Source organism: Somniosus microcephalus, chromosome 9 (genome assembly GCF_052327205.1).
Source record: "Somniosus microcephalus isolate GS21.2 chromosome 9, FLI_Smic_1.0, whole genome shotgun sequence".
Classification (NCBI taxonomy): domain Eukaryota; kingdom Metazoa; phylum Chordata; class Chondrichthyes; order Squaliformes; family Somniosidae; genus Somniosus; species Somniosus microcephalus.
In genome coordinates, this window is record NC_140995.1 from 206,244,465 (window position 1) to 206,388,643 (window position 144,179).

General features: G+C 45.2%; 1 protein-coding gene and 1 pseudogene across 1 annotated transcript; both read right to left on the reverse strand.

The window, feature by feature from the left end:
• Nucleotides 1–11,708: 11,708 nt before the first annotated feature.
• Nucleotides 11,709–121,038, reverse strand: LOC147112975 (D-aspartate oxidase-like). Its single transcript, XM_085997807.1, has 5 exons — nucleotides 120,951–121,038; nucleotides 69,453–69,627; nucleotides 64,723–64,831; nucleotides 53,757–53,933; nucleotides 11,709–12,755 (listed from the first exon to the last, which is right to left on the reverse strand). The coding sequence occupies exons 2-5, from the start codon at nucleotides 69,622–69,624 to the stop codon at nucleotides 12,182–12,184; spliced, it is 1,032 nt and encodes a 343-aa protein (XP_085853933.1). The 5' UTR covers nucleotides 69,625–69,627; nucleotides 120,951–121,038; the 3' UTR covers nucleotides 11,709–12,181.
• LOC147112976 (D-aspartate oxidase pseudogene) lies at nucleotides 43,733–44,221 on the reverse strand (annotated as a pseudogene).
• Nucleotides 121,039–144,179: the final 23,141 nt, after the last annotated feature.

Genomic DNA, 144,179 nt, shown 5'->3' on the forward strand with positions numbered 1-144,179 from the left:
GACTCTGGGTGTGGGTCCCCACAGGCGCAGAGCTGGCTTCATCTTGTTTGATAGCCGGGTTTGACTGGCGTCCTGGCTTTGGGTGGCCATCCCACGGGGAGCGCTCAGCTCCCTGAGTGGATCTGGTGGGGTAGCCGGCAGACCTCTTGATGTCCCAGGTAGGGCGTCATCTTCAAAGGAGCGCAAAGTGTCGGCATCATTACCGTGGATCCCTCTATCAGTTGGGTCTGTGGGACTGGTTGGACAGGGAGCCAGATCTCGGAGCGAAACAGTGGACTCCCGGCCATCAGGGTACCACACGTGCGCGTACGTGGGATTAACGTCCATGAGTTCCACCTCGTCGATGAGGGGATCGTTTTTGGAAGATCGGACGAATCTTCGGAGCAGCACGGGGCCAGGAGCTGCCAACCATGACGGTAGGGACATCCCATGAGTGAAGCGATGCTGGAACCTGAAGAATCGCTCGTGAGGCGTGATATTGGTGGACATAGAAAGAAGAGACCTGATGGAATGCAACACGTCAGGGAGCACAGTTTCCCACTGCTGGTCTGGTAGGTTGCGTGACCTCAGTGCAAGATGAACAGCGTTCCAAATGATAGCGTTGCATCTCTCAACCTGTCCGTTACCGATGGGATGGTACAGTGACATTTACTTATGGTGATTCCCCATTGGGAAAGATAACTCTTGAGTTCACTTGACATGAAGGAGGGACCCCAATCAGAGTGGATGAAATTGTTCGTACCGCAAAGGGAAAAGACTTGATCAAGGCATTTGATCACTGTGGAAGTAAGTATATTGGGGCAGGGGAAAGCAAAGGGAAAGCGTGAATATTCGTCCACCATAGTAAGTAAGTAGGTGTTTCGTGTTGAGGAAGGCAATGGCCCTTTAAAGTCAATGCTGAGTCGCTGCATAGGCTGCATAGCGTGTATGAGCGAGCCATCCGATGGACGGAAGAATTGCGGTTTTAATTCCGCACAAATTCTACAGGAGGAGCATGTTCTTTTCACATCTTCTGTAAAAAATGGGAGATTTTTAGATCGCACAGTGCAACATACGGGTAACGCCAGGATGGCATAATTCAGTATGAAGATCCGCAAGAGTCGAAGTTGACAAGAAGAGCAGAATGCCCGCGTGAGGGTATCCAGGGCCACATTCTCTTTGCCGGGTCAATAATGTATGGTGTATCCAAAGGCGGCCAATTCCATCCTCCCAGAGTTGTATTTTGTTATTCTTGATCTTAGTGCGTTTCCGGTTATCCAGCATAAAGGCTACAGAGCGCTGATCGGTTATAAGTGTGAAATGGCGACAAGCGAGAAAATGACACCATTTATGTACAGCTTCGATGATGGCCAGGAGGATAATGGAGCTCGCTACCCTGCAAAGTTCTGGACAGAAATGCAACGGGTTGACCACCTTGATTCAAGGTAGCAGAGATCGCCACATCTGATGCATCGCACTCGACCACGAAAGGAAGATTTTCATCAATGGAATGAAGCGTGGCTTTTTCCAGTTGTCGCTTGAGGAGGTTGAAAGCTGAAATAGCCGTTGCCTCCAATGGAAATGACTTTGCGTGAAGCAGGGGCTGGATCTTGTCGGAGAAGTGGGGTATCCACTTCGCATAATAGGCGAGCATGCCGAGTGCCCGACGAAGAGAGCCGAGATTCGTAGGAGGAGAGAGCTCCGGAAGCGGACGAAGTCGCTCCGGGTCCGGTTTGATGACACCATTGCCCACCCAGTAGCCAAGGATGTTGACTGATGGTAATGATTTCACAGATTTGGACACATTTAAGGTTAAGTTGCGACGACGGAGAACGTCAAAAAATTTCTGGAGATTGGCATCATGCTCCTTCTGGTCATGACCAGCAATGGTGATATTATCTAGATATGGAAAAGTGTCCGTTAAGTTCTCCTGTTCGACTAGGCTATCCATTGCCCGTTGAAAGACAGCCACACCATTGGTGACCCCAAATGGAAGGCGACAAAACTGATAAAGCCATCAAAGGCCGTATACTTTTTGTCAGAGTCCTTTAACAGTACTTGATGGTATGCGCTCTTTAAATCAAAAGTTGAAAATACCTTGTAGTTGGCAAGCTTATTGACCATGTCATCAATGCGTGGTAGTGGGTAGGCATCCAGGTCGGTATACTGGTTAATAGTTTGCGAGTAATCGATGCAAAGACGTTTCTTGTGTTGCTTCAGAGGATTTTTAACAACGACGACTTGAGCCCGCCAGGAAGATGAACATGGCTCAATGATACCATCAGCTAGAAGGCGAGAGATTTCTGTCTCGATAAAGGATCGATCATCTTGGCTGAAACGTCGTGATTTAGTGACTATGGGCTTACATCGGGGGGAAAGATTGGCAAACAAGGAGGGCTCGTCAAGCGAAGCTGCCGAAAGCGCACAAAACGGTACTATGGAAATAGTAAGCTCCGGCTTTGACCCTCCAAACTCGAAAGTGAGTTTTTTGTGTTGTTTCTGGAAATCCTGTCCCAGGAGCACATCACTGCATAGGTTTTTGAGCACCCTGAGCCGGGTGGAGAAATAAGTGCAGCCATTGAGAATAAGGTCGACAAGACAAAAGCCGGAAGAGTTGGTGGTCAGTGTTGTCAGAGCCATTGCAATTTCCCTGTCTGAGGGGTAAATACGCAGTTTTAACTTACTGACAGCCTGCTCACTAATGAAGCTGTCAGAGCTGCATGAGTCGATTAGTGCGCTCAAAATGTGTCCATTTACTGAAACCTTCGTGGCTGCATGGGACAGACTTTGGGGAAAAACAGCTGTGATGGGAGGAGGAGCAGTTTTACCCTTGACAGCTGTAACCTTAGTAGTGGTTCTTGGGGGAGGAGCAGTTTCATAGATAGCAGCTGTAACCTTAGTAGTGGCTCTTGGGGGAGGAGCAGTTTTATAGATAGTAGCTGCAAAACTAACAGGAGCTCTCGACCGGTATACCTTAGAAAAGTGGCCTTTCTTACTAACAGAGGCTCTTGACTGGCATACCTTAGAAAAGTGACCTTTCTTGCTGCAATGATTGCAGGTTGCGTTACGAGCAGGACAACATTTCCTATAATGGAACGCACCTCCACAGAAGAAACACTTCCTTCCAGATTGCCAAGATGCCGCTAGGGCAGGGTCATCATCAGTGAAGGCTTCTAGGGTAGGGTTGTCATCTGCTAGGTTAGAGTCATCATCAATGAGGGCTTCCGCCCGAGACCTATCGAAGGAGTCATTAAAATTGATAGCAGCAGCCCGTGCACAAGGTAAAAGATAGGTATCTGCATTTCTCTTTGCTAAGTCCAGGGAACATGCCTGGTCATAGGCAGCCTGTAACTCGAGGGTTTTATTCTCCAACAGACGCTGGCGTATGAAGGGAGACGCAATCCCATTAATAAAGGAATCACGAATTAACTCCTCCTGGTACTGCTCAGCTGTGACAGCTTTAAGATTACAATCCTTGCTGAGCCTGCGAAGTTTCTGAAGGAATTCATCAAGTGATTCCCCGGGTTGTTGTCGAGTTGTGGCCAGTAGATGCCGAGCAAAAATTTCGTTTGGGGCCTTAACATATAGTCGCTGTAATATTAGGATAGCGGAGTCATAGTCTACACAGTCTTCGATATAGTCAAACACATGAGGAGATACATCATTGGCAAGTATCTCTAATTTATCAGGAACATTCTCACCACACACCCTGAGGAAGTTGCTGAAGGTACGATACCAGTGTTTCCATACCTTAGCAGTTGTAGGTGAATTCGGGTCCAGGTCAAGACGGGCGGGTCTGAGTAGTTTGTCCATGATGGATTGACTTCTACGCCGGAGTTCCCTTCTGCAGTTGAAGTCGTAGCTAGCTGTTCCCGAAATCACTCAGAGCGTGGAGTTGATTTCAAGTTGATTAAATTGATGTAATAAAACTCACTACGCACTTGGTTCGAGTATAAAGCAAGGCTTTAATCAACTTGTTTCAAAACATGGAGGTCTAGTTGACCTTCACTACTTCCTGTCTTACAAAATGTCCCTGGGCAAGCTGGGCCCACGCCCAAGTATTTATACTTCTTGGACGGCGCCACCAGCTGGCCGTCCAGTGTTATTTCATGAGTCATTTCTTCATGATGATGAGATTTATAACACACTGCTTTTCTATTTTTCCTATCAAAGTAGAGAACTTCACATTTCTCCACATTATATTCCATTTGCCATGTTCTTGCCCACTCACTTAGCTTGTCTATATCCCCTTGAAGCCTCTTTGCATCCTCCTCACAACTTACATTCCCACCCAGCTTTCTTTCATCAGCAAACTTGGATATATTACGTTTGGTCCCCTCATCCAAATCATTGATATAGATTGTGAATAGCTGAGGCCCAAGCACTGATCCTTGCGGTACCCCACTAGTTACAGACTGCTAACCCGAAAATGACCCGTTTATTCCTACTCTGTTTTCTGTCCGTTAACCAATCCTCAATCCATGCTAGTATATTACCCCCAATCCCATGAGCCCTAATTTTGTTTAATAACCTCTTGTGTGGCACCGTATCAAATGCCTTCTGAAAATCCAAATACACCACATCCACTGGTTCCCCCTTATCCATTCTGCCAATTACAATCTCAAAAAACTCTAACAGATTCGTCAAACGCGATTTCCCTTTTATAAATCCGTGTTGACTCTGCCCAATCCTATTATTATTTTCTAAGTGCGCTGTTACCACGTTAATAATAGATTCTAGCATTTTCCCTACTACTGATGTCAGGCTAACTGATCTGTAGTTCCCCGTTTTCTCTCTCCCTCCTTTCTTAAATAGTGGGGTTACATTTGCTACCTTCCAATCAGTGGGAAACTTTCTAAAATCTATGAAATTTTGGTAAATGACAACTAATGCATCCACTATCTCTATAGCCACCTCTTTCCAAACCCTAGGATGTAGGCCATCAAGTCCAGGGGATTTATTGGCTTTCAGTTCCTTTAATTTCACTAGTACAATTTTTTTACTAATACTAATTTTTTTCAGTTCCTCATTCTCGCTAGACCCTTGGTTCTCCACTATTTCCGGGAAGTTTTTTGCATCTTCTTCCGTGTATTTGTTTAATTTCTCTGCCATTTCCTTATTCCCCATTATAATTTCTCCTGTCTCAGCCTGTAAGGGACCCACATTTACTTTCGCTAATCTTTTCCTTTTTACATACCTATAGAAGCTTTTACAGTCTGTTTTTATGTCTCTCACTAGTTTACTCTGATATTCTATTTTCCCTTTCTTTATCAATTTCTTGGTCCTCCTTTGCTGAATTCTAAAATCCTCCCAATCCTCGCACTTACTACTCTTTTTGGCAACATTATAAGCCTCTTCCTTTGATCTAATACTATCTTTAACTTCTCTTGTTAGCCTTGGTTGGACCACTTTACCTGTGGGGTTTTTCTGCCTTTAAGGAATGTATATATGTTGTAAATTATGTATTATTTCTTTAAATGCTAGCCATTGCTTGTCTACTGTCATACCTTTTAATGTAGTTTCCCAATCTACCTTAGCCAACTCATCCCTCATACCTACAAAGTTTGTTTTGTTTAGATTTAAGACCCTAGTTTTGGATTTAACTAAATCACTTTCAAACTCAATATAAAATTCTATCATATTATGCTCACTCTTCCCTAAAGACCCCTTTACTACAAGGTTATTAATTAACCCATTCTCGTTGCACAATACTAGATCTAAAATTGCCTGTTCCCTAGTTGGTTCCTCAACATACTGATCTAGAAAACTATCTTGCATACTTTCCATGAATTTGTCCTTTACACTATTACTGCAAATTTGGTTTGCCCAATCTATGTAGATTAAAGTCCCCTATGATTACTGTATTACCCTTGTTACATGCATCTCTAATTTCCTGATATATACTCTGCCCTACATTACAACTACTGTTTGGGGACGTATAAACAACTCCCACCAATGTTTTCTGACCCTTGCTGTTTCTTAGCTCCATCCAAACTGATTCTACTTCTTGATTTTCAGAGCTAAGATCCTTTCTCTCTACTGTCTTTATTCTATCCTTTATTATCAGGACTACCCCTCCTCCTTTTCCATTTTGTCTATCTCTTCTAAAAGTTAAGTATCCTGGACTATTTAGTTCCCAACTTTGGCCACATTGTGACCACGTCTCCATAATGGCTATTAAATCAAACCTATTAATTTCTATCTGCGCTATTTGACGTAAGAAAACTACTGAGCACTTGGATTGAGTATAAAACAAGGCTTTAATCAGCTGTTTCACAACCATGAGCTCTAGTTACATCACTAGTTCCTGGTTACAAAAACGTCCTGAGCAAGCTGGGCCCACGCCCGAGTATTTATACTTTCCTTGGATGGCGCCACCAGCTGGCCGCCCAGTGTTATCTATGAGTCATTTCTACATGAATGGTAAGATTCATGACACTACTAATCCATCTATTTTGTTGCGAATGCTTCGCGCATTCAGATATAATGCCTTTAGCTTTGACTTATTTCTATTTTTCCCTGACATCACCTTAGTCACTGATGCCTTATTGCCTTTGTTACTCTCTCTGTCCCTTCCTGACCCACTCTACTTATTTTTACCCAAAACTCGACACTGCTCTAGAGCCTTGACATTTCTCTCGCTGCTTTTAAATTGACTGTTTCCTGAATCCTCCCACCCGCACCACCCGCCCCCCTCCCCTTCATTAGTTTAAAGCCCTGTCCACTGCCCTAGTTATTCGGTTCGCCAGGACACTCCTTCCCACTCTTTCCAAACTCCCACATAAAACACTCTGTTTAAGTACACTCCCTTTTAATCCTGCTCTGTGCAGACCACACTGTGCTCAGTATTTAGCCTAGTGGTTAACACGTTCATGGCAAATTCCTGTGTGCAGTATTTTAACAAAATCTGTTTATTTTTGTAAAAATGGCGCACACAGGGATTTGATGGAAACACATTAATCAGAGTGCCAAAGATAAGGGCAGGGAGGCATTTCAGCCCCCTGGTCATTTGGTTGGATTAGCAGAAGGACTACTGGAAACGTACACGTGAATGTTTGTTCCCAAATCTTCTTTTTGGCGAACCTCCTGTCAAAGTATCTGGCTTTGGATGTACTGTGCAGTGTGCCATTGACAAAGCACGAGTGTGACATCAGCTGGGGGAAAATTGATACTGCGCCATTGTGTTTTTTACATAACAAAGTCCATAAAGGCTCACTTGTTTGTCTGCAAAGTCTAGCTGCAGTATTTCACCAACACGGACTAAATCCGGTGAGATGTTAATTAAAACAAGCAAGTTGATTGTAAGAAAATTCTGCTTTTAGAAACGGTCGAAATAAAAAGCTTGAATCAATGTCACCCTGTTTTCCCTCTGGTTTGAATAAAGGGTGGGATTTGGGGGGTTGGCAGCAGATAATCTGGCCCTGTCACAGTGGCAGCCAGACTGTTGCTCTTTGGATATTGCACGCAGCCGTAGTGCAGAGAGCTGATCTCGCACAACACATGGCATTCTGGGGGCGCCCCAGGGCAATATTCCCTGTGACTATCTTTTGGGCTGCGCGGCCCATTTAAAATTCCGCGCATACGCAGATTTTTCAATTTAAAAGCCGGCTCACTGGCTGCGCGGGAGCCCTGGAGCACTGCACGGCCACGCAGCTTAAAGGGCGCCTTGCCCCAGGGCCAAGGGGCGGGTTATCTAGCGCCACAACTGTCCTGTTCCTGAAAAGGGTGGAAAATGGCTGAAACACTCCATTTACTGAATCAGTTTTGGAGGTGCTCCTGCAGGAGGTTGTGTGAAGAAAGGTGATCTATTTTGGAACTGAATCCCACCCTTCAATGAAGGCCACAGCAATCTGGATGGATGTGGCTGAAAGAGTGAATGCTGTCTCACCAAACCCGGGGACAGGCAAGGAAGAAATGTGCTGTTCCCGGGAAGGTTACCAAGGGATTTACCTTAATTTTACAATGTTGCCTAACAACGCACATTAACAGCACTTCAGTATATGTTTGGGACAGCATCACAAAGGGAGAATACACAGCAGTCTGGCAGCTGTTCACACACTTTCCAAATGTACAAGCATATCCATGTTTTACCAGGGCACTATGTGCGAGCCTTTGGATTAGTGCTAACACACCTGCCTTTGTGTCAGCAAGGGCCTGGTTCGAAACCCCCCTCCAGACAGTCCCGGCTCTGAATCATGGGTTGACATCCATTGGGATACTTGCGTCCGGTGGGTGTGGGTGGCCCGTCTCATTGTATGGGATGTGGTAGCCCATAAAACCCTCCCGATCAGCTTGGAATAAAGATGGTTATGGCCATGGATGGAGTGCTACATCGCGGCCTGTCAGACTGTTAATCAGTCTGCAAATCCTTCCAATACTTCCCGCTAGGGAAGAGTGTGAACTTATGAAAACAACAACAGCCAGTAACTTATTACGTATCGTTGCCATGCAATGAATTTGCTCTGTGGCCCATTACATGTGCCAAGCAACAAACACTGAGCACACTGACAGTAAAAGATATCTGCTGTATGTTCATAAACTCACAGAAGGTGGTTGCTGGCCTGAGCACTTGGGTGGTGCATATCTTCTCTCAGATTCCTCTGTTCAACATCTGCTTGCTGGAAAAGCCACACATAACTGGCAGCAACTGCACATGTGAGTACAGAGTGGAATTGGAGGCCCACCTCCTCGCCCCGCCCCTCCAAGCTGATGGCCAGTTTTCAAACTTTGTTTTTCATTCTTTATCTCTTCACTCAATCACTCATGGAGCACTCGGTGAAGCACAGTATGAGTGAGATGGAGTGACTGCTGGTAGAATTGGAGAAACTTCAAACTGCTGCCCGGAGGATTAGTTCAAACGTTCCAGCAGCTGCAGAGCGCGGGGATTCAGATCTCTACAGGGTCTGTCAGTAGTTCAGCATCAGCAGTTCATGCAGTTTTTTCAGAGAGCGCAGAAGCAGCCTGTATGAGGAGGAGACCACAACCCACCTCTGCGCAGTTTTGCATTTTTCTTTATTCGTTCTTGGGATGTGGGCATTGCTGACAAGGCCAGCATTTATTGCCCATCCCTAATTGCCCTTGAGAAGGTGGTGGTGAGCCGCCTTCTTGAACCACTGCAGTCCATGTGGTGAAGGTACTCCCACAGTGCTGTTAGGGAGGGAGTTCCAGGATTTTGACCCAGCGACGATGAAGGATCAGCGATATACGTCTAAGTCAGGATGGTTTGTGACATGGAGGGGAACTTGGAGGTGATGGTGTTCCCATGCGCCTGCTGCCCTTGTCCTTCTAGGTGGAAGAGGTCGCGGGTTTGGGATGTTCTGCCGAAGAAGCCTTGGCGAGTTGCTGCAGTGCATCTTGTAGATGGTACACACTGCAGCCACAGTACATGAATGTTAAAGGTGGTGGATGGAGTGCTAATCAAATGGGCTGCTTTGTCCTGGATGGTGTCGAGCTTCTTGAGTGTTGTTGGAGCTGCACTCATCCAGGCAAGTGGAGAGTATTCCATCACACTCCTTACTTGTGCCTTGTAGATGGTGGAATGGCTTTGGGGAGACAGGAGGAGAGACACTCGCCGCAGAATACCCAGCCTCTGACCTGCTCTTGTTGCCACAGTATTTATGATTACCTGACCAAGCTGCAGATCACCATGGAGAACATGGCCACTCCAGTACTCCTACAGTGGAGCCTGCTTCATGAGGTCTGAAACCCAATCTTAGTTTCCTTAATGAATATTGTGACTGGGGCTCTCGAGATGTTGGGCTCCAATCTCTAACAGTTTGCCTTCTCTGGAATCATTGTGTTGGAGAAATAGATAGTGCCGGGATTCAATACCCCCATAGCCACCCAGCAGTCAGCTCCCACACAAATCTCTGATTGTGCTGAGGGATTGCCCAGCAGTCAAGGAATGGTAGCAGCTAGCATGATTCACACTGCTGGCTCTAAGGGTGTAGTCACATCCTTTAAGAATCATACAGCACAGAAGGAAGCCATTCGGCCCATCATGCCTGTACCAGCTGTTTGAAAGAGCTATGTAATTAGTCCCACTCACCTGCTCTTTCTCCGTAGCGCTGCAAATTTTCCCTCCTTAAGTATATAACAACTTGTATTTGTATAGCGCCTTTAACGTAGTAAAACGTCCCAAGGTGCTTCACAGGAGTTTTAGAAGACAAAAATTTGGCACCAAGCCACATAAGGAGAAATGAGGGCAGATGGCCAAAAGCTTGGCCAAAGAGGTAGGTTTTAAGGAGCGTCTTAAAGGAGGAAGAAGAGGTAGAGAGGCAGAGAGGTTTAGGGAGGGAATTCCAGAGCTTAGGGCCTAGGCAGCTGAAGGCACGGCCACCGATGGTTGAGCGATTATAATCAGGGATGCTAAAGAGGGCAGAATTTGAGGAGCGCAGATATCTCAGGGGGTTGTGGGGCAGGAGGATATTAGAGAGATAGGGAGGGGCGAGGCCATGGAGGGATTTCAAAACAAGGATGAGAATTTTAAAATCAAAGCATTGCTTAACCAGGAGCCAATGTAGGTCAGCGAGCACAGGGGTGCTGGGTGAACGGAACTTGGTGCGAGTTAGGACACGGGCAGTCAGGTTTTGGATGACATCAAGTTTACGTAGGTTAGAATGTGGGTAGTCAAGTCTATAGGTAACAAAGGCATGGATGAGGGTTTCAGCAGCAGGTGAGCTGAGACAGGGGCGGAAACAGGCAATGTTATGGAGGTGGAAATAAGCGGTCTTAGTTATGCCACGGATATGTGGTTGGAAGCTCATTTCAGGGTCAAATATGACACCTAGGTTGCAAATAGTCTGGTTCAGCCTCAGACAAATACTAGGGAGAGGGATGGAGTTGGTGGCTAGGGAATTAAGTTTGTGGCGGGGACTGAAGACAATATTTAATTGGAGAAAATTTCTGTTCATCCAGTACTGGATGTCGGACAAGCAGTCTGACAATTTAGAGACAGTGGAGGGGTCAAGAGAAGAGGTAGTGAGGTAGAGCTGGGTGTCATCTGCATACATGTGGGAACTGATGCTTTGTTTTCGGATGATGTCGCCAAGGGGCAGCATGTAGATGAGACATAGGAGGGGGCCAAGGATAGATCCTTGGGGGACACCAGAGGTATACAGTTATCACCCAGCTCCTCTGCTCAAATAACTACAGATATATTACAGCATATATGCCCAGGCAGCCACCACATCAATGAGGCAGAGATGTCTACTGGCTCAGCATAAGGAGGCAGTGGAACATTTCCATCAATAGAGGCAGACACTGACACCTAGCAGCCACCCACCTCATTCCTCCTTCCACTCTCAAAACACTTAGAAGGGAGCACATGATTAGGAAGTAGAAGACATCCCCCCTGGGGACAATCACATTGAACACACCAGAAATGTACCCTGCAAGGTTAACCAAAGTTGAAATGACCGATATTGGAAGGTATCCTGACATTCTTTTGGTACAAGGCAGATTAATATAATTGTGGAGAAACACTGTTGTAATCGTGGGTTTTGATGTATGGCTGGGTTCAAGAAGGCGGCTCACCACCACCTTCTCAGGGGCAATTAGGGATGGGCAATAAATGCTGGCCTTGCCAGCGATGCCCACATCCCATAAACGAATAAAAAGAAATGCGCATCAACATTGTATTACCAGCCCCGTGGTTCATACTGGTACAAAATACCCCAGGGCCTTTACCTAAGGATAACACTGAAAGAGATTAGGATTGCAGCCAGAGATGATGGTATTTGTTATTTATTTATAATTTTCACCTTACTGGTTAATAATTGAGTATTTTATTGAAAATGTTTAACACCTTCATTCAATTTCCAGCTCCTCACCCCGTACAAAGCGATTAAAACAATGATGTGTTAAGGCAGAAGATACGAATTAGAAACGTGTAACTTCTGATCACAGAGTAAGAAAGATTCATCACTGAGTAAATGAAGGATGCAAATGTGTGCAGTTGATTTGTACATTTACACCTTATTACCCAAATTAGCCACAGCGCCTAATTACTGTAGAAATTTACAAAATGCCATCCGCAGAATACTTTTCCAAATTAATTTGATTTCCAATTTGTATATTCTGTGATTGTTATATTCACTATTCATTAACTGAATTACCCATAAAAGCCACTACAATTGTTCACAGAATTAGCTCTGCACACACGTTGTCCAGTCCAGATGCTGCTGGTTTCACATTTTTCTCCTCACAGTTTGGATTTGGTGTCGATGTCTCGACGTCTTATTTCTGTTGTGCACTCCTTCACCAGTTGTGCAGCTTCCTTCGCAGTTCCCCAGTGGAAGGAAACCCCAGTCCCAGCGTGGCCATAATTGTGCACCAAGTGCATCTGACGCCCGTCGTGTTCCAGCTTCTCCCTTTCCACCCTCAAAACCGCTCTCGCTGGCCTCAGACCGACACCTTCAAATAGCTTACGGGAGAACTTGAGACTGGGTTCGTAAGCACAGCACGTCTCGAAAATCGCCTTGCTATCGGATGGGTCGATTGACATCCGCCAATCATCTTTTTGCCTTGTTCCGCCCAAAGTAACACTGGAGAGTCCTGGGTAGATATAAGAGGTGCCATCGCCTACACGGACAAAGTGTTTCAGCCAAGGAGCATGAACTTTATGGATTTGGCCCCTTATCGGATGTATTTTCATATCCCCAGTAAGTGCCCTGGCTCCAATACCTGAACAGTTCACAATAATGTCATACTTTGCATTAAGCTCCCAGAAATCGGTAATCTTCCCAGCCTGCAATTGGCCTCCAGCATTCTTTAACCTGCAATTAATAATTCAATCTTTGTCAATGCACTATGTTTACAAAGAAAATGGTAACGTTGGTATTACTGTCAATAGATTTATTGGAAAAATAAGAAAGCATCAGGTTCCCCTTCCAACTCCACAAGTCCTGCCGGGGATCACATTACTCGCCACTTGACTGACAGAGATTCCTGGCCTTTCCCACTTGACTTGAAAGGCCCTTCCCATCAGACACTTTCTTCCTCCCCCAGCAGACCCCTGCAGCATCTGATATCCCCCCACCCCCCATCTTTGTTGCTCTACTGTCAGCTATTGTGAGCAATCATGACTGTGTGAAACTAATAGCAGGAAATAAAAATAATGGTTGGCAAGCACAGTCATCTCTAACGAGGCAAATGCATCAGATCTTAAAAGAGTCAAATCCAGGCATTCAAGTGCTACAAATTTCAAGTCTGCCTCAGATACTCCCTCGGGTCCAGTGGTCACCCCTGTAAGCGATCCCGGGTCTTACTGTCAAGGCTGTGCCTGTACTGCTGACTATCTAATTATACAATAGCGTACCCTGGGGGTGTAACAGTAGAACCCCCTTGTGATCTGAACTGGAGATCAGGTTTTTCACACATGCCTTCATGTATGCTTCTCCAATCTTTCCAAAGGCAAACTGAAACGGTTTAGTGAGACAAGGCCAGATACGAATCATTAAATTAAGAAGCTTTATTTTACAGTCAGCAAGTGAATGTATGGGTTAACAGTTGTACTCAAGTCTCACACTGATTCAACGAACTACAGAATCCTCCCCGAGGACAAGAAAAGTAACACAGAGACACCACACTATCCCTATTTGTCGGCTTGCTTAACCTTTCCTGTTTAGTCTTCTGATTCTGGCCAGCTTCGGGCTTGAGACGAGTGAGATTCCAGTTGCTAGGTTCGGCTTCCTCCAACACCTACCTACCTGACTGCCTGCTTGTGTGTCTCTTTGTCCTTATCTCTCCGTGTTCCCCATAAGTGGGAGAATGCCTCTCTGATTCCTTACCTATTCAGTGATTCACCAGTAGGCCTGTCACTAAAAGCGGCTACTGCTCCCCCCATCTCCTGATTTTTCTCCTGGCTTAGTGGGCCTGGGATGAGACAACTGGCTCTTATTGGCTCAGTTTGATATAAGCCTGTGAGCCATGACATTCCACAAGCTGGCTTGCCTGTCTTTAATACACATCTTCAATGCCTGGCCCATTAACAAATAAACCCTTCATGTAGATAGCGCAAGTAATTTTATTTTAAAACACAACACTTTAAACATAATTCAATCCCAAATCCTATCCGTGAAGACAAACAAAAAAAAATCTAAAATTTCGTAACACCAGTAGACCTGTCACATTGTGTTTGCAATTTGCACCCCTAAATAAATATACACATACACAATAAAAATAAGTAAAAATTGTAAATGTTTGAAATCAGAAAAAAACACAGAAAAAGCTGGAAACACAGAACAAATCAATCAGAATCTGTGGCGAGAAGAGACAGAATTAATGTCCAGAGTCCGACCTTCTTCCGAACTGAAAAATGAACAAACATTTTAATTGAACCAGAACACAGAAGAGGGAAGTCAAAAAAAAACAACCATAAACACAGAGTAAGAATTGGTGAGGTGACCTGTAAAGCGTTTAAGCAAAAAAACGGGAGATTGAATAGATGACTAAGACCATCTTCACAACAGACAATGGAAAGAAATGTTAAAGATATTAGAGAAATAAAGAACACGTGAAAAGCTCAGAGAATGAAAGGCAACCCAAGGAAGAAACAAAAAGATGGGAGACATTAAAAGCACAGAGAAACTGCAAACCAGGTATGAAGTTAAAACAGAAAATGGTGGTAAAATATTCTGGTGTCCACTAGACGTGGAGAGAGAAAAAAGCAGGTTAACATCAAACGCGCAGACCACCCTGCCAGGATCTCCGCTCCAAGCATCACCCCCCCCCAGACACTGATATTCCCAGCCCACATCACGAGCACCCCAGTTTAAAGAAAATGAATGTCATAACTAAGGTCTGAAGTTACTCAAATCAATGCTCAGGCCAGAAAGAAATTACTTTCATTAATATAGCGCCTTTCACAGCCTCAGGACATTCCAAAGTGCTTTACAGCCAATGAAGTACATAAGAACATAAGACGTAGGAACAGGAGTAGGTCATTCGGCCCCTCGAGCCTGCTCTGCCATTCAATAAGATCATGGTTGATCTGATCTTGGCCTCAACTCCACTTCCCTGACCGCTCCACATGACCCTTGACTCCCTTACCTTTCAAAACTCTGTCTATCTCCACCTTAAATATATTCAATGACCCAGCCTCCACAGTTCTTTGGGGCAGAGAATTCCAAAGATTCACGACCCTCTGAGAGTAGAAATTCCTCCTCATTTCCAATTTAAAAGGGTGCCCCCTTATTCTGATATTATGCCCCCTAGTTCTAGATTCCCCCACAAGGGGAAACATCCTCTCTGCATCTACCCTGTCAAGCCCCTTCAGAATCTTATATGTTTCAATAAGATCCCCTCTCAATCTACTAAACTCCAATGAGTATAGGCCCAACCTGCTCAACCTTTCTTCATAAGTCAACCCCTTCATCTCTGGAATCAACCTCATGAATCTTCCCTGAACTGCCTCCAATGCAAGTACTTTGGAATGGAGCCATTGTTGTAAATTAGGAAACGCGGCAGCCATTTTGTATACAGCATGGTCCCACAAACAGCAATGTGATAATTGAGAGATAACGGTTGGCCAGGACACCAAGAGAACTCTCCTCCATTTCTTCAAATAATGCCATGGGATCTTTTATGTCCAACTCAAAGGAAAGACGGGAACTCAGTCTAACATCTCATCTAAAAGGGAACACCTCGGACAGTGCAGCACTCCCTCAGTACCACACTGAAGTGTCCTCCTAAATTAGGCGCTCAAGTAACTGGAGTGGGGTTTGAACCTACAACCTTCTGCTGTAAAGAAGAAAAAGACAGGGAAAAGGAAAAAGAGTTAAGAATAAAAGAGAAAAGAGACACAACAGCAGAAGAGGAAAGGGAAAGAGTGAAAGGAAGACATCAGAGACAGGTAATAGAGTGACCAAATTCACCAACTTACAGTTCCCAACATCGCGGGAGGTTGGCTAATTCTACATTAAAATCGCGAGTGGGTCGCAACATTCTGTTTCACAATGCATTAAAAAAACTCTTGGTTAACTGTCTTTGTGACTTTTTTTTCCCAGTACATTGACCTGCAAAAGCTGTTATGCTTGTAGGTGGCGCTGGGATCGGGGCTTTCAATGTTATTTGGTATTAGTAACATCAAAACATCTGGTGAAATCCCGGCCTGTTCCGAAATGAAGAAAGCTTCACTGGGCATGTAGGCATCTCACAGCAATATGCACAGTAAATGAATGTATTTTGGGATGATTTTTTAAAAATTCAATTGTTCAGTTATTCAGTTTTGATGCTACTTTTGAACGCGCATCCTCACTCATTGCTGATTGCTATTGTCACTCACTGCTATTTCCAAACAGTGCCCGCAACACAACCATCCCCACACCCCACCCCCCCACCAACTCCCCGGCATGAGTTGAATGACCACTGTGTCATTTTGGCCAGTGGTAATGCAAAAATCAATGGCTAAACTCTCTTTGGAGTTCTATGCCCCAGGCAGCATGAATACAAGTGAGTTGCCCAGGCCCTTGCTTCCCTGATCCTCAGAGATTGTTCTCTGGGCCATCGCCCCTGTTGAGACACTTTCCCAGCTCACCGCCCTCCAATAAAAGCCGAACCCTCTGCACTAGGTTTCCCAGCTCTAACCTCCCCCCTCAAATCCGGCTCCTACCCCATTGCCTGTCCAAAGTAGGCAATTAACTTCTCCCTCCCTCCCCACCCCCCACGTCCTGCCAAGAGAAATATGTAGCCCCAAGAGTTTTGAAACTTCTTCCACCGCTCAGCTGTGAACCTGACTGCTGCAGAATTCCAAAATCCATGGAATATTTTGCCCGCCCTGACCCCTCTACTCTCCCACTGAACGTACTGGATATCCATGTTGATTCTCCCCCAGCCCCTTCCCCTCCCTCCACATGACCAATTTCATGGCCAACTGAGAGGGTTTGCCAACTCATCTGACAGTATTTGTATACCTTTGTTGTGAGTCAGTTGCTTTCTGTATTGCAGACACTCCAGATTGCCTTGGGGAAGTCCTGGTGAGGAAGTTACCATCGCTACTGCTGGCATTGGCTGACATTGAGCATGAACTCATATAAAATAATTCAGGTCAGGCTATTTTCTTACTGATATAAAATTGTACATTTCTGTACAAGCATTGTACATAATAGAATTTATTACTCGGTTACCAGAATATTGCATGAGTTTAGATGGAGAATATGAACTGGACAGTTTCGAGAAACTATTTGAACTTGCGATGGATCATGCCCTAGTCTGATCCTGTCCTCACCCGATTGCACACATTTCCACAGAGTCACTTAATAGTGATCAGGAACAGTGACCCTGGCTGATGTGTCCAATTGTAGGGCCCCGAGTAATGCCCCCGCTGAGATCAGTGAACTCACCACAGAATTGGGACCTTCCTACTGTGTATGGCCCAGCACTAGATGAAGTGGTGCATGTATCCACCAAGCCCTGATTGTGTTCCTGTGCTTTTACACGTGCACAGAGAAGTCCTGTCATTCAAATATTTATATTTAGCCTGAAGGTCATGAACCAAATTGAAAGATTGTTCTGCAACATGACTCTGAGTTAGAAGGCAGTTTTAACTGACATTTATTTAGATTGTGGTAACAGCAGTGTAATTCAAATCAGGCTGGTGGAGAAAATCACCATACAAATAATTTTAAAAACTTACATTTCCATCGTGCTCATTATGTACAAAGAGAAGTCTTGGAGCATTTCACAGGACAATTAAAAATGATGTCAATTTATTGTTCTCTCCCAAATAATCCCTAGATCCTCTATATTCCTACCCTTGCTCTTCCCTTTGATGTCCCTTTATGGTGCCTTGGCCCTACTCTTTACCCTTATACAGTGATGAAGTTCTCTCTTGAGTGGGAAGAGCAATGGTGGGTGAGTGGAAGTGTGGCTCCTTTGGGATGGTGTGGATAGTCAGGGTACTGGGACAGGCAATATCACTCCAATGGTTAGAGCCCTGATGCTGTGGCCACTAGCGCCTGTCCGTTTCCTGAGACCTCCTCAATCCTTTGGGGGATCAAGGTGGAGGGGGGATCCTGCGTGGTCCCCTTGAGCCAACGGGCAAACTTAACATCTGCGTCAGTGGAGCACTCAAGCTAGATGGGTTATTTCTAGTGCACGATAAAGGAAACAGGTTGCTTTTTAACTTTGTTAAAAGGCGTTTCATTATAACTACGCTGCGCTGTGCTGAGAGTAAGGGATGTAAGGCAGGAATCAATGAACTCTCTTCCAAATAGCAACAGTACCACAGAGCCACATTACACTGCGTGTATTGTCATTTGGTGTGGTTGTGTGTGTGTTTGTTGGTTCAGCAATAGAATTACAGGTTTGTGAGATAGCAGCCCTTCCTTAAACAAATCCAAAACTATCCGCAGTGAAACCAGCTTGGTATATAATCAAATGCTGTACAGTGCTGCCTTGTGTGCAATTCTGATGGAAGTAAATTACAAATGTTGTCACCCAGTTAGTTTCTCACACAGCCAGTAATGCTATAATCAGAGCTGGTTGCGCCAAAACTGGCCAGAAGCTACTTTTTTGTCAGTCCCGACCTATTGCATACAAGAGAATTCCAAAGTCTGTGGTGAGCCTATCTTTGCTCAAACCTGTAATGGTCCTTAACTCTTTCTCTCAGAGTACCACTTCCCTCACTTGGGACTTCAAAAGGTACAGGCCATGCAATTTTTTTGCAAAAAGTGTTTTCCTGTTACTGATTAAAACTGGGCTTAAAAAGATTTGCTGAGTTTTATTATTCTGAAACCCCAGCCATATATCAAATCAAGGACGTATCAGATGGGAACAAACTATCTTTACATACACAGAAAATTGCATATATAAAAGTCTGACGCTTAAAGTGTGACATCCAAAGCGTCACAGACAAAATAACAATTAGACGCAGTAGGGCCAAAACTGGGCCTGGAGCAAATGCTGGATTGTGCCTGCCCAGCACCTCCAGCACTAACCCCACCTCAATGTTCACAGAGACAGGAGGAGTTCCCTCAATTACCGGTGAACACCCTAGAGTGCATCTAGAGCCCTCACCGGCCAGAGGTTCAGCAATAGCTCACCCATCTCCATGAGAGAAGGAGGGGTGTGGGGGGTGGTGGGGGGAGGGAATACCAGGATACTGCCTAGAAACAAATCTCACTGTTGGTCCTCTATACAGAGGCCAAAATAATCCTACCTTTTCAATTAATCTTCAGGGGTTCAGGTCAAAGTGTGCTCCAGAACCGCTAATCCTGAGGCCGGAATACCTCGTTCATTTCTATATCATTGGCTGTCAAACCCCTAACTAACATTTCCCAGCCATGGGGTACCCCCAGTGTTGAGAGTCCCCACCTCCCGGCCCTGTCCAATCCTGCACAATTGGCCTTGTCTTGGACTGTTGGAGGCTCTGCGTCAGCACAGCCAAAGGGACCTTCGATGCTAGCCTGAGATCCGGGTATCTGAGGCCTGGTCTACGTTCCAGCCCTTTTGCCGCACTCCTGCTCGAGTTACGATGGGACTGCACAGGAAGGGCTGAGGATTTTCAGCCCGTCTTTTTACATATATACTCACAGATCTTGTGGGGGAGTCCAAAACTAGGGGTCATAAATAGAAGATAGTCATTAACAAATCCAATAAGGAATTCAGGAGAAACTTCTTTACCCAGAGAGTGGTTAGAATGTGGAACTTGCTACCACAGGGAGTAGTTGAGGCGAATAGCATAGGTGCATTTAAGGGAAAACGAGATAAGCACATGAGGGAGAAAGGAATAGCAGGTTCTGCTGATAGGATTAGATGAAGAGGGGTGGGAGGAGGCTCATGTGGAGCATAAACAACGGCATCGACCAGTTGGGCCGAATGGTCTGTTTCTGTGCTGTAATTCTATGTAATTCACAGATATCTAGCGCAGTGCTCAGAGAATGGGAGGATGCACTGTTTTCTAACAATATGGATGTTATAGCATGCAGTACACAATGTGTTATTGTCAGGCCTACTCAATATAATAACTGAAAGAGTGGTTGCATTTTTATCGGCTGGTTTTCTGTGATTTTTGCCAGTGTTTTGGGGATTAAATCCCAATTGTGTATTTCAGTGGACGTGCTTATTATTTATGTTCTTTTATCTATGTACTCAATTTTTACCTTATTCTTGTTTGCAATAGCAACAACAACTTGCATTTATATAGTCCCTTGAATGTAAGAAAAATACGTCACAAGGAATTTCACAGAGGTGTGAGAGAATAAAACAGACACCAAGCCAAAGAACATATTAGGAAGGTCATCAAAAGGGGATGAGAAAAGAGGCTCTTAAAGGAGATGGAAATGGTGAGGTAGAAGGGTTTAAAGAGGAAATTCCAGAGAGCATGGCCTAGGCAGGTGAAAGCATTGCTGCCAATGGTGAGGCGAAGGGAAAGGGGGATGGACAACAGGCTGGGGTCAGAGGAACAGAGGGTTCGGGGTTCGGGGGGAGGTTGCAGTACTGGAGTAGGTTACAGAGATGGCGAGGGGTGAGGTCATGGAGGGTTTAAACCTAAGGGTGAGATTTTTAAATTTGAGATGTTAGGGACTGGAAACGAACATGGGTCAGCAAGAACAGGGTTGATGGGTGAGCGGGACTTGCCGCAGGAAAAGGTACGGGCAGCAAAGTTTTGAATGAACTGAGGTTTACGGAGGGTGGCGAATGGGAGGCCGACCAGGAGAGCACTGGAGTAATTAGGTCTGGAGATGACAAAGGCATGAATGAACAGCAGGTCAGAGGCTAGGTATTCTGCGGTGAGTGTCTCACCTCCTGACTCCCCAAAGCCTTTCTACCATCTACAAGGCACAAGTCAGGAGTGTGATGGAATACTCTCCACTTGCCTGGATGAGTGCAGCTCCAACAACACTCAAGAAGCTCGATACCATCCAGGACAAAGCAGCCTGCTTGATTGGCAGCACCTCTACCACCTTAAACATCCACTCCCTCCACCACCGGTGTACCGTGGCTGTAGTGCGTACCATCTACAAGATGCACTGCAGCAACTCGCCAAGGCTTCTTCGGCAGAACATCTCAAATCTGCGACCTCTTCCACCTAGAAAGACAAGGGCAGCAGATGCATGGGAACACCACCACCTCCAAGTTCCCCTCCAAGTCACACATCATCCTGACTTAGAAGTATATCGCCAATCCTTCATCGTCGCTGGGTCAAAATCCTAGAACTCCCTACCTAACAGCACTGTGGGAGTACTTTCACCACACGGACTGCAGCAGTTCAAGAAGGCGGTTCACCACCACCTTCTCAAGGGCAATTAGGGATGGGTAATAAATGCTGGCCTTGCCAGCGACGCCCACATCCCATAAAAACAAATTTTAAAAAAGATTGAGTGAGGTAGGGGCAGAGGTGAATGATGTTACAGGGGTAGAATTAGGTGGTCTTTGTAATGAAGAGGAAGCTCGGCTCAGGATCAAATTTGCAATCAGTCTGGTTCAGCCTGAGATTGTGGTGGGTGAGGGGAGTTCAAGTTGGTGGCAAGGGTATGGAGTTTGTGTCGGGGCTGATGATGGCAATGGCTTTGGTCTTCCCAATGTTTAAAGTGTAGAATAGGCAGGAGGATCATAGGGAACCTATAACAGGTTGGAGGTGGGTATCTGCTGTTCAGGAGCTCGGTGGTGGGGGGTCCACAGGGTTTGGCAGTACTTTAGTAGCTGATGGATGGAACGGAGGTGAGGGTTATGGCATTTGGTAGAAATGTGTTGGAGGTGCTGAGGTTTTGCAATACAGCAGCTTTCACTTGATAACAGAACTTTTAACTTATTTAACTCTTTGGAGACAAAAATAATAAATGACACAACAACTCAGAAACTCATTTAGTAATACCTGTACAAAACCTGGACCAGCAACCATTACATAAAACTTAATACAGAAGGTTAAGTCTAACCGCCACAGAACTCCATCATCTGTCGGAAGAGGCTAAAAAGAAATGATGAGCTATTGCATTATCCGCAGAATTAGTAGCTTTTGGCTACGGAGCGGTTTGTTAAAGTGGACTTTTTAAGGTGCCAGTGCCCCATCTCTTCAAAAGCCTGCCTTAATCCTCCACCTCTTTCCAGAACAACAACAACAACAACTTGCATTTATATAGCGCCTTTAAGGTAGTAAAACGTCCCAAGGCGCTTAAAATGTGGGGTCAACCAGGAGGTGTAACTGATATACGATTTGTCAGAAAATTTATAATCTCCCTCCTCTTGTTCGTTGTTGAAATCTGCAGATTCCAATCAGTGAATTGGTGCATTACACAGAGAATAAAAATGACTGCCTTAGAATGAATGGGAGGAAAATAGAAAGGCCAATCAATAGTGGTAAGAAGGATGGAAGCAGAAACTGGATAGCAGTACCACGGTAGATCAGAAAATAGCTGTAGTGTATTTAATTAATTCTTCATAGCTGAAGTTCAAAGGCAGTCAAGCTGTGCCTTGAATGTAATATGCCTCTTTATCTGTTAGTGCTCAGTTCTGATGAAGGGTAAACCCGATACATTATCACTAAAGCAAAATACTGCGGATGCTGGAAATCTGAAACAAATTTCCATACATTATCACCCGTCTTAGTTCTTTACAGATGCTGAATCACCATCGTCTGCTTTCAGCACTCTCTGTTTTGAGTTCAGATTTCAACATCTGCAGTTCTTTCCTTTTATGCGTCTCATGAATCTGGTCAGTAAAGCACTTTTGTGCACACCAACTCAAAGCATTATAAATGTCTACAGGATACCTGGACCTGCAGAGGGACAATACACCCTTCAACCCTGAGGAAAATTATCGACAAAATAGACAAGGATGCAGTTAATATTTCTAGAACTGTCCTCGGTGCAAGGATTGTGCCTAAGGAGCGTAGCAAATGTAATCATGCTGTTGAAATAAAGCAGTGAAACATGAATCAGGGAACTAGCACCCTTAGTAGAAATCAGTAGTAGAGAAAATTCTCAAGTATTTTATGGGATACTATCAATATTCTTCTAAAGAGAATCGAAGCCACAGGGATAGTCGGCATGGCTTCAGAAGTAATGCATCATGCCTCACAAGTCTACTGGAATTCTTTGAGGCAATAATGAAATTAGCAGACCAGTACTATCCCAAGTAGGTCTTTCGTCTTCATTTACAAAACCCTTCTGAATATTTCCAAACTTGAGGCATTTAATTAAAGATAAAGACATACAGAATTACATTTATTGCAAATTAACTAGCTGTTGGACATTTTTACTGATTGCTTTGCATACTGGAACAAGTTTACTGTATAAAGTAGATGTGGAAAAGATTCCTGATGCATTACTAGCAGTGTGCATAACTTCTGATCCTTCAAACTGCCGACAAGACAATTACTTTTGGTGTACCTACTTGGCTGAACAGCCAGTGGGTTTTCTCATCAGGCCCCCTGCACTATAAAAAAAAACCTCAGAGGTTTTACCTATTCATTTAATGATGTAATCAGGTCAAATTGAATGCCCTCTGTATTGACTGGCTGAACGCCAGTCTTTGAAAGCTGCTCCAGAATGGATGGTAGGTGAGTGGAGTCACAGAAAAGCAGGTAATTTTATAATCAAACACAAAATTAAAGCATATAAATAAGAAAAAATATCTGCACTATATTAAAAATCTTATTCAGCTACATTCATGACTCTTCAAACAGCCTCCGTCACTTTTAACAAATGTTGGTTTTCTGGCCCCAACCATCTCTTTTTCACGATGGATATACAGCCCTCCACACCTCTAAACCTCAACAGGCTTTCTGCTTCTTCCCTGAGCCACAACCCAGCCAGTTCCCATCCACCAACACCCTCCTCCGTTTGGCCAAATATGTTCTCACTTTGAACACATTTTCCTTTAACTCCATTCCCCTGCCCCCACCCAGATAAGAGGCGTTGCTTTGGAAGCCAATATAGGCCCTAGCTATGCCTTTCTTTTTGTAAGATACGTTGAACACTAGAGGCATGGCAGGGCAGCTCAGTCCCGTGAATTGCACATCCTGTGCCATGTGGGAAATCCTGGACGCTTCTCATGTCCTGGACGACCACGTGTGCGGGAAGTGTCGCCAGCTACAGCAGCTCGAGCTCCGGGTTTCAGAGTTTGAGCGGCGGCAGGAGTCACTGCAGTGCATCCGCGAGGCTGAGAGTTATGTGGATAGCACACTTCTGGAGGTGGTCACCCCACAGTTTAAGACTGTGCAGACAGAGAGGAAATGGGTGACTACCAGACAGAAGAGGAGGACCAGGCACGTAGTGCAGAAGTCCCCTGAGCGCATCTTGCTCGCTAACCATTATTCAGTTCTGGATACTGGTGAGGGCGATGGTTCCTCTGGAGAGTGCAGCCAGAGCCAAGTCCACGGCACCATGGGTGGCTCAGCTACACAGGTGGGGAGGAAGAAGAGTGGAAGAGCAATAGTGGTAGGAGATTCGATAGTTAGGGGAATAGACGGGTGTTTCTGCGACTGCAGATATGACTCCAGGATCAAGGATGTCACTAAACGGCTGCAGGACATTCTGAGAGGGCAGGGTGAAGAGCCACAAGTCGTGGTCCACATCGGTGCCAACGACATAGGTAGAAAGAGGGATGAGGTCCTGCAGGCAGATTTTAGGTAGCTAGGAAAGAGATTAAAAAGCAGGACCTCAAAGGTAGTAATCTCTGGATGGGAGGTGGGACCTGTACAAGCTGGGCGGGTTGCACCTCAACAGGACCGGGACCAATATCCTCGCGGCGGGGTTTGCTAGTGTTGTTGGGGAGGGTTTAAACTAGCCTGGCAGGGGGATGGGAACCGGAGAGTGGATTCAGAAGGGAGAGAAGCAAAGCCGGAAATGGAAGGCAGAAAATTAGTAAGCGAGTTTCGTAGGCAGAGGAAACAAAAGCTAGAAAATAGACAATAAGGGAGTTTGGCAGTGCTAAATTGTATAGACTTCAATGCAAGGTGTCTAGGGAATAAAGCAGATGAACTGAGGGCAAAGATAGACACGTGGGAATATGATACTGATTCAAGAATCCATTACAGCTGTGAGGAGGGAGGATATCTTAGAAGGATCATCAATTGAGGCCATATGGGTTGAATTGAAAAACAAAAAAGGGGCAATCACACTGCTGGGAGTGCTATAGACCTCCGAACAGTCAGAAGGAGATAGAAGAGCAAATATGTAGGCAAATTTCTGAGACGTGCAAAAATAGGGCAGTAATTTCAACTTCCCTAATATTAACTGGGATAAAATGAATGTGAAAGGCATAGAGGGAGCAGAATTCTTAAAATGCATTCAAGAGAACTTTTTTAGCCAGTACATAGCATGACCAACAAGAGAGGGGGCGGTTCTGGACCTAGTTTTAGGGAATGAAGCTGGGCAGGTGGAAAGGGTATCAGTGGGAGAGCATATTGGTGGTAGTGATCATAATTCAGTTAGATTTAAGGTAGTTATGGAAAAGGATAAGGACAGACCAGGAATAAAAGTTCTCAATTGGGGAAAAGCTAATTTTACTAAGCTGAGAGGTGATTTAGCCAAAGTGGACTGGAGACAGAAACTTGAAGGTAAATCAGTGTCAGGGCAGTGGGAGGCATTCAAGGAGGAGATAGTGAGGGTTCAGAGCAAGTATGTTCATTAAAGAAAAAGGGTGGGACTAACAAATCTAGAGCTCCCTGGATGTCAAGGGGCATACAGGGAAGGATAAAGAAAAAAAGGGAAGATTATGACAGATACCAAGAATTCAATACTACAGAAAGCCGAGAGGAGTATAGAAAGTGCAGGGGTGAAATTAATAAGGAAATTAGGAAAACAAAGAGAGGGCATGAAAAAATATTGGCAAGTAAAATCAAGGAAAACCCAAAGATGTTTTATAAATACATTAAGAGCAAGAGGATAACTAAAGTAAGAGTAGGGCCTATTAGGGACCATAAAGGTAACCTGTGTGAAAGCGGAGGGCATGGGTTTGGTTGTTAATGAATACTTTGCGTCTGTTTTCACAAAAGAGGGACGATGCAAACATTGCAATAATCAGGGAGGAGGTGTGTGAAATATTAGATGAAATAAACATAGTGAAAGAGGAAGTATTAAGGGGGTTAGCATCTTTGAAAGTGGATAAATCCCCAGGCCCGGATGAAATGTAGCCCAGATTATTAAGAGAAGTAAGGGAGGAAATAGCAGAGGCTCTGACCATCATTTTCTAATCCTCTCTGGCTACAGGTGTGGTGCCAGAGGACTGGAGGACTGCTAACGTGGTACCGTTGTTTAAAAAGGGAGAAAGGGATAGACCGACTAATTACAGGCCAGTCAGCCTAACCTTGGTGGTGGGAAAACTATTGGAAAAAATTCTGAGGGACAGGATAAATCTTCATTTAGAAAGACACGGATTAATCAGGGACAGTCAGCATGGATTTGTTAAGGGAAGGTCGTGTCTGACTAACTTGATTGAATTTTTTGAGGAGGTGACAAGAAGGGTCGATGAGGGTAGTGCGTTTGATGTAGTCTATATGGATTTTAGCAAGGCTTTTGATAAGGTCCCGCATGGCAGACTGGTCACGAAAGTAAAAGTCCATGGGATCCAAGGCAAAGTGGCAAGTTGGATCCAAAATTGGCTCAGAGGCAGGAAACAAAGGATAATGGACAAAGGGTGTTTTTGTGACTGGAAGGCTGTTTCCAATGGGGTTCCACAGGGCTCAGTACTGGGTCCTTTGCTTTTTGTGGTATACATCAATGATTTGGACTTGAATGTAGGAAGTTTGATTAAGAAGTTTGCAGATGATACAAAAATTGGCCGTGTGGTTGATAATGAAGAAGAAAGCTGCAGACTGCAGGAAGATATCAATGGACTGGTCAGGTGGGCAGAACAGTGGCAAATGGAATTCAATCTGGAGAAGTGTGAGGTAATGCATTTGGGGAGGGCTAACAAGGCAAGGGAATACACTATAAATGGTAGGACAATGAGAAGTGCAGAAGATCAGAGGGACCTTGGAGTGCATGTCCACAGATCCCTGAGGGTAGCAGGACAGGTAAATAAGGTGGTTAAGAAGGCACACGGGATACTTGCCTTTATTAGCGGAGGTATAGAATATAAGAGCAGGGAGGTTATGCTTGAACTGTATAAAACACTAGTTGGGCCGCAGCTAGAATACTGCGTGCAGTTCTGGTCACCACATTACAGGAAGGATGTGATTGCACTAGAGAGGGTGCAGAGGAGATTTACGAGGATGTTGCCTGGGCTGGGGAATTTTAGCTATGAGGAAAGATTGGATAGGCTGGGGTTGTTTTCTTTGGAACAGAGGAGGCTGAGGGGAGACCTAATTAAGCTGTATAAAATTATGAGGAGCCTAGATAAGAGTGGTTAGGAAGGACCTATTTCCCTTAGCAGAAGGGTCAATAACCAGGGGGCATAGATTTAAAGTAATTGGTCGGAGGTTTAGAGGGGATTTGAGGAGAAATGTTTTCACCCAGAGGCTGGTGGGGGTCTGGAACTCACTGCCTGAAAGGGTGGTAGAGGCAGGAACCCGAACCATATTTAAAAAGTACTTGGATGTGCACTTGAAGTGCCGTAACCTACAAGGCTACGGGCCAAGGACTGGAAAGTGGGATTAGGGTGGATAGCTCTTTGTCGGCTGGTACAGACACGATGGGCCAAATGGCCTCCTTCTGTGTTGTAAATTTCTATGATTCTATGATTCCATGTTCCAATCATACTCAGGCCCCCAAACACTCCTTCCGTGTGAGAGAGCAACTTACGTGTACTTCCTCTAGGTGAAGTTCACCCAGGCATGGTGCAATGTCTTCCTCTAACCTCCTCAGCCTACTATTGGCCACCTTATCTGAATGCTCAGTTTTAGTACTCCAACCCTGCCAAAAAAAACACCCATGGTTTCCTCTGTGAACACAGGAAATTCATTTAGTATGCTTGCTACCCCTTGATTACTGGGTATCTTTCAATAGCCCTACCATTTCCTTTTTTACTTGCTTGCTGCAAATATGTTTATAGACACGCTTGATATTGATTTTAATATACACTGCTGTCCTAATCTAATTTTCTATTTTAGCTCTCCCCTCCAGTTTCATAGCCTCCTTTACTGTGATTTTAAATCGGTCTCAGTCCACGTGCTATCCATACCTCCCTGTTGCCCTTATTCCCCAAATTAATTCCAATGTTGATCCACATCAGCCTTTTTCTGCTATTATCCTTCTTCCCTCGTGATATGCATCGGTTCTGCACTGTATGTACAGTATTTCTAAACATGATCCACTATTTCCCCCGTACCACCACCACCCACCCCCCTCCCCCAATGCATTTCACTTCCAGCAATGGTTTCCCGTCCAGTTTCCTGAACACACGCAGAGAAAATCCAATGTGTTCTTTTACTGCAAAACCCCACAACTGTACTCACTAGTAAAAAAAATAAATTGCCAATACAATACAATTATGTTCACTGAAGAGACAAAGCAGTGTGAGGAGAATGTTACTGTCAGGTAAAATCAATGCTGTGATCACATTTGCAAGGGGTAGAGGGTTGAAAAATGACATTTATGAAGTAGTATAGCGTGATTTACAGGCAGCCGTGGTAACATTTACTCATTGCTTACAATTGATTTATGAAGTTATTATGGATTCAGTACCGTATAAAGAATAATGGATAATTCAAGAGTGACTACAAGGCAGTGTTCTCATCTGTGGGCTGTAATAAAGGTGGATGAGAGTTTGGGAAGAATGTTTATAGCCATTGTACAAGCCTCGAGATTATATGCCTGAAATCCCTTCTGTGGTACTGTTATTTGTTTATAGCACAACCCGTGGAGATCATGGAAGCTATTCTTGAGTCTGCCCTCTGCTGCTGTAGTCGGTATCGTGGCAGTCATTAATAGTCAGTGTGCTGCATGTTGCTGATGTGTGATGCTGCTTACACTACAGAATCAGTAACTGTGAGGTACGTTTATACAGTAATCATCCAGAGCTTAATACTACCAAACAACCGTCCGTATACATCATATTGAAATATAAGGGAAATAAAATGCCAGCCAGGGTTCTTGAACCCTCTCCAGTGACCACGTTGCAGAGGAGAGGATTGGACTCGCTTGCAATGTTCCCTCCTGCTTTAAAAATCAGCTGTTTCCTCACTGACCAGGTTCATACATAAACAATGGCCACCTTAGTAAGATACTAGAGAGCTATCCACAACCGTGGAACTGTATCCCAGCTCTAGTCAGGAATGGAGATGGGAGGAGGCAAAGTAAGGGGAGAAAAGCGCATATGAGAGCAGCATTGGTAGATGATGGTAACATTATGATTTTTTTTCCCCACAGAAAGTATTTTGAGAAAAAGAGTTAAGTTAATGTTGGGTTTTTAAACGCATAGGGGTCAATTTTCAGTGTGCCGTGAGGCGGGCTTTTAGGCGTGCGGGGGGCAAAAATCCCGAATTCGGGGGTCCCGACACCATCCCGCCCAAAACCCGCCTCCACGTAAGTTTCAAAGGAGGCGGGTACCCGCCCCGCACTGGGACCCGCCGACCCGAGGCGGGAAGGGATTAGTGCCAATTAACTGCCTGTTAACAGGTAGTTAACAGGCAGTTTTTAGCCTAATCCCTATTTTGAGGGGTGTCCCGACGGCTCCAAACCACGCCAGGTTAGAGGAGGAGGGCCGTCGGGTTGAAGGACTTGGAGGGGTCGAGATGTCGGTGTTCAGGTGAGTGATGGGTGCATGAGTGCAAAGGTAAGTGTGTTTGGTGTGTTTAAAGTGTGTAAAGAAGTTTAAATTACCTGTACTTACCTTAACAGCTTTTCTTCCTCTAGGCTTCGGGAGTCCATCATTCAGCCGGCACAGAAAGCAGAATGGCCGTGAGCTGTCAAAAGTGACAGCCTTCAGCGCCGGCGTGATTTCTAACCGAGTCTGCATAGAAGGACTCAGGTTAGAAGTAAGGCTGTCAGTGTTTGACAGCTTCAAACAACTGTGAAACACTGATATTTCATCTGTCAACACGTCTTGACAGATGAAATTTCAGTCTGTGACGTCACCTGTTGCCGGGTGGCCCTTAATTGGCCTGCTGAGCCCGCTGGGCGGGCTCAACAAGGTCAATCAAGGGAAAATCGCGTGGATTGGCCGCATCTCGATGGAGGCGGGACTAAAACCCGAAAGTAGTAGTCCCGCCTCCTTCCCGACTTCTGAATGAAAATCCAGCCCAATCTCTATTCATACAAATCAAAAAGAGGCGCTGAGTTGCTAATGAGTTAATATTTCCAGCAGTTCCTGTTTTTATTTCAGATTTCCAGCATCCACAGTATTTTGTTTTTGAGCTAGCATTGATGTTGTTTCTGCACAGACAGTAAATAATCATTAGACTGTCTCAGCAACTGGAAAACATCTCACACCCATTGTGTTGGAAAGCTTTTGATCCCATTTCTGGCTATGAACATCGAGAGATAAAACTCAGAGACACAGACCGTCGGGGAAACAGAATAATGCAAGGCATTGAGGCAGCAAAGGCAATGAGGAGGTGGAACACATTTTACTCACAGCCCACCATTTTACTAAATCAAATTTTATTCCAAATTTTAAAGAGTGGGTTTGGGGTGGGTGATTACACCGATAGATTCTGGGATTTGAATTGTTAACTAGTCACCCAGGCTGTGATAGGCACGCTCCGCAGAGGAGTTCAGAGCAACACAGCCTAATTGGTCCAGTACAGGCACCTGTAGAAGCTGCTGACCAAGCTGCACGAGGTTGAGGGCTCCCCACACCTGAAGAAACTCAGAAGGATAAGGCGAGTTCAGGCAAAGGGCTTGCTGGGTCACCTTGGAGCAACACAGAGGCGAGCGAGGTGGCGGCAATGGCACGTCATAGGACTCAGGGGGCTTCATAGTTCAGGGAACTGAGGTAGTACAGACTGGAAGAAGTGCTGCAGCTGCCCAACCAATGCCCGAGGGCTCAGGGAAAACCAGACAGAAAATGTACCCCTTACCTCACGGGCTGAATTTAAAAGGGCACCATATTCTGGTTCAGTCACACAGGGGTGGTGGAGGGGTGGGTAGTCACAGGGTGTGTTGCAAGCAGACGTGCACCACACTTCATGCTGGACAAAATAGCCTTGTGCATCCTACCTGCTAAAACATGACACCCCCATTACCTGTCGCCCCAGAGATTCAGGGGGCGGGTTTGGAGGCGGGACATCTGGCAAAATTGCAAAGATTGACAGCGGGTCGGAAATCCGCTGTCAACCCGCCTCCAATCAATCTTCCCAGGTGTCGGGTCCCCGATTTGCGCATGGACCCGACACCTAACGGTGGGAAGAGGATTATAGCCACTTACCTGGCTGTTAACAGGTTGTTAACAGGCAGTTAAGAGGCTTTTTGCAATTTTGACAGGTCTACTGCGGGCTTCCTGACGCCCGGATACCACACCAGGTAAGTGTGGCGTGTTGTGAGTCTGCTGTAATATTTCTGCATTGATGACAGCTGCAAAAGTGGTGTGAAGGATCCAATGGTACACTGGTGAGTTTCAGAGTAAGAAAATGTTGGGAAAATCATTTTTAAATAAGAACATAAGAAGTAGGAGCAGGAGTAGGCCATACGGCCCTTCGGGCCTGCTCCGCCATTCAATAGGATCATGGCTGATCCGAACCTAGACTCACGTCCACTTCCCTGCCCGCTCCCCGTAACCCCTAATTCCCTTATCAGCTAGGAAACTGTCTATCTCCGTTTTAAATTTATTTAATGTCGCAGCTTCCACAGCTCTCTGAGGTAGCAAATTCCATAGATTTACTACCCTCTGAGTGAAGAAGTTTCTCCTCATCTCAGTTTTGAAAGAGCAGCCCCTTATTCTAAGATTATGCCCCCTAGTTCTAGTCTCACCCATCAGTGGAAACATCCTCACCGCATCCACCCGATCAAGCCCCCTCACAATCTTATATGTTTCGATAAGATCGCCTCTCATTCTTCTGAATTCCAATGAGTAGAGGCCCAACCTGCTCAACCTTTCCACATAAGTCAACCCCCTCATCTCCGGAATCAATTGAGTGAACCTCCTCTGAACTGCCTCGAGAGCAAGTATATCCTTTCTTAAATATGGAAACCAAAACTGTATGCAGTATTCCAGGTGTGGCCTCACCAGTACCCTGTATAACTGCAGCAAGACTTCCCTGCTTTTATACTCCAACCCCTTTGCAATAAAAGCCAAGATTCCATTGGCCTTCCTGATCACCTGCTGTACCTGCATACTAACCTTCTGTGTTTCATGCACCAGGACCCCCAGGTCCCTTTGTACTGTAGCACTTAGCAGTTTCTTTCCATTTAGATAATAACTTGCTCTTTGATTTTTTCTGCCAAAGTGCATAACCTCACACTTTCCAACATTATATTCCATCTGCCAAATTTCTGCCCACTCACTTAGCCTGTCTATGTCCTTTTGCAGGTTTTTTATGTCTTCCTCACTCACTGCTTTCCCTCCCATCTTTGTATCGTCGGCAAACTTGGATACGTTGCACTCGGTCCCTTCCTCCAAATCGTTAATATAGATTGTAAAGAGTTGGGGTCCCAGCACTGACCCCTGCGGAACACCACTAGTCACTGATTGCCAACCCGAGAATGAACCATTTATCCCAACAGATAGCCAATCTTCCACCCATGCCAGTATATTACCCCCAATCCCGTGATTTTTTATCTTGTGCAGTAATCTTTTGTGTGGCACCTTGTCAAATGCCTTTTGGAAGTCCAAATACACCACATCCACTGGTTCCCCTTTATCCACCCTGTTTGTTACGTCCTCAAAGAATTCGAGCAAATTTGTCAAACATGACTTCCCCTTCATAAAACCATGCTGACTGTGTCCGATTAAATTATGCTTATCCAAATGTCCTGTTACTGCTTCCTTAATAATGGACTCCAACATTTTACCAACCACAGATGTTAGGCTAACTGGTCTATAGTTTCCAGCCTTTTGTCTACTTCCCTTTTTAAATAAGGGCATTACATTAGCAGTTTTCCAATCTGCTGGGACCTTTCCTGAATCCAGGGAGTTTTGAAAAATTACCACTAATGCATCCACAATCCCTACCGCTACTTCTCTCAAGACCCTAGGATGTAAGCCATCAGGTCCAGGGGATTTATCCGCCTTTAGTCCCATTATCTTACCGAGTACCACCTCCTTAGTGATTTTAATCGTGTTTAACTCCTCCCCCCCTATAGCCCCCTGTTTGTCCAGTGTTGGGATATTTTTAGTGTCCTCTACTGTAAAGACTGATACAAAATATTTGTTCAGTGTTTTTGCCATCTCCATGTTCCCCACCACTAATTTCCCAGTCTCGTCCTCTAAGGGACCAACATTCACTTTAGCCACCCTTTTTCTTTTATATAGCTGTAGAAACTCTTGCTATCTGTTTTTATATTTTTTGCTAGTTTACTTTCATAATCTATCTTCCCTTTCTTAATTAATCTTTTAGTTATTCTTTGCTGGCTTTTAAATGCTTCCCAATCTTCTATCCTCCCACTAGATTTGGCTACTTTATATGCCCTTGTTTTCAGTCAGATACTATCCTTTATTACTTTACTTAGCCACGGATGTCTGTCTTTTCTTTTACGCCCCTTTTTCCTCAGTGGAATATATTTTTCTTGAAAGTTGTGAAATATCTCCTTGAATGTACACCAGTGCTCTTGTACCGTCTTACACTTTAATCTATTTTCCCAGTCCACTTTAGTCAACTCTGCTCTCATACCTTCATAGTCTCCTTTATTTAAGCTTAGTACGCTGGTTTGAGATCCAACTCTCTCACCCTCCAACTGAATTTGGAATTCAACCATATTATGGTCACTCATTCCAAGGGGATCCTTTACTAGGACATTTTTTATTAATCCTGTCTCATTACACAGGACCAGATCTAAGATTGCCTGCCCCCTGGTTGGTTCAGTAACATGTTGCTCAAGGAACCCGTCCCTAATGCACTCTATGAACTCTTCCTCAAGGCTGCCCTGCCCAATTTGATTTGTTCAGTCAATATGAAAGTTAAAATCCCCCATGATTATAGCTGTTCCCTTATTACAAGCCCCAACTATTTCCTGATTTATACTCCAACCAACAGAGTTGCAACTGTTAGGAGGCCTATAGACTATGCCCACTAGTGACTTTTCCCCCTTATTATTCCTTATCTCCACCCAAACTGTTTCACTATCCTGATCCTCTGACCCAATATCATTTCTCACTAGTGCAGTGATTCCATCCTTTATTAACATAGCCACCCCACCTCCCTTTCCTTTAATGTATTTTGACTTTTCTGTAGGTGACAAGTTTCGAACTGTTTGTGCAGTCCCACCTCATTGGGAGAACCTCTCTCATCAGTGACAGATCGCTTCTGTAACCTCACCTGCAGCTGCCATCTAGCCTAAGGAGGGAGTCATTGGAGAGTCTGGGTGCAAGGGCTCACCTTTGTACAGTGATTGTCAGTGTTTGCAGCACCTCAATGCTGTCAAACACTGAAAAATCAGCTGTCAAAAAGAAATTGTGCGTGGCCCCTTTAAGAAAACCGGCAGATGATGCATCATCAACTGATATTATTGGACACCGGCTTTCTCTTAATTGGCTGACAAGCCCGCAGGGCGGGCTTAACAAGGCCAATTGACACAAAATCGCGTCTGTGCATCGGACGTCGTTGGGGCGGGATTGGAACCCAGAAGGCAGCTGTCCCGCCCCCAAGCTGCAGCAAGAGGAAAAATCGTAGCCTTAGTGTTCAACAATTTGATTAATAGGTTGTAAGAAAAAAACAACTCTTGGGAGGTCAGTTCCTGACTAGGAAGATTATGAAGTGTCTTTATGTAACTGTTTGGCACAACCACAGAAGGTCAGGGGGAAGACAATCCTCAGTGCATTATATTTTACAAAATCATTAATCTGTTTATTTTCGTTAAACTAGCGCACATGGGAATTTGATGGAAACACGTTAATTGATGCATTAAATATAGCACAGAGAGGAATTGCAGCCCCCTGGTCATTTGGTTGGATTAGCAACACCACAACTGGAAACGTACACTTGGAACTTTTGTTCCCAAACCATCTTTGAGTGAACCTCCTGTTGGATGTATTGCACAGTGTGCCATTTAGAAAGCATGAGTGCGACATCAGCTGGGGGAACACTAGTACTGCATCACTGTCCATAGATCCACTTGCTTGTCTGCATGCAAAGTCTAAACTCGTAACTGCAATAACTCATCCATCCACATCCTGTAATTCTGCCAAAAGAAGGAATTTAAGAAAATTCTGCTTTTAAAAATCGTCAAAATAAGAGCTTACAACAGTAATACCCACATAATACTGAGGACCCACCCTGGTTTTGCTTCTGTGTCCTTGAAGAAATTCATATAAAAAGACCAAAAGGACATTTAGCTAAGGCGAATATACTATCGAAGCTTACGCTGGGGAAAATTGTATTTGTAATTTATTAATAACTTTCACCTTACTGATTCTCAGTGGAGTATTTTTTTGAAAATTTTACGGGATTAAAACAATGATCTGTTGAGGCAGAGAATTTTAATTGGAAATGTGTAACTTCTGTTCATAGAGTCAGGAACAATTACCACTGAGTGCATTAAAGATACTGATGTGTGGAGCCTTTTCATCAATTAATGTCTTCATTTACACGTTATAGTCCACATTAGGCACAACAACTAATGAACTTGTTAAGTTATATAATGTCATCCTTAGAATACTTTTGAAAATGAAATCCATTTCAATTGTGCGGTCTGAGATTTATTAGTATCACAGAATCATAGAAATTTATAGCACAGAAGGAGGCCATTCGTGCCAGCCGACAAGAGCTATCCACCCTAATCCCACTTTCTAGCTCTTGGTCCGTAGCCTTGTAGGTTACAGCACTTCAAGTGCACATCCAAGTACTTTTTAAATGTGATGAGGGTCTCTGCCTCTACCACCCTTTCAGGCAGTGAGTTCCAGACCCTCACCACCTCTAAACCTCAAATCCCCTCTAAACCTCTGACCAATTACTTTAAATCTATGCCCCCTGATTATTGACCTCTCTGCTAAGGGAAATAGGTCCTTCCTATCAACTCTATCTAGGCCCCTCATAATTTTATACACCTCAATTAGGTCTCCCCTCAGCCTCCTCTGTTCCAAGGAAAACAACCCCAGCCTATCCAGTCTTTCCTCATAGCTAAGATTCGCCAGCCCAGGCGACATCCTCGCAAATCACCCTCTCTAGTGCAATCACATCCTTCCTGTAATGTGGTGACCAGAACTGCATGCAGTATTCTAGCTGTGGCCTAACTAGTGTTTTATACAGTTCAAGCATAAGCTCCCTGCTCTTATATTCTATGCCTCCTCTAATAAAGGCAAATATCCCGTATGCCTTCTTAACCACCTTATCTACTTGTCCTGCTACCTTCAGGGATCTGAATTTTATTAATTGGATCACTCATAATTGGATCACTTGTTCACAGAATTAATTCTCCACACTTTCCCAAGACTATATCAGATTGGCAAATTGGTGAGAAGTGGTGTTCCACAAGGATCAGTGCTGGGACCACTGTTGGTCACCGTTTACATAAACGATTTGGACTCGGGAATCGGAACTACAATTTCAAAATTTGCAGATGACACCAAATTGGGGGATGTAGTTAATGCAGAGGAGGGGTGCGACAAAGTACAGGAAGGTATTAATAAACTTGCAGAATGGACGGCCTAGAAATTGGGTTTTGGCTTAGCCAGGGCTTTAGCGCCGGAAGTTAGTGCCGGCGCTAAGTCCCCCTGCGCGCGCCAAAAATTCAGCAGGGCCGCGCCCAAACGGCTGCCGGCGCTACTGAAGGGTCTTTGCGGCGGTAAATCGGCGCTAACTGCCGTTTCGCGCCGCAATTCCGGCGCTGCGGCACCCGATGTGGTGCGGCAGGCTCGGGAAGTGCAGGCCTCCTCCTTCCGTTAAGGAGGAGCTGCCTGCACCCGGCCGCGGCCCGCGCAAATCTGTCTAAAAATGAGCCCGGCACCTCGGACAAGTGCCGGGCTTGCATCTGTTCCGGGGGGTGGGGGGGAGAAGTCCGGGGAGGGAGCTGCGGGCAGGCGGCCGGCGGGAAAGCGGCCGGCCGCCGCGGGGCCTTTAATGCGCCGGCGCAAACTCATGCAAGCCTCTGTTGCCAGAGTCTTAGTTGCGGCTGCCACGGGCGAGGCGGCCGCAACTGAATTTCGGCGCTAGGGCCCGTCGGCATGGCAACCGGGACGCTGCGCACACCGATGACGTCATCGGTGCCGGCGCAGCACTGCCGGTGCAGCGCCGATTTAGGGCCCCAGGGAATTTTTAAACTGGCCATAACTCTGGCGCTAGTCCCTCTAGCGCCTCAAAAGCGGCGCTAAGGCAACTGAATTTCTAGGCCGACATGTAATTGGCAAATGAACTTCAATAAAGATGAGTGTGAGGTAGTACATTTTGGTCGGAATAATAAGGAAGTCACATACTCGTTGGAAAATAAGTGTTTAAATGGGGTAGAGGAACAGAGGATACTGTTGTGTATGTACCTTTAAGAGAATAACTGGTCTCAGACTGCAGTACCGGCAGTGACCACCCCTGTATAAAAGGCGCTAGTGAGCCTCGGTTGTTTCAGTTTCACTATTGACTTCCATCAGTAAAGACTTATTTTGTTCCACTCCTGCTGTCCGTGTCTCAATTATTCACGGACGTAATACTGGCGACGAGCAGATACGAACCTACCTACAGTCTGCACCACCTCCTGGGATCCATTCCTACAGCGAAGTGAGCAGAGGTCGAGGCCAGAAAGAAAAGAAAGTAAGAAGTAGAAACGGGCGTCGACCGTGGGCATCCGCCCTGTGTTGCGGGGTTGAAGATTGCTGGAGAAGCTGTCGGAAGCAGGCCTGGTTCCTGTCGACGGTGCTTCAGCTAATCGGGCTGGTGGCAGGTAGTGCACTGATCCTTCCTGGGCTGCGGCGGTCGCGAACTCAAGCGGGTGGTTTGCAACGGGGCCGAGCAGCGTTGTCGGGAAGAAGAGAGAGAGAGGGTGGAGCACACAGGGCGCGGCCGGTGCTACGAAGCCGGGCTGCGTATAGACCCGCGAAGAGGGAGGCAAGAGTCCCACAGGGTTGTTCCACGACAGGAAAATAATAAATAAAAAAATATTAAACGCGCAAGAAACCGCGGAAAGCAGCGCTAACAACAGCGGGGAAGAAGGCAAAGCGCGGGAGGCGCCATCTTAATCAGTGGGGAAGAAGGCAAAGCGCGGGAGGCGCCATTTTAGATTTGCAAGATGCCGAAGACTGGCTGTATCACTGCTTTTGATAATACAATAGAGGACTGGACCACGTATGTGGAAAGAGTCGAGGTATATTTCGAGGCAAACGAAATAGCGGAGGAGAAAAAGGCATCGATATTGCTAAACTTAATGGGCGCTAGAATGTACGGCTTATTGCGGGACCTGATTACTCCAGCCAAACCGAAGGCGAAGAGTTTTAACGAAATTGTTGCTGTCCTACAGGAACACCTAAACCCTGCACCGCTGTTGATAGCAGAAAGATTTAAATTCCACAGGAGAACTCAGCATAAAGATGAGAGCAATGCTGAGTACCTTACGGAACTACGCAAGCTATCAAAGCACTGCCAGTTCGGAGCAGGACTGGCAGATACCCTACGGGACAAATTTGTCTGTGGACTCCTGAGTGAAGGAACACAGAAGAAGTTACTCTCAGAGAAAGAGCTGACGCTAGATAAGGCTTTCAGCGTGGCAGTATCGTATGAAGCAGCAGCCAGGGGAGCTGCAGAAATTCATAAAAACCACAGGAATACGGCACCCACGAAATGACACGGGGATTTGCAAAATGTTATCGCTGCGGCAGAACTAACCATGACCAGAAGGACTGCTGGTCCAAAGACAAAATATGCAGGCAATGCGGGAAGATGGGACACATTGCACGAGTTTGCAGGTCTGGGAAGAAGACCAGCGACAACAAAAAGGCTACTAAGGAACCGTACAAGAAAGTACAAAAGATGACGGACAGTAGTTCCGAAGACCAGATGAGCGATAGTGAATCCGGGAACAGGAGACTAAGCTGTCTCAAACTTCACAATGTAATCGCAAAAGAGGATCACTGAACCATTTGGGTCACCCTCACGATAGCAGGGTCCCAAGTTCAAATGGAATTGGATACAGGATCAGCGCTAACCGTCATGAATCGACGAGACTACGAGCGGCTATTTTCACACATACCCTTGAGAGAGACATCCATCGTCTTGACGACGTATACGGGGCAAAAAGTATACCCCAGAGGAAAAATAAGGGTGCCTGTCGAATACAACGGCAAGAAAATACGGAAATTGTATCTCTACATACTGCCAAATGGTGGACCACCGTTATTGGGACGTAAATGGATCAGGAAGATAAACTTAGATTGGCACTCCATTCATGCAATGACGGTGGATGGTAAAAAAGATGAAGACGTCACTCCTGGACGATTGTCAACAATCTTAGCTAACGCCAAAGAGGTATTTCAACAAGAACTGGGCATGCTTAAAGGCGTAACCGCCTCGATAAAAATAGAAGAGAATGCAGTTCCCAAGTTTTTCAAAGCAAGACCGGTACCATATGCAATTCGCCCAGCCGTCGAGGCAGAGCTGGAGAATCTGGAGAAGGCAGGCGTGTTGTCTAAGGTCGACTGGAGCGAGTGGGCGACACCCATCGTTCCTGTCATGAAGAAAACGTTAAGCAATAAGTCCGGGGAGCCAAGGAAGATTCGCATCTGTGGGGATTTCAAGGTGACGGTGAACCCAGTCCTTCACACAGTACAATATCCTCTTCCAAGGATAGAAGACATCTTCGCCTCACTGTCTGGAGGGAAGCGTTTTACAAAAATTGACCTAGCACAAGCATATTTGCAGATGGAGGTTGAAGAGTCCTCTAGGAAGTATCTCACGATAAACACTCACAAAGGTCTTTACCAGTATCATCGATTGGTATTCGGAGTAGCATCGGCTCCGGCGATATGGCAAAGAGCGATGGAACAAGTCCTGCAAGGGATTCCGGGGACTCAGTGTTACTTGGACGACATCCTGGTGACAGGTGAAGATGACAGTGAACACCTTAACAACCTAGAACAGGTGCTCACTAGACTACGGGAACATGGGCTACGAGCCAACTGCCCCAAGTGCGAATTTTTAAAGAAACAGATATCGTATTGTGGCCACGTGATTGATGAAGAGGGGTTACATAAGTCCCCTGACAAAATTGAAGCGGTTGTTAAGGCCCCAGCGCCTGAAAATGTGTCGCAACTGAGGTCATTCCTCGGATTGGTGAATTACTATCATAAGTTTTTGCCGAATTTGTTGACAATTCTGCACCCGCTGAACGCCCTGCTACGAACGGGGGTAGCATGGAAATGGAGCGATGATTGTAAGCGTGCCTTTCAGAAGAGTAAGGACTTAATCACTTCAAGGGAAGTATTGGCTCATTACAACCCAGCACTGCCGATCAGACTGGCGTGTGATGCGTCTCCCTACGGCATTGGGGCGGTACTGTCACATAAATTCCTTGATGGTTCAGAGAGGCCGATAGCTTTTGCGTCACGCTCGTTAACTTCTGCCGAGCGTAACTATGCCCAGATTGACAGAGAGGCCCTCAGCCTAGTGTGGGGGGTGAAGAAGTTCAATTACTACCTGCACGGTCAAAAATTTACTCTACTAACCGATCATCAACCTCTTGTCTCCATTTTCAACCCTCAGAAGGGCGTACCGATAATGACAGCACAACGGCTGCAGAGTTGGTCCCTTTTCCTAGGGGCACACCAATATGACATCGAGTACAAAGGAACTAAACAGCATGGAAATGCTGATGGATTGTCACGCCTACCGTTGCCAACGGTGGAAGAAGAAGACCTTGCAGTGGATCCAATGGAGTTATTCTACTCGACCATAGTCAAATGTCTCCCTGTGACGAATGCAAACATAGAAAAGGAAACACAGAATGACCCGACACTATAACGGGTCTATGATTTAATGGTGAAGGGATGGCCAGCACATGGCGAACCACTGCTGCCAGCATTCTCGCCGAGAAGAGAACAGCTGTCAGTGTGCAGAGGAACCTTGATGTGTGGATCCAGAGTAGTAATTCCACCTAAGTTGATGGCTAGAGTGCTCAATGAGCTTCATGAGGGTCATCTGGGTGGGGTAAAAATTAAGAACTTAGCCAGAGTGTTTGTGTGGTGGCCGGGAATCGATAGAGAAATTGAAGAGATGACCAAGAGCTGTGCAGGATGCCAGAAGGTCCAAAACGCCCCACCACAAGCTCCTCTGCATCCATGGGAGTGGCCCTCATCTCCATGGCAAAGGGTGCACATTGATTTTGCTGGTCCCTTCATGGACTCGATGTTTTTAATTGCGGTGGATGCACATTCAAAGTGGCCAGAGGTAATAAAAATGTCCTCAACCACCACGGAAAAAACTATCACAGTTTTACGAACCATATTCGCCAGGAATGGGCTGCCTGAACAGATTTGCTCTGACAATGGACCACAGTTTGTGTCTGAAGAGTTCCGGAGGTTCTTAAAGAACAATGGTGTTAAGCATTACACATCTGCCCCATATCATCCAGCCATTAATGGATTGGCCGAGAGGTTTGTCCAAACATTCAAGAAGGCTATCAAGGCAATGTGTAATGAAGATATACCCCTACAACACAAGGTGGACAACTTCTTGTTTGCCTACCGGAATGCGACACATGCGGTTACCAACCAAACTCCAGCCATGATGTTCTTCAGTCGAAGACTACGATGCCGCTTGGATTTGGTTAAGCCAAATGTCCGAAGAGATGTGGAGAACAGGCAGTTTCAGAATCTGCATGAAAGGCCGACCAGGAGTTTTAAGATAGGTCAACCAGTTTTGGCCCGGGACTACCGCACTGAGAAATGGCAGCCAGGAACGATTTGTACACGACAAGGACCTCTCATGTATACCGTGGACGTTGGGGAGAGCATTGTAAGATGCCATGCTGACCAGATTCTAGAGTCACTGGAAAACGTCAACTCCACACCACGATCTGATACACCTGGTAATGAAATCGACGTTCCAATTGCAGCTACCGCAGAACTGGTAATATTGGAAGCAGATGAACCAAACAACGACATTGATCCCGACTCAACATTGCCAGAAGAACCTGATACCCCAAAGAGGCGTTATCCAGACAGAATCAGGAAGCCTCCTCAAAGACTGAACTTACAATTGCTTAAACTTAACCAATGTATCTAGCAACCGTAATTGTGATTGTAATTAGTTATCATTTAGTTGTTAAATTAATGTTATGTACTGTTTATCTAAAAGGGGAGGAATTGTTGTGTATGTACCTTTAAGGGAATAACTGGTCTCAGACTGCAGTACCGGCAGTGACCACCCCTGTATAAAAGGCGCTAGTGAGCCTCGGTTGTTTCAGTTTCACTATTGACTTCCATCAGTAAAGACTTATTTTGTTCCACTCCTGCTGTCCATGTCTCAATTATTCACGGACGTAATAGATACAGATACACAAATCAGTAAAAGTAGCGACGTTGGTTAATAAAAGAAGCAAACAAAGCAAAGACGTTAATTTCTAGAGGGATAGAATTGAAAAGCAGAGAAGTTATGTTAAACTTGTATAGAACCTCGGTCAGACCACACTTGGAGTTCTGTGCACAGTTCTGGTCTTCATATAATAAAAAGGACATAGAGGCACTGGATAAGGTGCAAAAAAGATTTAGCAGAATGATACCAGAACAGAGAGGTTATACCTATCAGGAAAGATTGAACAGGCTGGGGCTCTTTCTCTAGAAAAGAGAAGACTGAGGGGTGACCTGATAGAGGTCTTTAACATTACAAAAGAGTTTGATATGTTAGACATAGAGAAGATGTTTCCACTTGCGGGTGAGATCAGAACTAGGGGCCATCAATACAAGATAGTCACTAATAAATCCAACAGGGAATTCAGGAGAAACTTCTTTACCCAGAGGGTGGTTAGAATGTGGAACTCGCTCCCACAGGGAGTAGGTGAGACGAATAGCAGAGGTGCATTTAAGGGGAAGCCAGATCATGAGATAGAAAGGAACAGGAATATGTTGACGGGGTGAGATGAAGAAGGGTGGGAGGAGGCTCGTGTGGCACTTAAACACCGGCATGGACCTGTTGGGCCGAATGGCCTGTTCCTGTGCCGTAAGCACTATGTAATACATTGTAATATTAATTGAGGACACAATTTCGTCACAGAAATCTCATTTATATAATTACTTGATTATTCAATTATTTACAATTTTAAAATATTTCATAATTGTAACAAATTCTAGAAACTTTTGCAAAAATGCAGTATCTCAACTTCCCTCATAAGGAATCAATGACAATGCTGGCTGGTACAAGCCGGGCACAGAAATATTATCTAGGAAACGTCTGCTCGTTAAAACAGCTTTCCTACCTTGGGTATTATCAGTGCCACTCACTGGTATGTCTGATGTCTATATTAGTAACACTACTCCTTTTTTACCTGCAGCGTTTAGCTACCACATCTAAACCATCACCTAAATACAGTACACGCTGTCCTGATCAAGTTCAGATTATTTTAATATTACTTTTCCAGAAATATGGAAACAGGGTTTTTATGCTGTTTTTTTTTGGATGATAATAATAGCATCAATAATAAGCGTGAAGGAGATAGATACAATTGTATCCATTAAATATGTGATTAAAAACAAGATTAACTGAGATTAAAAATTTTAACCCAGAGAGTAATCGCGATTAATTTTTTAAAAATCGCTTGGCTGCCTTAATACTAACCATTTAGTGCTGTTCCTGTAACTAATTTATAGATCCCATGATGGTTTAGATGTCTATTTCTGTTGTGCACTCCTTCACCAGTTGTGCAGCTTCCATGGCAGATCCCCAGTTGTGAGAAACTCCAGCCACACCATGGCCGTAATTGTGCACCAAGTACATCTGATGCCCGTCACATTCCAGCTTCTCCTTTTCCAGTCTCAATGCTGCTCTAACTGGCATAAGAACGACCCCTTCAAATAGCTTACGGGAGAGCTTGAGACTGGGTTCGTAAGCACAGCACGCCTCGAAAATCGCCTTGCTGTCGGATGGGTCAACTGACATCCGCCAATCGTCCTTTTGCCTTGTTCCGCCCAAAGTAACACTGGAGATTCCTGGGTAGATATAAGAGGTGCCATTGCCTACATGGACAAAGTGTTTCAGCCAAGGAGCATGAATTTTATGGAATAACAACAGAAAATGCTGGAAAAACTCAGCAGGCCAGGCAACATCCGTGGAGAGAGAAATAGAGTCAACGTTTCAGGTCGAAACCCTTCGTCAGAACTGAGAAAACACAGGAAATGAAACAGATTAAAAGGCCAGTTTGGGGGCTGGGAAATGGGGATGAAAGAACAAAAGAGAAGTGAAGAGGCATTAAGAGGTATTCAAAATGAGACGAGATGGTGATAGGACTAGTAAAGAGACAAAAGACGGCTCCAGATTAGGTGTGAAATGCGCTGGCAGAGTGAGAGACAGCTGCCATGTGGGAGAGAAAAAAAAGGGGGAAGGGCACAAAACAAAGGCGTGGATAAAAAAATATATATAAAAATGTAATAGGGGCCGAGGTTATGATCTGAAATTATTGAACTCGATGTCGAGTCCAGAAGGCTGTAAAGTGCCTAATCGGAAGATGAGGTGCTGTTCATCCGCAGTATTTTGCTATGAACTTTATGGACTTGGCCCCTTATCGGATGTATTTTCATATCCCCAGTAAGTGCCCTGGCTCCAATACCTGAACAGTTCACAATAATGTCAGATTTTCCATCAAGCTCCCAGAAATTGGTAATCTTCCCAGCCTGCAATTGGCCTCCAGCATTCTTTAACCTGCAATTAATAATTCAAACTTCATCAAAATGTTGTGTTTACAAAGAAAATGATAAAGTTGGTATTAATCAATAGGTTTGTTGGGGGGAAAAAAGCAAAGTATCAGGTTCCCCTCCCTACTCCACAAGACCTGTCAGGGATCACATTACTCGCCACCTGACTGACAGGGATTCGTGGAAAGGCAGCGGATGCCTTTGCCATCAGACACTTTCTTCCTCCCTCCCCCGGTAGACTCCTGCAGCAACGGATATCCCCCCCCACCCCCACCCCCACAACCCCATCTTTGTTGCCCTGGTGTCAGCTGTTGTGAACAATCATGAACGTGTGAAACTAATAGCAAGAAATAAAAATAATGGAAGGCCGTCAAACACCATCAAGTGTATCATGAGGCAAGTGCAAGGATCAGAAGTGAACGAGATTCAGGCATTCAGTGGATTACCTCAAACCTTTCAGTGCCGGCCACATTGCATTTACCATTGGCATCCCCTAATTTTATATTACGTACACACAATGAAATCTTGTGGTGAAACCCTTCGGGGCAACAAGAGCAAGGAGTGCTTTCACTGAGCATCCTCGTGTTTGCCCAACTCTTTTGCGGCCTCCATTTCAAGCCTGATGCTCATGGGCCGTATTCTCTCTTTCCTGCTCCTGCTGGAGTGCTCCTTCTTTCCTTCGCAGCTTCACCAATTCCAGCTTAGGTTTGATATCGAGTTTTGCTGCAACAGAATCAATATCTGAACTATTTGCTTCTGGCAATTTACTTTCAGAATTTGAACCACCTGCTTGGTCCTTTAAGCGAGACTGATGACAAGTTTGCTACCAACAATTATGATTTCAGCTCTCTTCATATTCTCAGCACCGACAAATCTGTACATCCCCATGTGTAGCATGGCAAACAATATACCCTGGCACTGCTGGGTTATTCATGGATTGCCCACCACATAATGATACAGCACAGAAGGAGTCCCATTCGACCTATTGTGCTTGTGCTGGCTCTTTGAAAGAGCTATCATAGAAACATAGAAGATAGGAGCAGGAGTAGGCCATTCGGCCCCTCGAGCCTGCTCCGCCATTCAATGCGATCATGGCTGATCATCCAAATTCAGTACCCTGTCCCTGCTTTCTCCCCATATCCCTTGATCCCTTTAGCCTCAAGAAATATATCTAACTCCTTCTTGAATATATTTAATGAATTGGCCTCAACTGTCTTCTGTGGTAGAGAATTCCACAGGTTCACCACTCTCTGGGTGAAGAAATTCCTCCTCATCTCAGTCCTAAATGGCTTACCCCTTATCCTTAGACTGTGACCCCTGGTTCTGGGCTCCCCCGCCATCGGGAACATCCTTCCTGCGTCTAGTCTGTCTAGTCCTGTTAGAATTTTATAAGTTTCAATGAGATCCCCTCTCATTCTTCTAAACTCTAGCGAATATAAGCCTAATCGACCCAATCTCTCTTCATCTATCCAATTAGTCCCACTGCCCTGCTCTTTCCCATAACCCTGCAATTTTTTCCAAGTATTTGTCCAATTCCCTTTAGAAAGTTACTATTGAATCTGGTTCCACCACCCTTTCAGGCATTGCATTCCAGATCACAACAACTCCTCAATTCTCCTCATCTCACCTCTGGCTCTTTTGCCAATCACCTTAAATCTGTGTCCTCTGGTTACCGACCCTCCTGCCACTGGAAACAGTTTCTCCTAATTTACTCTATCAAAACCCTTCATGATTTTGAACACCTCGATCAACTCTGTAGTTGTCAGACCATACAGTTCTGCCGAAAACAAGTTGAATTTATTACAAGAATAAAATCAAAACCGAAGCAAAATACACTAGCTGATCAACAGCAAGGTGGTCCTTAACTTGCACTGATACTTTAAATTGCTTCTTAAACCAAAATAATACAAGTGTTCAAAATCTGAAGAGTCCTTTTCAGCACTAATGCTTCTTTTCTTCAGCTTTGTAACTACACGGACATATTGCTTACTTCTTGTACGCTCTCATCCTGGTAGCACGTCGGAGTAATCTTTAAATTACTACTTTTGGGGTTCTGCTCTTCAGATTAGAACATAACTTAAAAGGGAAATTGGATGGGCATTTGAAAAGGAAGACTATAAATGGAAAGGTAATTGGACTAAAATAAACAGGTCTAGTTGAAGAGTTTGCGCCAGCACAAGTATGATGAAATAAATGGCCTCCTTCTGTGCTACAAATTCAATGACTAGGGGGTCAATTTTCTGGCCGCCATTGGGCGGCTTTTCATGCGGCCGGGGGCCGAAAATCGGCGAAAAAGCGGGTCGGGACCCCCCCCCCCCAGCCTGATTCCCCGCCGCGTCCGACTTTCGGACCGCCGTTTCCCCGCGACCCACTTCAGTTAAGGCCGCCCCTGGCGGGACTGGTCGTCGGCACACTAATTACCAATTATCAGCTTGTAGAGGTAGTTATTCCGGGGCCGTTGCAACTTTGGGGCTTTCCCCACATCAAACCCGCCTGCGGGGAACCCCGCTGCTGAGACCTGGCGTGAAGCTTGCTGGCTTGCTTGCTGTCAGCTACAGGTCAATCGGAGAAGCTGCGATTTAAAGGGACAGTACTTGTATGTTGAAGGACCTTGTTGTTGCAGGTTTGGGGCTACTTCTTCAAGGCTTAGGCACAGCTGTGGAAGGTTGGAGCCTCACACACTCTCCAATGTGATCTCCTGGGAAGCCCCTCTCGCCACCCTCACTCAGCGCTTCCTCAGCGGAGGCATCTACCAGAAGCATGGGATGCCTTTTTTTCCTTCCCTTCTTGCCATTAGAGGATCTCCAGCAGCAGAGGTGGCAGCCACAGAACCAGGAACAGCAGGATGAGCACCAGGGGCACCAGGCTGCTGCTCACTCACCTGAAGCTGCACAGGCCAGAAGAGGCCAGCGCTTGGAAGTGGCTTGAGAGCACCTTACATAAGAACATAAGAAATAGGAGCAGGAGTAGGCCAATCGGCCCCTCGAGCCTGCTCCGCCATTCAATAAGATCATGGCTGATCTGATCCTAACCGCCAATCCACTATCACAGAACCATCTCCTGAATCTAACAGAATTAGACACACGAAATAGGAGCAGGATCAGGCTACACGGCCCCTCGGTCCGCTCCGCTACCCGCAGGGCCATGACCGATCCGAACCTAGACTCATGTCCAAATTCCTGCCCGCTCCCCGTAACCCTTAATTCCCTTTACTTCTAGGAAACTGTCTATTTCTGTTTTAAATTTAAATTTACCTTGCTGTGCTTTAGGGGGCCATGGGGACCCGTTTCTGCACTGGCAGTCCTACTCAGAAGGACTTCCATGAAGATTTGGTTTCTCTGTTCAACAGATGGCCAACGCTCCTCAAGAGATGTCATTCTCTTATGAGCACTCACCATGTTTTCCGTACCCTGGCGAGTTATCTCCTCCATGGAGGTTGCCAACCTTTCCATGGTGATGCGTTCATGCGCCAATGAGTCCACAAGTCTCTGCTCATGGTCGCTATGGACTCCTCCATTCGCTACACACTCGCAGCGACCCTGGAGACAAAACCTGCCAGAGACTCCTGCATCTGTGCATGGAGATCCATCACCTCTTCTCTTGCGGATGGACCCAGAGGCAGAGGGTCGACATGCAGCGCAGCTGAGCTGAGCTGGCAGAGTCCTGCACCCTCTGACGAGGACTCTCCACTGCTGTCCCTGTCTCCAGAATCTGCTGAGGTTCACTTGTGAGCTGTGAAACACCAGGTGACAACACTACTCTATGTCCCGAAGGTCCCCCCAAGGTGTGAGTGTCTGCGCTGGTGCTGGGTGCGCTTACTTCTGCTGACGCTGCACCCTCAGAGGTTGGAGCTTCCTCTGAGGAGTCTGGCTGCACAGCCTCTTCCTCCTCCACAGTGAGGACGGGGGCTCTGGATGGTACTGTGGGGGAGTAAAGGAAGGAGTTAGAGATGTAATGCCAAGGTTCTTCTGGTGACTCCCAGCGAGTTGGCATCTGCTGACACCTGCATCCATGCAGCATTGGTCTCAGTGGGAGGCCTCTTCCTCCCTGACCTAGGGAAGAGGACCTCCCTGTGGGCCCTAACCCCATCCAATAATGCCTGCAGTGAAGCCTCGTTGAATTTGGAGGCAGCTCGGGGTCTGGCACTGGCCACAGCTGCTGCAGGCTCCTCTGCCATCCTGTATGGTTCGTTTGGAAGCCTTCAGAGGATGCAGTGCTTGCTATGGACCTTGAAAGCACCACGAATGATGACATCATACTGTGGGGATTTCTGACTCAAATTGGACAATTACCAAGGCTTCCCACATGCTGGGAATTAATTGGCCACTTGAGGGAAAATTGCGTGGAGCTGGTTGACACTTTTTTATGCGTGTCAGAAACCCCACATTCGGGGAAACCCGACCATTTCCACACAAGCCGAAAATCGGGGCCTATGAATGTATGAGAAGGAACACAAATGATTTGGTCAGCAACATCTGAAAGAGTTTATGTAGTTCTCAAGGTAGTGGGGGAGGGGGAGGAGGAGAGAGAGAGAGAAATGGGGTGGAGTTGGGGGAAACAGAACATACTTGGAGATGTACAAGTAGTTTTTTTTTGACATAGCCTATTTTTCAGACTAGTGCATGACAGGAGCAGGGAATGGCATTGATACTAAAGTTGTCTCTGGTCCACCTACACATCTTTACCTTCAGGACCGCTATTGGCATCTGAGATTTCTGCTGGCAGAATGGCGAGCTGCTCTCGCGGGATACTTGCAAAACAAGCTCATGAATCTAATTTCAATAAGTTGCCTGCACCCCTTGAGAATTGCAGAGGGAGCATGACTGAAAGTGGGAGGGGGTGGGAGTCTGCAAAATCTCACCAGCTTGCAGCGTTTAAAGGGATATAATTACTCAAATATAAATGACCACATCTACTGCCAAAAATTGTTGTTACCTTATCACAGTGTTTGAAAATGGTTTGTACAATCTTTCAGTCTTTACAGAGGAGAATTGGCAGGCCAGAGTGAAAGAATAGAAAACCCAATATTGAGGCATGAAATGGAGTCTGCGGACAAATAATCGGAATGGCAACGCACCCAACCTCCTGTGACATGTTTGGTACTTAAGGACACCTTCCCCAGAGAAAGCAGGAGGTGGCAGCCAAGCTCAACTCCGTTCACAGTGCCTGAAGTGCTTGGGGACAGGTGAGGGAAAGGAAGCAGGTGAGTGTCTCACCTCCTGACTCCCCAAAGCCTTTCCACCACAGACAAGGCACAAGTCAGGAGTGTGATGGAATACTCTCCACTTGCCTGGATGAGTGCAGCTCCAACAACACTCAAGAAGCTCGACACCATCCAGGACAAAGCAGCCCATTTGATTGACACCCCATCCATCACCTTAAACATTCACTCCCTCCACCACCGGCATACCGTGGCTGCAGTGTGTACCATCTACAAGATGCACTGCAGCAACTCGCCAAGGCTTCTTCGGCAGCACCTCCCAAATCTGTGACCACCTAGAAGGACAAGGGCAGCAGGCGCATGGGAACACCACCACCTCCAAGTGCCCCTCCAAGTCACACACCATCCTGACTTGGAAATATATCGCCGATCCTTCATCGTCGCTGGGTCAAAATCCTGGAACTCCCTCCCTAACAGCACTGTGGGAGTACCTTCGCCACACGGACTGCAGCGGTTCAAGAAGGCGGCTCACCACCACCTTCTCAGGGGCAACTAGGGATGGGTAATAAATGCTGGCCTTGACAGCGACGCCCACATCCCATAAACGAATTTTTTTTTAAAAATTTAAAAAATTTTAAGGAGTCTCACAAGGTAAGCCTACCCAACAGTACCAATTACCAGATGGATGGCCCAAGACTCCATGCCACAAAGTGTTGCCTTATCAATTTTGTGCTACATTTATAGTCCATGGTAAACATGCAGGGCTATGGAAAAGAGCAGGGGAGTGGGACTAATTGGACGGCTCTTTCAAAGAGCCAGCACAGGCATGATGGGCCAAATGGCCTCCTTCTGTGCTGTATCATTCTACGAACCCTCAAACAATCCCTTTCATTACATCACATGCAATTGCATCAGAGCTCAGCAGGGCACATAGTCAATGCACACAGTCAATGCAAAAGTGAAAAGCTTACTACAGTCACCTACTCTAAGCGCTTCACACATCAACTCCTGAGGTGGATTGAAAATTGGCTAAACCAGAGAAAGTGGCAGGTGGCTGTGAATAGAACTGTGTCGACAGATCAAGGAATCACTAGCAGGTTATTCTGTGCGTATAAATGATTTGGCATTGAGAGACAGAAACAAACTAAGTTTTCAGCAAAAAAACTGCAGATGCTAGAAATCTGAAACAAAAATAGAAAGTGTTGGAAACACTGGGGCAGTTCTGACAAATAGTCTACGCCCAAAAGATTGACATACCTGTTCTCTCCACATATACTGGCTGACCTGCTGAGTGTTTCCAGCACTTTCTGCTTTGGTTTCTAAATTTGCTGAGGATGGGTACAGTAGCCTAGTGGCTGTCATACTTGACTAACAATTGAATCTGGTCATTGTGCAACTGAATTCAACAAATCTGGTAGTGTGTGGACTAGCACCAGAACAAATGACCACGAAAGCTGCTGGATTGTCATAAAAACCTCAACCGATTCACTAACATCCTTCAAGACAGTGAATCTGACACCCCTACCTGGTCTGGCCAACATGCTACTCACATCAGATTATGTGGTCACCTCAGTGCCCTCTGAAGTGGCCTAGCAAGCCACTCAATTGTCAGGACAACTCGGGATGGGCAACACTTGAGGCATTGCCAGTGTCATCCACATCCCGAAAACAATTTTCTTTTTAAGTCCCTTGCCTCTTGAGGGGATCAAAAGCCAACTCGTCTGATTGTAGATGAATTTGTCTGAAGGATATTCGTTGCATTCCTCATGGTACTATCTGGAGCCCTGAATTCAGCATGTGCTGAGATCAAGCAGATTTTTTTTTTTGGTTCCTTTGAGAAAGGTGACATTTTATAAACTTCACATGGTTTGATACTTCTAAGCAGTTTTTACTGAAAATCCTCTGCATCTAAAACAGAAAGGCACAGTTATCTCTGGGGACATTAGATCTTCTCCCGCACTTTGCAGAATAAAATGCTGCTCAAAAAGGATGCTCAATAATCACAAGAATGAGCCTACTGAATGCTTCCTAATGATGCCCACCCTGGTGAATAAACAGAGATGATGCACAGTTAAAAGGCTCACAATGCTTTTCCTATACATAAAGTTACTTAGTCAAGGTGTTCTTCCGACCTCAGCCTCGGTTTATTAAGCATGATAACATGCTATTTGTGGAATTATGGGGACATTGTTAAACCGGCCACAATATACATCTTGATTATTTTAACTCAACAGTTATCAACACTCTACGATTACAGGAGCATTTATGCCAGGCAGAAAAGTTTGATTATAATTTTCAATAAATAGCTGAAGAACAGTGTCAAAGCACACGCTAGAGAGGGGCCTGAAACTTCTAAATTCAGAGGCAAGCATGCTACCAACTGAGCCATGCCAAGTATGAACCTGTCTTTTTACCTTAGTTTCTTGGTACCAATTTTTGGTTTAATGCTAAATGAGGGAATTTGCTGATCATTCCAATCTGGTCACTACTCACCGTATAATCACAAACTGTAAACTGCGGAAAGGAACCAAGTCAGCACAGGGCTGTTAAGAAGAAACCATGGAATGAATGCATTTAGCAAGTGGCTGTAGGTTGAGAGCAATTAGCGAGTCATCTTTAGCACAAGATTGTGGCTGGAAATGAAAGATTGGAGGAAACACAAATGATGAGACCAGTGGAGAGGAATGACAGGAAATGTGCAATTAGGTAGGCTCCAGTCGTGAGAAATGAGGGTACCAGGTGCACCTGAGAAAAACTTTCAAACCACAAAATTAAAAGAGCTTAAAATGCAACTAAATTATCTGAATTTCAGGTGCAGTGCCAGAAAGACATTGACTGCAACCAAGACTCCACTAACACCACTGTCACTGCTGTTTCTCAAAAGCTCAGTTGCCAAAGTAGAACTATGCATGTGTTCTTTAAACCGACACTGATATTTCATAGCAAAACTTTAAAACTATTCTACCAACTTTAGAATTACTAACCAGATAATGTATTACTCTTTGAAAGGGCTGGGCTTATAATTACCACGTATCGACGTTGACTTGATGTGCCACGAAGCGGCAGTCTTCTTCAAAGGAACATGATTTACACTGACCTTCCGTCATAGGCAATGCAGCTTTCCTAGTCTGACTGTCCTGTGCCTCAGTACAATTTGGAGAGTCAAAAATGGTGGCTTTTAGCATGTTTGGTAGCGACGGGCTTAAATGTTGATTGGATTGTTAGCTTAATCACAAAATGAGACACCAAATATTATAGTTTCCATTCCATCTTTCATGGGGATTTATGCTCCTTCAGACTGCAACACAAGCATGGCAGATTTAATTTTGTACTGAAGGTGGCAGCAGTTCAACCTAGTCAAAGACAGATATCAAAGTATATGAAAAGTAGTGCATCGTTTTGCAGGGGCAATATTAACCTTTTACAATTTTGACTTGCAAAGTTACAACGGGCTTCCACAGTACTACTATATTGTAAGGTATGCTGAAGACATCAAAGTTAGGCAACAATGATTGAGAAAATCTAGTTAATTGGGGAATTTATCTCAGCAGTGATTTTACATGAATATAATTAAGAAGCATTACAAATTTAATCTCCCAAAAAGGATTAGCTTTGTTATGTTTAGCAACTGTAAAAATGTTCCACTTTGATGAACGTATTGAGCTTCTTTTCTCTCCCTCCCGTGTTATGCTCGGAGGCTTCCCTTTGTTCGTTCCTTGTGGGGTGTTCACCCTTAACTTAGATCCTTCATTCCACTACCAAAACGCTGGAAGAGAAATACAGCAGGGGTCTTACATACTGGTGTTAAAAGACTTACCTTTTCTCCAACCAAGGTAAGTAGTGGGCACATTCGCAAAGCAAAGTGGTGTACATCCAGCCAAATGTGGCCTGTGGAAACCTCTTCAGCTCAGAGTCATTCATAATCCGAAAGGCCAGCACAATGTCAGACCAGAATGGGATCCGTTCCTTAGGAGGCTCTTTAAATATCTCCCACCTTGAAAGGTATAGAAAGAAAAAATGTAATCATCAATGTAACATTTTACTTAAATTGATGTTCCTAAACCTCTCGTTCCTCCTTTAAGACATTCCTTAAAACCTACCTTTTTGACCAAGCTTTTGGTCACCGGTCCTAATATTTCCTTACGTCACTCTGTGTCAAATTTTGTCCTGTGAAGCGTCTTAGGTCATTTTATTTGGTTAAAGGTGCTATATAAATGCGAGTTGTTGTTGTATTTAAAGTCAAGATATTCCCAATTTAAAGAAAAGAAAGACTTACATTTATCTCGTGCCTTTCACGACCACCTGACATCTCAAAGCGCTTTACAGCCAATGAAGTTCCACGGAAGCTCAGTGTAAGCTCGAGGAACAGCACCTCATCTTCCGATTAAGCACTTTACAGGCTTCCGGACTCAATATCGAGTTCAACAATTTCAGATCATAACCTCGGCCCCCATTACATTTTACTTATATTTTTTTATCCACACCTTTGTTTTGGCCCTCCCCCCCCTTTTTTTCTCTCCCACATCGCAGCTGTCTCCCATTCTGCCAGCACATTTCACACCTCATCTAGAGCCGTCTTTTGTCTCCACTAGTCTTATCACCATCTTGTCTCGTTTTGAATACCTCTTAATGTCTCTTCACTTCTCTTTTGTTCTCTCCCAGCCTGGCCTTTTAATCTGTTTCATTTCCTGTGCTTTTTCAGTCTTGACAAAGGGTTTCGACCTGAAACGTTGACTCTATTTCTCTCTCCACGGATGTTGCCTGGCCTGCTGAGTTTTTCCAGCATTTTCTGTTGTTATTTAAGTACCTTTGAAGTGCTGTCACGGTTGTAATGTGGGAAACGTGGCAGCCAATTTGCGCACAGCAAGTTCCCACAAACAGCAATGTGATAATGGCCAGATAATCTGTTTTTGTTATGTTGGTTGAGGGGTAAATGTTGGCCAGGACACCGTCTGCTCTCTCAGGTGGACACAAAAGATCCTATGGCACTATTTCGAAGAAGAGCAGAGGAGTTATCCCCGGTGTCCTATTTTTGGCCATAGTTTGTAATAGAGCTGGAAAATTCCTCGGGTCGCAATCCTGACTGTTACACCAGAATTTGTAGGGTCAGTAGGAGGGCACCTCAATGAATGATGTTGATTTATCCCTTAATCAACATCACTAAAAAAATGATCTGGTCATTATCACATTACTGTTTGTGGGAGCTTGCTGTGCACAAATTAGTTGCCGCGTTTCCTACATTACAACAGTGACTACACTTCAAAAAGTACTTCATTGGCTGTAAGGGGCTTTGGGACATCCGGTGGTCGTGAAAGGCGCTATATAAATGCGAGTCCTTTTTTCTCCTTTTTAAAGCATAACGATGTGCATCACTTCTCAACGTTACCTGTGAAAGTATAAAAGATAGAACATATGTCCAACAGAATAGTATTCAACAAATGGAATTGAAAAAGGAAAACACAAACTAGCCTAGTCCAAGACGCCACTGAATCTTGTGCGGCACTGTCACGGCCTCCTGTACTGTAGGCAGTGCTTGAAAACATGCAGGATTGGCATAGAGTGTTGGGAGGTGTGCACTTTGTAATTATAGTTCCATGCTCTGCAAGTCTAGCCAGTCTAACTCAATAGTGGGTTGACCTTTAACTACATCCCCGATCATGCACCTTTAAAATAAAATACCAATTTCAGTTCTGCGTCAGTGTAAAATTTAACAGAGCAAAAAAAACTCCTCTTGCTTTTAAATAATAAAACTTTATGCCATTTACAATTCCATTCTGCTGTCCTCTGGACTTTAATATTAACTTTGGCAACTTCAGATCACAAGATTGTTTTGGATGAGGAAGGCCATTCAGCTCACCTTGGTTCATCCAACCAGAAAGATCCTGCCTTCCCCCATTGCAGGATCTAATTGCTTGTTAAATGATTCCAGGGTTTTTGCCGATGCAGCTCTGTGTGGAACTCCATTTCAAGTATTGATCACTCTCGGTGATGTCAATCTTAAATTTACCTTTGACTTAGTTTGAACTTGTGCCCTCTTTGTCTGCTCTCGCTATTTCATTTAATAATCTGGATTTCATAAATCAAATCAAGAGGCCATTCGGCCCATCTTGTCTGTGCCAGCTCTTTGAAAGAGCTATCCAATTAGTCCCACTCCCCTGCTCTTTCCCCATAGTCCTGCAATTTTCTCCTTTTTAAGTATATATCCAGTTCCATTTTGAAGGTTACTATTGAATCTGCCTTTCCACCATCCAACCAATATCAACACTCAATTCAGGGACAGCATCTCATTTTCCTTCTGGCATTCTGCAGTCCTCTGAGTTGAATATTAACTTTGTCAATTTCAGATCACAATCAGCTCACCTTAGTTTATCCTAAAGCCCATTCATTGACTACATCTAATAATTTCTTAACTGATTGCTGGGCTTTCACCACCACCACTCTGTCTAGAAGGCCATTTCTTGTGTTGATCAATGTTTGTGTAAAGAAGAATGTCCTGGTTCCAATTCTTTAATTTCTCTTTAACTAGTTTGAACCCGTGTCCCCTCGGCTTACTCTTGCAATTTAATATTCTGAATTTACCTTTCTCAAATCCTTAACTGTCTTGTATACCTCTAAGCTCAACTCTTGGGGAGCCTCCTTTCCAGGCTGAAAAGCCCACATTTCTCCCATCTTTCCCTATAACTCAGACCTTTTACAGTAGGATCAGCTTGTGGCTCTTATCTCCCTTGTTTCTCAGTGATCAGAACTAGGCATAGTCCTGAAGCTGTAGTCAGAGCACTGTACAATTTGATCACAACTTACTGTGACTTATTGGTCCCGAAAATCTTTGACCCCCCAACTCCTCCTGTGCTGCTAACACTGCCAGAGTATCTAGGGTCAGGGCAAGGTTAATACATTTACGCAATATGAGTGGGCGCTCGGGCCAATATGGGCACATCTTGACCACCCACTAAGGGGGAGCGGAGGGCAGGGGAAATGCAACGTTGGTTGGTTGTATTAGGTTGGGGGTGGGGCAGGTCGCCGACAGTCACCCCCATCAGAAGGTGCAGCAGCAAAGGTAATTGTCCCCCTTTATAAGACAGCTGGCCAGAAAAGTCCCAGGGAACAATTTCCCCAGTGTTACAGGCCAGGATCCCTGCCTGGTGAGCCCCTATTACAACCTTAGCTGACCTGTATGCCTGGTTCATTCCAGCATCCAGGTCACTGGTTGGATAAGAGGAAAAAAAACGGAGGAAATTCCCAGCATGGGAAATCCCTTCCCGGGCCCTACCTCCTCTGACATTATGGGCCATGTTCAGGGGTAGCCAAAGGTTCTGGCCACCTCAGGCTCCATTGAAAATTGACAACCCAAGGAAATTTGGGACAATTCTCTATTATTTTGTATATATACTTCAGCATTCTATTGGCTTTAGTTAATTGCTACTATGCATTGGTTTGAACATGTTGACGATCGAGTCTATCAGGACTCCTAGGTCTCTTTCAACACGATTCATGGAGTACATCTCTCACCCATTTTTCTTTCCTACCTTCTGTACTTTACCCTTGTCTGTCTCCATGGTTTTCCTGTTGGCTATTTCCTTCCACTTGTTCCCTTCTATTTTGGAGTTATTTTATGCGTCCTTTGTCTCTCTAGTGCCTTTCCACAACCTGAACTGAAACTACCATTGTACATTATGCTGCACCTTACATCTCTTTCCAGTTTTAAAACTGTTTAGAAACCCAATAGTTGCCTCTTTGTAATATTATTAGTAAATCTGATTCTTCACATTTACCCTTTGTTCTCCCCTCTGTTCTTTCTTTTGATCTGTTCTATAAAGGGGCTATCATCTTCCTTTTCACAGAATCTTAGAATCTTATAGCACAGAAGGAGGCCATTCGGCTCATCATGTCTGTGCCAGCTCTTTGAAAGAACTGTCCCAATTAGTCCCACCCCCATAGCCCTGCAAAATTTTCCATTTTAAGTATATATCCAATTCCTTTTTAAAATTTATTATTGAATATGCTTCAACCACCCTTTCAGGAGGTAACTGTTTCAGTTCTGATAAAGGGCCTCTATGTCAAACATTAACCTATCATTTTTTCAGATGATGATGGATCTACTGTGTATCTTCAGCATTTTCTGCTTTTATTTTGCTGATTTTCATGGACGTGACAGTAGTCTAAAGATTTAGAAAATGTGCACATCCTCTTTCCACTATACAGAGGTATAGCCTAAAGTTCAAGCAGATGCACATTGTTAGGAGGGTCAAAGAGAATCTGAAGGGATAATTACCGTCCTAGCCCTTTTGGGCTACCCCAGATCAGGCGTATTCCCCAGATGTTCAGGCTATCTCTCCCTAAAGGAACGGAACGACTAAAGATGTTACCGTCTTCCGGATAGTACTTTAATAAAGTTGAACTAGACTGTAACCTTCCGGATATTATAAGGGTCCAGAATACGCCCCAAGAATTCTGCAACTCCTTACAAAAGAGTGTACAGAATTTGTGGGTTCGCGAGTCTATACAGAATTACTCTTTGAGACAATTCTAAAAATATAGGCCTAGAAATTGGGTTTTGGCTTAGCCAGGGCTTTAGCGCCGGAAATTAGTGCCGGCGCTAAGTCCCCTGCGCGCGCCAAAAATTCAGTGGCGCCGCGCCCAAACGGCTGCCGGCGCTACTGAAGGGTCTTAGCGCCTGGAAAAGGGCGCTAACTGCCGTTTTGCGCCGGAATTCCGGCGCTGCGGCATCCGATGCGGTGCGGCAGGCTGGGGAAGTGCAGGCCTCCTCCTTCCGTTAAGGAGGAGCTGCCTGCACCCGGCCGCGGCCCGCGCAAATCTGCTTAAAAATGAGCCCGGCACCTCGGACAAGTGCCGGGCTTGCATCTGTTCCGGGGGGGGGGGGGGGGGGGGGAGAGTAGTCCGGGGAGGGAGCTGCGGGCAGGCGGCCGGCGGGAAAGCGGCCGGCCGCCGCGGGGCCTTTAATGTGCCGGCGCTAACTGCAGTAAGGCACCTCTGACAAAACGCTGGTTGCGGCTGCCACGGGCGAGGTGGCCGCAACTCAATTTCGGAGTTCGGGCGGGTTACCACGGCAACCGGGACGCTGCGCACACCGATGACGTCATCGGTGCCGGCGCAGCGCTACCGGAGCAACGCCGATTTAGGGCCCCAGGGAATTTCACTACTGGCCATAACTCCGGCGCAAGGCCCTCTAGCGCCTCAAATGAGGCGCTAAGGCTACTGAATTTTCAGCCGATATAGTTTTATTTAAGAGCTGACATTCAGTTAACATCTGTTGAATCAGTCGCAACATTAACAATTCAAAATACAATTAGCTTACATTTCTTATTTCTCAGAGATCCTTATTCTCAAATCTTTACTTCATTACATTTCTTACTTATTTCTAAATCCAGAACATCCACCAAAATCAATCTGACTTCCTGAGACTCATAGTTAAAGACTTACAGAGATGCCTCTGGAAAGTTGAGAAACGCCCTGCCCGTTCAGCATGTTCTGACTTTTCTGTTAAAAAGGTCTTACTTTTATACCCTTTTGGCATTGGTTTCTTCTTTGATGTTCTCTGCTGATGTCAGCTAATTGTCTTCATTGATACCTCTTTCGAATGCTTTCTGTCAATTCAACTATTGCATGTATAATTATTTCTCTACCTTTAGGTGTTCCAAAAATCATCATAAAAACAATGACAGCTATGGTTTCTGTTTGATATCATTCTTACAAAATGCTTTCCATTCAATTCTTAATTTTGGCTTTACTGGTTTTAACAGACGTGGAGTCTCCATGGTGGTCCATGTTTAACACAAGAACAATGTAATTGCTTGGTGCCTCTAGTGAATTTATATTTTCAAAGCCTTCTTGTTGGTATTATATTTACAATATGTAAATCAAAACCACTTTAACTGTGTGTTTACTTGTTTTCTAGCTATCTCAATTGGTTGCATATTTAATCTTATGGTTCCTGTTTTCCAAGTTTAATACAAAACTATTTGACCAGCAGATGTTTCTTTTACTTGAGGTCATGTTTTCAAAGGCACACGCCTCTTTTAATGTTTGTGTTTCTGTTCCAACGTGTTAGCTCGTAACACTTAAACTGGGTCTTCTCATTGTGTTACACCCAAACTCTAGACTCTTCGGAAGCAAGTCTTTGCTTTTCAATAGGGTCTTAGTTTCTTGGTCAATATCCCTTTCCCATTTCAAAGCCTGTTTACAACTTTGTTATCAACTGATCTTTTCTCAGAAGCCTGTATTCTGTTTACAGCCTGTCGGCTGAGACTTGTGTCTTTTAAACCCAGTCGGCTGAAAATTCAGTAGCCTTAGCGCCTCATTTGAGGCGCTAGAGGGCCTTGCGACGGAGTTATGGCCAGTAGTGAAATTCCCTGGGGCCCTAAATCGGCGTTGCTCCGGTAGCGCTGCGCCGGCACCGATGACGTCATCGGTGTGCGCAGCGTCCCGGTTGCCGTGGTAACCCGCCCGAACTCCGAAATTGAGTTGCGGCCGCCTCGCCCGTGACAGCTGCAACCAGCGTTTTGTCAGAGGTGCCTTACTGCAGTTAGCGCCAGCGCATTAAAGGCCCCGCGGCGGCCGGCCGCTTTCCCGCCGGCCGCCTGCCCGCAGCTCCCTCCCCGGACTTCTCTCCCCCCCCCCGGAACAGATGCAAGCCCGGCACTTGTCCGAGGTGCCAGGCTCATTTTTAAGCAGATTTGCGTGGGCCGCGGCCGGGTGCAGGCAGCTCCTCCTTAACGGAAGGAGGAGGCCTGCACTTCCCCAGCCTGCCGCACCGCATCAGGTGCCGCAGCGCCGGAATTCCGGCGCGAAACGGCAGTTAGCGCCCTTTTCCAGGCGCTAAGACCCTTCAGTAGTGCCGGCAGCCGTTTGGGCGCGGCGCCACTGAATTTTTGGCGCGCGCAGGGGACTTAGCGCCGGCACTAATTTCCGGCGCTAAAGCCCTGGCTAAGCCAAAACCCAATTTCTAGGCCAGTATGTCTTATATTAATAATATTAGAAATCTGTTCATGGTATCGTGTATTTCTCTGAATCGTGGCTATTCCTTCACAAGAACACATCTAATCCAGGTTACAAATTGGTCTAGGGGTACTTCAGCACTGCCCTCTTTCAATTTCACAGATCCAAAAAGAAGTCAACTAAATTAGTTTAAAAAAACACAGCGGCTTTTTAAGACTGAAATACCTAGTTCTGCCTTGTTGAAAAGTGATACTTACTTGTTACATCTTATTCAAGGATCTGCGCTAGTTGTTTTAAATCCCTGTGGGAAAATTGAGTTCTGATGAAAGGTCATTGACCTGAAACGTTAACTCTGATTCGCTCTCTCCACAGATGCTGCCTGACCTGCTGAGTGTTTCTAGCATTTTTAGTTTTTATTTAACATGTTTAGACTGCTGGCTACCAGCAGGGCAGCTCCACAACTACATAGAATTACACAGAATTTACAGCACAGAACCAGGTCATTCGGCCCAACTTGTCCCTGCCGGTGTTTATGCTCCACACGAGCCTCCTCACACCCCTCGTCATCTCACTCTATCAACATAACCTTCTATTCCTTAGGTGCTTATCTAGCTTCCCCTTAAATGCATCCAAGCTATTTGCCTCAACTACTCCAATGTGGGAGCAAATTCCACATTCGAACCACTCTCTGGGTGAAGAACTTTCTCCTGAATTCTCCATTACATTTATTGGTGACTATCTTATATTTATGGACTCCCCCATAAATGAAAACATCTTCACTATGTCTACCCTATCAAACCCCTTCATAACTTTAAAGACCTCTATCAGGTCACCCCTCAGCCTTCTCTTTTCTAGAGAACAGAGCCCCAGCCTGTTCAGTCTTTCTTGATGGTTGTAACCTCTCAGTTCTGGTATCATCCTTGTGAATCTGTTTTTGCACCTTCTCCAGTGCCTCTATAATATACTTACTGTTGTGCATGCCAAGTACAGCAGATGGCAGAATGCTTGTGTCCTGTGATTTATTATACAGACAACAAGTGGCTGACGCAGTGTGCTGTTCATAATGACGCAAGGTGAATGGGTGAGAAAGGTAATGAAATTGGCTTGTCTACAATTTTTGATAACCGAAATGCACCCTGGGGTGGGGTTTGATTACAATCACAACCAGTGTTGGCTCACGGTTTTCAAGCAATTCATAGTCAAATGGAGATCTGATTTGAATTGAATCTGACCTCAGAACACTAATATTAAACAGTACTTATGACAAACAGATAACCAAATCAGTGCCAACACTGCTGTCTCTGGTTAAAGATTTTTGACACGGTTTTGGATGTTGCGCAATGGTTGTTCCAACAGCTTTCATTTGAGAGCTACTGTTTGGTCTGGTTAAACATGAGAAACTGTCACATACTATGTATCCATGTCATGACCTTGAACAGTCAACTCTGAGTGTTCTAGCATCAAAGTTACATATTAATTGGTTAGTTTGTTCTCCTCCTCCTGCCATTGTTGGCTGAAGTTGGGTTGGCAAGATTCCCACTAGATTTTTTAAAAATGGTTCTGAAGATGACGCTGACAGGACCGCGTTTAATACACATCCCTCGTTGCCCTGAGAAGGCAGTATGGGGCCGTCTTGAACCGCTGCAGAACTTGTGGAAATTATGCTCCCACCATGGTGTAAGGTAGGAAATTCCAGGATTTTGATCCAGCAACTATGAAGGGACAGCAGTCTATGTCCAAGTCAGGACGGTGAGATGTTGTTCCCAGGATATTGCCGCTCTTGTCTTTCTTGGTGGTAGGGGTCGCAGTGGAGGGAGATGCTGTTTAATTAATGCTGTAGATAGGACATCCTGTGCCCACAGTGCACCAGTAGTAGAGGGGGAGTATATGGAGTCCAGTGGCTGGAGCGCCGATTAAGCAGATTGCTCTGTCCTGGATGAGCTTGAGCTGTTTGAGTGTTGTTGCGGCCGGATCCATCCAAGCAAGTGGCAAGTATTCCATTTTACACTGGGCTTGTGCTCAACAAACAACCAGCAAATACTGCCAACCATGCAGATCAGCAGCTAGTAATGGCCAGCACAGCAGGTTCAAACTCATTCAACACTTCTGCTCAACCTGGTGAGGTGGCTCGTTGGGGCATCAGTCACCATTCCCAATAGCCCCTGCAGAGTCATTCTTGCCCTGAATCCTTTTTCATGTGCTGGTTTGTAATCCACACCATTATTCTTTCTCTTGGGCTCTCAATCATCTCCATCAGAATATCATCCTTAATTTCTCTCATTCCCATGTTAAAACTTTCACCTTTCATGCTCTAACAGATCCCAAAAGCACACCTCTTTATACAGCTCATGCAGCCTTACATCTCTGTACTCAGCCACCAACTCTGTCTCCTCTAATGTGTCACCCATTAAGTACAGCATCCTCTTTATTTGCTCTGGTCATATCTCTGCATCTGGTATTGTTTCCTGAGGCCTTTCCAATCTTTCACACCTGTCAATAATGCACCTTCTTAACTCGCTTTCTTAATACTCTCCCTCTGCTGCTCCTCTTCACAAACTCAATTACTACTTGCCCATTTTGATTACCATCACTTACCTGCTCTACCTAATGCTGCAGTAAATTCTTAACATCCCCCAACATGGCACCACACACAACCTCAATAAAGCACTGAAGGCTGACAAGATGTGCTTAAAATGGGCTGTCACCCGAACGTATAGCACACACTCTGAGGTTCCATTTTGCCCAATTCCATCTAATTAGGAGCATTTCACAGGCGTCTGTTACTTCTAACAACAGCACACAGTCCTGCTATAATATCCTACCTAAACTTCTATGTAAAAAAAAAAGTAAAAAAATTAACAAACTTGCATTCATAATTTTAAGTCATCAGAACTTCCCAAAGCACTTACTTTTGAAGTGCAATCGCTAGCGTTCTGTAGCTAAGTGCCAAAGCCAACATGCACACTGCAAACAAGATAAGTAATCAGTTAATCTACGTTTGTGGTTTTGGTTGAGGGAGGAATGTTGGCCAAGACACCGGGAGAGCTCCCTGCCGTTCTTTGAATATTATTATGGGATCTTTTACATACATATGTAAGGTTTTGACCGAGTAGATAAGGAGAAACTATTTCCACTGGCAGAAAGGTCGGTAACCAGGGGACATAGATTTAAAATAATTGGCAAAAAATTCAGGGCGGAAAAGGAGGAAACTTTTTCTTTTTTTTTTTACACAGAAAATTGTTACGACCTGCCTGAAAGGGTGGTGGAAGAAGGTTCAATAATAACTTTCAAAAGGGGCTTTGGATATATACTTGAATAGGAGTAATTTATAGGGCTGTGGGGAAATAGCAGGGGAGTGGGGCTGTTGCGTTTGCAAAGATAATCCAGAGACCGTAAGCAGAGTTCAGTTCATGTTGCTTTTTTAATGGCTGCTCCACACACACACACTCCCAGGCAAAAGCCATTGAATACCTATACACAATACCATGATAACAGCACTATCAAACTCCATGTGCTCAGGCCAAGGCAATCGAGTACCTATCACCAATGTCAGACATAACAGGGATGAATTGGATAGCTCTTTTAAATAGCCAGCACAGAAACGATGCGCTGAATGGCCTCCTTCTGTGCTGCATGATTCTACGAAAAGGCAGATGGAGCCTGTGTTTAACGTCTCATCGGAAAGATGAAGACCCATCATATTTCACTGATAGGTCAGAGCTCAAAAGTGACTGTGTACAGAGATGCTCTAGTAGATAACGTATTACATTTTTTTCTTAAATATCCTCAATTTAATATATCATAGCTACTGAAGATTGTCTCCTTACCCAGACAAGAACTGCACACCTACATTAGGTGCCTCTGCTGACTGTGCAATAGAGAAGATGTGAGCAAATGTATCTTCAAACCAGCGCCTCTGACGATCGACCGGTGTCTCTGATTTTAACAAGATAGGATTCTTTCAGAAACAGGAATCAGTAAAAAACTGAAACATTTGCAATCACCAACATTATAACTATATTTCTATACACAGGCACATTTTACGGTCATGAATGTACCTTGCAATTTCACACCTTCACAAAAAAAGGGTATCAAAAGTAGAACCAGCTATTGTGGACACAAGCCTACCATAGTCTTCACAAAAATGTTCAAATGATGATAAAAAATTACAGGAATGTCAGATTACATACCATCGATAATGTAATTCAACCTTCACATATGGAAATAACAACAGAAAGTGCTGGAAAAACTCAGCAGGCCAGGTCAGCACCCGTGGAGAGAGAAACAGAGTCAACGTTTCAGGTCGATGACCTTTCGTCAGAATGTTGTTTCACTGCCTCTTTATAAATAGAAGTTACAACACGAAAACAGGCCATTCGGCCCAACCAGTCCGTGTTGGCATTTACCCTCTACCCTCCACCCAAACTTGGCACGATAAAGAACCCATGACAGTTATGTGACTTTCTTCACCCCTTCCACACACATTACATTTTTGCATCTATCTATACATTATTAAAAGTCTTGCACATGGTGTACACTTCCTGCCCAATACAACCTTACTTCCTCTGTCATAATGGAGTCACACTTTTTTTAAATCAACATTTAACACTAAGTCTATGGCCTGGAGTTTTCGCTCAGTTGTGTTGGGTTTTTTCAGCGTAGTTCGTCTGAGATCGGCGTAACCGCCGCAAGAGATTGCAGAATTTTAAGCGCAAATTGCGTTCAGCGTAAATCGAGTTTCTGCGATCTTTTGCGCTAGTTTTAAAAAATCACGCTAGAAGCCTGCCCCGCCCACAAAACTGGCCACCCCCCCCAGGCTGAATTAATCACCAGTGGGAGATTCCACTAATGGCACACGTTTGCGGGCCTTTGAGGAGGCTCTAAAAATTAAGCTAATTCTTTTGGGCGCAGGGACACTAACAGAAACGGTTGGCTTTTGAAGGTAATTTTTTTTTAAATTTACAAAGAAACTGACTTCTGTACCTTGTCTCATAGCTAGGAAATGATTCTGTATATTTTTTTTTCAGTTATTTTCAGTCATTTAGAATCGGGTTACTCATAGGTGGTGGATTGACACTGTGATTAAAATGCTTATTATTCTGCGATAAACCCATTTTCAACTGTATTAATCAAACTGCACTAAGTTATCACTCTTAAATATAACAAGAAATATTTTTAAAATTCCGTTTTAAAATATGTTCAGCGATAAGCAATTTTGGCCGCAAATTGCGCCTGTTTTGCTGATTGCGCCCAAAGCGGAAACTCTAACCCTATATGTAAACATTTATAATGGCAGAACATTATCTAAGCATGCAAATCACATTGCTGTTTGTGGGAGCTTGCTGTGTGCAAACTGGATGCTGCATTTCCTATATTACAACAGTGACTACACTGCAAAAGTACTTCATTGGCTGTGAAGCACTTTGGGATGTCCTGAGGTCATGGAAGGCGCTATAGAAATGCAAATCTTTCTTTCTTTCATTTTGCCATCAGTTTGCTAATGAACCAATCAAATCACTCAAAATGCTATTTGAAAAAGATTTCATCCAACGTTTCTCTGGAGCTGAAAATTCTATTGTTCGAAACATATTTCACAATAACATGCCCAAACTTAACCCAATTACCTTCAGCATCTTTTAATACCCTCATTAAAAATTTTACCTCAAGGCCTCAACCTGTCTGAAAAGCTTGGACTTTGACAGAATTTTACCTCACAATTGTCCAGAGCTTTCAACCATATCTCTGCACTGTGGGCACGTGCAGACTGCAGAATTTCCCAGCATGGAATCTGTGCATTGTGAGCTGGTGCAGACTGCAGAATTTCACAGCTTGTGCACCAGCAATGAAGGATACAAGGGTCCGGCCACCTCATCCTGTGAATATTTGAGAGGATTTTTTTGCTTTTTCCAAGACTTCAAAAGAAACTGGAGAATGAATCTTCAAGAGTTTTATTTTAGGCAAATCTGACATCACTAACAAATGCTGCGTTCTATTGAGAACTACTCGGACAGACAACACCTATAATTACAATTTCCTTGCTTTCTTTTCTAACCTTCAAGAATGTTTATCAAGAATGTCTTTCTTTTGATGTCCGTCACCTCTTTATTGCTGCTGAAAACTCAGTTGAGAAATCTCTCCTCTGAACAATTTTTAAGGCCGAGGATTTTTTTTTTCTAGAAAAGCGACGGAGAAGGTATAAACCCTGAACTTGAACATTTATGAGGTAATTTCTGTTTGGTTGTGGAAATTTACATTCATCAAAGACTATAAGTAGACAAATTCAGTAATAGTGCACTAAAGGCTAAATTTTCCGCTTCTGCTCTCCTGAGGCACATCAGATGCGCACTTTGGCAAAATGCAGACTGTACGACCAGCTGTTACATTAACCTTCACTTTTCAATGGGATGAAAGAAGCAGAACGATAAAACATGCTGGAGATAAAAATTAAAGTGCCAGCGAATTGAGCAACTGGTGAGGACAGCTGCACTGTAGAGCGAAAATCCTGGAATTTATTGATAATATTGCATCACCATAACCACCTGCCCAAATTAGGGGAATGAAAGACGCCTTCGACCATTAACCATGAGGTCGTAGCGTATGGTATTTTTCCAAATCTTGGGACCGCCCAAATGAGCCGTAAAGCATTATGCATTCTCGTTAAATGTTTATGGGTCATGAGTTTGCTCTTTTGGCATCAACATGGAACTGAGCAATTTTAACAAATAAGTTGATGAGTGTTTCTTCTGAGCCCATTTATTGCCCTGTAGTAGGCACAGCGTTTCAAATGTGAGTGTCACTTTTTAGCCATCTTATTGGCCAACAGCAACCAGAGGGGAGACGAGGAGAATTTTTTTATGCAGCGAATTTGCTGGGCTATAGGGAAGGACCAGGGGAGTGCACCTAATTGGACAGCTCTTGCAAAGAGCCGGCACAGGCACGATGGGCCAAAAGGCCCCATTCTGTGCTGTATGATTCTGTGATTTAAAGCTACAGTGCCCTTTTATAGGAAAAGGCTAAAGATACTTTCCTAGCAGAAAGGAGGAAAAGAATGATTGCACGTTCAATTTGTTCTCCAGAATGAACCCAGATTGATATCACTAACACATGGTTTATCTGCTGTATTATGGTGCTGATCAAGTCTCCATGCCTGGATTTTGCCAACCACCATCAGACCAGGAACATTTTTTTTTGGTCAGCTGGGTGTCTAACATCCATCAGAAGTTTGCAACAATCTACAAAACAAGGGGCTGCAAAATTTATATAAGTAGTTCCCGGTCACTTGATGTGGAATCTACACTCTCTCCCTGTTTACTTAATCTAAGTCTAGATACTTTAGGAACAGAAGGCAAGAGCCAAGGCTTAATGTGCTGGAGTTTAATTGGCTAAAATCATGCAGCTTATCAGTACAGAGCACTGGTAAGGTACCTGTTGCTTGTTCAGCAAGGACTAGCAATAACCATTATGGCAGTGCCATACAAGATTGTTTGGGAAGAATCTCATCCTTCATTGAAAGCCGACCCCTCTAAGGCCCATCAATGAGCCAGTTGGTTGGTTAATCATTAACAGTATCCTGAAGTATTGCATACTTGTCTTGGTATGCGATTATCAAGAGTGCTGCAGAGGAACATTATCTTCAGTTCCTCCCACCAGCTCTGTTCCCTAGCCACCAACTCCATCCCCTTCCCTGGCCACTGTCTGAGGCTGAATCAGACTGTTCGCAACCTTGGCATCCTATTGGACTGAGCTGAGCTGAGCTTCCGACCTCATATCCTGTCCGTCACCTACGTCCACCTAGATTCATACGATCTCTGCAATATAACCCGTCTCCGCCCCTGTCTCAGCCCATCTGCTGCTGAAACCCTCAACCACGCTTTTGTTACCTCCAGACTCAACTATTCCAACACACTCCTGGCTGCCCTCCCACCTACCACCCTCCGTAAACTTCAGCTATCCAAAACTCTGCAGCCCGTATCCTAACTCGCACCAAGTCAAGTTTACTTATCGCCCCTGTGCTCGCGGACCACATTGGCACCCAATCCAGCAACGCCTCAAATTTAAAATTCTCATCCTTGTGTTCAAATCCATCCATGGCCTCGTCCCTCCCTAACTCTACAACCTTCTGCGATGTCTGTGCTCCTCCAAATCTGGCCTCTTGCGCATTCCCGATTTACATCGCCCCACCATTGGCAACTGTGCCTTCAGCTGTCTAGGCCCTAAGCTCTGGAATTCCTTCCCTCAACCTCTCCGGCTCTCTACCTCTCTCGTCTTTCAGATGCTCCTTAAAACCTACCTCTGACTCACTTGCTCTACTATCTCCTCATGTGGCTCGGTGGTCAAATTTTATTTGCTGATGCTCCTGTGAAGCGCCTTGGGACGTTTTACTACATTAAAGGCACTATATAAACACAAGTTGTTGTTGTTTTTATATTCTTATACAATTGCATTGTTTTTTCCAGGAACTTAATTTGCAGAGTCAATTCCAACTTGGTTCTTGCAATTGTTTTTCACTGCAAATCTGCATTCAAATGTGGTGCAAAGTAATTCCCTGTTAGCTCACCTGGGGAGAAGTGTGGGCTGAGAATTCCTGCAGCTACATCACTGGTTGTGTGTGGAGAGAATTTTTCTGCAATCACAGTAACGGAGCAATCTGGAATCGACTCCGCTACACATACGGCAGTAGATAGCCCCACCACACCGGCTCCAATCACAGCAACTCGGATCTTACCCATAGTCTGTATGAAAAACAAAAGTCAGAATCAACAAGAATGAGAATTACAATCCCCCAAAAAATAGATGCAGATTCTGTTCCAAGGCAATAAAGCAGAACAGAAAACAAAAAAGGGGCTTGTGTCCAGATTTTCATACAATAGTGCAGCCACGCCATTACAGACTATGTAAGGAAAAACATATCAGGACTTCTAACAATTGATTTACATTAGGTTATTGGCAGGGAGGTTAGGAGTACAATAACATAGTGGTAATGTTACTGGACTAATGATCCGAAGACATGAATTCAAATCCCACCCCGGCAGCTGTGGAATTTAAATTCCATTAAATAAATCAGGAATTTGAAAAAAAAGATAGTATCAGTAATCATGAAACTACCAGATTGTCGTAAAAACCCATCTAGTTCACTAATTTCCTTTAGGGAAGGAAATCTGCCATCCATACCCGGTCCGGCCTATACGTGACTCCAGACACACAGCAATGTGGCTGCCCACCTTCTCGAGGGCAATTAGAGATGGGTAATAAATGCTGGCTTTGCCGGTGATGTCCACACCCCGTGAATGAATTTTTTAAAAAGTTGCTTTCCTCAGGACTGCTTCTTCCTGGCTCCAGCTGAATAGAACAGCGTACAGTAACAGGAGGGGTAATTAAACTTACTTATAAAGAAACACTCACTGGAACTGCCATTTTGTTAATTTCCTCATTAACCCAAGAATGGAGAAAACAAAGAAATGATGGAAAAAAAGGAAAAATAAAGTGTCAGAAGGAATGAAACATTAAGAAATAGTGCTCTGGGAATCTCATCAGGATCATTACAACCTTACTGGCTTAGATTTTTTTTTTTTTAAATTTACAGCAAAAAAACGCTACCATTAAGTCAGAAGGGATGGGCAATAAATGCTGGCCTGGCCTATGGAGCATATTTTAAGCTACAATACCTGTACCAAAGGAGTCGATGTATACTTTTACATTTTAACAGTTTTGAAATAATTTTTGTAATCCTTATGCTTCCCGCTCTCAGCTACCATTGTCCCTCTTCCCTGCATGTTCTTAGCCCGCGAAAGTGATGGTGCAAATCTATGGTTATCGTCGTAGTGAATGGCTGGGGTTGTTGCAACATCTCAAAACAGAACCGCCTATTATCTGGTTGCCAGTCAGAGCAAACTAATCTGTGATGCTCAACCTCACAGACCAATAGTGGTAACAGTTCTCTCATAGAATCATAGAAAGCTACAGCACGGAAGGAGGCCATTTCGGCCCATCGTGTCCGCGCCGGCCAACAAAGGGCTATCCAGCCTAATCCCACTTCCCAGCTCTTGGTCCGTAGCCCTGCAGGTTAGAGCATCCCAAGTGCATATCCAAATACTTTTTAAATGTGGTTCAGGTTCCTGCCTCTACCACCCTTTCAGGCCGTGAGTTCCAGACCCCCACAACCCTCTGGGTGAAGAAATCTCCCCTCAAATCCCCTCTAAACCTTCCCCCAATTACTTTAAATCTGTGCCCCCTGGTTTTTGACCCCTCTGCTAAGGGAAATAGGTCCTTTCTATCCACTTTATCTATGCCCCTCATAATTTTATACACCAGCATGAGGTTAGAGCACTAGCCTTCAATATTTCCGGAGCCTCTGGTTAGGTAGCGTTGTGAAGGTCAGTCCTGATAGATCAACTGGGGAAGTGTGCTTGGGGCAATTCTTTCCCCACTGCCCCCATCTTCCATAGCCTGATGGAGGTGGTCAAAAAACTATTGTTTTTATTTATAATGATACCATCATCTACATACTGCTTAATTTTCCAGCGGAAGTATAACTAGCAATTGAACTGATTGAAAGAATTGCAGCAACAGCACGGTAGCAGAGTTGCACCAAACACACTTCCCGGCTCAACCAGTCTGTAGGTATTGCAATAAGAAAAAAATAATCATTTATTCTGGCCTGATGTTTGTATTCTCTGAGGAAGCTGCTAGCACTTAGGAAGGCCTCTGCGTTCCTGCTAAGAGTTGCTGCCATTGCACCTCAACATGCTGTTATCAATCCAAAAGGCCTGTATAGAATACAAGCAGTGCAGCAAACACATGCCACTGCTCCTGTCTGTGGAGCTCTCTCCCCAATAGTGCCACTGGCAAAATTACATCCGTTGTATACAGCAGTTGAAATACAAATGAGTTGCTGTGTTGGAACATGCGTTGAGCCATGGGAAATCCATTGCTCATTGCTACCAAAGTACATAGTAACATTAGTGTGATAAATCCATGTAGGGAAACAAGGAACTCGAAGAGGCGAGATATTAGAATTAGTCCGTGTACTTTATTAAACAACTGCTTAGCAAACATACAGGCCTGCATCCTCCCGTTCCACCTCCACTAACCTTAACTAGCAGCAGCACTAGCTACAGCACCGCCTGGTGGATAACCTTAATCATAACATCCCAGATTACTGTATTCCTCCTCCCTTAAGATTTCAGTATGAATTTCTTAACAAACAACCATTCCTAAGGGTTACATAAGAAGTCTCCATTCACTATGTTCAATACTTGACGAATCTAACAGGTCAGTACCAATCTCTCTGGTGGCTTGCGAGGCCTTTGTGAACGTCTAACAGTAAAGTCCCTGCTTGTTTGTGGTGAAGCCACCAGCTGCTCCTGAGCAGTGCTCAGAGTATCTGACTCTGCAACGATGGTTTCCTCTTGATGAATGGGTTCCTGTGGAATTGTCTCTGACCATGGTGGTGGCACCACAGATGCACTTGGATAACTGGGGGCAAACCTGTCCTCAGCCATTGCATCTGGAACCTCAATTTCAATTTCCCCTTGTCTGGTAAGTATCTGATCTACAGGTCATACCCCAACCAGAGACCCTGGATGAACGGAGAGGTCCGCTCACTGTTGAAAGCACGCGACGCAGCATTTAAATCTGGCGACGCGGCAGCTTACAGAGCAGCTAGGACCAACCTAAAAAAGGGTATCAGGACTGCCAAATGGAAACAGACACTGCGGATAGAGGATCACTTCCGCAACAACTCGGACCCCCGGCGCATGTGGCAAGGCATCCAGTCCATCACTGACTACAAGGGCAAAAACACCAGTCCCCCGGTCAGCGACGCCTCCCTTCCGGAGGAGCTTAACAACTTCTACGCTCGCTTCGACAGGGACAACAAGGAGCCAGCTACCAAAGCCTTGCCACCCCCGGAAGACCAGGTGCTCACTCTGTCGACCTCCGACGTAAGGGGCGCTCTACACAGAGTGAACACACGAAAGGCTACTGGACCGGATAGCATCCCTGGACGGGTACTCAAGGAATGTGCTGATCAGCTGGCTGATGTCTTCACCGCCATCTTCAACCTGTCATTGGCCCAGGCAGTAGTCCCTACATGCTTCAAGACCGCCACCATCATTCCTGTGCCTAAACAAGCGGCTGTGACGTGTCTGAACGACTATCGACCTGTCGCACTCACACCCATCATAATGAAGTGTTTCGAGAGACTAGTCTTAGCCCACATCAAAGCCAGGGTTCCTGCCTCCCTTGACCAACACCAGTTTGCCTATCGGGCAAACAGATCAACGGAGGATGCAATCACAACTGCTCTACACTCGGCACTGAATCACCTAGATGGTAAGGAGACCTACATCAGAATGTTGTTTATAGACTACAGCTCAGCATTCAACACTATCGTCCCCAACAAGCTGGCCACCAAACTCCAAACTCTTGGCCTGAACACTTCCCTCTGCAACTGGACCCTGGACTTCCTAATAAACAGACCCCAGTCTGTCAAATTAGGTAACCACACCTCCCCCCCCCGACCCTGAACACGGGGGCCCCACAAGGATGTGTGCTGAACCCCCTCCTCTACTCCCTCTTCACCCACGACTGTGTGGCTGTTAATGGTTCCAACACCATCATCAAGTTTGCAGATGACACCATGGTAGTAGGCCAGATCACCAACAACGATGAGTCAGCCTACAGGGAGGAGGTCCAGCATCTCGTGAAGTGGTGCGCCGACAACAACCCGGCCCTTAACACCAAGAAAACAAAGGAAATAATCGTGGACTTCAGGAAGTCCAAAGGCGGAAGTCACACCCCCATCCACATCAATGGGGCGGAGGTGGAAAGGGTGGCCAGCTTTAAGTTCCTCGGAGTCCACATCACGGAAGACCTCTCCTGGTCCCTCAACACCTCCTCTCTGGTGAAGAAGGCCCAGCAGCGCCTATATTTCTTGAGGAGGCTGAAGGGATGTAATCTGTCACCCCTGATCCTCTCTAACTTCTACCGCTGCACTATAGAGAGCATCCTGACAAACTGTATCACGGTATGGTACGGCAGCTGTAGCTACCATAACCGGAAAGCCCTGCAGCGGGTAGTCAAAACTGCCCACGCATTACCGGCACCCGGCTACCGACCATAGAACATATATATCAGAAACACTGCCTACGGAGGGCACGGTCCATCATCAAAGACCCTACCCACCCCAGCCACAGTCTGTTCGCCCTCCTACCATCTGGAAGACGCTACAGATGCATTCGCACCCATACGAACAGATTTAGGAACAGCTTCTTTCCCAGGGCTGTCATCCTACTGAACTCCACAAATAAACACTAAAGGCTGCACATCTGCCGATGCACTTTATTATGGTCATATTTATGCTAATATATATGTACAAATGTATGTTGAAATGTTTAAGTGTCCTAATCCAAATTGTACACTCTCGGGAGCCGCAAGCCTACATTTCGTTGTACTGCACTTGTGCACTAACAATGACAATAAAAGTTGATTTGATTTGATTTGATGTCTGCGTACTACCCTACCATCTCCCAACATGACCTTGTATGATACTGGACCTGTCATTGAGTCTATGAAGCCAGGAATCCACTTTGGTCCATAACTGAAATTCCTGGTAAGGACCGCATCTCCTTCTCCAAAACTTCGGCTCTTTGTTCTTTTGTCATGGTTCTCTTTTTGTTTGTTTTGTCTGTTTTCCATTTTCCTTTTTAGGTCTGGGTGGACAAGGTCAAGAGTGGAGCGTAGTCTACGACCTAATAACATCTCAGCAGGAGAGAGTCCTGTGGTGGATTGAGGTGTTATTCTGTAGCTGAACAGAACCCGTGACACTTTGGCTGCTAAACTCCCTTCTGCACTTTTTTTTATCATCTCTTTAAATGTTTGTACGGCTCTCTCCGCAAGTCCATTTGAGGACGGATGATATGGAGCTGAGGTCACCTGCACTATGCCATTGTTTCTCATGAACTCTTTTGTCTCTGTACTCACAAAACAAGTGGCATTGTCACTTACCACGATCTCCGGTAGCCCTTGATTACTGAAGCTCTGACACAGGCAGTCTATAGTAGTGGTGGAGGATGCAGAATTAACAGGATAAACATCCATCGATTTGGAATGTGCATCAATGATTATGAGGAACATCTTCCCCATGAATGGACCCACATAATCTAAGTGCAATCTTCTCCATGGTTTATCCAGCCACTCCCAGGGGTGGAGAGGAGCCGCTGCTGGTGCCTTCCTGTGTACCTGACAAGTGCTGCATGTCTTGACTAGATTTTCTATCTCCTCATCTAGCTTTGGCCACCACATGTAACTCCTAGCCAAGACTTTCATACGCGAGACCCCAGGATGACACTGATGTAGTTGCTCTAGGATAGACTGTCGTGCTGGCTGTGGAATAATCACTCATGCTCCCCACAACACGCAACCATCCTGCACACTCAGCTCTGTTTTCCTGACACTGTAGGGTGTGAAGTCAGCCCCTTCCGGATGCTGTGGCCATCCCCTCACCACATATTCTCGAACTCTAGACAGTACTGGATCTTTACCTGTCCATGCTCTTACTTGCTCTGCAGTCACAAGTGCCGTGTCAGTATCCTCCAACATCAAAACTCTGTCCTCTGGAGCTGCAAGGAGGATAGGTGTGCCTGGCAGTGGAAGACAGCTCAAGGCATCTGCGTTCCCATGGTACTTGCCCGCCTTGTAGACGATGACATATGCATATGCCCTCAATGTCACTGCCCACCTCTGGATCCGGGGTGACACCATCTGTGGAACTGCTTTCATTTCATTGAAGAGAGAAGAGGTTTATGATCGGTGCATATGGTGAATTTCCTGCCATATATGTACTTGTGGAACCTCTGTAACCCAAACATTACTGCTAACCCCTCTTTGTCTAACTGGGAATAGTTTTTTCCGCTGGTGTTAGAGTTCGGGACATAAACCCTATTGGTCTTTTAGTTCCATCTTCCATGCAGTGTGAAAGAACTGCCCCCACCCCGTAAGGTGAAGCATCACAAGAGAGAATGATGTCTTTCTCTTCATTGTAGTGAACCAGCACATCCGACGACAGCATCAGTTTCTTGGACTGTTCAAATGAAACCCCCTGCTCCTCTCCCCACTGCCACTGTGTCTCCTTGCGCAGTAGTTTGTGAAGAGGTGCTAACACCGTTGACAAGTTTGGTAAAAACCTGTTATAATAGTTCAGCAGTCCCAGGTAAGCTTTCAACTCAGCCACATTGGTAGGAGCAGGGGCGTCCTGCAGTGCTTGTACCTTCTCCTTGATTGGATGGAGCCCGGTGGCGTCCACTCTGTGTCCCAGGAACACTGCCTCATTCCCCAGGAAAGTGCACTTACTCCTCTTGAGCCGTAACCCTGCCCTCTCCAATCTCTGTAGTACCTCTCTCAGAGTGCTCAGATGCTCCTGATCGGTTCTTCCCGTCACCAGAATGTCATCCAGATAGATGGAAACATGTGGAATCCCTTGCAGTACAACTTTGATTGTCCTCTGGAAGATAGCTGGACTCGAAGGTCCCAGCAGACTGGAAAACTGCTAATGTAACACCCTTATTTAAAAAGGGCAGTAGACAGAAGGCTGGAAACTATAGACCGGTTAGCCTAACATCTGTGGTAGGTAAAATTTTGGAGTCCATTATTAAGGAGACAGTAACAGGACATTTGGATAATCATAGTTTAATAAGACAAAGTCAGCATGGTTTTATGAAGGGGAAGTCATGTTTGACAAATTTGCTGGAGTTCTTTGAGGAAGTAACATACAGGGTGGATAAAGGTGAACCAGTGGACGTAGTGTATTTAGACTTCCAAAAGGCATTTGACAAGGTGCCACACAAAAGATTATTGCTTAAGATAAAAAATCACGGGATTGGGGGTAATATTCTGGCATGGATAGAGGATTGGCTATCTAACAGAAGGCAGAGAGTTGGGATAAATGGTTCATTCTCAGACTGGTAATCAGTAACCAGTGGTGTTCCGCAGGGGTCAGTGCTGGGTCCCCAACTCTTTACAATCTATATTAACGATTTGGAGGAGGGGACCGAGTGTAACATATCAAAGTTTGCAGATGATACTAAGATGGGAGGGAAAGTAGTGAGAGAAGAGGACATAAAAAACCTGCAAGGGGACATAGACAGGCTAAGTAAGTGGGCAGAGACTTGGCAGATGGAATACAATACTGGAAAGTGTGAGGTTATGCACTTTGGCAGGAAAAATCGTAGAGCAAGTTATTATCTTAATGGCAAGAAACTGGAAAGTACTGAAGTACAAAGGGATCTGGGGGTCCTGGTGCACGAAACTCAAAAGGTTAGTATGCAGGTGCAGCAAGTGATTAAGAAGGCCAATGGAATGTTGGCTTTCATTGCTAGGGGGATAGAATACAAAAATAGGGAGGTATTGCTTCAGTTGTACAAGGTATTGGTGAGACCGCACCTGGAATACTGCATACAGTTTTGGTGTCCATACTTAAGAAAGGACATACTTGCTCTCGAGTCAGTACAAAGAAGGTTCACTCGGTTAATCCCGGGGATGAGGGGATGGACATATGAGGAGAGGTTGAGTAGATTGGGACTCTACTCATTGGAGTTCAGAAGAACGAGAGGCGATCTTATTGAAACATATAAGATTGTGAAGGGGTTGGATCGGGTGGATGCGGGGAGGATGTTCCAGATGATGGGTGAAACTAGAACTAGGGGGCATAGTCTTAGAATAAGGGGCTGCTCTTTCAAAACTGAGATGAGGAGGAACTACTTCACTCAGAGGGTGGTAGGTCCATGGAATATGCTGCCCCAAAAAGCTGTAGAAGCTACATCATTACATAAATTTAAAACAGAAATAGACAGTTTCCTAGAAGAAAAGGGAATTAAGGGTTACAGGGAGCGGGCAGGAATTTGGACATGAGTTTAGGTGCGGATCGGTCATGGCCCTGTGGGTAGCGGAGCGGGCCCAGGGGCCGTGTAGCCTGATCCTGCTCCTGTTTCGTGTGTCTAATTCTGTTAGATTCAGGAGATAGTCCTGTCATAGTGGATTGGCGGTTAGGATCAGATCAGCCATGATCTTATTGAATGGCGGAGCAGGCTCGAGGGGCCAATTGGCCTACTCCTGCTCCTATTTCTTATGTTCTTATGTTCTTATGAGACACCAAACGGTAAGCAGTTATATGTAAACAAGCCCTTATGTGTATTTATGGCAACATACTTCTTTGATTTGTCATCCAGTGTAATTTGCAAGTATGCATGACTCATATCCAACTTTGTGAATTTCTTTCCTTCAGCCAGGTTTGCAAAGAGATCCTCTGTTTTGGGAATAGGATACTGCTCCAGTTTGGACACCCGATTGACTGTCAATTTATAATCTCCACAGAGTCTTACCGAATTGTCCGGTTTTAAAACAGGTACTATGGGAGCTGCCCATTCTGAACATTTCACTGGCTCCAGTATGTTCTCTCTCAATAGACAGTCAAGCTCACCCTCTACCTTTGGTTTCATGGCATAAGGCATAGGTCGTTGTTTAAAAAACCTTGGCGGTGCCTCCTTGTCTACATAAATCTTAGCTGGGGGGCCATTAAATGTGCCAAGTTCCTCCTTGAACACATTCTCATGTTCACTCAACACTTCTTGCAAAGTCAACTGTTTGCCCTCATCTATTTGATTTACTGCTCCCCAGTCTAATTTAAGTTCTTTTATCCAGCCCCGACCTAACAGGTTTGGTCCAGTACCCGATACTATAACTACAGGTGGCTGTTCCACTGTGTCCCTGTGTTGCACAGTTACATTAGCTGCATCTAATGTCGCTACTCGTTCACCTGTATATGTTTTAAGATGCAGAGAGCAAGACTTTAACTCTGGAACTTTTGCACGGTTCCACAATTTTGCGTACTCTGCCCTGTTCATTATGGTTACACCGCACCCTGTATCAACTTCAAAGTTCACCTTAGAGTCATTTACTGTCAGTTGCAATGTGAAAGGAGCCACTTTTGGAATGTTCTCTAACATGCTATACTTTATGAACATGTCCTCTTCTTCCTCAGCTTCCCCGCTGATGTGGTGTGCTCCATGTTTTTTCACTTCACTTCCTTGGTTTTGCTTTCCTCCCCCTTTTGGTTTGGATTCCTCCACAGGTGATTTTGCCCTGCATGCTCGTTTTATGTGTCCTTGTTTCCCACACTTGTGGCACTTTTCCTCCAGAAACCGGCATTCACTCGCCAGGATCACCCTTGCATCTATAACATGCCTTCACATGCTCACGTTGTGGTTTCTGATGCATGTTTAACTTGTGCACAATAACCTGACCTGCAACTTGCTTAGCATTAGCCCTGTCTGAACCCTGTATTTCTTTTACATCTCGGTTCGCTGTCTCTATGGCTTGAGCAAGTTCCAATGTTTTTTCATAAGTAAGCCCAGTCTTGGATAATAATGTACGCTGCATTCGGTCGTCCATTATTCCGCAAACTAGCCTATCTCTCAGCATTTCCTTCAGGTTGTTCCCATAATTGCAATCTTGTGCTAATTTACGCAACACCGCTACATAGTCCATTACACTCTCTTCCTCTTTTCTGTACCTTGAATTAAACTTGAACTGCTGTACAATCTCACTAGGCTTAGGGTTGAAATGTTCTTTTAGCAAGGCCACTAATTCAACAATTGATTTGTCTCCAGGCTTTTCAGGACTGAGCAGATTCTTCATCAAACTGTAGGTTTGGCTTCCCACCGAACTAAGCAGAATGGCTTTCCTTTTTCCAGCATCATTTATTTCATTTGCTTTGAAGAAATAACCCAACACTTCACAGTATTCCTCCCAGGTTTGTGCTTGAATATCAAAAGCGGAGACCGTTCCTATCGTGGCAGCCATGCTCTCGTCCAATTGGTAGCTAACTTTAGCTCATGAGTTTGTTTTTTTAAAGTCCTGGCAGACTTCTCTTCTTTATTCAGTGTCCTTTTACCTCATCGCCAAATGTGATAAATCCATGTAGTGAAACAAGGAACTCGAAGAGGCGAGATATTAGAATTAGTCCGTGTACTTTATTAAACAACTGCGTAACAAACATACAGGCCTGCATCCTCCCATTCCACCTCCGCTGACCTTAACTAGCAGCAGCACTAGCTACAGTACCACCTGGTAGATAACCTTAATCATAACATCCCAGATTACTATAATTAGGAACAAGAGTAGGCCATTCAGCCCCTCGAGCCTGCTCTGCCATTCAATTAGATCATGGCTGATCTGCACCTCAACTTCATTTTCTTACCTTGGTTCCATATCCCTCAATACCCATACCTAACAAAAATCTAATCTTCTAACATCCATAGCACTTATGGTAACTAAGCAAGCACGTAACGCGCTGTTTTCTTACTTTAAATCTACTGTTTTTCTTATCTTGCATTGCTGTTCTCATGAAATAGAGCAGAACTATAATTTTGGCTAACATTTCACAGGACAAATATTGCAAAATCTTTTTTAAAAATCTGGTTTTCATTGTTATTTGCGCTCAAGTCACGTGATTATGATATGGAGTTAGTGGAGCAGTAAATAGGGCAGAAGCCAGGACGATTGAGCCTTAAGGGATATATAAAAACAACGGCAAGTGGGGAAAAGATGACTTCAGCTAGAAAAGATAGTTCTTTTAAAAACATTTATTTTAAAGCAGAAAAATAATAACACATTTTTGTGAAGGAAACTCCAGAGTACTAGCACCTTCAAGCTTTACCCATGAATACGCTTTGAATTCATGGCTTAAATTGTTGATCTCAATCAATAACCTCATCAATCAGGGTGTTTCTGTAATGTAGACATTATAGTTGGAGGTTCTTAATGAGATCTTTTTTCAAACAAAAAGGCTAGTAGTTAAACTCAAAGTTGTGAGGATGCAGGGTAAACCTTAGGAACAGAAGAATTTGGCTGAAGGGTAGAAACCAGTTTTTTATAGTTCTTGGCAAGGCAGTATTATTTGCTTTTTATATTGAGTCAACAATGTAGTCTGGGACTGCAGTCACATGTTGGCCTGTTCAGACCTGGTAGGGGTGGCAGGTTCCCTTTCCTGAAGGCCATTGCTGAACCAGTTGGGTTTCATGGTCATTTTATCTGGCGTGAGACGACAAATCATCAGGTTTTCTGAATTCAATTGCATAACTTGCCATGGTGGAATATGAACTCTCAATCTCTAGATTGCCAGTCCAGTGTTATAACTAGTTTGCACACCTGTACTCATTAGAGGAGATATGTCGGGGTGAAAGTTGGGGTACTGAGTGGCAGCACTACGGTTTCTAATTTACATAAATGGCTTGGATTCAATGCAAAGTGGCCAATTTTCCAGATGGCCAATTTCCAGATGGAGGGCAGTGGATCTAGAGAAGGCAGTTCACAAATTATAGAATGAGCTGGACAATATATGTAAGTGGGCAGAAAAAATGACAGACACAATTTAATGCAAACAAGTGTAAAATACTGCAGATAGGAAGGAAAAATAGATGACACACATACTTCATGAACAGTGGTTAAAAAAGCTATGGGTGAATCTGAGAGAGCCCCTATTGTCTCAACATGTCCAACCAATCCAGAGCAACACTCAACAGCGCAAATAGAATGTTGAACAACATATCTGAAACAATAGGATACAAGTCAGAAATACTGACGGGTGAAACCACAACTTGACAACTGTGTCCAGCGCAGGTTGGCGAGACACAAGGGACATAGTCAAGTACTGGAGACAGTGAAGAGCTACAAGTGTGATCCCTGGTGTCAAAGGTCTATGAGGAAAGACTGGAAAAATTTGTTCTTTTCAGCATGGTACACAAGATAAAAGGAATGGAATAGGTTAATGACAATATTACTTCAAGTTAAATTGCGAGAATAGGACAAGGGGAAATAGATTCAAACAAGTAAAAGGTAAATTTAGGACCGATATCAGGAGGTTCTTCATACAAAGAGCAATCAACACATTGAATGGACTTCCATTTAAGAAAGTGTTACAATGCTGCAAGGCGGTATCTTTCTGGATGGATGATTTAAGACAGGCCAATTGGCCGTCCTCATCTGTAATGGTCTTGCGGTCTTATGTCATTGAATGGCCTGGCATCATTCATTATCTAAGAAAAGTAAAAAACAATTTACTGTCGATGCTGGAAATAGGAAAAAAAATTAAAACCCAGAAAATGCTGGAAACACTCAGCAGGCCTGGCAGCATCTGTGAAGACAGGAAGAAAAGTTAACGTTTCAGGTCTTATGACCTTCGTAGGATTATACCTCCAACGTTAACCTTTTTTCCTTTCCTTTCTCCACAGATATCTGACCTGCTGAGTGTCTCCAGCATTTTCTGCATTCATTATCTAAGATCGTACATTAAGAATGGCCACTTGGTCAAGGCACCAGGTGGCATCAAGCACCTCTGGAAGCATTCAAGCAAGAGGCAACACCTTAGTGATAGAAATCCTGAATAAAAACAAACAGAAAACCTTATTTCTCAAACAGGGTTACTCCACAGCAAGGGCTGGAGAGGGCAGCAGGCACGTCAGCCATTAGCATTTCATGCTACCAATCAGCATGTTGCAGACCACCCGTCAGCATTATGCTGACAAAAAATTAGCCTCGCTGCCCTCAGTGCCAATCCTACCATTATCAGTTCTGGTCTCTGTAATTGTAGGTGGGAATTCTCGGCAGTACAGGGATTTCTCACTACAGTATACAGGGATTACTTCAAACAGCAGCACCATCCACGTAAGTGCAGTGTTCAGAGACAGGTCAGCAAAAGCTAGGAATCATGCCTGACAAACCTGATTGAATTTTTTCGAGAGGTGACTAAAGTAGTGGACAGGGGAATGTCTATGGATGTCATTTATATGGACTTCCGGAAGGCATTTGATAAAGAGACTGTTATCTAAGGTAATTGAGGGAAAATTATTGACTTGGTTAGGAAATTGGCTGAGCGGCAGGAGACAGGCTGGATCGGGAGAGCCGACATCTTGCTTGTCAATTTCACAGAATGGCTGTTGGAACCTCCGTTCATACAGACATGAGAAATTTACAAATTTGAAAGAACATAAGAACATAAGTGTGGTGTATGTAACCTGTTCCACCTTAAGAGAACTTAAGCCTGTTCCACCTTAAGAGATGTACTACTTTCTCTGGCTGCTGTATACGTAATACCGGTGGTGACCACCGGTATATAAGCACGGTGTAGTAATATTGTATTTAGTATAGTCCTGACCTCCAACCAGTAAAGACCTGTTGAACTTTAATCTTGTAGTCTGTGTTAGTAATTACAACTAGAACACACAGACTTAACAGTGGCGCCGAGTCCGATTCTTACCCTGCGGCAGTTTATATCCACGGCGGCTTCGTCCACAGAACGGACGTCGAAGAGAGGCTTCCACCCTCATCACCCTGCTGGAAGACACGTCGCGCGGCAGACATCGAGAAACCAGAGTGCAGAAGGCATCCTGAACTCGAAGCCTCCATCAGCGGCTGTCAGCTATCTTCTTTCTACCTCGGTGGTGGGTAAGCCGGGCAGCGACGCGACCAGAAAGTCGGCCACGTTGGCTGTACAGACGGGGAGGGAAGATGGAGGAATAAGGGCGGTGAGATCGATCGCGACCGGAGATAAGGGCCGGGCCGCATTCGGGCCGAAAGGCGCAGCGCGGGGACATCGATCGCGGCTGGTGATAAGGGCCGGGCTGCATTCGGGCTAAAAAGGCGCAGCATCTGGGGCAACTGAAGGCACGAGAGCCGCGGTGAAGCGGAGACAGCGTCGGGGGACGGGTGAAGACCGCCAAGCGCGGGAAAACCGCCATTTTGTAGGCGGAGGACAAAGACAAGAGCGGGAAGCCGCCATCTTGGATAAAAATTAAAATAAATTAAATTGCAATGATGCCTAAACATGGGAACATTAATACCTTTGATAGCGACATCGAAGATTGGGCCATGTATGTAGAACACATACAAAATTATTGTAAAGCAAATAAAATCCCAGATGAAGAGAAAACACTAACATTATTAAACTTAACGGGTGCGAAGGCATACGGGCAATTGAAACACCTTTTATCACCAGATGAACCAGCGGATAAGACGTTCGAGGAGATTGTTACTGTCCTGAAAAATCATCTAAACCCCACGCCGCTGATGCTAGCGGAATGATTTAAATTTTACAGCAGAAGGCAGCTGAAGGATGAAAGCAATGCTGAATATTTAATGGAATTGCGTAAGCTAGCAAAGTACTGTCAGTTTGGAACGAGACTGACAGAGGCACTACGAGGTAAATTTGTGTGTGGTTTATTAAAAGAAGATACACAAAAGCGACTGCTCGAGGAGAATGAGCTGACGCTTGAGAAAGCGGTCACTGTGGCAGCAGCACACGAAGCCACAGCGAGAGGCACGGCAGTAATGCAGCTACGGTCACCGGAACTCAGTACAGGTAGACTACCCTTTATCCGGACTTCCGAAAACCGAAACCCTCTAAAAACCGAAGGTTTTTTCGTTCAGCGTAAGTCGTGCGTACGACTTACGCTGAACGAAAAAACCTTCGGTTTTTAGAGGGTTCCGGTTGCGGAAGTTTGGATAAAGGGTAAGTCGTGCGCACGACCCCCCGCCGACCCCCCCGCGGACCCCGCCGGCCCCGACAACCGCCGACCCCGCCAGCCCCGACAACCGCCGACCCCCCCGCGGACCCCGCCGGCCCCGACAACCGCCGACCCCGCCAGCCCCGACAACCCCCCCGCGGACCCCGCTGGCCCCGACAACCGCCGACCCTGCCAGCCCCGACAACCGCCGGCCCCGACAACCGCCGACCCCGCCAGCCCCGACAACCGCCGACCCCCCCGCGTACCCCGCCGGCCCCGACCCCCGCCGACCCCGACTGACTTACGCTGAGCGTCAGCGTAAGTCGTGCGCACGACCCCCCGCCGACCCCCCCGCGGACCCCCGCCGACCCACCTTCCGAAATCCGAAATTCTCCTTTATCCGAAACTCGGCTGGTCCCGAGGTTTTCGGATAAAGGATAGTCTACCTGTACAAATAAATTGGGTTTGAGTACTGTAAAATGTTATCGTTGTGGAAAGACAACGCACGATCAGAACCAGTGTTGGTTTAAAAACCAAGAATGCAGAACGTGTGGCAGGCTTGGCCACATAGCTAAAGTATGCCGGTCAGGAAAGAAGACCAGCAACAAAAAGTCACCGCAAGAAAAATACATAAAGGTACACAAGGTGACAAAGAACAGTTCGACCGAACAGAAGTCAGATTCAGATGCTAGCAGTAATGAACTGGGTAGCTTAAGAGTACACAACGTTGGTAAGGATGCAGATCTCCAGACAATTTGGGTCACCTTTCAGATAGCAGGAGTCCAAGTAAAGATGGAATTGGACACTAGATCGGTATTGACGGTCATGAATAAGAAAGATTACAAAAGGTTATTCCAACATATTCCCCTACGGGATACGGAGATTATATTGAAACCATACACGGGGCAAAGAGTGTACCCCATCGGAAAGATAGAGGTAAAAGTGGTCCACAAGGGCGAAGAAAGCCAAGTAATGGACTTATATGTGCTACCTGAAGGAGGTCCACCACTACTGGGACGGGAGTGGATTAGGAAAATGAATATGGACTGGCACTCCTTGAAGGCACTAACGGTAGATTCCGGGGAAACAGATGTCAAACCTAAACGATTGTCCAAAATATTGGATGATGCTAAAGAGGTGTTCCAGCAGGGACTGGGAACACTGAGAGGAATTACGGCAAACATCAAGATTGATGAACATGCACACCCAAAATTTTTTAAAGCCAGACCAGTACCCTATGCAATACGACCTACTGTAGAAGCGGAACTGGAAGCGCTAGAACGTTCAGGTGTACTGTCTAAGGTAGATTGGAGTGAGTGGGCTACGCCCATTGTTCCCGTTATGAAACGTCCTTCGAGCAACAAGCCAGGAGAACCAGGGAAGGCTCGCATCTGTGGAGATTTCAAAATCACCGTTAATCCGGTGCTTCACATGGTGCAGTATCCGCTTCCACGGATTGAGGATATTTTTGCTTCGTTGTCTGGCGGGAAACACTTCACCAAGATAGACCTGGCGCAGGCGTACTTGCAGATGGAGGTTGAAGAAGTCACGCCAATACCTCACGATCAACACGCATCGAGGTTTGTACCGGTACAATAGGCTGGTTTTTGGAGTGGCATCGGCTTCAGCAATTTGGCAGAGGGCCATGGAGCAGGTATTACAGGGAATTCCAGGCACACAATGTTACCTGGACGATATTCTGATTACAGGTGATGGTGATGACGAACACCTCGCAAACTTGGAACTGGTGCTCAACAGACTGAAAGAGTATGGACTTAGAGTTAATCGGCAGAAATGTGAGTTCTTCCAGAAGCGGATCTCGTACTGTGGTCATGTCATTGACCGGGAGGGGCTTCATAAGTCTCCTGACAAGATAGAGGCAGTTGTAAAGGCTCCCGCTCCGGATAATGTCTCTCAGTTGAGGTCGTTTCTAGGATTGATTAACTATTACCATAAATTTCTACCAAATCTATCCACGGTACTGCACCCGCTAAACACTCTTTTACAGAGGGGGTACCATGGGAATGGAGCGAAAACTGTAAGAAGGCATTTCGCAAAAGCAAAGAATTGATCACCTCAGAGGAAGTGTTGGCTCACTTCAACCTGACACTGCCTATTCGGTTGGCTTGTGATGCTTCTCCATATGGTATTGGGGCAGTACTCTCACACAAGTTGCCAAATGGCACGGAAAGGCCAGTCGCGTTTGCATCCAGATCATTGACCTCCGCTGAGCGCAACTATGCGCAGATCGATAGGGAGGCTCTCAGCCTTGTATGGGGAGTGAAGAAGTTTAATCATTACCTGCAGGGCCAAAAATTCACACTTCTGACAGAACGTCAGCCGTTGGTATCCATTTTTAACCCTAAGAAGGGTGTTTCAGTGATGACAGCACAGCGTCTCCTGAGATGGTCCCTTTTCCTAGGGGCACATCAATATCAAATAGAATTCAAAGGTACGAAGCAGCATGGCAATGCTGATGGGCTGTCGCGCCTGCCACTACCTGAAGAAGAAGAAACGACGAATGTTGACCCTGTTGAGTTATTTCATTCGACCATCATCGAGTGTTTACCAGTCACCAATGCAAGTATTGAAAGAGAAACCAGGAACGACCTGACACTGTCCAGAGTCTACGAGGTGACAGTGAAAAGATGGCCAACACGTGGTGATCCTCTGTTACCGGCATTCTCGGCAAGGCGAGACCAGCTGTCCGTCTGCCATGGTACTTTGATGTATGGGACAAGAGTGATTATTCCTCCCAAGTTAAGGGAAAGGGTTCTAAAAGAACTGCATGAAGGTCATCTGGGGGGAGTTAAGATGAAAAGTCTTGCTAGGGCTTATGTATGGTGGCCGGGTATTGACCAACAGATAGAGGAGTTGACGAAAAGCTGCGCTGGGTGCCAAAAAGTGCAAAATGCACCTCCGATCGCATCACTACACCCATGGGAATGGCCTTCAGCCCCATGGCAACGCGTACATATTGACTTTGCTGGTCCATTCATGGACTCCATGTTCCTAATTGCGGTGGACGCACATTCCAAATGGCCAGAAGTCATCAAGATGAATACCACTACTTCAGAAAAGACAATTTCGGTGTTAAGAACAATATTCGCAAGGAACGGATTGCCAGAACAGATCTGTTCGGATAACGGACCACAGTTCGTGTCGGAAGAATTACAAAAATTCTTAAAGAAGAATGGGGTGAAACATTATACCTCTGCCCCATATCATCCGGCGACAAACGGGTTGGCCGAGAGATTTGTCCAAACATTCAAAAAGGCAATAAAGGCCATGAACGATGATCAGATTCCGCTACAGCACAAGGTGGACAATTTCCTAATGGCATATCGAAACGCCGCTCATGCAGTGACTAACCAAAGTCCTGCCATGATGTTTTATAACAGGAGGTTGCGGTCCAGGTTGGACTTGTTAAAACCAAATGTGCGGAGGGAAGTGGAAAACAAACAGTTCCGGCATATTAATAACAAGACCACTCGAAGTTTCGACGTAGGACAACCAGTGTTGGCAAGGGGCTATGGAAACGAAAAATGGCAGTCCAGAACAATTCAGGCCAGACAAGGACCTCTGATGTACACAGTAGATATTGGTAACAATGTGATAAGGCGTCATGCGGATCAACTGGTAGAATCGAGAGCAAGGGTCGAGCCCATGGTTGCGACAGAGACAACTGTGGAAGATGTTAATGAACCTGAAGCATCTACCTCGGCAGGGAATGTACCTGATGATGATAACACCCAATGCATGGGAGACCAACTAGGAGTCACCTCAGCAACAGGAATCAGAGACCACTGAAAGGCGTTATCCAAACCGAATCAGAAGGCCTCCTGAGAGACTGAACCTTTGAACTGTTTATACCTGAAGTTATATATGTTATGTTAAATGGGGATATGACTGTTAAGCTAAAAAGGGAGGATTGTGGTGTATGTAACCTGTTCCCCCTTAAGAGAACTTAAGCCTGTTCCACCTTAAGAGATATACTACTTTCTCTGGCTGCTGTATACGTAATACCGGTGGTGACCACCGGTATATAAGCACTGTGTAGTAATATTGTATTTAGTATAGTCCTGACCTCCAACCAGTAAAGACTTGTTGAACTTTAATCTTGTAGTCTGTGTTAGTAATTACAACTAGAACACACAGATTTAACAATAAGAAATAGGAGCAAGAGTAGGCCAATCGGCCCCTCGAGCCATTCAATAAGATCATGGTTGATCTGATCCTAACCGCCAATCTACTATCACAGAACCATCTCCTGAATCTAACAGAATTAGACACATGAAATAGGAGCAGGATCAGGCTACACGGCCCCTGGGCCCGCTCCGCTACCCACAGGGCCATGTCCGATCCGAACCTAGGCTCATGTCCAAATTCCTGCCCGTTCCCCGTAACCCTTAATTCCCTTTACTTCTAGGAAACTGTCTATTGCTGTTTTAAATTTATGTAATGATGTAGCTTCTACAGCTTTTTGGGGCAGCATATTCCATGGACCTACCACCCTCTGAGTGAAGTAGTTTCTCCTCATCTCAGATTTGAAAAAGCAGCCCCTTATTCTAAGACTATGCCCCCTAGTTCTAGTTTCACCCATCATCGGGAACATCCTCCCCGCATCCACCCGATCCAACCCCTTCACAATCTTATATGTTTCAATAAGATCGCAAAGGGTTGATGAGTCCTCAACACAAGGTCTCATCAAACTAAAGAGAATGTCAGTGTTTGACAGCTTCACAGAGCTGTCAAACACTGTAATTTCTTCTTTCAAGAAGTCTTGACAGATAGCACGTCTGACGTTGACGTGATCTGTCAGTGACTTCCTCCCTAATTGGCCTGCTGAGCCCGCAGGGCGGCTTAACTAGCTCAATCAGGGGAAAATCTCTCTGGTTGGTCAGGCGAGGATGGAGGCGGGACATTGACACGATAAGCAGCTGTCCCGCCTCCAACTCGCCTCCATTCAGCCCGAAATGTGTAAGCTTGAATTGCAGGGGGGGAAGAGTGGCAAGTTCAATTAAAGGGCAAGAGGAGTGCCAATAATAACTGGGAAACTGGGGGGGGTAGAATGTAGAATTTGTTTTTACATTATTTTAATACAGAACAAAGACAGAACAGCTTATGTAACAAATCTGGTTAAACCACATGATTGAGTCAGAACTGGTTTAACTGGCGGATCTTATCTTTTGACAGTCCAGGACAAAAGCCATAGTTCAGAAAGAATCAAACATAGGAAGCAAAGGTTGCTGAGATAACATTGCAACAGGATACTGACCAAGATGCACGTGGCCCACTATTGATGACCTAAGGGTCATAAAACACCCAACAGGGTTTAACTCAGCAAAAACTGGACACTGAAACCTTGTTTTTAAAATAATACAAAGGGCAGATATGAATCAAAATTCAGTAGGAACTTTAGCTGCCTTCAAGGCGAGGTACCGCGAACAGCTTTGGATAAGATCTTTACACGCGGGTTTCTAGACGTAGGATTGAGTGTACTGCTCTGTATGTAGTCTTAAGATGAATATTTATAATAAATTAAGTTTATTGTCAGACATATTATTGTTTCTAGCTTTATGAATCTGATATTAAAAAGGATAAGGAATTAATTATCCCAACAGTTTGGGAGAGAGGGAAGAGTATTTCTGCGAAAGGGTGAGAAGTTGATGTGGTACAATGTCTGTGTGAACTGGGTCTAGAGAAAAGAAAGTCTTGCATTTATATAGCACCTTCCATGACCTCAGGACGTACCAAAGCACTTTACAGCCAATTAAGTACTTTTTGAAGTGTAGTCACTGTTGTAATATAGGAAAGGCGGCAGCCACTTTATGCACAGCAAGCTCCCACAAACAGCAATGTGATAATGACCAGATAATCTGTTTTTAGGTGTTGGTTGAGGGATAAATGTTGGCCAGGACACCGGGGAGAACTCCCTTGCTCGTCTTCGAAATAATGCCATGGGATCTTTTACATTCACCTGAGAGGGCAGACGGGGCCTCGGTTTAACGACTCATCTGAAAGCATACCTTCAGTACTGCACTGGAGTGCCAGCCTAGATTTGTGCTCAAGTCTCTGGAGTGGGACTTGAACCTATAATGCACCAATAATTTTGCCTTCACATCTGAAATCCCCTCTTCAGGCTTGCATGTATAGTACTTAAGACCTTTTACTAGAACACAAGTAAAGAAAGTAAAGGCTCTACTGACAGTTTAAGTTACAAAGCCATGTAACTACTTGTTTTCACACATTATAGACTTATAATAGATGCCATTCTTGAGTTTATTTAAGCTGTTAAATCAGCTTTTTCTACTTTTCTAGGTTGGCATGTATGGGGCTGTAAGCATCAGCGCAGGCCCCAAGGATTTTTTTTTGTATAGGACATTTTGTATGATTGTTACTGCTGATTGACCAGCAGCCTGTTTGGAGAAGATGGGAGGGGGCCCAGGTGTTTGTGATGGACAGAAGATTCCAGCCAGGCCTACAAACTGATTACGGGAGAATGTCTGAGCAGACAGAGTTCTCTGGGAAACAATGGGCCCCGAGTAGGTGACTCATACGGTCATTGTAAATTAATGGGAAACCACTTAACCCAGGATCAGGTGAGAAGTGCAGCCCATCATCTGCCATTAACACCAGCACCTAGATGGGATAGCCCCGAAAGGTGGGAAACCAGACAAAGAAGGGTGATTAAAAAGACATCACTGCAATACATAGACCTTAATGAACTTTTAGGGTATAAGAGAAGGCAGCTTTGGCCATTCTCGCGCTCTCTCGCTTGCTCTCGCCTTCGCGTGCCCTCATGTCTGAACCAAGAACCGAGCACTCCATCCGAGATGGAGAGAAGAAACCACCACGAGCGACAAGAGCCTTGCCTTGCTCTTCGACTGTAGGAACGAACCTCGAAACTGGGACTTGGATACTGCATCGGTGGGACGGAACCAGGAGACACGCTCTACACAGGGAAGCGGCGAGCAAGAAAACGGGCAATCAGGGTGAGCATTGTCCAAGCCCACGCATCCTTAAGACCACCGGTACCGTGTGAGGGGGTGTTGTGTCCCAACCAATCCAGAGGGGTTTAGTGGGGAGGTTCTGTGTGTATTATATAGTGTATGTTCCGGGGTTTGTGGGACAAGTCCATGTTATACTCTGTATAGCAACGCAGTGTGATTTTAGGCGTCTTAATACGAGACAGGGGCCTGATCGACGGGCCAAGTTGTATTGTTGTACTGTTTGTTTTACGCCACCAGGCATTTTATGTACTGGAGGCGGGTGTGTGTGTTAACCTTATTAAACACCGTACGGTTGAGTCCGAAAAGCTCGTCTGTGTTCCAATCCTGTTCACCATAATTCCTGTCATCTAGAACTAAGTAGGAAGGGTGATTCGAACCACCAAGGCAAACCACTTACAGGGCAGAGGACCTCATTCAGAGAAGGTCCCGCAAGAAACTTGTTTCTTTAAAAAAAAAGGAAAATTTAAATCTCAAATGAATAAATATACCACCATTTAACAATGATGGACCAGAAAATCCTTGGCAATGATTCGGCATTGTTACACTGGAATGGTGTGTGCTAATGGCCTCTAGCTTAGACTCCACTGGAGTTTGTAGGGCCGGTGGGAGGGCACCTAAGTTATATGGGGTAGGCAGGCACAAGCAAAATGCATAGGATTGGATGTATTCCTGGCAGTATCACATCACCTCACCCAGTCAAACATCTCCCCAACCCCATCTCCAATTTTTTAAAACTAATTAATAAGTGTGTGGAAATGGAAGTTATGTAAGAAAACTGAAATAAAATGGAGGAGTCACTATGTGTAAGGGATAATGGATAAATAATGCAGAGGTTCAGGAATGTTCTAAACAGAGGGCTCATAGGTAACCTCGTCAGATACGAGTGAGGTCACTACAGACGCCAGTTAGCAAACAATAGGTCAATTAGAGAAAATAGATGAAGTAAGACATAAACTAATCAAGGAGATGAGACAGGATGTGGAATAGGGTAAACTAATCATCAGGATGCAGGGACAGTAACAAATGTGCAACCAAAGAGATGGGACAGATTATAGGATAGTATAAACCAGGAGGAAAAACCCCAGAGAGCGACAACCTGGGAGCGACAACCTGGCAGCAAGAGACCTAGGAGCAACACTCGACAGCAGGGACCTGGGGACAGAAACCCTACGTAGAGGTTTGGACAGAGATTGATCACCTTGGACCAAATCGGGTAATATCAATATAAGTTGTGAGTCTTATATTTTGGAATTGTACTTTAAATAATGAACGGTGTTTGTTAAGCATTTATTAAAGATAAATCTTTGTACACGAAATTTGTTGCCTGTGTGTTTGTTCAGACCAAACTTACATTTGAACCCTAAAGGGAAATTGCGAACCTATTTGTTCGACCTTTCAAACATCTAGCGAAATCTGAGCAACAAAGTGTTCAAAAAATGGGGAAAAAACAATTTATTTTAATGGCTCTACGATTTTTCTAGTGGGTTGCTGGTAGCAGTGCTTCAATGCATTGGGTTGGATTTTCCGACCCCCGCGGGTGTGTACGCACCCATAGGGGCTGCGCAAGTGCCAGGTGTCGGCATGCGAAGCGCATGGGCTAAAACCCGGCACTTGCGATCTGTCAAGAATCCTCTGGACAGATCCTCCACCTGCCCGGGAGAAGGGCCTCCGCGGGCAGGGAGTTCCGCTTTTTGCACATCTGCCCGCTGAAAGCCTTTAAAAATCTTACGCCTGGTAAAAGCAGGCATAAGATGTGCGGGTTAGGTTGATTGGCTATGATAAATTGACCCTTAGTGTTAGGGGGATTAAATACATGGGGTTACGGGGATAGGGTGGGATATGTGTTGGTGTAGGGGTTACGGGAATCGGGTGGGATATGTGTCGGTGCAGGCTCGATGGGCCGAAATGGCCTCTATCTGCACTGTGGGGTTTCTGTGATTCTGTGATAAGGCCTGCGTTTACCAGCATAAAAGAGTTTTAAAAATACAATTATTTCACTGATTTTATAATTTTAAAATAATTTTTTAAAAGGTAAGTTTATTTTTAGCCCCGTAAAAAAGGTTAATTTTTTTCAAAAAATTAAATATTTCAAATATTTAATTTAATGTCATTTTAATATGTGATTTAAAAAATATATATATTTAATAGTTTGTGTTTTTTAAGTGATCCCCATTCATACATTTGACAGTTCCGAGTAGAGACCTGTCAAAAGTGTGAAGGAATTCCCTTCTTTGATTGGTGGCATGTCGAAGAGGCGAGGCCCAGGATCGCCAGCCTCGGGACCGAGGGAGCCAGCAGGTAAGTGCGTAGATTTTTTTCCGAACCGAGGCATCCGCCCGCACGAAGCCTCCGATCGGAAATTCAGGCCCCGGTGTGAAGTAAGCGCCAATTCCTGGCGACTCCCAGGACAATCACGGAGGGTCGGCAATCCCAGTAAGGCCGAGGTTCAGCCCCTCGCAAGGCAAGTCGGAAACAAAGGGGCAAAAAAATTGTTCAGAAATGTTGCCCGCCCAAGTCTACGCCTTTTAGTTGTAAATATTCGACTCCTAGCGTTTGGCTGAAGTCGTGGCGAGCAGCAGCTGGGTGTCATGGTAGCACCAGACAGCAAGAGGCTACACCTTCAGGACAGGAGGAGTTGCAATACTGGGAGCGGAGAGCAACAACTCGCAAACTGGGTTAATTTACATAAGAATGCATTTAGAAAGAGTTCCGTAAGGAAGCTATGCATTTTTTTTTAAATCCCAACAAATAAATACACGGCAATCTAATAAGTTTATCACAGACGGGTGGCAGAGTCAGGGGAACCAGCAAAAATGAAAGTGACAGTAACCCGAACTTTGAGGGCAAACAACGCCTTCCAGACCGCTCAGGGTTTCAGTGCAATGTATACATTCGTTTAAAAAGTTGCATTTAAAAAAAAGTTAAACCAATGTATTTAAAGTTAACTTCCATCAAAGCCGTCGCACTTCCGCCTGCGGAGAGGAGCTTTCATATTTTACTTTCTCCAACCGCACTAAACATGCAACGTCCGATCCCTACCTGTAGCCAAACGCCTGTACTTACCCGAGGAACACACTTTAAATAGTTCCCCTTGCTAACTCTTAGTGCAAGACAGAGCAGCCCAACTGGCTGGCAATTAATGTGACATCACCTGGCACAAAAGGTCAGGAAAACCCAGCAGCCACCTCAGTATACACCTTTTGTTTAAAAAGCTGCATTTTAAAAAAAGTTAAACCAATGTATTTAAAGTTAAATTTAAATAGTTAGCCAGATTTGGCGGTAAGAATAACGGTGAGGCTCACCATTATAACGGGGTAAATCGGACAGCGACTCCCGGAGTCCAAACATGCGCAGTTAAACGCGGAAATCGGGAAGTTGCTGTCCGATTTGCCCTGCTCCTCCGCAAGCTTCGCTACACTGGTACCTCGCCGAGAGACTCGCCACTCAAACACATGAAGGGCGTGACGTTGCTGTACTTGCCCACCAATGTTCCCTGTTGTTTTTTTTGGGTGCGCGGGCCCTTTAACTGGTTGTGCGGCCTGCTGTGTCCGTGTATAATAAGACACAGACTGCGGAGAATGGTACAACAGGTGTTTACTCAACGTGGTTCACAGTGGAACTGATCTGTACAGATTACTACTCAGGGCTATATACAGGTGTGGTCACTGCCAGTACTGCAGTATACATGAGCTGTAAAATATAGTTCCCCCCTTAAAGGTATATACATTACAATTCCTCCCCTTTTAGATTAACAGTACCATAACACTCATTTAACAATTAAATATCAAACTAATTACAATTAACACTTTTAACATGCAACATTAGCTGAAAATAGTCTATTTATATATTCAGTCTTTGGGGAGGCTTCCTGATCCTTTCTGGATAGCGCCTTTCCTGAGTGTCTTGCTCTTGGTGCGGAGGCGATTCTGGCCCCCTGTCGTCGGTTGGTTCATCAGCTTCCGATGCTACTGTTTCTGGGGTAGATGCGACCTGTACGTCGGGTTCATCACCAGGTACGTATGGGCGAGGCACGGGGTTGACTTGTTCCTGTGACTCTAGGATCTGGTCAGCATGGCGTCTCACGATGCTCTCCCCAACGTCCACTGTGTACATTAGTGGCCCCTGCCGTGTGCATATCGTTCCTGGCTGCCATTTTTCTGTTCGGTAGTCGCGGGCCAAGACTGGTTGCCCTACATTGAAGCTCCTTGTTGGCTTCTCATGGGTGTGCTGGAATTGCTTACTCTCAACATCTCTTCGTACGTTTGGTCTGAGCAAATCCAGGCGAGATCTTAACCTTCGGTTAAAGAACATCATGGCTGGGGCCTGGTTGGTGACTGCATGTGTCGCATTCCGGTAGGCGAACAGGAAATTGTCCACCTTGTGCTGCAGCGGAATGTTGTCATTGTACATAGCCTTTATTGCCTTCTTAAAGGTTTGTACGAACCTCTCAGCCAATCCATTTGTGGCTGGATGATACGGGGCGGATGTGTAATGCCTTACCCCATTCTTTTTCAAGAACCTCCGGAACTCTTCGGACACAAACTGTGGTCCATTGTCGGAGCAAATCTGTTCTGGCAAGCCATTCCTGGCAAAAGTGGTCCGTAGGACTGCAATAGTTTTCTCCGTGGTGGTGGAGGACATTTTGATGACCTCGGGCCATTTCGAGTGCGCATCCACGGCTATTAAAAACATTGAGTCCATGAATGGACCAGCAAAATCAATATGCACCCGTTGCCATGGAGATGAGGGCCACTCCCATGGGTGTAGAGGGGCCTGTGGTGGTGCATTTTGGACTTTCTGGCATCCTGAGCAACTCTTGACCAGGTCCTCGATTTGTTTATCAATTCCCGGCCACCACACATAAGCCCTGGCTAGGCTTTTCATTTTTACCCCTCCCAGATGACCCTCATGAAGCTCATTGAGCACTCTATCCCTTAACTTGGGTGGCATTACCACTCGGGATCCACACATCAAGGTCCCCCGGCACACTGACAGCTGTTCTCTCCTTGTCGAGAATGCTGGCAACAGTGAGTCGCCATGTGCTGGCCATCCCTTCACCATCAAATCATATACCCGAGACAGTGTCGGGTCATTTCGGGTTTCCTTTTCGATACAAGCGTTAGTTACCGGTAGGTATTCAACTATAGTCGAATGGAATATTTCGACAGGATCCACTGCTGGTGCTTCCTCCGCAGTAGGCAGTGGCAGGCGTGATAGCCCATCAGCATTTCCATGCTGTTTCGTGCCCTTATATTCAATCTCATAGTGGTGCGCCCCTAGAAAAAGTGACCATCTTTGTAGTCGTTGCGCAGTCATCACCGGAACGCCCTTCTTCGGATTAAAAATGGAGACAAGAGGCTGGTGATCCGTCAGCAAGATGAATTTCTGCCCGTGCAGATAGTGATTGAACTTTTTCACTCCCCACACCAGGCTGAGGGCCTCCCTGTCAATCTGGGCGTAGGTACGCTCGGCTGAGGTTAGTGATCATGACGCAAAGGCTATTGGCCTCTCTGAGCCGTCCGAGAATTTGTGCGACAGCACCGCTCCAATGCCGCAGGGTGACGCATCACATGCCAACCGAATTGGTAATGCTGGGTTGTAATGGGCCAATACCTCTTTCGATGTGATTAGTGGTTTGCTCTTCTGGAAAGCTCGTCTACATTCGTCACTCCACTTCCATGGCACCCCAGTTTGCAGTAGGGTGTTCAGTGGGTGTAGTATTGTAGACAAATTTGGCAAGAACTTATGGTAGGAGTTTACCAGCCTGAGGAACGACCTCAGTTGTGACACATTTTCCGGTGCTGGAGCCTTGACTACTGCCTCAATCTTCTCTGGGGACTTATGTAACCACTCTTTATCGATAACGTGGCCACAATACGAGATCTGTTTTCTAAAAAACTCGCATTTGGGGCAGTTAGCTCGGAGCCCATATTCCTGCAATCTAGTGAGCACCTGCTCCAGGTTGGCAAGGTGATCACTGTCATTTTCGCCCGTGACCAGGATGTCGTCCAAATAACACTGGGTCCCTGCGATCCCTTGCAGGACTTGTTCCATTGCCCTCTGCCAAATAGCCGGAGCTGATGCTACCCCGAATACCAGCCGGTTGTATTGGTAGAGACCTTTATGGGTGTTGATTGTGAGGTATTTTTTTGATGCTTCTACCTCCATTTGCAGATACATCTGGGCCAGATCAATCTTAGTGAAGCATTTCCCTCCAGATAGCGAGGCGAAAATATCTTCCATCCGCGGAAGTGGATATTGTACGGTGTGAAGGACCGGGTTCACTGTTACCTTAAAGTCCCCACAGATGCGAACCTTCCTTGGTTCCCCAGGCGTGCTGCTCAACGACTTTTTCATCACAGGGACGATGGGTGTAGCGCACTCGCTCCAGTCTACCTTGGACAGTACACCTGAACGTTCCAGACTCTCCAGCTCTGCTTCGACGGCTGGGCGGATCGCATAAGGTATCGGTCTGGCCTTAAAAAATTTTGGGCTTGCGTTTTCTTCAATTTTAATCGTTGCTGTCATGCCTTTTAGTGTTCCGAGTCCTTGCTGGAACACTTCTTTCGCATCAGTTAGGATCTTTGACAGTCGCCCAGGTGTGACGTCATCATCCTTTTTGTCAGCCACAGTCAGTGCCTGTATGGAATGCCAATCCAGTTGTATTTTCCGGATCCATTCATGTCCCAGTAATGGTGGTCCTCCATTTTGTAATACATACAGGTCTAGTTTTGGTGTTTCCTTACCGTTATATATAACGGTCACCCTTATTTTTCCTTTGGGGTAGACTTTTTGCCCCGTGTACGTCTTCAAAATAATTTTTGTGTCTCTCAAGGGTATGTGTGAGAATAGCCGCTCGTAGTCCCGTCGGTTTATGACTGTTAGGGCTGATCCTGTGTCCAATTCCATCTTTACCTGGACTCCTGCTATCTTGAGAGTGACCCAAATGCTTCGGTGATCCTCCGTTGTGATCACATTATGTAGTTTCAGACAACTCAGTTGCCTGCTTTCGGAGTCGTTATCACTCTTTTGTTCGTCTGAACTATTCTCCGTCATCTTATGTACCTTCTGGTACTTTTCTTTGGTAGGTTTCTTATTGCTGGTTTTCTTTCCCGACCTGCAGACTCGTGCTATGTGTCCTACTTTTCCACACTGTCTGCACACTTTGTCTTTGAACCAGCAATCATTCTGGTCATGTGTTGTTCTGCCGCAGCGATAGCACTTCTCTGTTCCATATGACATTTCGTTTGTGCCATATTCTTGCGGTCTCTGTTGTATCTCTGCAGCGCCCCGTGCTGCTGCTTCATATGATACCGCAATGCTGAAAGCCTTTTCCAGCGTAAGGTCCTTTTCAGATAAAAGCCGTTTCTGGGTTCCTTCACTTTGAAGCCCACACACAAACTTGACCCTTAAGGTATCTGCCAGTCCCGCTCCAAACTGGCAGTGTTTTCATAGTTTGCGCAGTTCTGTTAAATAATCAGCATTGCTTTCATCCTTATGCTGGTTCCGTTTGTGAAACTTGAATCTTTCTGCTATCAGCAGCGGTGTGGGGTTTAAATGTTCCTTTAATATCGTTACTATGTCTTCAAAACTCTTTTCCATTGGCATCGTTGGGGTTACTAGATTTCGTAATAAACCATACGTCTTTGCACCCATTAAATTTAACAATACCGATGCTTTCTTGTCATCTGACACCTCATTTGCCTTGCAGTACACCTCTGTTCGTTCGACATATGTAGCCCAATCTTCGACTTCATTGTCAAATGCGGTGATACTGCCACTCTTCGGCATTTTGGGTGTGGTTTAAAATGGCGTCTCCCAATGGCTTAAAATGGCGTCTCCCGTGCTTTCCTTCCTCCCCCGCTGCTGCCAACGCCGCTCCCGGCAGTTCTCGTGGCAATGGCGGTGCCCTGTAGGTTTCTGCGCGTCTCTCTCTCCCTCTCTCCGACGCTGCTCGGCCCCTGAACACCGGCTGCGCCCTGTGCACTCTGCCCTCTCTCTCTCTCTCCCCCGTCGACGCTGCTCGGCCCTTTGCTGTGCCGCTCGGTTGGGCTCTAGCCCGCCGCTGTCCGGGAAGGGTCTGCGCACTACCTGTTGCCAGTTCGTTTTGCTGGACCACCTCGACTGGAAAGCCAAGCCTGGCTCTCGACAGCTTCCCCCGCAATTCTCGAGTCTCTGCTGGATGACTGGGCGGTTGCCCGTGGTCGACGCCCGAGTCTCTGGCCTTGACCTCCAATCCACTGATCTCCAGGAACGAATCCCCGGGAGGTGATGCAGAGTTGCAGGTAGGTTCGAACTTGCCTCGTCGTCAATGTTGTGTCCGTGTATAATAAGACACAGACTGCGGAGAACGGTACAACAGGTGTTTACTCAACGTGGCTCAACAGTGGAACTGATCTGTACAGATTACTACTCGACTATATACAGGTGTGGTCACTGCCGGTACTACTGTATACATGAGCTGTAAAAGATAGTTCCCCACTTAAAGGTATATACATTACACGGCCCATTCAATTTTTCGTGCTTGTGCAGTTATTTGCACTGTAAAGCTGGCGAGCAGCCTGTGCGTACCTCCGGACCGCCATGCAGCTGCGCAGCTTAGCGGGAACATTGTTACCCAATAGTTACCTACTAAACACACCAGAAAAAGTTAGGGCTGGTGCATTTAGCTGTAAGTGAATTTTTAACAGTGTGATCAGCCATAATTACTGCCAAACAACCTCTCTGGCCCTGAAAATTACTTTTAGAAATGTGAAGTCTCATTCATTCAGAATGTAATTATTGTTGGAGATTAATTAAAAATTTAGATTTTATAACTTTTTCTTTGTCCCTTTTATCTCTCTCTTAATCCATCTTTCTTTCCTGCTATTTTGCTTTCTGTACATGATTTTACATTGAATTAAATATTCTAATATATACTTCCTGGTTTAGACTCTGTGTGTCTCTTCAATCTGATTGGTTGAAGAGCCACTGTTGCTTTACCTGCTCACACACGCCACAAATCCCCTGTAGAGGGCGCCACGCTGGAAAGGATCTCTCTCAATCATAATTTGCCACGCAAAAGCCCATGAAAAGTCTTTGGGCAGCTGTAGGCATTATAAACAGCAAGTTGTTGCTTCGCCGCTGTCCACAAAATCCAGGCCAATATATTTGTCTGTGGTGCATAAAGCATGCAAATGTAGTTAGCTGGTAGTGATGGCTGCATTAACACCCTCATTTTAAATGGATTAAATCACAGAGTGCAATCAAAAGACAGCAGTAAAAAACCTGGAATTCCATGTTATCCCATGTGGAAAACAGCACTTAAACTTATTCAATCACAGTAAAATCAGTAACCCTGGTTATAACACACCTGACTACAAATAGTATGTTTCCAGCCACTTGGCCTGGAATAGTGCGTACCGTGGGGGCCAGTCTCCCCCATTATTGAACCCCGGCTAACATCCCTTGGGACTGACTTTAATTTTTTTCTCATCATTTTTGGTGGAGGGTGGTAATGGTGGGAACAGGTTTGAGAGTCACAACATATTTTATTCTGAGGATTTGATGGCATAATAACTGGGTGGATGCGACTGTAAATTGTCACTTGTCACTAAATTGACCTTGATAGTTTCTGAGAGCATGTAGGGGAAATTGTAACGATGGACCATTGTGCGACTCAGATCCTACTTCAGCAAGCGATGGTTAACTCTGGATTTGGACTTCTATTGAAAAGACACAAGTTCCAGGCATCAACTGTGTCTTGGAGAGCCCGGGTGGCAAGTAAGGTAGTAGAGTGATAAAAGGCATTCCAGCATGTTTTATGTTGGATTAGGGGGCTTTGAGTCAAATAAACCATTTGGCTGTGTGTACTGTAGTTAGCTCTCAGCCTCCTATTCTAGAATAAAACTTGCAGGACTGTTTGTCGTTATCACAGTAAATTCCACAAGGTAATTTCTCAGGATGAAGTATTTAAGTTTCTTCATCTTCAAAAGGCCCAAAATACATATATTTTTATAAAGTAAAAGCTAAGGCCATAATACCACACCATCACCAATAGTGCTTATTCATACACACCACCAATGGTGACTGCGGACATACGCTTACTACTAGACTGCCATAGAACACAGAACATGCCATGGCAGTGAAAACCTGGAAAGATGAAAGGAAAATGCCCTCAATCAGCTATGCATAGCAAAATCATAGTCCTGATCTTTATAAATGGGTTTATGATTTTGTTACAGTGCAAGAGAGAATTCTCGACCGTGCCCTACCCATACTGTTACAACATTTTTAAAGTACAATTTTATCCCTACCCATGTCAGCTGTAGCTCAGTTGGTAGCACTCTCACCTCAAGAGTCAAAAGGTTGTGGGTTCAAGTCCCACTCCAGAGATTTGAGCACCTAATCGAGGCGTGCAGTACTGAGGGAGGTACCATCTTTCAGATGAGACGTTAAACCGAAGCCCCGTCTGCTCTCTCAGGTGGACGTAAAAAGATCCCATGGCACCATTTTGAAGAAGAGTAGGGGAGTTCTCCCTGGTGTCCTGGCCAATATTTATCCCTCAATCAATATCACAAAAACAGATTATCTGGTCATTAGCACATTGCTGTTTGTGGGACCTTGCTGTGTGCAAATTGGCTGCCATGTTTCCTACATTACAACAGTGACTACACTTCAAAAGTACTTCATTGGCTGCAAAGTGCTTTGGGACGTCCTGAGGTAATGGAAGTCTTTCTTTTATAACAGAAGGCCTAATCAATATGCTTAGCATTGTCTTAGCTCATAATAAGAAAGTATAATGGGGGAAACTGCAAGGTTATCCACTTTGGCAGGAAAAATAAAAAAGCAAGTTATTATTTAAATGGAGAGAGATTACAAAATGCTACAGTTCAGAGGGACCTGGGGGTCCTTGCGCATGAAACACAAAAAGTTAGCATGCAGGTGCAGCAAGTAATCAAAAAGGCAAATGGAATGATGGCCTTTATTTCAAAGGGGTTGGAGTATAAAAGCAGGGAAGTCCTGCTACAACTGTACAGGGTATTGGTGAGACCACACCTTGAGTACTGTGTACAGTTTTGGTCTCCTTATTTAAGGAAGGATATACTTGCATTGAAGGCAGTTCAGAGAAGGTTCACGAGGTTAATTCCAGAGATGAGGGGGTTGACTTGTGAAGAAAGGCTGAGCAGGTTGGGCCTATACTCATTGGAATTTAGAAGAATGAGAGGTGATCTTATTGAAACATATAAGATACTGAGGGGGCTCGACAAGGTAGATGCAGCGAGGATGTTTTCCTTCATGGGGAAATCTAGAACTCGGGGGCATAGTTTCAGAATAAAGGGTCGCCCTTTTAGAACTGAGCTGAAGAGGAATTTCTCCTCTCGGGTCGTAAATCTGTGGAATTCTCTGCCCCAGAGAGCCGTGGAGGCTGGGTCATTAAATACATTTAAGGTGGCGATGGACAGATTTTTGCAAGATAAGGGAATGAAGGGTTATGGGGAGCGGGCGGGGAAATGGCTTTGAGCCCAAGATCAGCCAAGAATGGCGGAGCAGGCTCGAGGGGCCAAGTGGCCTATTCCTGCTCCTATTTCTTATGTTCTTAGGAATGAGAGAATGCCATCCAGGCATGACAGCCCATTCTATCATTTAGCTCCTTTTTTCATGCCCAGACTTGAATTTACCCCAATGATAAGAATTTGATACAAGTTTTATTCCACAAGAGACCCTAACTCTGTTACTCATAAGAGAAAATGTTCGTTTCATTACAGATACAAACCTAGCTTTGGTTATGAAAAAAAACTTTACACTACAACTTAAATCCAGTTCACAGTACTGTACATCAATTGGGACAAAGCAACCATTAAGTTGAGCAAATAAAATTACAGCGTGTACTTTTCACAGTTTTTGTGCCAGTAGGCAGCATTGCCAAGTCAACATAAGCTAATTTTAAGAAAACAGGACAATAGGAGCATAAATATTTTCAAATTTGAGCTTTCAAATTCCAACAGCAGCTATTTACTGCCGCAGGTCTAATAGGTGACTTTCAGGATGTTCATACATTTTTAACAGCGACTTCCTCTTTCAAACTTTGTCTATAGACCTGTTAAACTGCGCTCAACCCTCTGAGCTCTGGTACTCGTGCCTTTTAAGCAAGAAAGACTGAAAGTAATTTTCAATTGTTTGGCGTTCTGAAAATGTTCCAAACCTTCCCCCTTCTTAGTTAGTTAGCCACTACAAAGTCAATCTATCTGTCTGTAACAAATTAAAAATATCCGCCTGGAATATCCGCGGGGGTTTCCCAAAAGCCCTGCCGAAACCTTGGTTGAGGATCGCCAAAAACCACGGACAAACGGCATAAGCTGCCGTTTACACCATTTCTCAGGGTTTCTGTTGATCCTCTGCTGACGTTATGGAGGGAATTGGGGAGAAATCTACAGAAATTCACCCCCTTTGTGTCCAGTGCACACTGTTTGCCATTCTTTATTCCTGTATCGTGACTAGATCACACCTAGTTGTCATTTATGAAGGTAAGGCCTGGGTGTTATTTTTAACAGAAATGCAATCAGAAAACACTGGAAGTCCACAGTAGGTCAGTCAGTCAGGTGCCACTCCAGGGACTTGAGCACATAATCTAGGCTGACACTCCAGTGCAGTGCTGAGGGAGTGCTGCGCTGTGAAAGGTGCCGTCTTTCAGATGAGACGTTAAACTGAGGCCCCGTCTGCCCTCTCAGGTGGATGTAAAAGATCCCGTGGCACTATTTCAAAGAAGAGCGGGGGAGCTCTCCCCGGTGTCCTGGCCAATATTTATCCCCTACCAACATCACTAAATCAGATTATCTGGTCATTATCATTTGTGGGACCTTGCTGTGCGGAAGTTGGCTGGCGCGTTTCCTACATTACAACAGTGACTACGCTTCAAAAGTACTTTTTTAAAAATTCGTTCATGGGATGTGGGCGTCACTGGCAAGGCTGACATTTATTGCCCATCCCTAATTGCCCTTGAGAAGGTGGTGGCGAGAGCCACCTTCGTGAACCACAGAGGGCAGTTAAGAATCAACCACATTGCTGTGGGTTTGGAGTCACATATAGGCCAGACCGGGTTCAAATGGCAGATTTCTTTCCCTTGAAGTAAGATATTAAAAATTGGATTTAATAAGGAAAAACAAACCAGGATTCATCTGTAACACCAATATACAAAATGGAGGGAATAGGTTAATTCGTGCTCCGAGTTGAACAATAGAAGTCTGTAAAAGTTGTATAAACCCAGATAAGGTTTAAACAGGACTACGGGGTAACTGCTGAGAGATTAAAACTGTCAAAACAACCCCTTAGAAAGAGGGAGAGATATATGGGTTCGGCCACGCGAGTCGACACCTTTGCACTTAAGGGTTTGTTAAGTGTGAAGCTCAATAGGGTTCTATTCTTTTAACTAACTAAAGTGTTTTTGCTCTGTAGAAATAATTTAAGAGAGAGACAGAAAGTCTGCGGATTGCCCGCTTTGGAAAGATCTACTATCTTAGAGAAATACTTAGAAAGACCAAGCCATCTGACAACAGCAAATGGACGATCGTAAAGTAATAAAATTGAGGCCTGGGTCATGAGAAAGTAACAAGACCAACTGATAACGAAATGTGAGATTTGTAAGCGACTGGAAGAATGGAATGTCATGGTTTTATAATTACAATTTAACTATAATTCTGTATATGTTAATAAGCTTATCCCCGCCTTTAGGGCAGGGCCTTAAGTTTTGTATAACTGTGAGAACCTCAAGAGATTCGGTGGAGTTGGAGCCTTGTGTTGGGACGCAAGAGCCATAGCTCCCCAGGCCTGAATAAACCGTTTTTACTTCAATTATTGGGTCTGTCTTTCTTACAACAAGCCAGTGTTGTCGACTGTGTATATCACTCAGTCCACACTTTGGGGGCTTACATCAATTGGCGACGAGGATGGGATTCGCGTTCTGAACCAGACTCTCGGACAGCGTTAACCTAAGACGGGTGAGTATGTTTTAATTACCACCTGTAAAATTAGGGGTTAATCGCTGGCGAGACGGTGAGTCAGAATCGACGTATAAAAGAACTATAAAAAGAAAGACACCCTTAATTGAAGGCGGTTAAAAAGATAGGGATAAGGTGTTCCCTAAGCCGTATAGCGGCGAACCGACGGGGCGGAAAACCCTGGGAGGCAGAGAAGTCCTCATTTAGCCGTAGGTAGGCGAACCGACGGGGCGGAAAACCCTGGGAGGCAGAGAAGTCCTCATTTAGCCGTAGGTAGGCGAACCGACGGGGCGGAAAACCCTGGGAGGCAGAGAAGTCCTCATTTAGCCGTGTGTAGGCGAACCGACAGGGGCGGAAAGACCCCTACCCCGGGGAGGCGGGAAATCCTCTTTATCCGTGAGACGGCGAAATCTCAACAATTGAATGAATGGGTGCACCGTGGTGAGTGAATGAGATAAAACCCTACGGTCATAAAGAGGTTAGAACGGACAAGGGTGAGGTCTGTCCCCAGCACCTAGCCTGAGCCTGAATTAAGAGGACAGTAGTCCCACGTGACGGCCAGGATCAAGTAGGACGCCGGGAGCTACAGACCCCACAGTACCAAAACCTCGGGACTAAAGGGTTGGTGTGTGTCTAACGAAACGAAGTGACTAATAGAAAGCAAGAAACTAATGAAGGTGACGCTATAGGGGCGAACAACGTAGCGTACAAACCTAATTCCTCAACATCGTGAATTACGCGTGAAACATAGCAGTTAGTTATGACTAAGAGGGTGGAAGAAGAATCCTCAAGGGACCTGGATTCTATAACCCGACTCCTGGAAAATAAAAAGAAACAGTGCAGAGAGCCAAAGGCTTGGTGGGGAGGAGCTAAAGATAAAGAGGCAACAGATAATGTAAGGAATTGAAACAGAAGGGAGAGATAAAGAAGGAAAAAGATCTAATTTGCAGGCGAACCAATTTGAAACCCCAGCAAAAAAAAAACAAACAAACAGGGATTTGGAAACTAGGGAAAGCTGTTGAGTCACAGATTTAAAAAGGAAGGAAAAGATAAACTTAAAGCTTTACCAACATGGAAGTTATTAGCATCTGTACCAAGACAAGTAAAACACGAGATTTGCTGAGTGAAAGGAACCTTAGACATATGCTGAAATTACAGTTTGTATAAAAATGTGAGAGTGTGGATGTTTTCCTGATTAGGAATGTTTAAGAGGATTCAATATTCCTTTGTCTGAAAATCTGTCCGTTAAGAAAAAGAAATGTCTACTGTGTGTTGTAGCTCCACCCACTTCTCTGTGTTAAAGTAAAAGCATTTAACCCCTTTGTCTTGTCGGGGATTTTGGAAGTTTAAGAATGTGCAAATAAGATTGTGCCCTCAGAATGAAAAAAACCTATTACAATTTGAGTTAAGCTGAAGTGTAAAAACTGAGAAGAGCAACAAAAAGTTTGTTTAATGAAAGATTAAGTTTCAGTCTAAGATCTAACCTTGAAGTTATGAGGTAAATTAACCTATTAAAACCAGACTTTCATTGTGGCCACAGTGAAATTCTGGTTGATGTAAATTGGTGTAGTCCGAATTGAATAAGATAACTCCACTCCGCAAGAATATCTGATAGTGGCAGGTCCCTTTACAATATTTAATTGACTATGGTACTGGAAGCCTTATAGAAGGCGGGACTAGAGTTAAACCTTAGAAAGGTATAGGTAGGGAAGGATGAAGTAGTCGACCTAGGATACATAGTGACACAAGGGAAGAGACAAATGCCCGAAAACAGATGGGAGGGGCATTAGGACTGGCTGCGTGCTTTGATTGCTCGCAAGCTTCTAGGGATGGCAGCAGGAAGGGACCGCGCCAGAGAGGGGAGGGGGATCCGAGGATGTTTGTTGATGCATTGGTAGGGGGCCGACAGTGCAAAATGTTAATAGACACAGGAGCCACAATCTCATTGACAGACTTACCCTTGCCCCAAACGAAACTTTCAGTTAGTATAGCAGGAATCGGTGGACGAAGAATCAGGGCTTATAAGAGCGAAACAGTCTTACTAGAAATTGGCTATAATAATAATACCTACACAGTTGTGGGTATGCGAGAACACCGAAGGAACAATCCTAGGGATAGATATACTGCGAGAAGTAGGAGCTTTAGTCGACCCTAAAGCGAATGAAGTGTACTGGCCCCCAGATTATAAGTCAAACAAACAGGCAGGCCCGGGAAACAAAGTAGAAATGGCCCAGCCTATACAGGATTTGATCAAAGGGGGGTAGCCAAAGGAAAATGTGTAAACCTATATAGATAGTCGGAATGCCTTTGGGGTGGTGTCTGATTACATGATAGCGGGAGTAGGCAGGGATATATGACACCAGAGACAAGAATATAATCAAAGAATTAGTAGGAACCTCTCTCCTACCCAAAGAGTCCGTAATAATAAATTAAAGCACACAAGAGGATGGGCAGCTAAACGATCAACTGAGAGAGGGAATCTGACCAATGAAGCCCAAATGTTCATGTTGAATCAAAGTGTGAAACCACAACTGTCTTTCAGTCAGGGATGTTTTTTTGGGTTGCGTGGAGTGACGCAATAATGTTTAGCTCCACCTTCAAAAGCCTGCGAAGGAGTTAACCCTTTCCACTGACAGCTGTTTGAGTTCACCAAGTAACAACTTCAGTATTACTGAACAGAATTTAAAGATATTGGACATTATTAAATGTAAATTTCTTAATGTTGAGTTAATATTTCCCCACAGTGATAGAAGGAAAATTAGGATTTGATAAATGGAAGTTATCTTATAAACTAATTGCAGCACCGTCTCAAACGGCAGGGAGGCTGCTTGGGAAGCTGTCCTGTTACCCAAAGATAAATCTGGACAGATAGTTAGAGACATGAGGCCAAAGACCAACAGATTATACGGGATCGAGAACAGGATACACGGGACGACCAGAAGGAGGTCTTAGCAATAGATAGCAAAGTGATAACAGAAATAATACCAGCCAAACCAGGGCTAGCACCCAGATGGTCAGGACCTTATGAAGTATTAATGAATAATGACACATGTGCTCATGTAGATGGGTCTGGAACGGGTAAAGGAAGGTGGAAACACTGGACTCAGTTAAAAATATATAAGAAAGACAATGAGTAAACCAGAGATGGTGCCCTTTTTGACAGAGTGAGGAGTATACTAGAAGATATAAAGAATGGGAAGGGGAGTTACTACATATATCAATGATAGGGCTGTGTATGATGATAATATTATATGCCATAGTTTGCATCTTCAGGTATGTCTGGGGACAGAGCCACAGAACAAGAAATGAACCAGATGTACAGCATTTTGAACTGATAAAATGTATAAGAGCAGAATAATTCTAACTGGCTGGTGACGACCAGCCCCCTTTTTGTAATTACAGGAACATTGGACGTCCGGAATGAGATGGAGCATCCTCGCCTTGATTCTAGGGATAAATATAAGTATTGCCATTATCAAGGGGGATTAGTAATAAGGAGAACACAGGATGAGGTGTATTTTAGTGTAGCACATAGAGTTACTAAGCTTGCCATTAATATGAGTACTTTTGAGATACAAAACAAACCTGGAACTCCCTGTGGGTAAAACACTTAGAGGATCCACAGGAGGAAAAAATCTATCTTACAAAGATGTAAGAAACGGGGAGTATTGGAAACGACCGGAGCAGGGTATGCGGCCGGGTTAGCAACAGTTAATAGCTTGGACATAGAAGGAGTAAACGAAGGAGTAGAAGAATTACAAGCAAAAATAGAGAAGTTACTAAAACAAGCTACTGGAAATAGCCAGCAATTGACACTGGCAGGGAAACCAAACAATAATGCAATTGTCGGGGGTGGAAGAGATAGTAGCCCCCCATGCAGAAACAATCAATACAATTATTAATAGACTTAATAATGCTTCTCGCCAAACCGATAAGGAACTAATATGTGCCACGTAGGGCTCATGGCTATTGTCGAATGCTCAGCATAATATGAGGCAAATAAATAATGGACAGATCCCTGATTGGATTACTAATAAGGATCTGGAACCTTGGATTGACACAAATAAAAGCCTATGTAAGGAATGTAAAATGGGACAAGTACACCGGGCAGGTGATTGTCTGACCCCATGGACTAAGATGATTGGCTTTGTACTGGCCATCCCACAATTCCCAGAAGGGGGACAACTCCGATACGACGTGATTAATATAGGAGAAGTACAAAGGGAAAGTGGGTTAAATGTCATGATGTCCCTACCAAGGCGCTTTGGGAAAGGGATGAAGATAATAAACAGAAGAATAAAACCTAAAGGGGGGTGGTAGTGGACGGGTGCCACCACAAGGGAAGGACATGGGTGTGCACACACCCCCCCACCGAGGGAGACACATCCGAGTACGGATTTACGAAAATTACCAATTGCACCCTCGAGGTTCACCCAAGGGGATACACTGGACCTGGGTAGCATCAAGGAACAATGGGACCTGTTGTGTCACCACAATTGAACAGAAATATGAATATCAAGATATGGCTTATACCATTCCCCAACCAAACCGTTGTATTGGTCGAAAGATACTTATACAGATAGGAAAACCTGGTCATTTGATAATATGAGACTTACTAAAAAGGGTTGAAACTTATGTCATACCAGAGCCCAAGACAATTCCTAAGTTAGAGGAAGCTTGGCAGAAGTTACAGCAGGAAACAAAGGAAATTTTAAAGTACTATCATAAAATAGAAGAAGGCTTAAAGAAACAACAAAAAGACATTAGTGCAACATTAGAGGAAACTCACCCACTTCCTCATATTTTGATAATTGGGGACCAGGATGGTCGGGGACTGTGGGCGCCTCGGTGGTACAAGGCATAATGATATTCCTCTTGATTGTTATTCTGATATATTGTGTATTTTTATTTCTCCAGTGCCTTTGTGCCAGAATGAGTAAGGCCGAAATTGGTGCGGTAAAGGAAGTAGAGCCTGAGGAGGGGCAGGTAGCGATGTTAAGAATGGACAACTCCCCTGCCTCTCCAAGGCAAATGGTGTAAGACGCGATGGGAAGCGACTGAAATTATGTGGGATTAATTGGGCATGGTAATTAATGACCGGGCCGGCCAACCGTAAGATGGAGGTGGCAGAAGGAGGGTGGCAGAAGGAGGGTGGTGAATGAGGACTGGTGTGTGATGACAGTCTCGAATTGGCACGTCACACACCCCACGTGGGAATGAGGGACCGGCTTGAGCAGAAAAGCCTCAACCATTAGTGCAGGGTCTAAGGGGCCCCGGGAATGGTTACACCAGAAGGAGTGCATAAAGGAAAGACCACCCTAAAGGAAAGCCCACCATAAAGGAAAGACCACCATACCACAGAGGGGGAAGTCGGCCTCCAAATTGATAAGATATATATATACATGTATAACCTAAACTGGTAGAAGGCCAGGGAGTGCACGCTCTGGCAGACACCAGGAAGTGGAAATACACGTTGACCTGTTTGGAGCAATTGTCCAAAGGTCAAAAGGGGGGACTGAAGTAAGATATTAAAAATTGGATTTAATAAGGAAAAACAAACCAGGATTCATCTGTAACACCAATATACAAAATGGAGGGAATAGGTTAATTCGTGCTCCGAGTTGAACAATAGAAGTCTGTAAAAGTTGTATAAACCCAGATAAGGTTTAAACAGGACTACGGGGTAACTGCTGAGAGATTAAAACTGTCAAAACAACCCCTTAGAAAGAGGGAGAGATATATGGGTTCGGCCACGCGAGTCGACACCTTTGCACTTAAGGGTTTGTTAAGTGTGAAGCTCAATAGGGTTCTATTCTTTTAACTAACTAAAGTGTTTTTGCTCTGTAGAAATAATTTAAGAGAGAGACAGAAAGTCTGCGGATTGCCCGCTTTGGAAAGATCTACTATCTTAGAGAAATACTTAGAAAGACCAAGCCATCTGACAACAGCAAATGGACGATCGTAAAGTAATAAAATTGAGGCCTGGGTCATGAGAAAGTAACAAGACCAACTGATAACGAAATGTGAGATTTGTAAGCGACTGGAAGAATGGAATGTCATGGTTTTATAATTACAATTTAACTATAATTCTGTATATGTTAATAAGCTTATCCCCGCCTTTAGGGCAGGGCCTTAAGTTTTGTATAACTGTGAGAACCTCAAGAGATTCGGTGGAGTTGGAGCCTTGTGTTGGGACGCAAGAGCCATAGCTCCCCAGGCCTGAATAAACCGTTTTTACTTCAATTATTGGGTCTGTCTTTCTTACAACAAGCCAGTGTTGTCGACTGTGTATATCACTCAGTCCACACTTTGGGGGCTTACATCACCCTAAAGGACATTAGTGAACTCATGGGTTTTTACAACAATCTAGTAGTTTCATGGTCACCATTACTGATACGAGTTTTTAATTCCAGATTTTTTAATTTAATTAACTGCATTTAAATTCACCAGCTGCCATGGTGGGATTTGAACTCTCGTTTCATGGATCATTAATCCAGGCCTCTGGATTACCAGTCCAGTAACATAACCACTATGCTACCGTACCCACTTCATTGGCTGTAAAGCGCTTTGGGATGTCCTGAGGTCGCGAAAGGCGTCACAAAAGTGCACATCTTTTTTAGCATTTGTAAAGACAAAAGACAGGTTATGATGTTTGACGTACCCTCCCTATGTGCTGAGTTTGTGTGAGCAGCAGCGTGCAGGAGTAGCAAGAGGAGCGTGCTGGAGCTGCAGCGGGTCTTGTCAGAGCACCACGTGTGATGGGGGTTACACTCAGATGACCCCTACACTCCACATAGGGTCTATAGACCCTGAATTCGTTTCATGGAGCTCACGGGGGAGCAATGTGTAAGGATGTTGTATTGGGCAGAAACAACAAAAACCCAAAGCAAACTCAATTGCTACTTGGCCCTAAACAGACAATACAACATAGCTGATTACCTGACCATGGTAAAGGATAACAAACTGAGAAGAACCTTGACAAGGTACAGACTTAGCGAACATAGCCTAGCGATCGAAAAAGGCAGACACAGGCAGACCAGGCTGCCAAGAGAAGACAGGATATGCTCTCACTGCAGTCAGGGAGTAGTTGAGACAGAGATGCACTTCCTCACAGCCTGTGGAAAATATCAGGGCATCAGAGAGAATTTCTACCAAAAATTCTCACAAATATGCCCTGAATTCAGAAATCTGACTGACAACCAAAAACTCCCATTCCTACTGGGGGAGGAGAGAAGCTGTGTAACACTGGCGGCACACTATGTTACAGCTTGCCATGAACAGAGGGACAACCAGTAAACTAAGACAAGAGTATATATAAACAAGGCGAATGTATATTTATAAACTCAGGGATATACCTGTTTATACACTGTATGAATGGAACCGCGTTTATGTGTTCAACCATAAATGTATTTTGATGCTTTGGCAACATAAGATGTACCTTATCATGCCAATAAAGCGATTTGTATTGTATTATTGTATTGTGTGAGCAGCAGCGTGCAGGAGTAGCAAGAGGAGCGTGCTGGAGCTGCAGCGGGTCTTGTCAGAGCACCACGTGTGATGGGGGTTACACTCAGATGACCCCTACACTCCACATAGGGTCTATAGACCCTGAATTCGTTTCATGGAGCTCACGGGGGAGCAATGTGTAAGGATGTTGTAAACTCTCCTACCAGACGGTTGCAGACCTGCGCAGCCTCCTGGTGGCAGAAGCTGCTCCATTTCTCTAGCTCCTGGTCATTCTCTGCCAGTAGCGGCCACAAAGTGACCGCTGCCCTCAATTTTTATGCATCAGGGTTTTTCGGGCTGCAGCGGTGGACGTGGCACATGTTAGGTAGGCGGCAGCACATGGCTGCAGAGAGCAGGTGACAATTGTTCTGTTTGAGAAGGCAAATCAGTGCAGCAACTTCCTCTTGGAGGCCGCAAATCAACAGGACAGAGCAGTGGGATTTGCCGCAGTTTCCCGGTTCCCACAAGCCCAGCCTGCTGTGGACTGCATTGATGTGGTGCTTAAGGCATTGCCACATGAGCCAGGGCCTTTCATTAATAAAAAATGTGTTCCACTCTCTCAATGTCCACCTGGTGAATGATCATCGTCTAAGAATCATGCAGGTGCATGCAAGGTACCCTGGGAGCAGCCGTGGTGCATTCATACAGCATCACACCAACATCTCAGATGTTTCAGAGGAAGAGCATCAGGTCTAAGGGTGGCTACTAGGGTACAAGGGCTATCCACTGTCGCCTTGGCTGATGACACCCTTCCGGCCACCCACGAACTCCATCTGAAAGATGCTACAATAAGAACCAGGGGATGACCAGTGCAGTCATCGAGCGAGCAATTGGAGTGCTCAAGCACCATTTCAGGTGCTGTGATAAATCTGTTAGGCAGCAGCTGATAAACTAATAAAAATAAAATTCAGAACAAACCCCTGCATTAACAGTTCTTCAACACCAATCCAGGCAACCCTCCACATTGCAAGAAACTGCTGGCAAACTCTGACCATCATTTCAGTAGACGCTGTCCACTATTGATGGATGAATATCTCATTAGAATCCTTGCAACAGGCAAACTTGCACCATTCAGCTAATATCACTTTTAATGCCTTCACGCAGTGGCATAACAAAACAATTACACCCTGCTGTTACCCTCCCTCACCCCCACCATCCTGCTCTTGTTAAGTGTTCTCTTACCTATTCTACTGCTTGTACAAGGCACTCCCCCAGCAGGGGTGGCGGAAGTCTGCCAGTGCTCAAATGAGGCCCCTTGAGATGCTCATGATCGGTGACCTCTAGCAACTCGGGGCCTTGAAGGGCCAGCTGGAGACTGCGGCAACTCGGCTGGTCCAGCTGCTTCCCACGCACCATTGCGGAGACTGGTTAAGGGGGTGGCGGGGAGCTGGTGTGCCGTCATCCTTTGAGAGGGCAACAGGTCCCACTCCCATTGAACCACTACCACGGGCCTGCAGGACCTCACTTCTACTGATCTATGGGAGATTGGTGACACTCTGGAAGCCCGTATCATTGTGTTCCACCAGCATTGTAAAGCCGGCGGATACGGAGGAGCCCAGAGCCTGTACGGCACCAGTCTGAGCTTCCATCAAAGCTGCCAGAGCTGGTGACACAGAGTCCTGTTCGCAGAGGTGACCACACGCTCCATGGTAGACTGCAGACTGCTCATGCCAGTGGCCAGAATGCCACACATGCTGGAATGGAACTCCTCCATACCCTCGGACATGGTGCGGCAACTCCTAAGCAGGCTGTCCAATACTTCCAACAACTCCTGATGCATGTCAAGGAGTCTCCTCCTGTAGGCTGGACCTCTGAGATCTGCATCTCTGCCCTCTGTAGCACAGTTAGGACCTGGGCTTTAACTCCAGAAAGCCATGTCCTGGACCTCCCTTTCCACCGCCTCCTGCTCCTTCTCACGAGTGTTATGTGCGATTCATCCTGTGCCTCTGCCTGACACTCTGTCCCAACTAGGGCCCCGAACTCTGAGATGGTGCCCAAAGAAGATTTGAGCGAGTGACATAGCTTCTTCGGGAGGATTCCCAGCCTCCAAATCTTCAGCTTCCTGCTCCAATAGAGAAGGAGAACCTGGAGAAGAGGCAAGTGTTACCGCGGAGGTGACAATTAACATAGCAGTTGAGGACTTTTAGTGTTGCACAGCACCAAGGTGCCACACAGTCTACGTTCAATATAGTTAGAGAAGAGTGATATAGTAGTGTTAAAGACGACACCCTGCTGTGGGCTTGTGCCAGCCTCATTGTCAACAATGCTCCGTGTGGATCCCTTGCCCACTAACTAGGTGGCTTCCTCTTCCATCTGACTTAGGGAGTGCACGGCTGCACCGCTGGTTCGGGTCCTCTCTCTCTCTCTCTCTCTTGCTGTGTGCCACTTTCTTTTGCAGAATGAGTCGCAGAAAGTCAGTATTTTTATTTTGTCGTAACCAGCTGTTCAACCATGTGAGGCTTCTTCATCTGGAGAGCATGCCAAGAGGGAGAAGCCAGCAAGTTTGTAGAAAGATGGGGAAGGTGCAGTTGTGCAAAAGACGTGAGAAAAGGGTGGAAGGAGTTAGCAGAAGAGTGAAAGGCCTTGCAGTTGTGCGAAGGTGAACCCCAGGCTGCTGTTGATGCCTGTGGGTAGGGCACAAGCAGCAGGGGAGTGTCGAAAACCACTCTGAGAACCTCTTCCCAAAGGACATGCCTCCTCTTCCTGTAATGTTATCTTAGTAACGTAATTACGAGTCTCACAAGCAGTTGTTGAGGAGAACCATTTTATTCAGTCCTGCTTCTGTGTCTCCCAGTACAGTCTGAAAGCATGGCCAAGATGGCGTCAGATCCCACCCTCGGATATGACATCAGCTGTCAATCAAACCCCCGCTGTCCTTTGGTTTCTCCATGTCATGTATAGCTTTTACCTTTGACTTGTCTGGCTGAACCCCCTCTGCAGAGATCTTGTCTCCGAGGAATGTGATTTCATTGACACCGAACTGACATTTGTCTTTATTTAGTTTGAGTCCATACTGCTGTATTCTCTGAAGTGTTTTCTCCAGTCTGGTGTCGTGCTCCCCCTGAGTGGAGCCCCATACTACCAGATCATCCACGTACACCCGCACTCCCTCCAGGCCCTCGATGATTTGCTCCATTGCTCTGTGAAAGATTCTGGGGCAGAGCTAATACCAAAGGGCAGACGTTGGTAGGAGTATCGACCAAACGGGGTGTTAAAAGTGCACAGCTTAGCACTTTCTTCGTCAAGTTTCAACTGCCAGAAACCATGTGAGGCGTCCATTTTGGAGAAGACTTTCGCTTCTGTCATTTCGCTGACTATTTCCTCTCTCTTTGGAATTTGATAGTGCTCTCTTTTGATATTGGCGTTAAGGTCCTTGGGATCCATGCAGACACGCAATTTATCAGTTTTCTTTGAATTGACGCAGACCATGGAATTTACCCAGTCAGTCGGTTCCTCAATCTTCTTTATGACAGCTAGTCCCTCCATGCAGTCTCTTTCCTCAGTTTTTCACAGAGAGTCACTGGAACTCTCCTGGGTGCGTGAATCACAGGTTGTGCATTCTCTCTCAGTTTGATGGAGTATGTAAAGGGCAGTGCTCCGAAACCCTGAAAGACATCTGCATATTTGTGTGCTATAGTCTCATGAGTCAGATTTGTAGTATCTTGGGGGGCACTCTGCACACAGTTCTGTTCATTGATAGTATAGATTCATTTTACCAAACCCAAATCCACACAGGCCTTGTCCCCCAACAGTGACTCATGTCCTTCAGGCACTATAACAAAGGTCAGAGGGTGAATGTGATTTTTTACCTTAACATTTAGCCTACACGTTCCTTTTGTTTCAATGCTTTGTCCATTGTATGCCTTCAAAGACACTGTCTTGTTCAGTATTTTAGGTCGCACTTTGAGATTCCGTGCATCACTCCAACTTATGAGGTTTGCCTTAGCACCTGTATCTAGCTTAAAGGGAACAATGGTGCCATTTACCAGCAAGGGAGCTATCCAAACATCAGTCTGTGGTCCTACAGAGTGCACTTCATTAGCATTGTTGCCCTGTTTTGACTCATTTTGCACTATTCCAACAAACAAAGTCTCCGCTCCTGTCTCTTCAGTCGCCATAGCATGCACTGTCTTTTTACCTTCAGTTTTCTCTTCTAAAAAACACATCTTGGCAAAGTGATTCCTGCCTTTACATTTTGTGCAGTTCTTCCCATAAGCAGGATGCTGTCTGGCCACGTGTTTATAACCGCACCGTCTGCATTCGTAAGGCGTATTCGTCTTGAACTCCGTGGGCCCTCTTGTGTCCCTTTTGTGTATCACATCCACTGGCAGGTTTTTTAGCCCCAGGGCGCTCTCTTCTGCTATGCTGCTCCCTTTGAACGTTTTCGTGTGCATGGCTGAGAGTTCACTAGCATGACAAATTTTCACTGTTGCATCCAAATTAAGGTCATTATCTCTAAGCATTCTCTCCCTCACCTTCTTGTCGAGTATTCCAAAAACGACTTGATCGCATATCATCGATTCCTTCAGGTCCTTAAAGTTGCATGTTTGTGCTTTTATTTTCAAGTCCGTCAAAAAAAATCAAAGGATTCTCCTTGCTTTTGCACGCGGGAGCGAAACACGAATCTCTCATATGTTTCATTCTTTTTTGGAGTGCAATATTCGTCGAACCATTCTATCACCTTGTCCAGATCATTTTTATCATCTTCGGCTGCAAACGTAAATGTATTAAACAGTTCGATTGCCTACGAGCCAGCCACTGTTAGCAACAAAGCTACTTTACGTGTTCCAGAGCTAGTCGAAGCATCAATCGCTGTGAGGTAGAGAAGAAAGCGTTGCTTGAAGACACGCCAATTTTCATCCACATTTCCATCTAGTTGCAGATTAGCCGGAGGTTTAATTCCTTCCATTGTTGTAGTATGTCCTTATCGTGAGTTCTATAAATCCTGGTACCATGTAACGTAATTACGAGTCTCACAAGCAGTTGTTGAGGAGAACCATTTTATTCAGTCCTGCTTCTGTGTCTCCCAGTACAGTCTGAAAGCATGGCCAAGATGGCGTCGGATCCGAGTGTCGAAAACCACTCTGAGAACCTCTTCCCAAAGGAAATGCCTCCTCTTCCGTGTTGGCTCCACAAGTACCCCTACCGCCACGTCACTGAAGCGCAGAACTCTTGACCTCGCCATTCAGCAGATGCCGCGAGCAAGTGGAGAAACAGCAGAACTGACACTTCTGAGCATCACAGAATAAACAGCTAAGACTCAAATAGCAGAATTAAACAGCAGAATAACAACAAGTGCTCAGAAACCGCCTCAACTCCCGCAGTTCACACTTTTCTCTGAGACTGACTGCACACCTCCCTTTAAGAGGCACGTGCACCCTTTCTCTATTGGAGGACCGAGGCGGAAATACCGCCTCCCAATTGGGTGGGCTGCCCATCGGCATTACCAAAGCCTGGCCAGCCCACCAATGCCATTCAAATGAGGCCCGGCCAATGAAAATCGGCTGGGTCTAATGGCCACGCAGCGGGCAGCCCAGACTGCCTCACTGCCTCGCGGCTGCCTCAATACCGCTCCGGGGGGGAAGCAATCTACCCCAACATAGAAACATAGAAGATAGGAGCAGGAGTAGGCCATTCGGCCCTTCGAGCCTGCTCTGCCATTCAATGAGATCATGGCTGATCATCCAAATTCAGTACCCTGTCCCTGTCTTCTCCCCATATCCCTTGATCCCTTTAGCCTTAAGAAATATATCCAACTCTTTCTTGAATATATTTAATGAACTGGCCTCCACAGCCCTCTGTGGCAGAGAATTCCACAGGTTCACCACTCTCTGGGTGAAGAAATTCCTCCTCATTTCAGTCCTAAATGGCTTACCCCTTATCCTTAGACTATGACCCCTGGCTCTGGACTCGCCGGCCATCAGAAACATCCTTCCTGCATCTAGTCTGTCCAGGCCTGACAGAATTTTATAGGTTTTGATGAGATCCCCTCTCAATCTTCTAAACTCCAGTGAGTATAAGCCCAATCGACACAATCTCTCCTCATATGTCATTCCTGCCATCCCAGGTATCAGCCTGGTGAATCTTCGCTGCACTCCCTCCATGGCAAGAACATCCTTCCTCAGATAAGGTGACTTGTCTTTTCTCTTTACAGATGCCGACTAACCCGCTCTGCGGTTTCAGCATTTTCTGTTTTTATTTTGAATTTCCAGTATTTCCCTTTTTAACTGCAAGACATATACATTTGCCATTAATATCATAGCAAAATACTGCAGATGCTGGAAATCTGAAATAACAACAGAAAATGCTGGAAATACTCAGCAGGCCAGGCAGCATCCATGGAGAGAGAGACAGAGTTAACGCTTCAGGTCTGGGACCCTTCATCAGAACTGGAAAAAGCTGGAGATGTAACTGATATTAAGCAGGTGCAGAGACAGGAGGGGAGGAAGGAATTGAAGGAACATACTGTGCTTTTGTAAGAGGCAGGAAAGATAAAATGTTGCAAATGGGAATGGCAAAATCATACAGCATGAAAAATGGGGGCAGGGGTTATAGTTTGAAATTGTTGAGCTCAATGTTGAGGCCAGAAGGCTGTAAAGTGCCTAATCAAAAGATGAGGTGCTGTTCCTCGAGCTTATGTTGAGCTACATTGGAACAATGTAATAGGCCAAGGACAGAGAGATCAGAGTGGGAGTGAAGCGGTGAATTAAAGTGACAGGCGACCGGAAGCTCAGGGTCACCCTTACGGACTGAACGGAGGTGTTCCACAAAGCGGTCACCCAATCTGCGTTTGGTCTCCCCAATGTAGAGGAGACCGCATCGTGAGCATTTGCCATTTATACTTATTATACTTATTGTTCATTCCTCCCAACCACAGGGGGTGCTGCTGCTCCTCCAAGCTCTGTCTCTCAGGGTTTTTATTGGCACTAAGGCAAAGTTTTACTAATTCTGTATGTTTTTATTCTGTGGGCCACCTGCAGGTCAGTTTAACTTTATAGTTATGTAACTTTTGAGTTGCTTACCCTTTTTAATTTTAACCTTTAAAAGTGACTTATCTTTCATTTGCCATCCCTGGGCTTGCTGCCTGCTGTGACCCTCTCCTGTTCTTACTGCTCTGCCTTCCACTGACTTCAATGGAAATGACAATTGGGTGCGGCGTATTACGGGCTGCCAATTTGCAATCACCTATTTCGCACTTTCACTAAAAAACAATTTCATCCCCGTTGACTCCTTGTTGGGGGTTGGTCCGACCTGTGTGGTTGACCTCCCAGAACTTGGCCAAAATTGGTCATTTTTCCTGTCAGAGCCTAGACAGTGAGTGGCAGCAGGCTATCCAACCACAAATACCATCGCAGTTGAGTCTGTCCTCACCCGAGGTCCTCGTACATCCAGCAGCAACAACAACAACTTGCATTGAGAAAGCACCTTTAACGTAGTAAAAAGTCTCAAAACGCTTCATGGGAGCGTTATGAAATAAAATTTGACACCGAGCCACATGAGACATTAGGACAGGTGAGCAAAAGCTTGGCCAAAGAGGTAGGTTTTAAGAAGTATCTTAAAGGAGAGAGAGGTGGAGAGGTTTAGAGAGAGCTTAGGACCTAGGCGGCTGAAGGCATAGCTGCCCATGGCAATCAGAAGGGTGAACTCGTAACTAATTTTCCCCATCCTTTCTAAGGGGAACAAAGACCTACTGGAGTTCCCCTACCTCTGCCCTACTTGAGATCAGTTAATTCAACAGAGACTGGGTTGGAATTTAGGACCTTCCTAGTCTGTACGGTTCAGCTGTGCAGTGTCACTAGAGGAGCCAGGAAAAAGTTTACGAATCATTGCTTTACAGTTCTTCCATAATTAAATAAGAATTAAGAACAAAATTTGCCACATCACAAAAATATAGTAAAGATCAAATTCAGTATTGCAGTTTTCCCAATCAAATTGTCCCAAATTGCAGAAAACAATGAATATGCGGTTAACCTGCAGTATTCCAGGATTTTTCGTTCCTTACCTTGTAGATTTCAAAGACTGCTGTCTTCAGCCCTGTTCAGTTCATTCCCTTCTCGACACTTCTTCCTGCTGGCTTTTCCTATGATATGTATATCATTTACCAGACTCTCATGCTAAGATGTAAAAATGTGATTTGCTGAAAGGTGTTGAGCATGCAAGTGCCTCCTGCTCCTCCTGCATTTGAAGGACAACCTTTGGATCGAAGATTACACGATTAAAAGTACAATCTTAACCATCATTGCTTCTTGACATAATAAAACATGGTAAAAGATTTCAGCATCCAAGAGTGTTGATAATCATTGCTTTTGATAGATTCCCAACTTTGAGTGTTAAAAAAATGGCCCTTTCTAGTCTTTTCAGGCATTTTAAAATGGCACAAAAGCTTTAATGAATTGACTTTTTGGGGCATGCAGGGGAGAAATTGGATGGTATTAAACCGTAGTGAAAATACTTTGACAGAACAAGCTTTTATAAACTGGATCCCATTTACTGTCTTATGCTGCACCTGATAAACTTGTGTACTTGGACTATGTACTTATTCAAATACAATTCCTTTTATCAAAAGATTTATGTAACAACCAAAGTTTTCCCAGTGTATTCAGGTTATGAGTCATCCCACTGTGTTGAATAAAGACAGAGATAATTTGGTTTTGAAAAAAATTAAAACAACATATGGTAATCAGTATAAAAAGAATCAGCTCTACAATGTTAGACAGTACAGATTTTTATTTTAATAATTACACAATATTTTACTGTCAAGGACAAAGACCATTTGAACTGTGAACACTTGATAGCTGTTTCGAATAAAACAACACATTGACTACAAATAAAAAGAATTTCAGTCATTTCAAATCTATATCCTTTTTGGTATTTTCCTTTTCCACCTTGGATATGTTATTTTCCTAAAAAAAAAATCAAAGGCATTTTCCCCTCCATTGGTGAAAAAAAGTGGCAAGACTATCCAGGAAACCAGCTTCGAATGAGTCTGAAAGCTGACTGCTCACACACCACAAGAGAAAACCATCAAAATCAGGAAGTAATGATTAGTGACACCAAGCCAGGGTTTTAAAAGCATAATGATTGTTGGATAAAGGGAAGATTGTGGGAAGTAAGGAATTCCATATGTCTGAGGTGATGGGAAAATACAAGCAGATGAAAGAAAGAAAGACTTGTATTTATATAGTGCCTTTCACAACCACCGGATGTCCCAAAGTGCTTTACAGCCAATCAGGTACTTTTGGAGTGCAGTCGCTGTTGTAATGTAGGAAACGCAGCAGCCAAATTGCGCACAGCAAGCTCCCACACACAGCAATGTGATAATGACCAGATAATCTGCTTTAGTGATAAATATTGGCCAGGACACCAGGGATAACTCTGCTGCTCTTCTTTGATATCGTGTCAGGGGATCTTTTACGTCCACCTGAGAGAGCAGACGGGGCCTTGGTTTAACATCTCATCTGAAAGACAACACCTCCGGCAGTGCAGCACTCCCTCAGTACTGCACTGGAGTGCCAGCCTAGATTTTTGTGCTCAAGTCTCTGCAGTGGGACTTGAAACATAGAAACATAGAAGATTAGGAGCAGGAGTAGGCCATTCGGCCCTTCAAGCCTGCTCCGCCATTCAATGAGATCATGGCTGATCATCCAAATTCAGTACCCTGTCCCTGCCTTCTCCCCATATCCCTTGATCCCTTTAGCCTTAAGAAATATATCCAACTCTTTCTTGAATATATTTAATGAACTGGCCTCCACCGCCCTCTGTGGCAGAGAATTCCACAGGTTCACCACTCTCTGGATGAAGAAATTCCTCCTCATTTCAGTCCTAAATGGCTTACCCCTTATCCTTAGACTATGACCCCTGGTTCTGGACTCCCCGGCCATCCGAAACATCCTTCCTGCATCTAGTCTGTCCAGACCTGACAGAATTTTATAGGTTTCGATGAGATCCCCTCTCAATCTTCTAAACTCCAGTGAGTATAAGCCCAATCGACACAATCTCTCCTCATACGTCATTCCTGCCATCCCAGGTATTAGCCTGGTGAATCTTCGCTGCACTCCCTCCATGGCAAGAACTTCCTTCCTCAGGTAAGGTGACCAAAACCGCACACAATACTCAAGGTGCGGTCTCACCAAGGCCCTGTACAACTGTAGCAAGACATCCTTGTTCCTGTACTCGAACCCTCTTGCTACAAAGGCCAACATACCATTTGCCTTCTTAACCGCCTGCTGCACCTGCATTCTTACCTTCAGCGACTGGTGCACAATAACACCCAGGTCTCTTTGCACTTCCCCTTCTCCCAATCTATTGCCATTCAAATAATAATCTGCCTTCCTGTTTTTGCCACCAAAGTGGATAGCCTCGCATTTATCCACATTATAGTGCATTTGCCATGTTTCTGCCCAATCACCCAACCTGTCCAAATCATACTGGAGTTTCACAACATCCTCCTCACAGCTTACCCTCCCACCCAGCTTTGTGTCGTCTGTAAATTTGGAGATATTACATCCAATTCCCTCGTCCAGATCATTAATATATATTGTGAACAGCTGGGGTCCTAGGACCGATCCTTGCGGTACCCCACTAGTCACTGCCTGCCACTCGGAAAACGACCCGTTTATTCCAACTCTTTGCTTTCTGTCCGCCAACCAGTTCTCTATCCACAACCTTCTGACGCAGAGGCGAGAGTGCTACCCACTGAGCCACAACTGACCCTCAGATGGCTGTGAGACAATCCTTGCTTCCAGCATAGTAGGATAAAGAAAGAGCACTTAGGATGTGAAAGAAAGTTAAGAGGAATATTGATACAATGGAGAAAGAGAAGAAAGTTTCCAATGAGGAGAAAATGATTGGAAATTATGATCAAAGATAGAGATAGTTTGCCTCTCTCATCGAGCAAAGGCAAGCTTTTTCTTGTAACGTGTTCAGGGGTGTAAAGGACTTGCTAGAGGAGGCTCCCTAGATGTCAGAGCAGCAGCCAAGTCTTTGAAGGGTCTACGGTTTATAGACAGTTAAGAGTTGTGCAGGAGAAAAGAAGTGTTTGACATAAAACCAAGCTTCTTGAAGACAGCTTTGCTGATGGAGAAGTGGTGAAGTGGCAGAAAATCACAGGCTAGTGCGTGCAGAAGCAGGAAACCCTGGCCGGTGACTTGAGATGAAACTAGATAGCCGTGAACATAGCTGTGGTGGGAGGACATATGATTGCAACTAGTTAGGGGTGCATGGGTCCAGACTGTATCAAAGGCTATGGAGGTGTCTGTGACAATTATAGGTGATTCACCAAGTTGTTCAAGAACAGATTTCTAGAGTTGTGTATCATAGAAAATAAGATCACCAGTAGAACAGTCATACTGAAAACCACACAGGTGATGATGAATTAGGCTATGGCTTTGATGAAGCCAGGTAATTTAATCAACAGCTTCCATAACTTCAGGGCCTAATTATATTCTTAGTTTCCCACCTGATTGGCTGAGAAACCTGCCCACTTACATAGAAACATAGAAGATAGGAGCAGGAGTAGGCCATTTGGCCCCTCGAGCCTGCTCTGCCATTCAATGCGATCATGGCTGATCATCCAAATTCAGTACCCTGTCCCTGCTTTCTCCCCATACCCCTTGATCCCTTTAGCCTTAAGAAATATATCCAACTCCTTCTTGAATATATTTAATGTATTGGCCTCTACTGCCTTCTGTGGTAGAGAATTCCACAGGTTCACCACTCTCTGGGTGAAGAAGTTCCCCCTCATTTCTGTCCTAAATGGCCTACCCCTTATCCTTAGACTGTGACCCCTGGTTCTGGACTCCCGACCATCGGGAACATCCTTCCTGCATCTAGTCTGTCCAGTCCTGTCAGAATTTTATAAGTTTCAATGAGATCCCCTCTCATTCTTCTAAACTCCAGCGAGTACAAGCCCAATCGACCCAATCTCTCCTCATACGTCATTCCTGCCATCCCAGGTATCAGCCTGGTGAATCTTCGCTGAACTCCTTCCATGGCAAGAACATCCTTCCTCAGATAAGGCGACCAAAACTGCACAAAATACTCAAGATGTGGCCTCACCAAGGTCCTGTAGAACTGCAGCAAGACATCCTTGTTCCTGTACTCAAACCCTCTTGCTACGAAGGCCAACATGCCATTTGCCTTCTTAACCGCCTGCTGCACCTGCATGCTTACCTTCAGCGACTGGTGCACAAGGACACCCAGGTCTCGTTGCACTTCCCCTTCTCCCAATCTATTGCCATTCAGATAATAATCTGCCTTCCTGTTTTTGCCACCAAAGTGGATAACCTCGCATTTATCCACGTTATATTGCATCTGCCATGCTTTTGCCCAATCACCCAACCTGTCCAAATCATCCTGGAGTTTCTCGGCCTCCTCCTCACAGCACACACGCCCACCCAGCTTTGTGTCGCCTGCAAATTTGGAGATATTACATCTAGTTCCCTTGTCTAGATCATTAATATATATTGTGAATAGCTGGGGCCCAAGTACCGATCCCTGTGGTACCCCACTAGTCACTGCCTTCCGGGGGTCAATTTCTGGTGGGTCAGCCAGATGCCTATTTAAAGCGAGAATGCACCACTTAAAGTGAGGTTGCATTCTCTTCTGCAAGACTGGAAGCTCATGACTAGCTTGGAAATGCATCACTCACAATGGGACACAGATCCTCATGACCTGAGTGTCTGCAGGTGAGTGCCCCTTTAAATGCAGCAAGCAGTCATGCCAGTAAGTTTATGAAGCCAATGCAGTTCTACTCAGTGGGTTTAACCGCAGGGGTGGGGGGGGGACTTTTAACCCATGCAGTTAAAGCATATCGGCGTCAATATGATGATATTGGACTCCTATTTGAATGTATACACGAAGCACCTGCCTCTTCCGTCATGTGCATTTCCAATCTTAGTTACCTAAATGGAGGTTGCCGGGTTTCTGACGGGAACAAGGCAGTAATTTGATTCTTCCTGATTTTAAGAACTCGCCCGCCTCATTCCGGCCAAGAAAGTTAGGTTAAAATTGGGGCCCAAATTCCCAACATGAAGGACAGATGGAATGGGATACAACAACAACAACTTGTATTTATATAGCGCCTTTAATGTAGCAAAACAACCCAAGGCGCTGCACAGGAGTATTTTAAGGCAAAAAATTTGACACCGAGCCACATAAGGATAAATTAGGGCAAGTGACCAAAAGCTTGGTCAAAGAGGTAGATTTTAAGGAGCGTCTTAAAGGTGGAAAGAGAGGTAGCGAGGTGGAGAGGTTTAGGGAGGGAATTCCAGAGCTTAGGGCCTAGGCAACAGAAGGCACGGCCACCGATGCTTGAGCGATTATAATCAGGGATGCTCAAGAGGGCAGAATTAGAGGAGCGCAGATATCTCGGGGTGGGGGGAGGTGGTTGTGGGGCTGGAGGAGATTACAGAGATAGGAAGGGGTGAGGCCATGGAGGGATTTGAAAACAAGGATGAGAATTTTGAAATCGAGGTGCTGCTTAACCGGGAGCCAATGTAGGGGACAGGGGAGATGGGCAAATGGGACTTAGTGTGAGTTAGGACACGGGCAGCCAAGTTTTGGATGACCTCAGGTTTACGTAGGGTGGAATGTGGGAGGCCAGCCAGGAGTGCGTTGGAATAGTCAAGTCTAGAGGTAACAAAGGCATGGATGAGGGATTCAGCAGCGGATGAGCTGAGGCAAGGGCGGAGTCGGGCGATGTTATGTAGGTGGAAGTAGGTGGCCTTTGTTATGCTGCGGATATGTGGTCGGCAGCAAATATTTCAGGGTCAAATATGGCACCAAGGTTGCAAACAGTGTGGTTCAGCCTCAGACAGATGTTAGTGAGAGGGATGGAGTCAGTGGCTAGGGAACGGAGTTTGTGGTGGGGACCGAAAACAATGGCTTCGGTCTTCCCAATATTTAATTGGAGAACATCTTTGCTCGGACCAATGTGAAGAAGTCAATGCCTGCTAAGGGGATGCTTTTGGCTTACAACAGCCCGGCAGCTTGTCTGCGCCACTGACTTGCCAGTGTAATGGAGAATTACAGGGCCCTACGGTGAATGCGGTTATTTTAAAAACGAATCGTTCAAACAACTTCTCACGAACCGAGTGCTATGTGCTTACCATTCAGAATACTAATCCCCAGTTACTTTCTCTTTTAAATGAGAACGCGCCTGGAATTTCCGTGGAGTTCTGCCAACTTTGGCGGAAGAATGGCTGGAAACCCGAGAAAAATGGCACAAACAGACCCAGAGTTTCCGTCAAAGTGACGGTGAGAACCACACGGCGATTCTACCCTGTCTTTATAAGAGAGAGGAGGAAGAAAAGATAAAAGAGTGGATTGGCTCTGTGCCACTTTCATCACGGTGAAGTCAGGTGCATGCAACTCGATGGCAGTTTCACGTCACAGTGGGGAAGTTTGACCTGACCTAAACCACCATTGTCTTTGGGAAAGTGAAAAAAACATTTGCCAAACACTTTTTGATAAAGTGACCCTTTAATTAATTTGGAACTGATGCCTGCATTTATTTATACATCCATAAACATGGACTTGGGACCTCAATAAGTAACATAGGTGATTTATCAGACACTGTATTCAATAAAACCAATTCACAATTTGAACACAAGAGCTGTTTCAGATGCATCTTGACAGTCTCGAATTTCCACTTTTTGCAGTGGCGCAAAACTGGAAAAAATTAGCAGTTTGATGTACGACCCAACCCAGTTTTCCTTTCCATTGACTTCATGATCCGCTCCCTCCAGATTACTACCCCCACCGAAAGTGAACATGACTCACTCTGTGTAAATCCAAAAGGACTATGCATAACACCAGTGCCAAAGCTTCAAAGACAATCTTGTACTGACAAAAACCTGGCATGTGGACAGTAACTTCACGCCCAACATGGCTATACGTTCCAACACTTGCTGTGGGAGTTGCGTAGCTCTTGTCAGCAGGTTGCACAGTGGTCCTCCCCCTACTACTCTTACATGTTCTCCTTCAAGCACCTCAGCCTCTTTCATTCCTCCCATCCCTTATTTAAAATCCTTTGCCTGTATTACCCTTCCAAGACCCCTGATGACTTCCTCACCAAGATCTCCCTTAGCTCCTGCACTGAGCAACTCCTCATCCTTGGTCACTTCAACCTACACCTAAACTCCTCTAGCTCCCTTTCTTCATACTTTTCTGGCCTCAACCAATCTGACTCTTCATGTAAATTCTCCCCCCCCCCTCCCCCAGACTCAATCTCACCGTCTCTCGTGGCCTCTCCACTCCCATATTTGGCCTGGTCTTCCTTACCACCCACATCGCCCTATTGTCCCCTGCCCCACAACCCTCACTATTGGCCCATGGAAAAACTCTCCCTCAATTCCCACACTAATTCACACTGAAATTCCTGATTCCCTCCTTTATGCCTCCACCGATCCTTGCTACCTCTGTTACTGTTGATCTATTAAACTACTTCCTCACCTCTGCATTTGGCGCTCTGGTGGCCACCAACTCACTCACAGAATCCAGCCACTGCCATTCGCCCGTTTTCACTCTTCTCAGGCAGAGGGCTGCAAGCTCGAGTGCACCTGGCACGCCACTGGTCTAGTCATTCATCACCAGATTTGGCTCAACCTTGTCAGCCATTATTGTACCTCGGGCCTATAAATTCAGATACACAGCACTTATTTTTTGGGCTCTAACTGGCCTACAAAGCCCCCAATTTGGTGGGCAGGAAGCAGGTGCACATTTCTGGCTAGAAGCGCGTCACCTTTTCATATTGGGGAATGGACAAAAAAAAAATCATCGTCCAATGCCCACGTCTGAAAGAGGTATTAGGTCCCTTACATGTGCAAGTAAGAAGCGTACCCAGCGCCCCTCTCCCATGCCCCCCCCCGTGTGCCCAAAAATGGGGCACACCCGTATTTCTACCCCTCAGTCTCCTCAGCCAAATGCTCCTACTGTCCTAGATCATACTGGAGGGCAAGGACAACTCAAGGCTCCTTTTCTCAATGACTAATCACCTCCTTAAATCCCTTTCCTCTACCCCCACTGTTCTCACCTTCAATACAAATGGAAAGTGTTCATGGAATGGTTTGCCTTTACGATTGAATGTTTTGTGCAGCTGCCTCCTCTGCCATCTCCCCTTCCTCTTCTCCCTCTGCTCCCCCACAAACTTCCCCAGTCTCCCACTCTAGCTCCAATCCTCGGTCATTCTGCAGTTTTCCTACCATCTCGTCATCATTTTCAGATCCCTGCCTGGCCTTTGCCCAATCCTATCTCTGTAACCTCCACCAGCCTTATATCCTGTCTTGCATCCTGCAGTCCTCTGACTCTTTTATGCATCTTTGCCCCACCATTGGTGACAAAGTCTTCAGCCAGCTCGATCCTATGCTCCTGAACTGTCTCTGCAAATCCCTCCCCCTGTCTCTTCACCACCTTTTTAAAAACTTTCTGAAAGCCCATCTTTTCATCTCTCCAACCGCTCCCTCCATTGCTCAAGAATCCATTCCTTTATTTCTTTTTCTTCTCTCTCTGTCAAGTGCCTCGGGATATTTTCTACTATTAAAGGCACGATATAAATGCAAGTTGTTGTTTCTTCTCCAGGTCTTGGAACTCCTAGACAGTGCCTCTTTGTGCACAGAGATTCAAATGCATAATTAACCATAATTTGCTGTATCAGGATGAAATCAGCATTCCAACAGGCAAATCGTAAAATTCCCACAAGCTAATGGACGCTCCAAGCCTCACTGTGCTGGTGGGAAGCACGAGGGTCAAATTCATGATACATCTGTCCTTGTCCAGCTGGCCCCTTTGTTATGCCTCATAGCATAAAAAACACACACATACACGCTGATCCCGATTTCCATTTAGTCTTGGCAACATTGCAGCACATTCTGTCTATATTATAACAGAGTTTATAGAAGGCAATCTGAATGCCACTGGTTCAGGCACGGATGAGACTCAAGAATTTGAGTCCTGCCCTGAAGTGGAAATGAACTTGGCTTGGACTTTTTAATTCTTTTTTTTTAAAAGAATTGATTCGTTGACCCACAGCTGGTCTTTGTGCTGTGAGGCTAGACCAGCCGGGAATGTGGTCTGATTCCGCAGGTTCTGTTTAAGTGGATTTTAGTCAAGAGTTGTGCAAGGAACAGAAGAGAAACAATGTATTGTATTTTCAAACCGTAACCCCGATTTTAACTCCGGGCTGGAATCGCGCAGGCGGGGAGGGGTTGTGGAGGGGGGAGCGCAGGGTGAGCAGGAAGCTCCTATGACCACGCCAGCGTGAGGCCTGGGTGATTTTAACTCCCGGGCCTCATTTAACGTGATTGACAGGCTGTCCACTCTGTGCAGTTTCCAGTGGGCCTCCCAAAAAGATTGATATAGCCCCTTCCATGACCTCAGCACGCCCCAAAACTCTTTACAGCCAATGGAGCACTTTTTGAAGTGGAGTCACTCTGGTAATGTAGGAAACGCTGGCAGCCAATTTGCGCACAGCAAGGTCCCACAAACAGCAAAGTGATAATGATCAGATAATCTGTTTTTGTGATGTTGATTGAGGGATAAATATTGGCCAGGACACCGGGGAGAACAGCCTCGTTCCTCTTCGAAATAGTGCCATGAGATCTTTTACGTCCACTTGAAAAAGCAGACGGGACCTCGGTTTAACATCTCATTTAATATTTCGGATGAGACGTTAAACCGAGGTCCCGTCTGCCCTCTCAGGTGGACGTAAAAGATCCCATAGCACTATTTCGAAGAAAAGTAGGGCAGTTATCCCCGGTGTCCTGAGGCCAATATTTATCCCTCAATCAACATCACTAAAAACAGATTATCTGGTCATTATCACATTGCTTGTTTGTGGGAGCTTGCTGTGTGCAAATTGGCTGCTGCGTTTCCCACATTACAACAGTGACTCCACTTCAAAAGTACTTCATTGACTGTAAAGTGCTTTGGGATGTCCGGTGGTCGTGAAAGGCGCTATATAAATGCAAGTCTTTCTTTCTAGGAAGAGGTTGAATGGCCTCCCAAGGTCAGCAAGGGTGAGTACAGCTCTTCACTGCTCCACCTCTCTCAGCAGCACCTGCCAACACCGCTTTCACCCTCTCTCCCAACACTCTCAACAATTCCCTTCCCTCCATCACATCCTTCAACATACAATCACAAGAGCACACTGAAGCACTTTTCTTTCTCATTCCTAATACACTCACCTCTTCCTTTGCTCTCTTATACCACGCACTAGTAGCATTCTCTTCTCACAACAAACCACTCCTTCTTCACTTCATATTCCACACACGGCTTTATATTCATCTCTGTTTTTATATTCAACACACGCACTCACTAACTCTCGCCATCTCTTTCTGCAGGATGAAACAGCACATAATGCCAGGGAGAGAACCAAGGGAGGGGTGGGGCGGAGGAGTAAAAATATTGTAGCCCTCACCCAAACGGAGCAAGAAGCCCCGGAGATTAGTGGCCTGGGCAAAGACATGAGCATTGAGGAAGAGCTTCAGTGAGCAGGGTGTCTGCCTATTACATGTGACCTTTCATTCACCTCAGTAAATATTCAGCAAACTTCACAACTTAAAGCTGCATTCTCAAGACTGTCACCTGTTAATGTCCAGCCTCCCAGTACTCTCTTGACTCTTGTCCCTTTTCTCCAAGTTCTTCTCAAGAGCTTCTCCTTCAAGAGCTTCCTGAAGGCGACAACTCGGAGGAGGACAACCTTCCTGAGGATGCACTGTCGCGAGGAACAGAAACCTGCCAGGAGCTTTGCCAGGGCCACTGGGGGAGCACCTTGTAGGAATAGTAGAGTTAGTAAACCTTCTTATAAGAAATGGCACCCTGAGTTGACACTTGGTTGAGAAATAAATGGAAAGCAATTTTTGCATTGGGAATTAAATTAATCACCTTGATACTGTTTCAGTGGCCTTGATATTAACCCACCCCCCAGCGGCCCCCCCCCCCCAAACAGGTGGAAGAAGTTTTAAATGGTTAAATGGGGAACGTGTCTCCAACCCACCACTTACACGCAGCGGTGGGTAGTGTGCCTTGGAGAGGCCGGGCACTACATTAACATATTTAAATCAGGTTCCCACAGTGCAATTGGAAGCCTGATGTAAATCTAATAGTTGTCGGCCGGGTTTCCCAGGACTCGGGAAACCCGGCAGTAAAAAGGAGGCGTGAGCTGCCAGCTCAAGAAGGTAGGTACCTTTCACAGCACCCCTTGTGGGCCGACAGGAGCAGCAGTGCTCCCCCCGGCCCCTCAAGGAAGCCTTTGGACTCCCCTCTGCTGATCACAGCCCCTTTCTCACCCCAGCCTTGATCTCTCCCTCCCGATTGCTGCTGTCTTCCACCACCCCCTCCACCTCCAGCCCCGATCTCACTCCCTCCCGGATGAAAATTTAGGTGCAGTTCTTCAGTGATCCAGGCCTCAATCCCAACTTGGATTCCTAGGTGGGCCCCACAATTACTAGTGGGTCAGCTAGTACATCTGGTCTGGCCAGCCATATCTGAGTCAACTGTATGCCAGGTCCCGAGGTAGACTCGGAGGATGAGAATGCCAAAGTTTGGAGTCCCTGCTCCGGGGCCCACGACCCCCACTTACAGCGATGGCCTAGTGTTCGGTCATTCTAGCAGACTCCTTCCAGAGTTATAGCGGGAGTCTACCAGAATGACTGCGGATCTTCAGAGCCCAAGGGGAAAAATTTGGTACCTTAGCGTCTCCCATTAGCACCAGCAGATGGCGGTAATGGGATGCTGATGCAGTAGCACCAGGGTGAGGCGACTCTAGCGCCGCACGGCAAATCCGCCCCCACCCCCCACCCCCCCATTGCGCTTCCGGTATGAGGTACCGCCGGGGACTTCAACGCCAGGCAGATCATGACGTCAGTGAGCGAACAACGCTCACTGGCCGCCTGATCTGGAAAATTCATTGTCGCCACTTACCTTAGTGCCTCGACCAGACAGTGACAGGGAGAGCAGGCATGCAGCTCCAGGAAGCCGGCTCCAGCGACATTTTTTTAAAGGCATCAGCATTAATCACTCCTAGCTGTCAGGGCAGATTAGTTTCAATGGTTTCTTGTCAGTTTCAGCCATTGAGCAGTTTCTATGAGTAATTTCAAGCTTACTTTGTATCAGCAGTCTTGTGGCAACTACAAAGTAGCTACATTTATTGTTCAAAGATTCAAGCTGCTACACTTGGCAACATTAATGGGGCTGTACTGGCATGACACCTCGCCCTCCAGGATCTATGGCGGAGGGAGCGTAGGCAGCGAGAAATGCGGGAACATGTGTGCAGAGGGATGAGGAGGGACAGCAGGGCTCTCAACAGGAGGCCTTACCCTCCAAGGGTATTCCAACAGCACTTCTCCTACCTTCAATTAAGCAAGGAGCAGTGTATTAGAGGGCTCCGCATCACCAAGGTGGTGGTCACCTCCTCCAAACAGATCTCCAGCCTCACACCAGGATAACTTAAACCCCAGATCCCTTTTGCTCACCACATGCCCATCATACCATCCCTGTGTCATGCCATATCACAGCATCCTCCTGGGCACAAAGGTGAACTGAGAGAGACCACAAAATATTGCAAACTCCATTAATAAATTTATGCATAAACATATCACACATATCACATTCATTCTTATAACTAATGACCCTTGTGCCTGCTACAGTTGAATAGCTATCATTGTGTGCAAGGTGTGAGATGTGGGTGTGAGTGTTGGTAGATAGAGATTATTGGTGGGTGAGTGCTGGGGGTGTGGTGCTTTGGACAGTGTGTGAAACTTGTGGTACAGATGGTGGTATGCAACATTTGTTGAAGCATTCAATCACCCTGACCACCCGACTGAGGTGGATCTGTCATGAGCACATCTGCTTCAGTCCTCTGGCTCTGGCTCTGGCTCTGGCTCCTGCTCCTGCTCCTTCTCCTTATTGTGCTTCTCCTTGCTGAGGCAGCTGCACAGCCAGCAATGCTGAGAATGAGGTGTTGCAGCATCAATTAACCTCCCCTTTAAGTACTGGGAAAAGCCTGTGGCAATGATGAGTTGCAATTAGACTGCACCCGATATTGGTCCACCCTTTAAGTGTAACGGCAATGAGCTAGGCCTTTAAGACTTGAATTAGTGCCCCAATCATTTCTTTGAGCAGTGAGAATGAATTTTGTGGGCAGTCTAAAGCATTAGCACCTGGCGCTAATTCTCAAACTTTTCTAATGATACTGCCCATTCCTGGGGTATAGTGAATTTCTAGCCCCATCGCTTTTGAATCAAAATCTGTGGCCTAGAAATTCGATGGTGCCCTACACATTTTTCAGGCATGAAACGGGCTCCTCAGCATCCAATATGGATGGTGGGGGGAGCGTGTCATTACATGTCAGAAGTACGCTACCCGCCATATTGGATCAGGTTGCTCCGTAGGTGTCCAAGGCGCACGCCAGAACTATTTCAAACAATTAATAAATTATTCAAATTATGTTCTATGCCATTGGCAGGACCGGGCTGCGCTGTTGCTAGACTCGCCACGTGATTAACTCGCCCAGCAACGCGTGATGCTAACAGGCAGGAAGGACCGTTCAGCAGTGCTATTTAAAGGGCTTATCCATTCCTCATAGGTTATCTGCTGATTTGTCATTAGAGGCTGCTGGTTAACTTCTTGCCATTTTCCGCCCTGTTTTCTGGCCGTGAAAGCTTAATTCTGACTGCAGAGAAGATTTTGCTGGCGCTGATCTGTGTTTGGCTGCCTTCGAAACACTTTTACTGCGGTCGTGGATGGTCTGGTAGGGCTGTCTTTGGGTCTGCAGGAGGAGGGAGAGCAGCAAGGAAGACAGGAGAGAGCAGGAGCAGTTTGCAGAAGAGGGTGTTAGGAAAGGGTTAATCAGATGGTACGGCGATTGGTTCCTCTTTATAATCATTACTTTATATTAACTGTGCCCAGTAACTTTTCAATTGTAGCTGATCTCACCGACAGTTAAATTATCTCTTTGATATAAACAGGTTCGGTAACTAACTTGTAATAAGTGAGAGTTTATAGGCCTGAGTGGGTGTGTAGACAACACGGCTTCTTATTGGTTATTCATCTTTGAACATCACAGGGACACAGGAGACGTATGATATTGTTATGATGGTTAAAATTTAAAGTAGTACAGCGCTAAACCTATCGTGCAAAACTGGTTTTCCGGTGCTACTCTCAGCAGGAGGCCCAATTTAGTGTGGCCATAGCGTCCCTGAAGCAACAGCAGCGTTGTCTTAAAGCAAGGCTGTCATTTTAGCAAGCAGTGCTGGTCCCTTAAAGGGGAACTGCCTTCTAAAATGAAAAAAATCTAAATCATTTAAAAATAGGCAGTTTTTTAACCCTTAGAGCTCAACTGCCTTCTGGAAAAAAAAATCAAAAATAATTGCCTCATGACAGCTCTTAAAGCTCAACTGCCTGCCGCACCTAAAAAAAAAAGTGGTAAAAGTGCTTCAGCACTAACACAAGTGACTCAACAAGCTGGGGAAGGGGCACCCAGGGTCTCACACGCAGCTCTCCAGCTTTGTGCAGGTGGTCAACACTGCAAGAGAGGTCCTCTACCCACAGGGTCCAGGAGGCCCTCCAGTAAGAAAGATGTGGGACCAGATCACCAAGGCCACCACTGCCAGTAGTGTTGCCCCCATGACCTGGCTCCAGGGCCCAAAGAAGCTTCATGACCTCAAACCACTGGTCAAGGTCAGTGTATGCATCTTCAAAAGCTGTCTCCTACCAATGGCACCACTAGCCTCGCACACTGCTCAATGCACGACTACCCCCCACACCCCCAAATCACTCACCTACCAACGATCTGTACCAAACACGAGACACAGCTCCTATTCCTAGCTTTACCTCACCCCCTTGGAGAAGGCGGTGCTGGCCATTCTAGGCAGGGGCATAGCCGAGCCCTTGGCCAGCGACAGGGCTGAAAGGTTACAAGATGCTGGTATCCTCATACATTATCCTCCTTCTCACAGCCCACTTCCCCCTCATCCCACAATATCTTCTGATTCACAAGGTGCTTTAAAACTTAACTGGGCCAGCCACATAAATACTATGGCAACAAGAGCAGGTCAGAGGCTGGGTATTCTGCAGCAAGTAAGGCCAGCATTTATTGCCCATCCCTAATTGCCCTTGAGAAGGTAGTGGTGAGCCACCTTCTTGAACCGCTGCAGTCGGTGTGGTGAAGGTGCTCCCACAGTGCTGTTAGGTCAGGATGGTGTGTGACTTGGAGGGGAACTTGGAGGTGATGCTGTTCGCATGCACCAGATGCCCTTGTCCTTCGAGGTGGAAGGGGTCGCGGGATTGGGAAGTGCTGTCGAAGAAGCCTTGGCGAATTGCTGCAGTGCATCATGTAGATGGTACACACTGTAGCCACAGTACGTCAGTGGTGGAGGGAGTGAATGTTTAAGTTGGTGGATGGGGTGCCAATCAAGTGGGCTGCTTTGTCCTGGATGGTGTTGAGCTTCTTGAGTGTTGTTGGAGCTGCACTCATCCAGGCAAGTGGAGAGTATACCATCACACTCCTGACTTGTGCCTTGTAGATGGTGGAAAGGCTTTGGGGAGTCAGGAGGTGAGACACTCACTGCAGAATACCCAGCCTCTGGCCTGCTCTTCTTGCCACAGTATTTATGTGGCTGGTCCAGTTAAGTTTCTGGTCAATGGTGACCACCCTCCCCCCCCCCCCCAGAATGTTGATGGTGGGGGACCCGACGATGGCAATGCCGTTGAATGTTAGACTCTCGCTTGTTGGAGATAGTCATTGCCTGGCACTTGTGTGGCATGAATGTTACCTGCCACTTATCAGCCCAAGCCTGAACGCGTCCAAGTCTTGTTGCATGCGGGCACGGACTGCTTCATTATCTGAGGAGTTGTGAATGGCACTGAACACTGTGCAGTCATCAGCGAACATCCCCATTTCTGACCTTATGTTGAAGGGAAGGTCATTGATGAAGCAGCTGAAGATGTTTGAGCCTAGGACACTGCCCTGGCAGTAGTCATGATTCATTCATCCTGTGCCAGTCCTCTGTCGCACCTTTATTCCAACAAAACTGTCAGGTTACAGGCTGGGTGGCAAGGTCTATCCCCTTCTGACTTAGCTCTTGACTCTGAACACAGCTGCCGATCTGGTCTACAAGAAGAGCCATGGTGCCACCAGAAATGTCACTGAGCAGACAGCTGGCGCGCTCAAACAACACTTCTGCTGCCTGAACTGTTCGGGAAGAGCTTTGCGGGTATACAGATTGTGCTCGTCTGCAGTATGCTCTATAAGTTTGCCATCATGAGGGACCAGCCCGTGCCATAACCTGAGGCAGCAAGAAGTGCAGCAGGAGCAGGAGGAAGAGCAGGAGTGCATCGACCACCAGTGCCCCTAACCGCCAGAGCTCTCAGAGAGCAGATTATCCAAGAGCCCTTCAGGTAAACCATCCCTCACATCCCCAATACACAAACAGTTCCACACTTCTTATCACCACTGGCCTTACTAACACCATCTGATTGCACTTCCTTCAGTCCAGCCTTAGGGGTCTTGGCTTCACTTCACTACAAATATAAGCATCAGCATCAAATCCAGAACAAAGAATAATTTATCAAACAACTGAATTCCACCTGTATCTAATAGGTAACAGAAATAATTATGAATCACCCTTGTACAAGCCCTTAGTGCCTGTCTTATGTGCTTGCTTACCTATCCTAGTGCTGCTACTACGTGCTTCCCCATTGGCTACAGCTTGGGAGGTGGAACGCTGCTGAGCTTCCATTGAGGACACTTCAGATGGCCGTCGTGAGCAACCTCGAGGAGTTGTGAGCCTTGAGGGCCCGACTGCAGACTGCAACAGTTCGGCGTGGGCCGGGTCAGTCTGTCCCAGCTGGTTGCGTGGCACTAACAGGAGCACTGGCGGAGTGGGTGACGGGGCGAACATGTGTGCTGTCATGCCTGCAGGTGTCCCGCTCGCCTGCTCAAAAGAGCGTGTTAACATCAGGACATGGCGGGAAGGCAGCGGGACCAGAGGCGGGGTAAGTGACTGGTCTCATTTTAACTGCCCTCCTCTGCCCAGTTTCCGCTAGTAGGCCTGGCTGCCTGAAATTTTCCTTCATTCTCTGTCGCGATCCCACCCAATTTCAGGTGGGTTGGCGGACGAGAATTCCCCCAACATCTCATACTGGTTTGCATTTCAGCCAAAGAAAATCCAGCCAAAGGTACCTGTGACAGCACGTTGTTACAAACGAAGCTCCTTCATGCCTCCACTCTGTTTTCTGCATCTGAGTCTGCCGCTACCGATCTAGCTTTGCTCGCACCAGCTTTATTACTGCACATGATTTCAACTCAACTCCAGCATCTAATTGCCCCAATTCCACCGTTGCCGGGAAAGTCATTTGCACCAGTTATCCCAGGACCTCACAAAGTTTTCTTCCACTTTGTGCGGGAGCCCAATAATGATGAGGGACAATTATTTATTGTGCTGATTGTTAATTATGTTTGATGTGTGGAGGGATTATTCCAGGTTTGTTTGCTTAATAATTTTCTGCCTCAGCACTCATAGGATTTGTGGGCTGTCTGCCAAAAATACCATAGCAATTTACATCATGCCATCTTACTGCGAATAATCAGGAGAGATTATGAATGATTTTAATATGCTGTGAGAGATAATTACCGATCCATAATTTACAAAGCAAAAACTTAAACTTGATTTCTCTGACTTATTGTTCTTTCTGGCCCACAGCCCTTCCTCTAACTGAGGCCTAACCAGTGATGTATAAATTTCCCTAAGGATTACTTCCTTGCTTTTGTACTCTATGCCTCTGTTTATAAAACAAAGGAACCCTTATGCTTTTTAACAGCCTTCTCAGCTTGTCACGCTGCCTTCAAAGGTTTCTGTACGCAAACCCCCAGGTCTCTCTGTTCCTGCACCCCCTTTAAAACTGTCCCATTTAGTTTATATTGCCTCTCATTCTTCCTTCCAAAATGCATCACTTCACACTTCTCTGCATTAAACTTCATCTGCCACGTGTCTGCCGATTTCATCAGCCTATGTCCTCCTGAAGTCTGCTATTATCCTCCTCACTGTTTACTACTTTTCCGAATTCTGTGTCATCTGCAAACTTTGAAATTATGCCCTGTCTACTCAGGTCCAGGTCATTAATACATATCAAAAAGAGCAGTGGTCCTAATACCGACTGCTGGGGAGGCCACTGTATACTTCCCTCCAGTCTGAAAAACAACCGTTCACCACTACACTCTGCTTTCTGTCTCTTAGCCAATTGATAGAGATTGATTCCTTTAATTAGTCAACGACTCCATCTGACTACCAGGGTGGTAGAATCTTAACTAGATGGACATAGGTAGGAACAGGGAGGAGGTCCTGCTGAAAGAGTTTCAGGAGTTAGGCTCTAAATTAAAAAGCAGGACCTCAAGGGTAATAATCTCTGGATTATTGCCCGAGCCACATGCAAATTGTCATAGAAGCAGACAGATCAGGAGAATTAACACGTGGCTAAAGGGCTGGTGTGGTAAAGAGCAGTTCCTTTTCATGGAACACTGGCACCAGTTCTGGGACAGGAAGGAGCTGTACCGATGGGACGGGCTCCACCTGAACCGGGATGGGACCCGTGTCCTAGCGGAAAGGGTAAATAGGGAGGTGGCAAAGGCTTTAAACAAGTAAGATGGGGGGAGGGATCTACAAGAAACGTAAGCAGCCTAAATATAAACAAAACAGGAAAAGTGAGCGTAGGAAAGAATAAAGTAAGGGAGGACATTTACAGCAAGGGAGCAAATAGAGTTATAGAACAGGAGTTTAAAAAGATGGTTAAACATAAAGTGAGAGGAAATCCTATTAAAATGAGTTAAACTGCCTGTACAGCAATGCACACAGTGTCCGTAATAAAATAGAGGAGCTGGAGGCAATCATGCATTGTGAGGAACCAGACATAGTAGGGATTACTGAGACATGGCTACAGAAAAATCAGGACTGGGGATTAAACGTTGCAGGGTATAACATATTTAGAAAAGATAGAGAGGGAAAAAGGGGAGCTGGAGTAGCTGTACTTATTAGGGATAACATAATGGCAGTAGAAAAAAGGGACGTAGAAATCAGCAAGACAAAAATAGAATCCATATGGATAGAGATAAAAGATAATAAAGGATCAATCACACTAATATGCATAGTCTGCAGACCACCTAATAGTGGAAAGGAGGTGGAGGAAGAAATATGCAGGCAAATTAGAGAAATGAGTAAAAAACATAGAATAATAATCATGGGGGATTTCAACTACCCCGATATTAATTGGACAGAAGAGGTAGGTAAAGGGGATAAGGGAATGGAGTTCCTACAATGTCTGCAGGACTCCTTTCTAACCCAATATGTAAAAAGCCCAACAAGGGAGAATTTGCTATTAGATCTAGAAATGGGGAATGAGCCAGACCAGATAAGAGAAGTAAAAGTAGGGGAACATATAGGCAATAGTGACCATAATATAATACGCTTTAAGATGATTGACATGAATCTTGTCATTCATGTGAAAATGACATGTAATAATACTGGGCGGCCTGCTGGTGGCGCTGTCCAGGGAGAGTATAAATACTCGGGCATGGGCCCAGCTTGTGCAGGACATTCTTTAACAGGAACTAGTGAAGGACACAACTAGATCTCCATGTTGAAAAACAGTTGATTAAAGCCTTGTTTAATACTCAGACCAAGTGCCTAGTAGTTTCCCTACGTCAATGATAATAGAAAAGGACATAAGTATGACAAAAACCAGGTTAATAGACTGGAGAAAAGGTGATTTTGAGGGTCTGATAATAGAACGTGGGAAAATAAAATGGGCAACGATATTGGCAAAGAATGATGTAGAACGACAATGGGAAACATTTAAAATGGTGTTCAGCAGAGTGCAGGAAAAATATATTTCGCTAAAAGGAAAGAACAAACTAAATACTAATGAGACTCCATGGATGAATAAAGACATAAGGGAACAATTGAGGGTAAGGAAAGAGGCATACATTAAGTACATAGGCAGCAGAGGAGTGCTTGATAAGAGAGAATACAAAGGGATTAGGAGAGAAGTCATAAAAACAATTAGGAAGGCAAAGAGGAATTATGAAATTAAATTATCAAGGAAAATTAAACAAAATAGTAAAATATTTTACAGGCACATCAATAAAAAAAGAAGGTTGGGATGGGAATAGGGCTATTAAGGGATGGACAGGACAATAGCACAGGTAACGATAGGGAGATGGCAGAAATATTAAATCATTATTTCGCTTCGGTATTTACCAGGGAGATAGAACAGATGGACATGACATTGGATGAGATGAGTAATGAGATAAGTGTATTTAAAATAAAAAAAGGGATATATTAAATAAACTAATTAAACTCAAAGAGGATAAAACACCACATTTTCAAAGAATCTAGGGAAACATAGAAACATAGAAGTTAGGAGCAGGAGTAGGCCATTCGGCCCCTCGAGCCTGCTCCGCCATTTAATGAGATCATGGCTGATCATCCAAACTCAGTACCCTGTCCCTGCCTTCTCCCCATATCCCTTGATCCCTTTAGCCTTAAGAAATATATCTAACTACTTCTTGAATATATTTAATGAATTGGCCTCAACTGCCTTCTGTGGTAGAGAATTCCACAGGTTCACCACTCTCTGGGTGAAGAAATTCCTCCTCATCTCTGTCCTAAATGGCTTACCCCTTATCTTTAGACTGTGACCCCTGGTTCTGGACTCCCCCGCCATCGGGAACATCCTTCCTGCATCTAGTCTGTCTAGTCCTGTTAGAATTTTATAAGTTTCAATGAGATCCCCTCTCATTCTTCTAAACTCCAGTGAATATAAGCCCAATCGACCCAATCTCTCCTCATACGTCATTCCTGCCATCTCAGGTATCAGTCTGGTGAATCTTCGCTGCACTCCCTCCATGGCAAGAACATCCTTCCTCAGATAAGGCGACCAAAACTGCACACAATACTCAAGGTGTGGTCTCACCAAGGCCCTGTACAACTGCAGCAAGACTTCCTTGCACCTGTACTCAAATCCTCTCGCTATGAAGGCCAACATACCATTTGCCTGGTGCACAAGAACACCCAGGTCTCGTTGCACTTGCCCTTCTCCCAATCTATTGCCGTTCAGATAATAATCTGCCTTCCTGTTTTTGCCACCAAAGTGGATATCCACATTATACTGCATCTGCCATACATCTGCCCAATCACCCAACCTGTCCAAATCATACTGGAGTTTCTCGGCATCCTCCTCACAGCACACACGCCCACCCAGCTTTGTGTCATCTGCAAACTTGGAGATATTACATCTAGTCCCCTCGTCTAGATCATTAATATATATTGTGAATAGCTGGGGTCCTAGCACCGATCCCTGCGGTACCCCACTAGTCACTGCCTGCCACTCGGAAAAAGACCCGTTTATTCCAACTCTTTGCTTCCTGTCTGCCAACCAGTTCTCTATCCAAGTCAGTACCTTACCCCCAATCCCATGTGCTTTAACTTTACACGCTAATCTCTTATGCGGGACCTTATCGAAAGCTTTCTGAAAGTCCAAATACACCACATCCACTGGTTCTCCCTTATCTATTCTACCAGTTGCATCCTCAAAAAATTCCAGTAGATTAGTCAAGCACGATTTACCTTTTGTAAATCCATGTTGACTTTGTCCGATCTTGTCACTGTTTTCCATGTGCTCTGCTATTAAATCTTTTATAATGGACTCTAGCATTTTCCCCACTACCGATGTCAGGCTTACCGGTCTATAATTCCCCGTTTTCTCTCTGCCACCTTTTTTGAATAGTGGGGTTACATTAGCTACCCTCCAATCCATGGGAACTGTTCCAGAGTCTATAGAATTTTGGAAGATGACCAGCAATACATCTACTATTTCTAGGGCCACTTCCTTAAATACCCTATGATGTAGATTATCAGGCCTGCGAGATTTATCGGCCTTCAATCCCATCAATTTCCCTAACACCATTATCCTACAAACACTGATTTCATTCAGTTCCTCCCTCTCATTAGCCCCTATGTTCCCTGACATCTCTGGGAGGTTATTTGTGTCCTCCTTTGTGAAGACAGAACCAAAGTATGTATTTAATTGGTCTGCCATTTCTTTGTTACCCATTATAAATTCCCCTGATTCTGACTGCAAGGGACCTACGCTTGACTTCACCAATCTTTTTCTCTTCACATATCTATAGAAGCTTTTACAGTCAGGAAGTACAGGAAGAGGCGTTACTACACATATTTAATAATTCATTAGAAAAAGGTGTAGTGCCAGAGGACTGGTGGATAACTAACGTAATACCTATATTTAATCAAGGTGATAGAATATCTCCAGGGAATTATAGACCAGCCAGCTTAACATCAGTGGTAGGAAAATAATGGAATCCTTACTAAAGGAGAGAATAGAAGAACATCTCGAAATGAAAAGTATAATATTGAATAGCCAACATGGATTTCAAAAGGGAAAATATTGCTTGACCAACCTTATTGAATTTTTTGAAGAGGTAACAGAAAAAGTAGACAATGTTAATGCAGTAGATGTAATTTATCTAGATTTTCAAAAGGCCTTCGATAAGGTACCCCATAATAGACTAATGAATAAGGTCAGAGAATGTGGAGACAGGGGACAAGTAGCAGAATGGATAGCTAGCTGGCTTCAAGACAGAAAGCAGAGAGTAGGAGTAAAGGGTAGCTATTCACAGTGGCAGAAGGTGGGTAGTGGTGTTCCACAAGGATCAGTGCTGGGACCACTGCTGTTCACAATTTACATTAACGATTTAGACTTTACAATCAAAAACACAATTTCTAAATTTGGGGATGATACCAAATTGGGGGGGATAGTCAATACTGAGGAGACGGCAACAAATTATAGGAGGACATTAATAAACTTGCAGAATGGGTAAATAATTGGCAAATGGAGTTCAACACAGATAAATGTGAAGTATTACATTTTAGTAGGAAAATAGAGAGGTCACTTATCACTTGGAGGGTGCGAGTCTAGGTGGATAGAGGAACAAAGGGATCTTGGAGTACGAATACACAAATCACTAAAAGTTGCGCCACAGGTTAGCAAGGCCATAAAAAAAGCAAACCAAGCACTTGGGTTTATTTCTAAAGGGATAGAATTGAAAAAGTAGGGAAGTTATGCTAAACCTGTATTGAACCTTGGTTAGACCACACTTTGAGTACTGCATACAGTTCTGGTCGCCATATTATAAAAAGGATATAGAGGCACTGGAAAGAGT

What these genes read in the sequence shown, in the direction of transcription:
- LOC147112975 (XM_085997807.1), bottom strand. Translation starts at nt 69,624, where the DNA reads ATGGGTAAGATCCGAGTTGCTGTGATTGGAGCCGGTGTGGTGGGGCTA. An exon ending in CAGCCCACACTTCTCCCCAG is followed by an intron (nt 64,832 to 69,452) that starts GTGAGCTAACAG and finishes TGTTAAAATCAG; the next exon opens with AGACACCGGTCGATCGTCAG. An exon ending in TTACCTTGGTTGGAGAAAAG is followed by an intron (nt 12,756 to 53,756) that starts GTAAGTCTTTTA and finishes TATTAATTGCAG; the next exon opens with GTTAAAGAATGCTGGAGGCC.